Consider the following 144,179-nt stretch of genomic DNA (forward strand, 5'->3'; position numbering starts at 1 on the left):
TTAATTCTGATAATTGAATTCTTTGTAATAGAATAAGCAATAGAAAAAGTATTCTGAACTGTACAAACTGGAAATGTAATTAGCAATATAAGGAAATCTGCAGGAATACATATATTTTGGAAGTGAAATTGTCAGACATCAATCAATGTCTATAGATGAAAAATAAACTTTGCTACAGTTTATCCCTACAAAGGACAACTAACACCCGTCTAAAAGATCTATGGCTCAAAATGTAGGAAATAGCTCTAAATAGTAGACACTTCCGGCTATCAATAAATGGCACTGTCCACCTACTATGAGGTTTTATTTATAGAAAAATTTAGTACACAATTGCAATTTACTAACAATACTCTTGACAGGCTGCAAATCACATCGGAACACATAGATTTGGAAACACATAGACATACACTCATTGAATAGAGAATGAACCATACTAGAAATCTCAGTATGCAGATATTTCTTGGGCAGATGGTTACATATGTGGTCTGATTAGACAATGAGTCTTGCCACTAGAGGGCACAAAAGTGTTTTCCCCAAAAGGCTACAGAGGCTACTTTGGGTAGTGTACCTCTTGGTGAGAAATTAGTCATCTTTGGGGTTATGGATTGTCATAGGGCATAAATTATTGAATACATGTGTTTGATGTCATATTTTTTATTTGTTCAATATACAGTTTTAGCTTGACTGACTGTCAGACTGAAAAATGGAGTTGGGACATCTGGATACAAGACACATGCACTGACTTCCTAATAAGTGTCTGTCTGCACTGAATTCACATCCTGCTTTATTGATCACCTATATCCTATGGAAGGGACTTGTAACTACTATTAGATTAAACAGGCCATGGTCAATTCAGCCAAACTAACTAAGCAAAATCCTACTAACATACGAAAAATGCATAACTAGACCGATTAACTTATAAGCCATCACAGCTTTTTTCAGCATGATAATACACACAGCACAGATATCCCAGAAGTATCTGTGAGATTGCAGGATTTCCTTGGCCTGACTGGCCAAGGCTCATCCCATAAATAAAGGATTTAACGGATGAGCGAGTGTCATGACCTTATTTGTATTTTGGTGTGTGTTTCTGTTGGGGATTTGATCCGGGCTCCTGTGTTCTGCTGGGGGTTTTTTTTGCCACTGGACCATCAGTTTTGGTATTTGGTGTCAGTCCTCTGAGCATACTTGAGGTTCCAGGAATCGAACCTCAGGTGTTAATTATTTGCCATCAACCTATGGGAGGATTCTGGGGCCTTTATAAGGATGAGGGCAGCTCCACTAGTTGCTGTTTTTTGTGGTCCCAACCTAAAATTCGTGGCCCTGGGAGGAGGAGTGGTTTGCTTGTGCTGCAACTGTCTAGGAAGGAGTTTGAGTGTTTTTTGTGTGTGAGTTTGGTTTGTCCCTCCACACTTCTACTCTGCCCTGTCCTTCACTCCTGTTTGCTTGGCACTATCTGGTTGTTTGAGGTGGGTTCCAGTTATTTTGCCCCAGTCCTGTGTTTACCCTTTCCTCACCTCTCCACTGTCCCTCTCCTCATCTCTCTTGTTTTGTATTGTGTTGTGCTGCGTGTCCGTTGTCCAGCACATCCCGTCCTGTTTGTTTGTCTGCAGCTGCACCTTGATTTCTGTAGGGGTCACCACCTTAGAAACCCCAGTCCCTAGCTCTCCTATAGCTCTTGCCCTATCTGTCGGCTAGGTCTTCGTGCTAGAGAGCCAGGAGTTGTCGGGGCCAAGACTAGCTTGGGGGCAGCTGACCACCACCCATAGGCAGGGCCTAGCTAGCCACCGTAGTGCCAGGGATAGTCTCCTTCCCCTGTTTCCTTAGCGGTGCAATCTGCAGTCCGGAATCTGGGTCTGGACTCAGACACGAACATGACAGCGAGGACACCAGCTTCAGTAACCTACGAGACCACAAGATCTATAGGCCTTGCTGCTACATCTGTGGCCATATGTGGCAAAGGATATCATACGTATCTTTATGCTTCTGTACCTAACCATATCTCATCTAGTATCTGGACTAGAGATGGCCTATCTGAGTACTAGAGCCTTGATTCAAATTAGTTCATCTTTACATTCACACATAGAAAGTTTTGTTCAATTCCAACAATTCCTTCTTGGTGTTTTTTTTTTTTTTGTCAATGACAGACATGACAGTTTCATGTTTTTTTTGCAAAACTGGCCAAGAAGCCAAGAAAAAACTTAAGGGACACACTTGGGAACTAGCATTGTGTGTGCCAACATATGATGCCTCTATGCTGCATATAATATGGAAATATTCTCCCATAGCACCTGTAACGTCCTCACCCATCCAGGCTTTGGGGCCATCCTCCGGCCGCATGCTGTGGTGCAGAAGGCGTGTCTGGATGTGATTCCTTCCTTTGGGTTTTTTTTGTATTGTCTGAACACTGTCCTATTCCCTCACCTTGGTAATTGATTTACCACCACACCAATCTCCTTCTCCTCGGTTTCCCTCTCCCCTCTAATAGTTAATATTAGCCTTGCCTATGTGATTGACAGCCTATCCTCCTATCAATTCTGGGGCAGGTTCTCACTTCCGATTTAATGTTTGCTCACATTCACATTGGTGCTTGCTATTGCCTTGAGTTTGCCGTTTCTTACCGGTAGTCATATTCTTGACCCCTGGCTTTATCTTTATTCTCTTGGATTTTGGTTCTGTAATGCATTGCTCGACTGTTACCAACCGCATGGCTAACCTTCCTTTTGTTGTTGTTTGTCTTGTCTGTGTTCTGTGTCATCACCTATGTCTAGGAAGGGTTGTTGTCTGTCACCTAAGACAATTCAGGCAAGTAGGCAGGGAGGGGGGGGGGGGGTTGGGGTTTGCTTAGGGACCACTGTCTTGTTGTGCCCCTCCCCTAGGATTCACCAGCAGTTACTGGGGAATTGCTCCTCTAGCATTTCCCTTACAGCAGCATTGCTTCCAGGAATGAACAACTTCCTAGTACAGTGTACCATGCATTTTTTTTTCTTATGGTCCCCAGATAAATGCAAGTAGAGAAACCTCTGTATGTAAAATGAGACACACAGTGGTAAATTATGGATCTAACCTTTTATAAACTCATAACTTTTGAGTTTGACCTGATTTAAGTTTGGCACTCACTTTTTGTGCTAAACAGAAAAGTGCAGACAACTTTTTGTGGTAATATATTTCTGTGCTTATGAGGTTGTACTGTACCTGTTTTCTTACTGATAGATTATGAGGGGTTTTCAATACCTGTAGCATTTTGTATGTATTTTGGCAAGCTGTGAAGTATAGCGGTCTAGATAGAGAGGCATTATGTGTGCTGTCGTGACAAACCCTAATGCCCTATCTACACCTACCTGGCTGAAATTCATCCATGTAGAGCGCAGCATGTAGGAGGAACCTGTTGTTTTTCACAAACTCATTCAACTCAATGGTTGAAAACTCTTATTTTTTACAGATCACAGATATCACATGGCTGATATACAGTTGCTACCGACAATGAAATATACATTTTTCTCTTACATAGTAAAAAACATTAATTGCTAAAAATATGCTTCTGCCTAAACATATTTGTTGTGCCTGTTAATGTTCTTTTGGTTCTCTCTAGGAACATCCACCAAATATCTTGAGTACTGTGAGGAAGAAGTTGCCTCTTCTGCATCTTATTGGCTGGTCTGCACAACCACTGGAATTACTTTACTTCCCATGTACAGGAGGATCTGGGCGGTGACTGGAATACTAGGTATATTCAAACAAACCTATTTTGCCCAATAGCATGTATGTAACACCAATATCTAGACACGGGGCATTTTCTTGTTAATGATTTAATACATATGTCCTGCCTGATATAGAAGAATAAAGTGAAAATTAAGAACAGAAAAAAATGCTTTAATATTTTTTATAGCGTTTGCCATATCAGAAATAATTTTTTCTGCATGAAAATTGTGAACAAAAGAATTACAACTTGTAACTTCTAACATGGTAATTCCTGCCATTATTATACAGCTATAAGCTGACAATGGTAAGGACAATTTTAATTTATCAAGCACTGAAAATAATCTCAGAGACAGAGCTTTTTTTCCGAATCACCGTAGGAAACGCGTTGAGTGACAAAATTAGAGTTCTTGTTTTAACGTAGACAATACTAAAAGCAACAAATATTATTTTCTCATGATAGGGCAGGATTGAAAGCCCAATTTCACAGCTGTCCTGGCTGCCTCAAAACTACTGTCAATCAATCATCAGTAGAAAACAAGTACAGGGTGTTCATTTAGTTAGTCACCGTGCTCATGTTCCATTGGATTTCCTGTCTTTAATCACGAAGTCCGTATCAACACAACAAGTTTATCTGGATTTTTTTTTCTCTTTTTTTGTATTTGAACAGATCGTGTCTTATTTTTAAAGGATAGATTATTAAAATTAAAGCAGATGCCACATAACCTTTACCCCTATGAAAATAATTAAGTTGAGTATAAGGTGCTTTAGACAATTCTAGGAGCTTTTTCTTCATTTTATAAGACTCTATATAAATGAAGATAAAGGACATATGTGTCTACCTTTCCCCTGCTTCAATTTCATATATTTTTGGAATTCACAAACTCTCGGTATCTACATATACAGATACATAAAGAATAAACATCTCCTGACAGAATATCACAAAATAATTTTTCAAAGCTGGTCATCTTGTACCACTCATATTGGAATATGTTGAGCCAAGAGGAATAGAGATGAGCGAACAGTAAAATGTTCGAGGTTCGATATTCGTTTCAGGTAGCCCCTCAATATTCGACTACTCGAATCGAATATCGAACCCTATTATAGTCTATGGGGGGAAAATGCTCGTTTCAGGGGTAGGCAACATTAGATCAAATTATACTTACCAAGTCCGCAAGTGAGGGTCGGGCTGGATCCTCCGAGAAGTCTTCTCCGTGCAGCGTCCCCGCGGCATCTTCCGGCTCTGAATTCACTCTGCCGGGCATCAGGCCTGGGCAGAGCTGACTGCGCATGCCCGCACTACAAGTGGACATGCGCAGTTGGCTCTGCCCAGGCCCAATGCATGGCAGAGTGAATTCAGAGCTGGAAGATGCCACAGGGAAGCTGCACGGAGAAGACTTCTAAAGGTAGGAGAAGAACCAGTGTTGATTGGCCGAGTGTATAGCATTCGGCCAATCAATGCTGGTTCTGCATTGGACTTTTCCATTCGAATAGCGAGTGGTACTTGATCGAGTACAAGTATTTCGAATACCGTAGTATTCGATCGAATACTTACTCAATCGACTACTACTCGCTCATCTCTAAAGAGGAAATATAACACAGCAAATCTGTAAATTTCTTGCACTGCTTGTTGTACCTTGCTTCATTTGTATGAATATTTTTGCATCCCATCTAAGGCAGAATTCACATGGGTTTTTTGCAACGGATTTTGACGCGGGAACCCGCCTCAGAATCCGGACCAAAAAACGCCTCCTGTGGATAGCCTTGACTGTCGTGGCATTCCGACAGTCGTGGCATTCCGCTCCAAATTAGGCCCAAATGAATGGGCCTAAAAAAAGAAGTGAACAGCTCCTATTGAAATCTATGGGAGGCGTTTTTTTAGCTGGATTCTGAGGCGGATTCCGTGTCAAAATCCGGTCCAAAAAACCTGTGTGAATTCAGCCTTAGGTATATGTATAAAAGGAAATGTTGTTCTTGTTTTATTCTTGGTATTTATACTTATACTTGTATATGATGACATGAATAAGTTCTACTAAGTTTTACTCCTAAACTATGGGTCCTTGGATTTTCTAGAGAATGTGACATTGCAGATTAGATTCATAGACTACAGTAAAGTTACAGTGCTTAACTTGGTTGCTCCATTTTAGAGCAATTCATTATATTTATTGCCCTTGCACTTGTTTGTCCTCCATTTTAAATATTCTTAGTTATTTCTTATTTTCAGCTTCTTATACCTTTTGGGGGGTATATTAAAAATGAAAATCCTATAAAACAGATTTACTTTAGATAAATGTCAGTCATTTAATTTATTGGCCATTTTTGTTTGCTCTATTATTTTATATATCTATAGTTAACCTCTTGTCTTCAAAAAATGATGAAAAAACTCAACCCAAAATGCCATTGTAATCCCTGTGTAAATACTATATATTTTTGTGCCTAGCTGTATTATGTCTAGTCTGTACATATGGTCAAAATTACTTGGTAAGAAATAGTGTATTTCAATACTGTATACATGAGGTTTTATTCTTCATTTGCCATTCTTCCCATCTGTGTTCATGACTCTCTAAGTGCTGAAGATGAGGAAAGGATTTCTCTTTCTGTGTAACGTGATATTTTGACAGTATTATTATATTTCTGGAGAAGTAAATAATTGCAGGTCTCTGCAGAACATATTAATGATGGCAGAAATAAAACTAACAAAAATATCAATGTATTACAATACATACTTACTATGCTTCTTTGAGATGATTTTGAAATTTTTTCAAGTTTATTTGGAATCCCAATTATTTTCATAATCAGAAAAATAATGGGATTCATAGGCTAGCTATGCATTCATTTCACTGGGATTAAGGTAACTACCAGCATGTAACCAGCAGTGGTCCTTGAGACATTTGGTCCCATAAGAAACATGGTTGAGGTGTCCAAAGAAACATAATCTCTCTAAACAGAGATAAGAAAGCACCCCATGATCTTCCACCTCTCCTCTGTTGATGCTGCTTGATCCTTTGCTCGGCTCTACTTTTTGCTGCAGTGGCGATGTGTTGACATTGGGCCATATCACCACTAGACCCAGTCACTGGATGTAGCAGGCCATCAATGATGCTAATAGTTGGCTGCTGTAGTCACATGTCCATATAGATAACCCCTTTAAAATGTATGTATCACCATGTATTTAACTCATTTATTAAAACAAGATAGTGAAGTATATCAGCTCACTGTCAGCTTTCCCACACTGGCCAGTGCACTGTCGGCTTTCCTGTTATGTGCCCTGGGGCAAGAGATATTAGTGCCCTTACTGATATCTCTTAACCGTCAGAAGGGCATTCATGACAGTCTAGCTGGGCTGTGAGGAACGCCTCTTCTGACAACACTGTCCATAGACCTGTTCTTAACTACCCAGCCATGATGTTGAGCGGTGAGGAATGCCCCCTCTTACAGTACAGAGCTATGGATGAGTACTATTAGGAGAGGCTTTCCTCACAGCCCGACTAAACTGTCAGGAATGCCCTTCTGATGGTGAAGAGATATCGGTAAGGGTATCAATAGCTCTGGCCCCGGAGCATATAATGGGAAAGCCGAATTCGGCTTTCTAGTGCTATATAAAACTGCAGGTGCCTGAGGACATGAAAGGTCCTCTTTAAGTTTTGGATCTGTAATATTTCATTGTAACACTCATAGAGTTGTTATCTTCTATGGTAATGCTATTTGTCTTTTCTGCAATGTAAATTAAGTGACTGCTGAAAAGAAAACCCTACCAAATTACAAGTGTGAATCTATTATTAGGCTTATTGGCCACAGTGAAAATTGTAGGATATAGTAATTGTTTAAGTACATATAGTGACATGGAAAATTTAAGAAATGTCACAAATTATTTACAAATGTGTTTAACGTATAAACTTTTAAGAAAAAAAAACAAAACATTCCCTTCAAAGAGGACCTTTCATCAGATTAGGCACAGTTAGTTCCATATACTGCTGGAAAGCTGATCTGTGCCCCGGGTAAAGCGCTATCGGTCCCAGTACCATAGCGCTTTACAGTTAGAAGGGAGTTTCTGACAGTCAGTCAGGTACGTCCTTCTCCACAGCAGCGCCTATAGCGCTGTACTGTGAGAATGGGGAGGAACGCCCCTCTCCCCTCCTGACAGTGCTCCTCCATTGACAAGTATTGGGGGAGCGTTCCTCCCCGATCTCACAGTACAACGCTATAGGCGCTGCTGTGAAGTAGATCGTTCTTGACTGACCGTGAACTTACCCACTGAGCCACCATTGGAAGTGTGAACAAAGACTTGCAGAATAGCAAATGTTTGCTGTCTACACACGGCTAAGTATAGAATAAATGAAATTGCTTTTCAACCAATAAAGACCTGTAGAATTACTAGGTATAACCCTGACTAACTTTTTATCTACAATAAGATGAAACATGAGCATTTTCTTTACTGTGTTCTTCCACAGAACTTCATATTCCTGTAAAGTTTTCCAGAAAAAAAATAAAATGCATTTCCTAAGTTCAATGTGACTAGTTTAGCCATTTTCATATTGTTTAGTTCCACATGACACAGGTTTGGCTTCACTTAAAAAAATGATAATAGCAAAACATAATGGGAAAAGAAAATGTGACAGTGAAATAACTGCCGAGTGTCATTACTGAAATTGAAAATATACTCATTTCTCAGAAATGGACTCAATGTGGGGCCTATAAAGCAATTGAGCTATAAAGCTGACACATATCATTACTCATAACAACAACTACAAACATTCTGAAATATCAGAGATGACTTACACATAAGCTATTAAAAAGATACTTTGCTCAGCCAGGCTCGTAACAATAGAACTGCGGGACACAATATTGGAGGAGCTTGGCTCTTGATAATAGTCATTTGCTACTTATCATTTTTAATTTACTAAAAATAAAGTTCAAGCTAAGAAACTTTTGCATGTAAACCCAAGGGCTGATGACTTGTTTTCGGTAGAGATCTAACTTTAAAAACATTGTTTCAATAAAGCTTCTTTAAGGCCCCACCCCATGTAGTGGGCCACGGCTAAAAAGTGCAACGGGAAAAAACCACAATGCAGTGCTTTTCTGCTTCCATTATACCTATAGGGAAACCGTCAGCATTTCTGTAGGTATAATTGACATGCTGCGATTTCCAAAATCATAGAAGTTTTGGAAATCGTAGCGTCTCCGCTGCACCTATATTTTTTTGCAATGTGTGAATAGTATTTGTTTATGCCACGCAGTATTCCAGCCTAAAAATACTTTTTATGGTATAAAAAAATGGTTGCGGTGTCTGAGTACAATATTATTATTACTATATTAAATAAATAAACTTGAAATGAAATTTTACTTTGACATCTCTTTGAAAGTTTATACAATTATAACATTCTGAAAATAGATAGAAATATAGATAAAATACAGATGAAACACAGTTAACTCGGCTTTCTGCAATGCAATAACTTTCTACAGTGTGATATCCCACGGAAGAAAACAAAAGCTAATGGGAAGTCCTAACTCTCTGTGACATAGCATTTGTAATGTTAATTGTAATATTAAAGGGATCTTATCATTCAAACACATTTTTTTCTTACTAATATGTTGGAATAGCTTTAAGAAAGTCTATTCTTCTCCTAACTTTCAATGTCTTCTCCGCGCCGCGGTTTGCTTGAAATCCCGGTTTTTGTCGGTATGCAGTGCTCAAACAGCACTGGGGGCGTCCCCAATGCTGTAAGAGAACTCTCTCCAGCGCCACCTCCATCTTCTTCAGCAACGGCCTCTTCACACATCTTCTTCCAGCATGTGGAGGGGTCAAAATACAACACATGCGCAAGTCGGCTCTGCCAATGGGCCTCGAACAGAGCCAACTTCACATGCAGGTGGCCATTTTTTTGTGGCCACTTATGTGAGCATGCACAGTACACTCCTGTAGTTCTATGGAGTGTACAAAACCATTCAAGTGTAGGGGCCACACGGTGGCTCAGTGGTTAGCACTGCAGCTTTGCAGTGCTGGAGTCTTGGTGTTCAAATCTTGGTGTTTGTATGTTCTCTCCGTGTTTTCATGGATTTCCATCCAATATTCCAAAGACATACTGATAGGGAAAAAATGTACATTGTGAGCTCTATGTGGGGCTCACAATCTACATTAAAAAAAAACAAAAAAAAACAAAAACATTCAAGTGTGAATGGGTTTGAAAACTGACCGCCGGGTTTCTGTCTCCTGTCCAGTTTCTCAAGGCAGATGATGGAAACTGGCTGGATTGGCTAAACCAGAGACCGGGCGCAGATGTGAACCTGTCCTCATTCTGTAGACAGCCTCATATCTCTGTCTTTCTCCTCTCCATAGACCTCATTGTAAACTGACACCGCCTGTGTGTGGAGTTTGGACAAAATCACTCAGATAAGAAGTAAAGATATAGGTAATTTTCTTTAGTAACGTATATTGCAAAGTTTGACTTTACTTACAATACTAATTTATTAAAAATAAATAAATGTGTTCTTATGCTTTAAAATATGTCTGAGGGTGATGTACTGTAGGTAGTCTTATGGAAACCATCACACATTTAATAGGAGGGAATGAATCACGTCTCTACAGAAGCTCTTTGAGCTTGGAGCACATAAAGTATGTTTGCATTGACCCAGTTGTTTCCACTTTACTCCCCACTGGCAATATATCCTCCGTGACATAAAAGCTGTATGAATTTCAGTATTTCCATTCCCTGCTAATTTTACTAATTTTCCATCCAAATGTTCTTGAAATTAATATTTGGGTGGGTGTACTTAGACATCAGGCCACGCCACATTTCACAAGACTTGAGCCATTTAACAAAACATTAACCTCGAGCTAATGGCAATGCATTAATTACAAAAGAAAATAATGTGACACGGAAAAAGACAATGTCAAACTTACGGCAGAACATTAGGAATAATGGACACTACTTAAATGTTAGATACAAATCATATGCAAATGATTCATATACATAAATCTTTCCTAAGGTTAATGTCAAGCAGTCGCTCATTAATCTTCATATTAACACCGCTAAGACTATAAACAGAAGTGCAGCACACAAAGACAGAAAATATCTGATAACATTTCAATACTTGTTTTCATTGAAGAAGGAGATTTTACAATACATTTGTATCATTTTGTAGTAAGAGGTTTGCAATGTTACCATGAGGTCGCCAACGTGTATTTAACTTTCTAATACTGTATTTACAATATCGTGGATTATAAATCTTCGTAATTTTGTAAGCTTGGTCAGTAGTCAATGTGAGAAATCATTAAAGTCCTTAGGTACCTTTATGATAGGGCATTGTTTCTTACCAATAAAGTGTAATTGTTATAGAAATGCAATTGGAATTGTTACTTGAGCAATTCCACAATATTTCACAGGAAACAGATAAGGTCTGTCATTGTCAAGTTAGAAGCTACTATAATCCAATACCATTTTGGTTTGCAGAGTTCAAAGCACCCCCAGCCTGCTACAAGTCAAGATAAACTTTACTGCTTTGAATTGCAAAGTCAAAACCTGATGCTAAAAAATTAGTGTACATGCATAGATAGAGAACCAAACCAGTAACTCTATTGTAGGCCAAATGGTTTATAAACAAGCCAAGGCTAAACCAAAATACCAAAATGTAACCGGGGATTTGTGAGAGTCATAGCTGTCCAGTTAGAATCCGCATGGAGACCCCCAGACGGAATACAATCACAATTGCAAGCGATATGTTGCCCAAACGAATCATTTGTGCAGACAGTGCATGGCATGCACACAGAGCCCATTATAGTCTATGGTGTCCATGTGCTTTGACAGTACATCGCTTGCAATTGTGATTGTATTTCGTCTGTGGGGTCTCCATGCGAACTCTAACCAGACGGAATACATACACTAGTGTGAACCAACCCTTATATACACAAATAGCCTAACAGCAAAATCATTAATTAAGGAATTATTTATATTTAAAAAGCAGCTTAAAGGGGTCTTCTCCACCTTCTAGGAGGATCCCTTGACAACAGACCTGGCAGTAAGTGTTTAGTTTCTTGCAAGGAAACTTAAACATTACTCAGTTTTCCTTCAAGAAACTGCCTTTGCAAGGCCACCTTACCGTGTGTAGAGTTTTACGGACCATATTTGTTCTACTAGAAAATTAATATATGCTTTACTGGTAAATTAATATTCAAGAATTACTCTAGCACCATCTTTGGTAGATACCTCACTATAGATCAATGACTATAGAAAATGAGTGAACATTAGTGACATTTTGGGGGATTAAAGCCAAAACAGAAAATCTTACCTAAAAGAAACAGAGACTCACCCACAGACAGCTGTTTCAAGATTTGAGGGTGACCATCAATGACCATTCACACAGTAATACCAATACCCTGCTGTGCACTGATGAAGGGCAATAACTGCAAAGCAGTTGTCTGTAAATGGGTCTCTCTTCCATTTGAAAGAGATTTTATGGTTTGACTTTAAGCCCAGATAATGTCACTACGTTTCTTAAAAAGCCCAGGCATTGATTTATAGGGTGTTAACTTCCAAAAGGTGACACTAGAGCAAGTTTTCCTTTTTCCATCAAGAAGAATTTATTTGCATATCTATTTTCAAATTGAGTAGTCTACAGAGAGAGAGTGAGTGAGACAGAGATGCTCTTTGTGACCCTTTTCCACCCTGGCAAAGAGATAAGGGTCCTTAACTGAGTATCCCCTTCTATTGTCTTAGAATTCCATAGCAGTATGTATAAAGTCTGCTCCCTGATGGCAGTCCAGATTACAGGTGTACAGTTTGCAAGGTATCACACTGTACATCAATATGGACCTAAGGCCTGTTTCACATCTGCGTTGGGAATTCCGTTTGGGGAGTCCGTCTGGGGTCCCTCCGAACAGAATACTGAATGCATTGACAAGTGGTGAGCAGTGAAAGCACATGGATCCCATAGATTATAATGAGATCCGTGTGTTTTCTGCACGGTGTCCACATGACTCATGCAGAGAGGAAAGTAGTTCATAAACTACTTTTCTCTCCACATGTTCCATTATAGTCTATGTGGACCTTGTGCTTTCACTGCTCCCCACTTGTCAATATGTTCGATATTCCATGGGGGGGGGTGTCCCCAAGTGGACTTCCTGAATAGAATAGCGAACTCAGATGTGAACCAGGCCTCGGAAAGCTGTAAGCAATGTAATGGATACAATTAGTCTGTATCTCCTAGAAACTATTTCAACAAAGTTACTGTAGACCAAAAAAGGTCAATATATGGTGAATAAATTTAAAATAGTCCATCGTGCCAATGACGTATATGTAACAGTATGTTTTTATTTATATGGAAATGCTCTCAAGTCATGTGCAGTTCACATAGTGTGTCATGTGGGAAATATATTTTTGTAAGCCCACAGATTTAATTTTGCAAGTCAGAAAACAAAGTGTCATTTGAAAATGATGACAATTATTTGCACTAAGGACCCTCATGTAATAGCAAATGTACTTGTATGTACTGTCTTACCTTAAAGAGTCTCATGTTTCTCAGCCTTGTCGGCAAGGTAAGATTTCATTTGATTTTGTGTTTCTATAACCTCAGTCCTCGACATATTTATTCTTTCTTTGCCCTTCTTTCATGTGTGTGGCCCATGCATTGACATTTATTTGGTTCTATGTTTTTCTAGCTTTTATGTGCTTTTTATATGTTTAAATAAGTTAAAATAGTTCAAAAGTGTTGTGCTTTATTACTCACCTCATCAGTGAACATCTGGTTACATTCCAGTCTTTGTGTTTGTTGTTTGGTATGGTTTATAAGAGACAGGATATTAATCTTTCCATGATATTGTGGTGCATGTTTCAGATGAGAACAGGCAGAGGAAAAGGTGACATTTTACCTTAAACTTTAGATTATATTTTAGGTACCATTGTCTATTGTCAGAATACATAAATTAACTTCCTTAATTTCCTCAAAAAAAAAAAAAAAAATTATATATTTCTTTGATCCAGCATTTAATTTATTTAGTGTTGGCTTATGAATGGTAGTACAGCTAAGCTTCTTTGTATAAAGGCCCTTTCACATTAGTAAAGGTTCACCCTGATCATTGCCCTATGTATACATATCCACGATTAAGTGACAAATGAACACTGACTTTAAGGACACAAAGTAGTCTGGGACCAGGGGTGTAACTTCAGGGGGTGTAGAAGGTGCAGTCACACCAGGGGCCCAGGAGCCTTAGGAAGCCCATAAGCACTGGCATCAGTATTGAGATTGCAGCTTCCATATGGCCCATAAGCCAAAGAGATCCACAAATTACCCTAACCACACTAAGGATGATTAAACTCCTTAGCACCCATAACCATCACTATCAAGAATTTGCTGTAGGAATGAGGCACAAGGACCCAGACAAAAGACTGCACTATGTTCCACAAGACTTTAGTTACCCCACTGTCTGAGACTTCTTCTCTAATCACGTAAGGCTAGGGCTACATGTCAACTTTAGCAAGAACTCCTGTGACCAATGAGCGCTGTGTAATCCTCCAACATTCTTCACTAATATAAACAAAAAGAGTCACATTGCCACCCTGAGAGTGTTGCGACTGAGACTTCTTGTTGCAAAATAAATTGAGAACTTCTGGGGGGGGTTTAGTGTCTAGAAGTCAGAGTTCCAGAACCCTCGGTGTCACAATACAACTCCCTTTAGTGACATTAGTGAAAGAGTCGGAGGGTTACATGGCCATCTTTGGTCGTGCAACACGATTCTTAGATATAGCCTCACTGTGTAGTCCTAGCATAAATGCCATTGTCAGTATTGATTATGAAATCTAAAGGGTTATTCTACCAAAATCTGAATCATCTCTGCTGCTGGCGGTGAGAGCTTGGTGCTGGCTGTGTAATACAGTCACAATGATTGTTTCATGTAAATCCACAAGATGACCGACTTGCTAATATTATCATTTGCTGGATATGGGCAGAAAACAATTGAATAAACCATGACAGGTGATTGAGAGAGTCTGTTTCTCCAGAGACTACAATATTCATTACATTCATAATCATCATTGCAGATTGTTTTATTACCAAATTAACGATACTGTCCAAGACTTACAACTGTGGTTGAACACGTGAATGTGCCATTTTTGTATCAGATTGTACCGAATATGACTTGTCTGGTAACACAACATGTTCCCCTTTGTGACCATTTACTACTGTGTACATATGAATAGATTCCTTTAAGGGGTAATCCAGATGATAAAACAAATTGATATTTCCTCTGCGAACTTTATGCCTCAATTACACCTATAGGGAAACCTTTGGTGTTTCCGATGGTAAAATTGACATGCTGCGATTTCCAAAATCACAACGATATAGGAAATCCCAGCGTGTCCACTATGCATATTTTCCTGCAATGTGTGGATGCGATTTGCCACTTGGGGCCCTCTCCTTAAAAGAATTGTCTGCTTCTGCAGGATATATTTGTTATTTATTTACTGTATAACTTGCAGAAATTGTGTATATTTAAATGCACAGTACACACAGTGCTATATGGATTTCCTTAAATAATCCTCTTTTGAAACCTGTTTATTACTTTTTTTTATGTTCCTACAAAATTCCTGTGATCTCCTATACTATGGAACATACAACAAATGCATATATAGCCCTCCCAACTAGATCTGTAAATAAATACACACAAATATACTATTGTCATCATGTTTATTGGTAACAGGTTACAATAGTCGAGAACACATGAATAAAAACATCTGAAAAAATACACAAAAAGGGGAAAGTTGCTCATGGCTGACATACCCAAAAGACTAAGAAAATTGGTACAATAAACCCATTCCTACAATGTATTGCTAGAATATAGAAATTGAAAGCACAGTGGCTATAATTCATCATTATACACATCAATTTATTAATACAATAGTAATTATATTAAGATACTATTATAGCAAACAATGATAAATATCAAATAAGATCACTGTTGATAGTAGTTTAGTCATTGGAAAAACCTACCAATATGTGATCTACAACACAGGCTAGCAACCATGATCTCCAGCCCAATGCATGTTTCACCCACGCAGCTTCTTCTGGGAGCCAAGGGGTGTAGGTGGCATGCTGCTTCTTCTATGAGCTAAGGGGTGTAGGTGGCATGCTGCTCTAAAAAGATACCAGCTCAGCTGTAATGAGTTCAACCTTATTGACTAATGCTGCGCATGGAAGAAGAAACAGTCGCAACGTCAGCATATATAATACTTCCTGGCACATGTAGCAGGATTTGTGCATGTCCCAATGGCTCTAAGTATTAAGGGCATGATGCCCACAATTAAACAATGGAATGAGAAGGAAGTTTGGAAAAGACAAAACAACAAGACATAAAACAATAAGTGAAAAAGGTGAAACATTTTGCAAAATAAAGTCAGTGGTGAAGACGTGGTTAAAACAGAGTGACAGTGACCAAAAAGAAATGGAATAGTGCACAAAAAGTGATGCATACCATTGTGAACAAACACTAGTGATACCTGACATAAAAGATAAGAACACGAGATGACAAAATACACAATACGATAAAGAAAATATATTTCCAAAAATGTGTGGTAAGAAAAATATGTGTACATATGAAAACATAAGAGAAATAAAGATGAGCGAACAGTAAAATGTTCGAGGTTCAATATTCGTTTCGAGTAGCCCCTCAATATTCGACTACTCGAATCGAATATCGAACCCTATTATACTCTATGGGGGAAAATGCTCGTTTCAGGGGTAGGAAACATTCGATCAAATTTTACTTACCAAGTCCACGAGTGAGGGTCGGGCTGGATCCTCCGAGAAGTCTTCTCCGTGCAGCGTCCCCGCGGCGTCTTCCGGCTCTGAATTCACTCTGCCAGGCATCGGGCCTGGGCAGAGCCGACTGCGCATGCCTGCACTACAAGCGGGCATGCGCAGTCGACTCTGCCCAAGCCCGATGCCTGGCAGAGTGAATTCAGAGCCGGAAGACGCCGCGGGGAAGCTGCGCGGAGAAGACTTCTAAAGGTAGGAGAAGAACCAGCGTTGATTGGCTGACTGTATAGCATTCGGCCAATCAATGCTGGTTCTGCATTGAACTTTTCCATTCGAATAGCGAGTGGTACTCGATCGAGTACGAGTGTTTCGAATACCGTAGTATTCGATCGAATACCTACTCGATCGAGGAGTACTCGCTCATCTCTAAAGAGAAATAAAAAATAAAATGAATAAAAGATGTTATTTATGTACTGTACATCTTACAGAAAGTGCATATATATACATATACAGTTCACACTTTGCTATATGAATTTAATTATAGAATGCTCTATTGAAACCTGTTTATCATATTTTTATTTAGCCATTTCAATAAGTTCTGCATCTCAGAATTAATCTATTTATTTGTGTTGCTTATCCAGTTCTCCAGTTTAAGGAATAAGCGTCTTGAATTTCCCAGATTTCTGGCAGAGAACTCCTTGGTAACATCATTCATATTTATTCTGACTGAAGTACAGTCTATTTTCCCAGCAGACTTCTATCTTAATGACCCTCATTTGGCTCTCTACATCTTCTTATAATTTTAAGTATGTGGTTTGTGTGGGTGACAATTTGTACTGGGTACTGGAGTATGTTATTTACTTTCAAATCTATGACTTCCTATTATATAAAATGGGGCCTAGGAGACAAAATATGTATCATGACTCGGGTTTACAATCCCGTACCTTTATTATGTGTAATTTTAGTGAAATAATTTGGAATGAGTACATGGTGCCAGCTCTGATTTACTTATCCTCCATAAGGCGGGGGCCACACAGGCTGGAAAATCAGCGATTTGTCCACAACGGAAACTCTACAGGAAAAATTGCGGTGTTGTACAGTACTTGCAAAGTGGATGGGATTCATGCGGAGAAAAATCACAGTGCGGACACGCTGCGATTTCCAAAACCGTTGTGGTTTTGAAAATCTCAGTATGTCAATTATATCTACGGAAACGCCGTGGGTTTCCCATAGATTAAATTGTAACAGAAAGTCCTCGGAGGAAAACCTTGTGAACTTTCTGTTCAAAGTGCTGCAGGAAGAACTGCAATGCGTTCACGCCGCAGTTGTTCCTGCAGCGCTTTAGCGTGGCGGTTCCGGCCCATGGGGCCTTAGCCTATGGCTAAAGCTCCATGTAGTGTGCAGCAGTGAAAAAGCGCTGAAGGAAAAACCGCAGCAGAAACGCGTCCCAATTTTTTGCCACAGCGCTTTTCACAGAAAGGATCAGTGCACACAAAGTTTTATGGCATTGACGCTGAATCTGCCTCAAAATCAGCCTCCAAAAAATGCCTCTCAAAACAGCACCAGAAAACTCCGTGTGCACTTCCCCAAAGCTTTCCTCTGAGGACTTTCTACTTCAATTATATCGATAGGGAAAACATTGTCATTCCTGTAGGTATAAATAACATCCTGTGATTTCCAAAACCGCAACGGCTTTGAAAATCGCAGCATTTCTGCTGCGCACATTTTTCTGCAATATGTGGACTGGATCCACTTTGCAGAGATTGTAAAATGCTGCAGTTTTTGCCGTGGTGTTTACACCACTTGAGGCCCCGACCTAAAGTGGTTTCCCATGAACATAACCGTATTTAAATTTGTAGACAACTTAAAGTTAAACATTTTAGAAAATATAAGTAATTAAAAATTTTGCAGAGTTTTCAAGATTTTTCCTAACCATCTTGGGGGTGATAGTCTTTTGTCTTTATCCGTTGTCAATGAATACAACCAGGGCCGCCATCAGGAATTTTGGGGCCCCATACAGCCTAAGTGTCTGCCCCCCCCCCCCCCCCCGCCATTTTATAACTACCTTATTTTGCGACATACCAATTCTGTATTACATTTCCCTTTATTTAGCAGCATTACAAGGCTTAATCAGATTCTATTTGCAGGTAAAATCTGCTCCGTGTGACCGCGCCTATAGAGAGCCAACACCATCTATAAGAGCCCTCTTAATAAATCCTCAGGGCTTTTTCACATTGCGTTTTTGGCCTCCCTTGCCGGGATACATTGGTAACCAGTCAGAATCAGCTGTCAACTTATCCCTGCACGAAGAACTGGCCATTAAAAACAAGGGGGGCCTGCAGTTCTCCATGCAGGGATAAGTGGGTAACTGATTGTGACTGGTTACCAATGTATCCCAGCAAGGGTGGCCAAAAACACAATGTGAACACTCCTTTAAAGTGAAAGTCCCACCCCCAAACAGGCTGCTATGCTAGTAGCATTGCAGCCTACATCATTATTAATACAAAGCACACATACCTTTGGAGGTATTGTGTGCTTTGTAGTTCTCCAGCTAAAAACTTATATATTATATATTATTGTCCCAGTTTTCTCTCCGCAGTGCCGCACACCCGATGCCCCAACAATCCCCCCCCCCCCCCGTCCACCTTCTAACATCTTTCCATTGCCCCCTGTACCCATACCTCCCAACTTTTGAAGAACCAAAAGAGGGACAAAATGTGTGGCGCCGCGGCAAATTTAGCCCCACCCACTGTTATGTTGACTCCGCCCCTTCTCATTAATTTTTCATGTGTCCGCACACAGTATAATCCTCCTACAGTCACCCGTACATTATATGTCCCCCCCTCTAGCTCTCCCCCAGCTTCATATACACCCTTCATCTGCCCCCAGTTTCATGTATCCTCCTCCATCTCTGCCCCCAGATTCATGTCCGCCCATCCATTTCTGCCCCGTTTCATGTCCCCCCTCCATCTCTGCCCCCATATTCATGTCCCCTCCATCTCTGCCCCCAGTTTCATGTCCCCTCCATCTCTGCCCCCATATTCATGTCCCCCATCTCTACCCCCAGATTCATGCCCCCCATCTCTGCCCCCATATTCATGTCCCCTCCATCTCTGCCCCCAGATTCATGTCCCCTCCATCTCTGCCCCCAGATTCATGTCCCCTCCATCTCTGCCCCCAGATTCATGTCCACTCCATCTCTGCCCCCATATTCATGTCCCCTCCATCTCTGCCCCCATATTCATGTCCCCTCCATCTCTGCCCCCATATTCATGTCCCCTCCATCTCTGCCCCCATATTCATGTCCCCTCCATCTCTGCCCCCATATTCATGTCCCCTCCATCTCTGCCCCCATATTCATGTCCCCTCCATCTCTGCCCCCATATTGGCCCCTTCTCATTAATTTTTCATGTGCCCGCACACAGTATAATCCTCCTACAGTCACCTGTACATTATATGTCCCCCCTCTATCTCTCCCCCAGCTTCATATACACCCTTCATCTGCCCCCAGTTTCATGTCTCCCCCTCCATCTCTGCCCCCAGATTCATGTCCGCCCATCCATTTCTGCCCCCAGTTTCATGTCCCCCCTCCATCTCTGCCCCCAGTATGACGCCAGTAGCAGTAGTACTGGCCTATCGCTGGCCCTGAATACAACCATGATTGCATGAACCAAGTATTTCTATGGTCTGGAATTTGTCAGAAACCCAGCCATAATTTCCTTATTGTAGTCAGGTTATCTTCTCATTAGGGTTGAGTGATCAGGATGGGAAAAGAACAGATCTCGATCGGTGATCGAGTAAATTTCACGATCCCACCTAAAAAAGATCGGGAACGGAGTTCCGATCCTGATTGCTCAACATTTACCTGCAACACAACTGTAACTTACCTGCACAGAATCGCTGCCGCTCCCCGGCATGTCCATGTCCTCGTGTGTCACATTCAGACACCGGCAGAGTGCCCTGCACGCCCCCGCCTCCCTAGGCTAGTGTTACTGATGCTGGGAGTAGGCGGGGCTTTTTGTGGCTTAGGAGAGTATGGGCGGGTACAGGGCGGGGAGACATGTGTGATTCACTAGGGAGGTGGGGGCGCGTACGGCACTCTGCTGGTGTCTGAATGAGACAGGAGAGAAACAGATAGAGAACAACAGGCCGGAGCTCCGGGGAGCAGCTTACACACCGGGAGGGGAGGCGGCAGCAGTTTTGTTCAGGTAAGTGAACAGCAGGGGGGAACTAAGTAGCTGGTGGATTTTTTAATCACTACACAGTGTGGAGTCCAAAAATTTAAGCCTTCAATTTTTGGACTCCATGCTGCATAGTGAATAGGATCGTTTTTAAAATCCGATTTTTGATCAGTAAAAAATCCCATTGACTTGCATTAGGATTGGCATTGGGATCGGGATCGGGTTTGGACGGAAAATGACTAGAAATCGGATTTTAAAAACGATCCTGAAATCTCAAGATTGGCTCAACCCTACTTCTCATGCATGTATTGTTCCTGCCTAATAACCTATCCACTGTCCGGAAATCAAGGCAGGGTTTCTGACAAATTCCAGACAATAGAAAATTCTTGTATTCAAGGTCATATGACGACTTTAAGACTGTGTGACATTTTCTTAATTTCATGATGACTGCATTACAGAGGTTAACATCATTATATGCTGGTTCCAGATACAGTGACTTCATATCATTGGCGTTCTGCTGTTCTATAAACATTTAGAATCTGATGTGTTTTTTGGATATGCTTGAATAATTCTAGAATCAGGCATTTTCAATTCACCTGTCTCCTTATGGCATGTATCATGCAGAAATAAGTTTACACATTTAAATGGCCTCATTTCACGGTAATCTATTGCAAAATAAATATCAGGTGTTGTAAGAGACCAATTACTTATTTCCCGTTATTAGAGACACTTTTCGGATTGGCAGCAGCACACAATAACTAGATGTGTTAGAAAAGCAATTCACTTAAGTTCTGGGTACATTCCAAATTTTTCAAGCAATAAAGATGCTTTAAACAGCAATTGAAAACAGCAGTAGAAATACTTAAAATATTACTTTAAAAATACAAAGGGAACAGAATTGTTTTATCCACTTTCTGCCACTGCATGGTGTTTTCCTATTACAGATATTTACTCTCAATTCACATCTCTTGACCCAAATATACAACTTTTCCAATTAACAGCTATGATAGTAAGCAGCTCTTCTGCTGTATAACCTACCGTACCTGCACAGCCCCCTCTGCATTCATATGGGTCAGAGGTCGGGAGACCCTCATCTTTGGTTGGTATGTACCCACCCAGGGAACCCTGCTGTTGTACTCCTTGTTTTTACTTTAAGAGACTGCTTTTTAGAATTCTTGTATTTGGCTTCTGACACTTACTAATTGATGACCTCTTTTTAGGATAGGTCATCAATTAAAGACATGCAGGGGACCAACACCCAGGTCCCTTACTGATCAGCTGCATAAAGAGGCTGCAGAATTTGGGAGAGTGCAGCGGCCTCTTCAGTACAGTGCCATACAGTTGTGCAGTGGCTGTGCTTGATATCACAGCTCATATCATTCATTTGAATGGGACTGAGCTGTGATCAGGCCATGTGACCAGTGAACGTGGTATCACATGACCTGTGAAGTAGAAGTAGCAATTAGGTGGTGCTACTCCTCACAGATCTTTAAAAAGTCTTGGAAAACCCCTTTAAGAATTTGCAAAAACTAATCTCTTGCAATAAGGTGGAGTAAACGTAAATTTGATAGCCTAAGGCCAGGGGCCCCACACTGCGGTTTGCTTGCAGTGGAAATGTGGCGGAAAACAAATGTGGTATTTGCATGTGGATGGGATTCTAGCAACTCCCATCCACACACAGCGGAAAAATACGTAAAGTGGACACACTGCTATTTCCAAATTCGTTGCAGTTTTGGAAATTGCAGCATGTTAATTATACCTATGGAAATACGGAAATGCTGGCAGTTTCCCTATAGGAATAATGGAAGCAGAAAGTCCACAGAGGTTTCTTCTTTCTGTGAATAGTGCTATGGTAAAAACTTGATAAGTTGCCTCTGCAGTCTTTCCCGCGGCCCGTTATGTGGGACCTCAGCCTAAAAAATGCCACCAATTTATTAGTCGCTGTGATAAATCTGGCCTAACTTATCTCTGTCTGGCACAGTCTAACTATTTGACAGCATTAGTTGATTCAGTACTGATCTCTTTGAGGATATTTTTGTGATCTGGCCTTTGAGAAGTCAAGATTGGTTAAAAATACTTTAAAATAAAGCAAGGAAATATTTATGTTATCTTATCTTGATATCCTGATCCTGTTTTAGTAAATATAAAGTCCTTATCCATAAAAACAGAGAAACAAAAATACAACCCAATTAGCTATTGAAATTGGCTCATTTTATTGCATTGGAAAAGCAATAGTGAACTGATGAAAGTAATGCTTGTAGTTAACCTAAACAACCAGGCGTAATTACAACCTCATTCATCTTCTTTAGGAGTCGGAGATTTGGAATAAACAGGCAATTGACTTTTTAAGTTGAAAATTAGGTCAATCAGTAATAGTGAAAAATAGAGATGAGCGAACACTAAAATGTTCGAGGTTCGAAATTCGATTCGAACAGCCGCTCAATGTTCGTGTGTTCGAACGGGTTTCGAACCCCATTGTAGTCTATGGGGAACAGATACTCGTTAAGGGGGAAACCCAAATCCGTGTCTGGAGGGTCACCAAGTCCACTATGACACCCCAGGAAATGATGCCAACACCTCTGGAATGACACTGGGACAGCAGGGGAAGCATGTCTGGGGGCATCTAACACACCAAAGACCCTCTATTACCCCAACATCACAGCCTAACAACTACACACTTTACACACTCAATACCACCTCTCTGACAGTAGGAAAACACCTTGAAACATGTGTATTTGGCACTTGCAGTGAGGAGAGCTTGTCACCAGCAGTGAATTTGGCCCTTGTAGTAAGTTGAGGTTGGCACCAACATTTGTTTTGAAAATCAGGGTGGATTGAGCCTCTAACCAGCAGAGTTTGGGCAAATTCATGGTGGAGGGAGCCTCTAAAAACCCCAGTTTGGACCAATTCATGGTGGAGGGAGACTCTAAAAACCCCAGTTTGGACCAATTCATGGTGGAGGGAGACTCTAAAAACCCCAGTTTGGACCAATTCATGGTGGAGGGAGCCTCTAAAAACCCCAGTTTGGACCAATTCATGGTGGAGGGAGCCTCTAACCAGCCCAGTTTGGACCAATTAATGGTGGAGGGAGCCTCTAAACAGCCAAGTTTTGGGAAATTCATGGTGGAGGGAGCCTCTAACCAGCCCAGTTTGGACCAATTCATGGTGGAGGGAGCCTCTAAACAGCCCAGTTTGGGCAAATTCATGGTGGAGGGAGCCTCTAACCAGCCCAGTTTGGACCAATTAATGGTGGAGGGAGCCTCTAACCAGCCCAGTTTGGACCAATTAATGGTGGAGGGAGCCTCTAACCAGCCCAGTTTGGACCAATTAATGGTGGAGGGAGCCTCTAACCAGCCCAGTTTGGACCAATTAATGGTGGAGGGAGCCTCTAACCAGCCCAGTTTGGACCAATTAATGGTGGAGGGAGCCTCTAAACAGCCAAGTTTTGGGAAATTCATGGTGGAGGGAGCCTCTAACCAGCCCAGTTTGGACCAATTCATGGTGGAGGGAGCCTCTAAACAGCCCAGTTTGGGCAAATTCATGGTGGAGGGAGCCTCTAAAAAACCCAGTTTGGACCAATTCATGGTGGAGGGAGCCTCTAATTAGCCCAGTTTGGACCAATTAATTGTGGAGGGAGCCTCTAACCAGCCCAGTTTGGACCAATTAATGGTGGAGGGAGCCTCTAACCACCCCAGTTTGGACCAATTCATGGTGGAGGGAGCCTCTAACCAGCCCAGTTTGGACCAATTCATGGTGGAGGGAGCCTCTAAACAGCCAAGTTTTGGGAAATTCATGGTGGAGGGAGCCTCTAACCAGCCCAGTTTGGACCAATTCATGGTGGAGGGAGCCTCTAAACAGCCCAGTTTGGGCAAATTCATGGTGGAGGGAGCCTCTAACCAGCCCAGTTTGGACCAATTAATGGTGGAGGGAGCCTCTAAACAGCCAAGTTTTGGGAAATTCATGGTGGAGGGAGCCTCTAACCAGCCCAGTTTGGACCAATTAATGGTGGAGGGAGCCTCTAAACAGCCAAGTTTTGGGAAATTCATGGTGGAGGGAGCCTCTAACCAGCCCAGTTTGGACCAATTAATGGTGGAGGGAGCCTCTAACCACCCCAGTTTGGGCAAATTCATGGTGGAGGGAGCCTCTAACCAGCCCAGTTTGGACCAATTAATGGTGGAGGGAGCCTCTAAACAGCCCAGTTTGGGCAAATTCATGGTGGAGGGAGCCTCTAACCAGCCCAGTTTGGACCAATTAATGGTGGAGGGAGCCTCTAAACAGCCAAGTTTTGGGAAATTCATGGTGGAGGGAGCCTCTAACCAGCCCAGTTTGGACCAATTAATGGTGGAGGGAGCCTCTAACCACCCCAGTTTGGGCAAATTCATGGTGGAGGGAGCCTCTAACCAGCCCAGTTTGGACCAATTAATGGTGGAGGGAGCCTCTAAACAGCCCAGTTTGGGCAAATTCATGGTGGAGGGAGCCTCTAAACAGCCAAGTTTTGGGAAATTCATGGTGGAGGGAGCCTCTAACCAGCCCAGTTTGGACCAATTCATGGTGGAGGGAGCCTCTAAACAGCCCAGTTTGGGCAAATTCATGGTGGAGGGAGCCTCTAAAAAACCCAGTTTGGACCAATTCATGGTGGAGGGAGCCTCTAATTAGCCCAGTTTGGACCAATTAATTGTGGAGGGAGCCTCTAACCAGCCCAGTTTGGACCAATTAATGGTGGAGGGAGCCTCTAACCACCCCAGTTTGGGCAAATTCATGGTGGAGGGAGCCTCTAACCAGCCCAGTTTGGACCAATTAATGGTGGAGGGAGCCTCTAACCAGCCCAGTTTGGACCAATTAATGGTGGAGGGAGCCTCTAACCACCCCAGTTTGGACCAATTCATGGTGGAGGGAGCCTCTAACCAGCCCAGTTTGGACCAATTCATGGTGGAGGGAGCCTCTAAACAGCCAAGTTTTGGGAAATTCATGGTGGAGGGAGCCTCTAACCAGCCCAGTTTGGACCAATTCATGGTGGAGGGAGCCTCTAAACAGCCCAGTTTGGGCAAATTCATGGTGGAGGGAGCCTCTAACCAGCCCAGTTTGGACCAATTAATGGTGGAGGGAGCCTCTAACCACCCCAGTTTGGGCAAATTCATGGTGGAGGGAGCCTCTAACCAGCCCAGTTTGGACCAATTAATGGTGGAGGGAGCCTCTAAACAGCCCAGTTTGGGCAAATTCATGGTGGAGGGAGCCTCTAAACAGCCAAGTTTTGGGAAATTCATGGTGGAGGGAGCCTCTAACCAGCCCAGTTTGGACCAATTCATGGTGGAGGGAGCCTCTAAACAGCCCAGTTTGGGCAAATTCATGGTGGAGGGAGCCTCTAAAAAACCCAGTTTGGACCAATTCATGGTGGAGGGAGCCTCTAATTAGCCCAGTTTGGACCAATTAATTGTGGAGGGAGCCTCTAACCAGCCCAGTTTGGACCAATTAATGGTGGAGGGAGCCTCTAACCACCCCAGTTTGGGCAAATTCATGGTGGAGGGAGCCTCTAACCAGCCCAGTTTGGACCAATTAATGGTGGAGGGAGCCTCTAACCAGCCCAGTTTGGACCAATTAATGGTGGAGGGAGCCTCTAACCACCCCAGTTTGGACCAATTCATGGTGGAGGGAGCCTCTAACCAGCCCAGTTTGGACCAATTAATGGTGGAGGGAGCCTCTAACCACCCCAGTTTGGGCAAATTCATGGTGGAGGGAGCCTCTAACCAGCCCAGTTTGGGCAAATTCATGGTGGAGGGAGCCTCTAAACAGCCAAGTTTTGGGAAATTCATGGTGGAGGGAGCCTCTAACCACCCCAGTTTGGACCAATTCATGGTGGAGGGAGCCTCTAAACAGCCCAGTTTGGGCAAATTCATGGTGGAGGGAGCCTCTAAAAAACCCAGTTTGGACCAATTCATGGTGGAGGGAGCCTCTAACCACCCCAGTTTGGACCAATTCATGGTGGAGGGAGCCTCTAACCAGCCCAGTTTGGACCAATTAATGGTGGAGGGAGCCTCTAACCACCCCAGTTTGGGCAAATTCATGGTGGAGGGAGCCTCTAACCAGCCCAGTTTGGACCAATTAATGGTGGAGGGAGCCTCTAAACAGCCCAGTTTGGGCAAATTCATGGTGGAGGGAGCCTCTAAACAGCCAAGTTTTGGGAAATTCATGGTGGAGGGAGCCTCTAACCACCCCAGTTTGGACCAATTCATGGTGGAGGGAGCCTCTAAACAGCCCAGTTTGGGCAAATTCATGGTGGAGGGAGCCTCTAAAAAACCCAGTTTGGACCAATTCATGGTGGAGGGAGCCTCTAAACAGCCCAGTTTGGGCAAATTCATGGTGGAGGGAGCCTCTAACCAGCAGAGTTGGGGGAAATCAGGGTGGAGGGAGCCTAGTATTAGCAGAATTGTGCAACGCTTATGGTGGATGAGTATGAGGATGCGGAGGAATTGGAGAGGTTGAGTACAGACATGGAGTTTCATGTTGGGGTGCTTTACACAGGTGGGCACAAAAATGACGGCTCTACCCAGTGGTGGTTCATTTTTATCAAAGTGAGCCGGTCGGCACTCTCAGCTGACAGACGGGTGCGCTTGTCAGTGATGATGCCACCGGCTGCACTGAACACCCTCTCAGATAGGACGCTGGCGGCAGGACAGGACAGCACCTCCAAGGCATATAGGGCAAGTTCAAGCCACAGGTCCAACTTCGACACCCAATACGTGTAGGGCGCAGAGGGGTCGGAGAGGACAGGGCTGTGGTCGGAAAGGTATTCCCGCAACATGCGCCTATACTTCTCACGCCTGGTGACACTAGGACCCTCCGTGGCGGCACTTTGGCGAGGGGGTGCCATCAAGGTGTCCCAGACCTTAGACAGTGTGCCCCTCGTTTGTGTGGACCGGTGAGAACTTGGTTGCCTACTGGAGGAACTGCCCTCCCTGCCGCCAACGTCACATGCTGGAAACATCTCCATCATATTCTGCACCAATTGCCTGTGGCAAGCATTGATGCGATTGGCCCTCCCCTCTACCGGAATAAAAGACGAGATGTTGTTTTTATACCGGGGGTCAAGGATAGCAAAGATCCAGTACTGGTTGTCCTCCATGATTTTGACAATACGCTTGTCGGTTGTAAAGCACCCCAACATGAACTCAGCCATGTCTGCCACAGTGTTAGTTGGCATGACTCCTCTGGCCCCACCGGAAAGTTCAATCTCCATTTCCTCCTCATCCTCCATGTCTACCCATCCGCGCTGCAACAATGGGACGATTCGAAGTTGCCCGGAAGCCTCCTGTATCACCATCACATCATCGGACAACTCTTCTTCCTCCTCCTCCTCCTCCTCCTCCTCCATTAAACGCAGTGAAGCGGACAGATGTGTGGACCTACTCTCCAGCTGTGACGGATCGGATGCTATCCCTAACTCCTCTGTGTGATCTGAGTTATCCCTGATGTCAATCAGGGATTCTCTCAGAACACACAAGAGCGGGATTGTAAGGCTCACCATCGCATCCTCAGAGCTCACCCTCCTTGTGGACTCCTCAAAGACCCGTAGGATGTCACAAAGGTCTCTCATCCATGGCCACTCATGGATGTGAAACTGAGGCAGCTGACTTTGTGGCACCCTAGGGTTTTGTAGCTGGTATTCCATCAAAGGTCTCTGCTGCTCAACCACTCTATTCAACATCTGAAACGTTGAGTTCCAGCGTGTGGGGACGTCGCACAAAAGCCGGTGTTGTGGCACATGCAGGCGTTGCTGGAGAGATTTTAAGCTAGCAGCGGCTACTGTCGACTTGCGAAAGTGGGCGCACATGCGCCGCACTTTCACCAGTAGCTCTGGAACATTGGGGTAGCTCTTTAGGAAACGTTGCACCACTAGGTTGAAGACGTGGGCCAGGCATGGAACATGTTGGAGTCCGGCAAGCTCCAGAGCTGCTACCAGGTTCCGGCCGTTATCACAAACGACCATGCCTGGGCCCAGGTGCAGCGGCTCAAACCATATTGCCGTCTCATCGAGGAGGGCATCCCTCACCTCGGAGGCAGTGTGCTGTCTGTCCCCCAAGCTGATCAGCTTCAGCACAGCCTGCTGACGTCTACCAACGCCAGTGCTGCAACGTTTCCAACTCGTAGCTGGGGTCAATCTAACAGCGGAGGAGGAGGCGGTGGCGGAGGAGGAGGCGGTGGCGGAGGAGGAGGCGGTAGAGGAGGAGGAGGAGGAGGGGGGTGTTCTTCTCGTGTCCCTGCCAGGAATGTTAGGCGGGGAGACGAGGTACACTGGGCCAGTTTGGGAAGCAGTCCCAGCCTCAACTACATTCACCCAGTGTGCCGTCAGTGAAATGTAGCGTCCCTGTCCGCATGCACTTGTCCACGCGTCGGTGGTCAAGTGGACCTTTGTGCAAAGCGCGGAACTAAGGGCCCGCCTGATGTTGAGTGACACGTGCTGGTGCAAGGCGGGGACGGCACACCGGGAGAAGTAGTGACGGCTAGGGACGGCATAGCGAGGTGCCGCAGTTGCCATCAGGTCCAGGAAGGCGGGAGTTTCAACAAGCCGGAACGCCAACATCTCCTGGGCCAGCAGTTTAGCGATGTTGGCGTTCAAGGCTTGCGCGTGTGGGTGGTTAGCAGTGTATTTCTGCCGCCGCTCCAATGTCTGAGAGATGGTGGGTTGTTGTAAAGAAACGCCTGATGGTGCCTTTGATGGTGCAGGAGAAGGAGATAAGACAGGACCAGGGGAGGATGAGGTAGAAGTCAACAAAGTGGCGGAGGCAGATGAAGTGGTGTCCTGGCTCGTCCTCTGGAGTGCATCGCCAGCACAGTCAGCAGTGGCAGTGGCAGAGGCAGAGGCAGAGGCAGTGGCAGTGGCGTGAACGGCAGTCGGCCTTTGTCCTGCCGTTGCTGCCTGCCACTGATTCCAGTGCTTGGATTCCAAATGACGGCGCATTGAAGTGGTGGACAGGTTGCTCTTCTCAGAGCCCCTAATCAATTTCGAGAGGCAAATTGTGCAGACAACACTATATCTGTCCTCGGCGCATTCCTTGAAAAAACTCCACACCTTCGAGAAACGTGCCCTCGAGGTGGGAGTTTTTCGGGGCTGGGTACGAACTGGAACATCTTGGGAGATTCCGGGTGTGGCCTGGCTTCGCCTAAGCTGCTGACCTCTGCCTCTGCCTCTAGCTACCCTTTTTGGTGCTGCACCTGCCTCAACATCCACACTACTTTCCCCGCTTGACATCCCCCCTGTCCAGGTCGGGTCAGTGTCCTCATCATCCACCACTTCCTCTTCCAACTCCTGTCTCATCTCCTCCTCCCGCACAATGCGCCGGTCAACTGGATGCCCTGACGGCAACTGCGTCACATCATCGTCGATGAGGGTGGGTTGCTGGTCATCCACCACCAAATCGAACGGAGATGGAGGAGACTCTAGTGTTTGAGCATCTGGATACAGATGCTCCTCTGTTAGGTTCGTGGAATCGTGACGTGGAGAGGCAGGTTGAGGGACAATGAAAGGAGCGGAGAACAGCTCTGGGGAGCAGGGACAGTTTGGGTTATTGTTCTGTAAAGCTTCGGAATTTTGGGAGGAAGGAAGACAAGACTGTTGGGTAATAGGAGGAGAGGAGGCAGAGTCTGACTGGCTGCTGGACAATGTGCTGTAAGCGTTCTCTGACAGCCATTGCAAGACCTGTTCCTGGTTCTCGGGCCTACTAAGGTTTGTACCCTGCAGTTTAGTTAATGTGGCAAGCAACCCTGGCACTGTGGAGTGGCGCAATGCTTGCTGCCCCACAGGAGTAGGCACGGGACGCCCTGTGGCTTCACTGCTACCTTGCTCCCCAGAACCATTCCCCCGACCTCGCCCACGGCCTCGTCCACGTCCCTTTCCGGGAGCCTTGCGCATTTTGAATTCCTAGTTAGAAATTGGCACTGTATACCAGTAGTAAAAATTGTGGGTGCACGTAACCCCAATATATTCTTTGAATTCCCAGTCAGACACTGGCACTATATGGCAGTAGCAAGAAATGAGGGTATTTGTATTCCCAATATACTCTTTGAATTCCCAGTCAGACAATGGCACTGTATACCAGTAGTAAAAATTGTGGGTGCACGTAACCCCAATATATTCTTTGAATTACCAGTCAGAAACTGGCACTATATGGCAGTAGCAAGAAATGAGGGTATTTGTATTCCCAATATACTCTTTGAATTCCCAGTCAGACAATGGCACTGTATACCAGTAGTAAAAATTGTGGGTGCACGTAACCCCAATATATTCTTTGAATTACCAGTCAGAAACTGGCACTATATGGCAGTAGCAAGAAATGAGGGTATTTATAACCCCAATATATTCTTTGAATTCCCAGTCAGACAATGGCACTGTATACCAGTAGTAAAAATTGTGGGTGCACGTAACCCCAATATATTCTTTGAATTACCAGTCAGAAACTGGCACTATATGGCAGTAGCAAGAAATGAGGGTATTTATAACCCCAATATATTCTTTGAATTCCCAGTCAGACAATGGCACTGTATACCAGTAGTAAAAATTGTGGGTGCACGTAACCCCAATATATTCTTTGAATTCCCAGTCAGAAACTGGCACTATATGGCAGTAGCAAGAAATGAGGGTATTTGTATTCCCAATATACTCTTTGAATTCCCAGTCAGACAATGGCACTGTATACCAGTAGTAAAAATTGTGGGTGCACGTAACCCCAATATATTCTTTGAATTCCCAGTCAGAAACTGGCACTATATGGCAGTAGCAAGAAATGAGGGTATTTATAACCCCAATATATTCTTTGAATTCCCAGTCAGACAATGGCACTGTATACCAGTAGTAAAAATTGTGGGTGCACGTAACCCCAATATATTCTTTGAATTCCCAGTCAGAAACTGGCACTATATGGCAGTAGCAAGAAATGAGGGTATTTGTATTCCCAATATACTCTTTGAATTCCCAGTCAGACAATGGCACTGTATACCAGTAGTAAAAATTGTGGGTGCACGTAACCCCAATATATTCTTTGAATTCCCAGTCAGAAACTGGCACTATATGGCAGTAGCAAGAAATGAGGGTATTTGTATTCCCAATATACTCTTTGAATTCCCAGTCAGACAATGGCACTGTATACCAGTAGTAAAAATTGTGGGTGCACGTAACCCCAATATATTCTTTGAATTCCCAGTCAGAAACTGGCACTATATGGCAGTAGCAAGAAATGAGGGTATTTGTATTCCCAATATACTCTTTGAATTCCCAGTCAGACAATGGCACTGTATACCAGTAGTAAAAATTGTGGGTGCACGTAACCCCAATATATTCTTTGAATTCCCAGTCAGAAACTGGCACTATATGGCAGTAGCAAGAAATGAGGGTATTTGTATTCCCAATATACTCTTTGAATTCCCAGTCAGACAATGGCACTGTATACCAGTAGTAAAAATTGTGGGTGCACGTAACCCCAATATATTCTTTGAATTCCCAGTCAGACACTGGCACTATATGGCAGTAGCAAGAAATGAGGGTATTTGTATTCCCAATATACTCTTTGAATTCCCAGTCAGACAATGGCACTGTATACCAGTAGTAAAAATTGTGGGTGCACGTAACCCCAATATATTCTTTGAATTCCCAGTCAGAAACTGGCACTATATGGCAGTAGCAAGAAATGAGGGTATTTATAACCCCAATATATTCTTTGAATTCCCAGTCAGACAATGGCACTGTATACCAGTAGTAAAAATTGTGGGTGCACGTAACCCCAATATATTCTTTGAATTCCCAGTCAGAAACTGGCACTATATGGCAGTAGCAAGAAATGAGGGTATTTGTATTCCCAATATACTCTTTGAATTCCCAGTCAGACAATGGCACTGTATACCAGTAGTAAAAATTGTGGGTGCACGTAACCCCAATATATTCTTTGAATTCCCAGTCAGAAACTGGCACTATATGGCAGTAGCAAGAAATGAGGGTATTTATAACCCCAATATATTCTTTGAATTCCCAGTCAGACAATGGCACTGTATACCAGTAGTAAAAATTGTGGGTGCACGTAACCCCAATATATTCTTTGAATTCCCAGTCAGAAACTGGCACTATATGGCAGTAGCAAGAAATGAGGGTATTTGTATTCCCAATATACTCTTTGAATTCCCAGTCAGACAATGGCACTGTATACCAGTAGTAAAAATTGTGGGTGCACGTAACCCCAATATATTCTTTGAATTCCCAGTCAGAAACTGGCACTATATGGCAGTAGCAAGAAATGAGGGTATTTGTATTCCCAATATACTCTTTGAATTCCCAGTCAGACAATGGCACTGTATACCAGTAGTAAAAATTGTGGGTGCACGTAACCCCAATATATTCTTTGAATTCCCAGTCAGAAACTGGCACTATATGGCAGTAGCAAGAAATGAGGGTATTTGTATTCCCAATATACTCTTTGAATTCCCAGTCAGACAATGGCACTGTATACCAGTAGTAAAAATTGTGGGTGCACGTAACCCCAATATATTCTTTGAATTCCCAGTCAGAAACTGGCACTATATGGCAGTAGCAAGAAATGAGGGTATTTGTATTCCCAATATACTCTTTGAATTCCCAGTCAGACAATGGCACTGTATACCAGTAGTAAAAATTGTGGGTGCACGTAACCCCAATATATTCTTTGAATTCCCAGTCAGACACTGGCACTATATGGCAGTAGCAAGAAATGAGGGTATTTGTATTCCCAATATACTCTTTGAATTCCCAGTCAGACAATGGCACTGTATACCAGTAGTAAAAATTGTGGGTGCACGTAACCCCAATATATTCTTTGAATTACCAGTCAGAAACTGGCACTATATGGCAGTAGCAAGAAATGAGGGTATTTATAACCCCAATATATTCTTTGAATTCCCAGTCAGACAATGGCACTGTATACCAGTAGTAAAAATTGTGGGTGCACGTAACCCCAATATATTCTTTGAATTCCCAGTCAGAAACTGGCACTATATGGCAGTAGCAAGAAATGAGGGTATTTGTATTCCCAATATACTCTTTGAATTCCCAGTCAGACAATGGCACTGTATACCAGTAGTAAAAATTGTGGGTGCACGTAACCCCAATATATTCTTTGAATTCCCAGTCAGACACTGGCACTATATGGCAGTAGCAAGAAATGAGGGTATTTGTATTCCCAATATATTCTTTGAATTCCCAGTCAGACAATGGCACTGTATACCAGTAGTAAAAATTGTGGGTGCACGTAACCCCAATATATTCTTTGAATTACCAGTCAGAAACTGGCACTATATGGCAGTAGCAAGAAATGAGGGTATTTGTATTCCCAATATATTCTTTGAATTCCCAGTCAGACAATGGCACTGTATACCAGTAGTAAAAATTGTGGGTGTATATAGCCCCAATTCTATTGCTAGGGGACTTGCAGGGTATTTCTGGGGTGAAGGTGGGGGGGCACACCGTTGGAACGGGTATCGGGGTATATATCAGGTATACGGGAATACACTGACAGTGTATTCCATTCAGGATCCTGGGAAAGCTGGGTTGCGGCGATTGAGCCCGTCAGTGCCACGTTACACTGACAAGCTTCTCCCTGGAATTTAGCTCTTACAAGAGCTGTTGGTTGTCTTCTCCTTCCTATCCTAGCCTGTCCCTGCCTACCCAGAATCTAAGCCCTAGCTAGCTGGACGGAAACCTCCGTCCTCGGTGAATTGCAAGCTCAGAATGACGCGAAGCTGGGCGTCGCTGTTCTTTTAAATTAGAGGTCACATGTTTTCGGCAGCCAATGGGTTTTGCCTACTTTTTTCAACGTCACCGGTGTCGTAGTTCCTGTCCCACCTACCCAGCGCTGTTATTGGAGCAAAAAAGGCGCCAGGGAAGGTGGGAGGGGAATCGAGTAATGGCGCACTTTACCACGCGGTGTTCGATTCGATTCGAACATGCCGAACAGCCTAATATCCGATCGAACATGAGTTCGATAGAACACTGTTCGCTCATCTCTAGTGAAAAATTTATAACATTTATATACATTTGGTTACATATAAAACACTTTGCACTGTGATACTATATATGACTTGCAATGGAAAAGTGAAACAGTTGCTCGAAAAAAAAAAAAAAAGAAGATCCAAGCTATATCTTTTCAGAAAGCTTTTGATGCACTGCAAAGGATATCACAGTATTATGGTAGCCAGGATAATGCCATGTGATGTTACCTACTTTTATGTCAAGAAAGATGAAAGCGTTCTAGGAGTGATACTGTACCTTTATTGGATCACCAGAAAAATTGTATCTGGATTCTGAGTACATGGGATCAGGCAAACAGGATACTCATCATATCACCTAATTAGAGATGAGCGAACAGTAAAATGTTCGAGGTTCGATATTTGTTTCGAGTAGCCCCTCAATATTCGACTACTCGAATCGAATATCGAACCCTATTATATAGTCTATGGGGGGAAAATGCTCGTTTCAGGGGTAGGCAATGTTCGATCAAATTATACTTACCAAGTCCACGAGTGAGGGTCGGGCTGGATCCTCCGAGAAGTCTTCTCCTTGCATCGTCCCCGTGGCATCTTCCGGCTCTGAATTCACTCTGCCAGGCATCAGAGCCGACTGCACTACAAGCGGACATGCGCAGTCGGCTCTGCCCAGGCCCGATGCCTGACAGAGTGAATTCAGAGCCGGAAGACGCCGCGAGGAAACTGCACAGAGAAGACTTCTAAAGGTAGGAGAAGAACCAGCGTTGATTGGCCGGTTGTATACCATTCGGCCAATCAATGCTGGTTCTGCATCAAACTTTTATATTCGAACAGCGAGTGGTACTCGATCGAGTACGAGTATTTTGAATACCGTAGTATTCGATTGAATACCTACTCGATCGAGTACTACTCGCTCATCTCTACACCTAATATCTAAACATGTCCAAGAGTAAGTAAGTAATGTCCCATTGCGACTGACAGGTCGCAGCTTTAGATGTTACTGGCACTGGATAATATATCGATGAAATACTTCCTTTCCGTTTTATATATTTTACATTAGTTATCATTTTATTGCTTTGACTTTAACTGCAAAATGCTATTGTCAAGACTCATAAAGAGAAATTGGACCTCTTGAAATGTACTGCAGTTTGCATATTCAGGGTTTACAAATGTATTATGGAAATTCTTACATTGTGCCCAAAGTAGATTGAGTAGGCCCGCATTCACATTAAAATTCAATTTGTAGCTCATGAATAAATTGTACACAATTAATGATTTCAGAACTATTGTTAAAATCAGTATGCATTGGTGAAAGAAAGGTTAATGTACTAGCCATTTTCAATATATTTCAGAAAAAAAAACACTTTACCCTTTGTTTGGAAGGATTTAATGATTTAACCTTGTCAATAAGCATGCCGTGTTTATCCCAAAACTGTGACCTTCTGTTATAACCTTTGTTCAGCTGTCAGACTAATTGTATACAAGTCTGCCAAAGTGTGGGCAATAGAACTGGAAACAGAACAAACGCTGGGTAGATGCTGTCTCATTTACGTAATAACCAAGTGAGGTGGCATTATATGGTAGGAGATGCAGACTAGCATGCAGCAATGGACTGCTACACACCCGAAAGACTACATACACCATAGCATGCTGCTCCAAATAAAATCAACGTGGGGAAGTTAGCTCGGTAGAAGCAGTGGTACGGACCCAAACAGTCAAGACAGGGACACAAAACGTGCAGCAAACTGCAAATAAATAAACTTTGACTTCAGGAACAAATGAGTAAAACAAAATGCAACCTTAACTTCAGGTAAAAACAAAATAAAAACCTGCTCGTCTGAGCAACTAACTAAACAGAACTGATAGCCTAACTATAAATGTGGCTTATTTCCAGCCGCATGAACAAACAGGAGCAATATTGTCTCACCAGACTCAGGGTTACAGAACAGAACCATACACCTCCTTTCACCTCATGGAACTGCACTGCAATGCCGGAGCTGCAGCCTTTTCTAGCCCAGTAATGAGCCAAGTACCTACACCTGGGCTGAGGCCTACTCCAGATCTGCCCTGGACCACACATATGTCAGAAAGATGGAGCTGATATACTGTATCTAGAGTCCAGCACTTTGCCTGTCATCTCACATCTAATAACATAATATTCTCTCATACAGTGGAATCCAAACACAGTCACTTAAGGATGTTATATTGGAAGCTGCCATTGTGATTTTACATGGTTGTTTATGGCATCTTTACATCTAAATACCACAAAGCATTTGTTAAATTTGTCATATTTTACACCTAGGTTATTACTTTGTTTATTGATTTCCCAGGGCCTCACTTACATATAGGCATGCAAAATCTGTCTCTGATAAAAATTTGAAAAAAGTGATCAAAGCAATAGCCAGTCCCCAAAATTGTATAATTAAAAAGTAAACCTGAGCCCCCCCCAAAAGTTATATGTAGCAGGCTACACCAAAAAGTTAATGCAGAAAGACTGGGGTGGAATTGCATTGTAGTTTTTTCCAAGGAATTTTCAACAGAAAGTCTGCATAGTTTTCCTCTGTTGATTTTCTGCTTGCATTACATCTATATGGAAACCCCCACATAATCCCTGTACCATACCTCCCAACCGTCATGATTTCCGCGGGACATTCACAATTTCAGTGACGTGTCCCATGGTCCTGGTTGGAGGGAGGTATGTCCCGATTTCAACTCAGATCTGCGTACATAAGCAACTAAAGGAAGGAGCTGTCACAGTTCAGCTCCTTGCTTTGCCGCTACACTACATCTAGTGGCTGTGTAGGCGCGATGTGATGGCGTCACATCGCACCTACAACTGTGTTAGCAAGACTGCGGAAAGAACAGCGGGGGAGCGAGGAAAAGGTGAGTGTAAGTGGTTTTTGTGTGTAGACATTGAGGTGGAACATGAAACTGGGGGCAGATGAAGGAGAGGATGGCATGACACGGGGGCAGAGATTGGGGGGACATGATTCTGGGGGCAGAGATATAGGGGGGACATGAATCTGGGGGCAGAGATGTGGGGACATGAATCTGGGGGCAGAGATGGGGGACATGAAACTGGGGGCAGAGATGGAGGGGGGACATGAATCTGGGGGCAGAGATGGGGGGACATGAATCTGGCGGCAGAGATGGGGGGACATGAATCTGGGGGCAGAGATGGGGGGACATGAATCTGGGGCAGAAATGGGGAAAATTAATCTGGGGGAAGAGATGGGGGACATGAATCTGGGGCAGAGATGGGGGGACATGAATCTGGGGGCAGAGATGGGGGGCATTAATCTGGGGGCAGAAATGGGGGGGACATGAATCTGGGGGCAGAGATGGAGGGGACATGAATCTGGGGGCAGAGACGGGGGACATGAATCTGGGGGTAGAGATGGGGGACATAAAACTGTGGGCAGAGATGTGGGAACATGAATCTGGGACAGAGATGGAGGGGACATGAAACTAGGGGCAAAGATGGAGGGACATGAATCTGGGGGCAGAGATGGAGGGGGGACAAGAAACTGGGGGCAGATGAAGCGTGTATATTAAACTGGGGGAGAGATAGAGGGGGGGCATATAATTTATGGGTGACTGTAGGAGTATTATACTGTGTGGGGGCACATGGAAAATGAATGAGAATGGGCGGAGTCAACATAAAAGTGGGTGGAGCTAAATTTCAGTTCTTCAAAAGTTGGGAGGTATGCTTTACTGTGATGTCACTGTGTACATTATCCCTGTACTCTGATTTCACTGTGTATATTATCCCTGTACTGTGATGTCACTGTGTATATTATCCCTGAGATGTGATGTCACTGTGTACATAATCCCTGTACTGTGATGTCACTGTGTACATTATTCCTGTACTATGATTTCACGGTGTATATTATCCCTGTATTGTGATGTCACTGTGTATATTCTTGTACTGTGATGTCACTGTGTATATTATCCCTGTACTGTGATGTAATTGTGTATATCCCTGTACTGTGATGTCACCGTGTACATTATCCTTGTAATGTAAAATCACTATGTGCCTTATTCCTGTGTGTGACAGTGACCAACATAATTGAATACTGTTTAAGTTGTGAACTTGCTGCTTATGGTGGTTATGGCAGAGTGGGGCCCAAGTACAAGCTTATCTGTGGGTCTTCATGGTAACATGTAACGCTCTTGGTTGGACCCCACCTCTTTCCGGAGGATAGGTGAAAATATATATTACTCTATAATACTGTACAGGGGATGTCCTGAATTAGAAAAAAAAAAAAAAAAAAAAAAAAAAAAAAGTTGCTTTCCACCCAACCAAGAGGACATCTGTCAATGTGTTGTATTTGATATTAAAATTTGGGCTCACTAATTTCCACAGGGCCTAGTAGTAATACCAGATACAGGCCACAACCAGGAGAGATACTACTTTGGAAGAAAGCATCCATGTTTTTCTAAGCTTTTACAAGCCCTTTAAATACATAAATATTTTTTTAGAAACAAGAACAAGTATCTGTAAGATACACAATAATTATCACAAAAGCACATTTACTATCATTGTTGATTCTGATTGTTAAATGTATGTTATACATGAATTATGCATTTCCATTTGGTCTTGCTTTCAATAAAAGCTGAAGTTAAACATCTTTTGTAAATCCAATGAAGTAATAAATGAAAGAAATATTTTGGAACAACATTTTTTTCTAAGCATTGCATACGAACCTCCATCCTGTTTCTGTTTATTTTAGATTTGACTTTTTGCTCTTTTCCTCTGTTTTAAGTGATTTATTGCTTTTTGACAGTTTTATATCATCCCTTAAGGAACACCACAAGGTGATTAACTGTTACGATCTTCTCAACACAGTTCTTTTTGTATACTTTTTGGAAATGTAAAATTATTTGATGAATGAGCCGTAGCACATATGTGACCCATTTCTCAACAAGTGTTCTAACACATCATTTTCAATATTACACACAGATTTTCATTTTATTTGATGCTTGCTTCGGATTCAATTTCTGCTCATTAGTATGTTGGGTCTCCATTGTTGTTGCTTTTCCTTTATGTCTTGTATGTCATATTTGTCATTTAAAAAAATCTTTTGTTATTGTAAAAGTAATGACTCTCATTTATTATTCAGTTTATAGCAGATTATTGCATACATTTATGATTTTTTAGGCTCATTGTACATAGGAAATTTTTGTGACATTTCTCTACTCACACTTAAGACTAAGGCCCCACATAGCAGGATGTAGCAAAAAAGCGCTCTTCCTAGAAAGTACATAGAGTTTTCTCTGTGGACTTTCTGTTTCAGTTATACCTATAGGGCATTTCCATAGGTATAATTGACATGCAGCAATTATCAGGACTAGAGATGAGTGAGTAGTACTCGATCGAGTAGGTATTCGATCGAATACTACGGTATTCGAAATACTCGTACTCAATCGAGTACCACTGGCTGTTCGAATGTAAAAGTTCGATGCAGAACCAGCATTGATTGGCTGAATGCTATACAGTCGGCCAATCAACACTGGTTCTTCTCCTACCTTTAGAAGTCTCCTCCGTGCAGCTTCCCCGCGACGTCTTCCGGCTCTGAATTAACTGTGCCAGGCATTGGGCCTGGGCAGAGCCGACTGCACATGTCCGCTTGTAGTGTGGGCAGGCGCAGTTGGCTCTGCCCAGGCCCGATGCCTGGCAAAGTGAATTCAGAGCTGGAAGATGCCGCGGGGACGCTGCACAGAGAAGACTTCTCAGAGGATCCAGCCCGACCCTCACTCGTGGACTTGGTAAGTATAATTTGATCGAACGTTGCCTACTCCTGAAACGAGCATTTTCCCCCCCCATAGACTGTAATAGGGTTCAATATTCGATTCAAGTAGTCGAATATTGAGGGGCTACTCAAAACGAATATTGAACCTTGAACATTTTACTGTTTGCTCATCTCTAATCAGGACCTCAACAGTTTTGGGAATCGCAACTTGTTTGCTATGCGTATTTTTGCACAATGTTTGGATGGGATTCGCTAGTGGCGTTTCTGCCACGTGGGGCCCCCACCCTAACGGGTTATTCCAAATGTAAGGCTATATCTTGCACTGCACATTCAGCCTGACTGCTGCCAAGCTGAATATGGGCTTAACTGGTAGTGGATAGCCCTTCCATTGACTTCAATCGAAGCATTGTAGATAGCAAAGTGCTTTATTTTGCTGTCTCTGGCACTCCTATTGAAGTGAAAGGGAGTGCCAGAAATACACAAGTGCTTTACTTCAGCTGTTTCCGGTGCTTCATTGAAGTGAATGGGAGCGCTGTCCACCACCAAGCATGTGATTCTTCTTGATGTGTTGTTGCAAATGAGGTGACTGCTGCAATGACAATCACTAGAGCATTGGCAGGTGTTAGTCTATTATTAGAATGATGCCATAGAGATTCCTCATTGCTTGCTGCTTGGTTTCTCTTTTTGGCTGTGACTATAGATTAGACTGAAATCCACTTACTATCCCGTCATTTCATTTGGTGCCTCGATGCTCTCCACACTGAAAATCAGCCTATACAGAAAGGCTGCTGTGTACAAACAGAAGCCCTTCTGGAGGCCATTAATGGAGACATGTAATCTTCTATACCATGAGCAAAATGATTATAAAGTAAGGAATAATAAACCACCGGTGAGTAGAAAATGAATATCAGGCAAGTACCACACATAATCTGAAGCAAATAAGCAATTTTACAGTGAGTTGCTGAAACCAATTTGTAATGAAGGCTACATGCATCCAACCATGTTAGGGTCCATGAAAGATGGAACAAATGAAACTCATATGGCATACATGCTGGGGTGAACCTAGCCTCTCTGCTGCCTGAGGCTGCCTATAGAAAGGTCCCCCTTTCTAAATAAAAAGAAAAGAAAATTGCTGACCCAGCGATCTTTAGTTCTGTGATGATGCCCTCTAATTATAATTATAGGTCGTGCATCCATTTGCAGATAAAAAAAAATCCAAAACCCCTTTTTGGCTTGTACACATAGTAACAACCTTTTTACTGGTCCCCACAGTATATTTTTTCCTTTACTGGTCCCATAGCATATACCCCATTAATGGCCTCCACACAATATAACACTCCATTTACTGACCCTTACACAGTATATTGCCTCCTTTATTGTTCCCCTCACCGTAGATCGCCCCCTTACTAACCCCACACAGTTCACTGTCCCCTTTACTGGTCCCCACACAATATATTGTCCCCTTTACTGGTACCCACACAGTGTATAGTCCCATTTACTGATTCCCACATGGTGTATTGGCCCCTACACAGTATATTGTTCTCTTTTTTTTGGCCCCACACAATATACTGACCATTTTTTGGCCCATGCACAGTGATATATCAGTCTTAGATTTGATCTGAATTTTTAAAAGTTTCAGGTTCAGCCCAAACCTGAAACTTTGGGGTTTGTCACCAATAAAGCACTATTATACTTGGGGGTCTCCTCAGACCTTAAAGTGTGATAAGGGGAGGCCCTGGGGCGTGAGGAAAAATAGCAAACACTTATACTCACCTTGCTTGGGCATCTTTTCGGTATCCCATGGCATCCAACGTCCTCCTCAGACCACTGTCTGACAACACACACCTTGGTGGTCACCGGTGAGGCCCACTCATATTGGGCACCCTGGGGCACATGATGGGAGTGTGCTAAAGTCTGCAGGTAAAATCTGTAATAATTTATCCTACGTAAACTTCCAAAAAATTATAATGAGGAACATTTTTTTTTTTTACTACAATTTCCTTTTAACAACAATATACAGTCCTATGAAAAAGTTTGGGCACCCCTATTAATCTTAATCATTTTTAGTTCTAAATATTTTGGTGTTTGCAACAGCCATTTCAGTTTGATATATCTAATAACTGATGGACACAGTAATATTTCAGGATTGAAATGAGGTTTATTGTACTAACAGAAAATGCGCAATATGCATTAAACCAAAATTTGACCGGTGCAAAAATATGGGCACCTCAACAGAAAAGTGACATTAATATTTAGTACATCCTCCTTTTGCAAAGATAACAGCCTCTAGTCGCTTCCTGTAGCTTTTAATCAGTTCCTGGATCCCGGATGAAGGTATTTTGGACCATTTCTTTCTATAAAACAATTCAAGTTCAGTTAAGTTTGATGGTCGCCGAACATGGACAGCCCGCTCTCAAATGATCTGAAAACAAAGATTGTTCAACATAGTTGTTCAGGGGAAGGATACAAAACGTTGTCTCAGAGATTTAACCTGTCAGTTTCCACTGTGAGGAACATAGTAAGGAAATGGAAGACCACAGGGACAGTTCTTGTTAAGCCCAGAAGTGGCAGGCCAAGAAAAATATCAGAAAGGCAGAGAAGAAGAATGGTGAGAACAGTCAAGGACAATCCACAGACCACCTCCAAAGAGCTGCAGCATCATCTTGCTGCAGATGGTGTCACTGTGCATCGGTCAACTATACAGCGCACTTTGCACAAATAGAAGCTGTATGGGAGAGTGATGAGAAAGAAGCCGTTTCTGCACGTACGCCACAAATAGAGTTGCCTGAGGTATGAAAAAGCACATTTGGACAAGGCAGCTTCATTTTGGAAACAAAAATTGAGTTGTTTGGTTATAAAAAAAAGGCGTTATGCATGGCGTCCAAAAAGAAACAGCATTCCAAGAAAAACACATGCTACCCACTGTAAAATTTGGTGGAGGTTCCATCATGCTTTGGGGCTGTGTGGCCAATGCCGGCATCGGGAATCTTGTTAAAGTTGAGAGTCGCATGGATTCCACTCAGTATCAGCAGATTCTTGAGAATAATGTTCAAGAATCAGTGACGAAGTTGAAGTTACGCCGGGGATGGATATTTCAGCAAGACAATGATCCAAAACACCGCTCCAAATCCTCAGGCATTCATGCAGAGGAACAATTACAATGTTCTGGAATGGCCATCCCAGTCCCCAGACCTGAATATCATTGAACATCTGTGGGATGATTTGAAGCGGGCTGTCCATGCTCGGCGACCATCACACTGAACTGAACTTGAATTGTTTGTCCAAAATACCTTCATCCAGGATCCAGGAACTGATTAAATGCTACAGGAAGCGACTAGAGGCTGTTATCTTTGCAAAAGGAGGATCTACTAAATATTAATGTCACTTTTCTGTTGAGGTGCCCATACTTTTGCACTGGTCAAATTTTGGTTTAATGCATATTGCACATTTTCTGTTAGTACAATAAACCTCATTTCAATCCTGAAATATTACTGTGTCCATCAGTCATTAGATATATCAAACTGAAATGGCTGTTGCAAATACCAAAATATTTAGAACTAAAAATGATTAAGATTAATAGGGGTGCCCAAACTTTTTCATAGGACTGTATGTCCTATTTTAGATATTTTAGATAACGCATTTCATCACAATGGAATTGTTCTATATAACCAGGTTATAGGACACTGAAAACACATCTCATCCAGACAACTACTAGATTCTGTTTCTGTATGAGAGGCCCTGGAAGCTATCTATCCTGTGACTAGATCTTACAGTGAAATTAAATTCCTGATCAGGAGTACATGTGAGATATAACTAGTGAAATGTAGGATTCTGTAATATACAACAGCCCCAGGAGCTCCAGTGTTCAAACATGAGGTCAAACAACTTGCATTTTAAAGCTATTTCTCATTTCTATTTTAAATTTTAATATGACGCTGCAGAAAAACTTTCACAGGATATCTAAAATGAAATGTTCTGAGCACTGACCTCCCACATTGTAACATGGATCTGTCACTCTGCAGTGAAATCTTACTTTCTAATTGAAATCCCAATATTTCGCCTCACATTTCCTAGATTTATTTGTGCTTATACAAAACTAAACATTATAATTATGATGATAACCATTGACAGAAAGGCGCTCAGCCATTACTAATGATATGGTTTTAAATGACTCTACATCACTTTGGCAGTTTGGAGGTTTTTTTTTTTAACAGCCTTTCAAATAGAACTTGAGAAAATGATTACTCGATTTTCTTAAAGGCAAAAATGGAAATTTTCACCAATTCCATGTTTTTGTATCGTTCACTACATGCTGCTCTACTGATTCCAGCTCAGTTGGAATTTTTTCTCTAGTCTGCACTGTTCCTGAGTAGAGATGAGCAAACAGTAAAATTTTCGATATTCGTTTCGAATAGCACCTCAATATTCGACTATTCGAATTAATATCGAAACCCATTATAGTCTAGGGGGAAAAAATGCTCATTTCAGGGGATCCCACTCTTCTACTCAGTCACCAAGTCCACTATGACACCCCAGGAAATGATGTCAACACCCTGGAATGCAACTGGGACTGCAGGGGAAGCATGCCTGGGGGCATCTAACATGCCCAAGTCACTGTATTATGTCGAGATCCCTGTCAGCTTGCGATATGCGGGAACTGATTTTTGCCATAGGAATGCATTGACCAGTGTTGATTGGCTGAATGCCATACATCTAGCTTGGCTGCATCTCCGGTGTAGTTGAGCTGAGCGCACGGCCAGCTCTGCTACATCTCGACATAGGAATGCATTGACCAGCGTTGATTGGCTGAATGCCATACAGAGTACAGCATTCGGCCAATCAACGCTGGTTCTGCCGGAGGAGGCGGAGTCTAAGATCGGTCAACAGCAGTCTCTATTCTGGTTCGATCTTAGACTCCGCCTCCTCACAGACAAGCCGACAGAACCAGCGTTGATTGGCCGAATGCTGTACTCTGTATGGTGGGAGGGGATACGAATTTTTAGTGCGTTTGCCTCGTGGTATTCGATTGGAATCGAATACCTCGAAAGGCCTGATATTTGATCGAATATCTATTTGATCGAACAGTGTTCGCTAATCTCTATTCCTGAGCAATCAGTGCTGTTAGTTTCAGCACCAGATATGCTGGTTAGACTCTTTACTGTCAGGTGGGCGGGCCTGTGACATCTTACAGTACAGAGCCTAATCAGCATATTTAGTTCTGAAAATAATGGGATTGCTTAGGAACAGTGTGGGCTAGAGAAAAAAACTGTGCTGGAATTTGCGGAGCAGCAGCTAGTACATGATGTAAAGAACTTGATATAGGGAGGTGGTAAAAGGTCCTCTTTAAAGGAATTGTCCAGTTTCAGAAAGTTAATGTTATTGAATACTGAAAAGTTACACAATCTTTCAACATATTTTCTATATCAATTCCTCATAGTTTTTCTTGATGTCATTCATGGTTCACTTCCAGAGTATAACAATCGGCCCATGATATGATGGACACACAGGTGAATAGATCTTCACAGGCGCAGCACTCATAATGTACATCTACCTGTGTGTCCATCGACTGTTTTCTATCCAATGAGAGTAAACAATGGATGACAGCAATAAGATAAGAAATTGATTGAGAAAGTACATTTGAAAATTATATAGTTTTTCAGTACACAGTTACATTTATTTTCTGATCTGGACAACCCCTTGTAGTCAGGTAAGTTGCAAGGTGAGACCCTCATCGAATGGCTTGGTTTTTCATGCCCATTATGAAGATTAAATTGTCATGTTGCTCACATCCATTCTGTAAAAATTTTTGCAATATGGTAATATCCAGTATCCTACTGAGGCTTCTGCCATTAGACAATACCGGTAGAACTGAACAAGTGTTCTGGATTTTCAGCAATGTTATGGTTGGTTGTACTTATTATAGATGTACATGAATGTTAGGACCCATTTTTTCCCAGGAGTACATTACCTAGAAGCTTTCATGTGTTTCTATAGGCTTGTCTTTTTCCCATAGTGAATCCTGGTCTCATGCTCACTTCCTCATTGTAAGTGTCTTTTTGGTGGTGGACAGGGTTCAGCAGGAGCGCTAAGCAGCAACATATTAAGCAAATCATCAATGAGCTTTTGGACACCTACAACTCTATCACCAGGTCACTGACTATCCCTCCTTGGACCACTTTCGGATAGCCAATAAACACTTAATATTAGTGACAGTTTAGAAGACCGTCTATTTTGGAAATACTCCGACTATGTCATGTGTCCATCACCAGGGGCGGATCCAGGGCCGGGCGAGCCCCTGGTGATGAGCCGATGAGCTGAATACATAGGCGTTTAAAGCAGGAGCTGTCACAGCTCAGCTCCTGCTTTAACGCTGAGCTCCGGCATTTGTAGCCACGATGTGATGATGTCACATCGCGCCTACAACTATGTGTATGAGGGAGAGAGCTGCGTGGGAACAAGGGAAGGTGAGTGTGTGTGTGAGAACAGTATGACGCTGGGGCAGATGAACGGAGGGAGAACGGCATGACACTGGGGCAGATAGAGGGGAGGAGAACAGCATGACACTGGGGCAGATGAAGGGGGAAGAACGGCATGACACTGGGGCAGATGAAGGGGGAGAACAGCATGACACTGGGGCAGATGAAGGGGGGAGAACGGCATGACACTGGGGCAGATGAAGGGGGAGAGAACAGCATGACACTGGGGCAAATAAAGGGGGGGGAACGGCATGACACTGAGGCAGATGAAGGGGGGAGAATGGCATGACGCTGGGGCAGATGGAGGGGGGAGAACAGCATGACACTGGGGCAGATGAAGGGCGGGAGAACGGCATGACACTGGGGCAAATGAAGGGGGAGAGAATGGCATGACGTTGGGGCAGATGGAGGGGGGAGAACAGCATGACACTGAGGCAGATGAAGGGGGAGAATGGCATGATACTGGGGCAGATGAAGGGGGGATGGCATGACACTGGGGCAGATGAAGGGGGGGAGAATGGCATGACATTGGGGCAGATGAAGGGGGGGAGAATGGCATGACACTGGGGCAGAGACGGGGGGGACATGAAACTGTGGACAGATAAAGTGGGAGAATGGCATGAAACTGGGGACAGAGATAGAGGGGGGGACATGAAACTAGGGGTAGATGAAGGGTGTATATGAAAATGGGGGAGAGATGGAGGGGGGACATATAATTTACGGGTGACTGTAGGAGGATTATACTGTGTGAAATCACATGAAAAATGAATGAGAATGGACGGAGTCAACATAAAAGTGGGCGTGGACTAATTTGCCGCGGCGCGCGCAGCGCGCCGCACATTTTGTTCCCTCTTTCTAGTCTTCAACAGTTGGGAAGAAAAAAGTTAGAAGTGCAACACCCCCCAGTAAGTAGGGCCCCACCAAAATCAATTGCCCAGGGCCCTGCAAACCCTGGATCCGCCACTGTCCATCACAATTCGACCTTCATATCCTTACTCTTGAATATATTTTCGGCAACATCAAGAACTGGCTATTCACTTGTTAATTTATATATCCCATCTCTTGACAGGTGTTAATGTCAGAAGATGATCAACTTATTTTATTCGCCTTTCAGTGGTTTTAATATTACGGCTGACCTGTGTATGTGTAAACTTTTATCTATTATCTGGATATATTGCAGCTGACATGTCCAACGTACTGTGTTTACAGCAGACAGATAAATGTGCCATGGACTTTTATATACAAAGCACTAGAGATAAAAGTCCAATATGTTTAGTAATACCGCGGTATATGATGCATGTTGTGAATCTGGTTAGTGTTATCAAGTGATGTGGGTGTATCAAGCACATAACTAATATTTCACAGGTTCATTCAAGATGAATAATCTCTTAAAAAATATTGCTTCATAAAGAATATCCAAATTAACCAAGGTTGAAAGGCAGTTCATGTATCTCAAAATCTTTTCTATGCTTTTTGACTATATATAGATCAATATGTTTTATTTACGTCTCACACTTGCAATATCTATAATATGCTCCTCAGTAGAGATTACTATCTCGGTGATTCCCGTGTTCTGGAATTTCTCTGTTCTGTTTCACACCAATTACATACATTGTCAGTTATTGCTGCTTGGCTTTGTTTACAGGCTCTCTGGAGACATTTTGAGCTTTAATGTGAACTCAGTAAAGTACATCATCTGTCCTTCTATTTCTTGTCCTACGCAACAAGGAATGATTAATTATAAGAAATTGCAAAGCAAATTCTGGACCAAGCAACAATGACAATTCCTATATAACATAACAATCAAACAGCATTTCACTCAGCCTATACTAATTCTGCTTTCATGTGACCGCAATGTGGGCACATTTTAGTTTGTGGCCACATCCAAATCCCCCAGACCACTACTGTATCTCTCAAGCTTCAACTGTACAAAAGCTAGGCTACCATAGAGTTTAGTAGCAAAGACCAGGTCCAGCAATCAAGGAGGAATACAATAAAAATTAAAAATGCATTTTTATTGTTGATGCATGAAAAAATAAGATTATGTGCAAACAACCATGATCAAAAAACAGTCCATGAGTCAGACTGACACGTTTCAGAACCTTTCCGTTCCTTAATCATAGTCTATGATTATTCATCCTTGATTGTTGGACCCCGTCCTGACTTCTTTTCTCCTTACAACGTTGCCCCAAGCCGAAGGGGTCAGGATCCGTGCACGGGATTGTTTCCAGGAATAACTGGAGATCGTTGTCTATATATGTGAGTTGGGCTGTGTTCACATTTGGCTTATTTTCACCATAGAGTTTATGTGGACTAAATTCAGGTCAGTTACACCACTGGAGGATAACACTCTACTGTATTAGATCTGCCATTTAACATGGTAGAGCGCAGCATATGACAATGCAGTGTTCTATTGCTATCATCTTGAATTTACTGGATTTGGTACATGCAAATGGAATTCGATATGGTGCTCCAGCTCCAGCTCCCTCTAATACATATTGGTACAATAGTTACACACAAGGTAGGGTAAGGAGCAGAGAGTATCATAAACCCCCTACCCAAATTTGCTTCTGAGGATAAAAACTAGACAATCCTACTTGCTACTCTCAGTTGGCCTGTTATAAGAAACAAGACACATATAGGAGACCCCTGTAGTCACTTGTAGTCACAGCTCTGCCTTATTTAAGATGAACTTTGCGTAGCCAAGCAGCTAGATCTGTGGACATGAAATACATACTAAGAAGTCCTTACAAATATTGACTTTAGTTAGAGATGAGCGAACAGTGTTCTATCGAACACATGTTCGATCGGATATCAGGGTGTTCGCCATGTTCGAATCGAATCGAACACCACGTGGTAAAGTGCGCCAAAATTCGATTCCCCTCCCACCTTCCCTGGCGCCTTTTTTGCACCAATAACAGCGCAGGGGAGGTGGGACAGGAACTACGACACTGGGGGCATTGAAAAAAATTGGAAAAAGTCATTGGCTGCCGAAATCAGGTGACCTCCATTTTAGACGAATAGTGGATTTCAAATCCGGGTCATATGAGAATGTGAACTTTGTGACTATGAGACAGGGATAGCTGTACAGGCAGGGATAGCTAGGGATAACCTTTATTTAGGGGGGAATGTTATTAAAAATAACTTTTTGGGGCTCTATCGGGTGTGTAATTGTGATTTTTGTGAGATAAACTTTTTCCCATAGGGATGCATTGGCCAGCGCTGATTGGCCGAATTCCGTACTCTGGCCAATCAGTGCTGGCCAATGCATTCTATTAGCTTGATGAAGCAGAGTGTGCACAAGGGTTCAAGCGCACCCTCGGCTCTGATGTAGCAGAGCCGAGGCTGCACAAGGGTTCAAGCGCACCCTCGGCTCTGATGTAGGAGAGCCGAGGGTGCACTTGAACCCTTGTGCACCCTCAGCTCTGCTACATCAGAGCCGAGGGTGCGCTTGAACCCTTGTGCACACTCTGCTTCATCAAGCTAATAGAATGCATTGGCCAGCGCTGATTGGCCAATGTATTCTATTAGCCTGATGAAGTAGAGCTGAATGTGTGTGCTAAGCACACACATTCAGCTCTACTTCATCGGGCTAATAGAATGCATTGGCCAGCGCTGATTGGCCAGAGTACGGAACTCGACCAATCAGCGCTGGCTCTGCTGGAGGAGGCGGAGTCTAAGATCGCTCCACACCAGTCTCCATTCAGGTCCGACCTTAGACTCCGCCTCCTCCGGCAGAGCCAGCGCTGATTGGCCGAAGGCTGGCCAATGCATTCCTATGCGAATGCAGAGACTTAGCAGTGCTGAGTCAGTTTTGCTCAACTACACATCTGATGCACACTCGGCACTGCTACATCAGATGTAGCAATCTGATGTAGCAGAGCCGAGGGTGCACTAGAACCCCTGTGCAAACTCAGTTCACGCTAATAGAATGCATTGGCCAGCGCTGATTGGCCAATGCATTCTATTAGCCCGATGAAGTAGAGCTGAATGTGTGTGCTAAGCACACACATTCAGCACTGCTTCATCACGCCAATACAATGCATTAGCCAGTGCTGATTGGCCAGAGTACGGAATTCGGCCAATCAGCGCTGGCTCTGCTGGAGGAGGCGGAGTCTAAGGTCGGACCTGAATGGAGACTGGTGTGGAGCGATCTTAGACTCCGCCTCCTCCAGCAGAGCCAGCGCTGATTGGTCGAGTTCCGTACTCTGGCCAATCAGCGCTGGCCAATGCATTCTATTAGCCCGATGAAGTAGAGCTGAATGTGTGTGCTTAGCACACACATTCAGCTCTACTTCATCAGGCTAATAGAATACATTGGCCAATCAGCGCTGGCCAATGCATTCTATTAGCTTGATGAAGCAGAGTGTGCACAAGGGTTCAAGCGCACCCTCGGCTCTGATGTAGCAGAGCCGAGGCTGCACAAGGGTTCAAGTGCACCCTCGGCTCTCCTACATCAGAGCCGAGGGTGCGCTTGAACCCTTGTGCAGCCTCGGCTCTGCTACATCAGAGCCGAGGGTGCGCTTGAACCCTTGTGCACACTCTGCTTCATCAAGCTAATAGAATGCATTGGCCAGCACTGATTGGCCAGAGTACGGAATTCGGCCAATCAGCGCTGGCCAATGCATTCTATTAGCCCGATGAAGTAGAGCTGAATGTGTGTGCTAAGCACACACATTCAGCACTGCTTCATCACGCCAATACAATGCATTAGCCAGTGCTGATTGGCCAGAGTACGGAATTCGGCCAATCAGCGCTGGCTCTGCTGGAGGAGGCGGAGTCTAAGATCGCTCCACACCAGTCTCCATTCAGGTCCGACCTTAGACTCCGCCTCCTCTAGCAGAGCCAGCGCTGATTGGCCGAATTCCGTACTCTGGCCAATCAGCACTGGCTAATGCATTGTATTGGCTTGATGAAGCAGTGCTGAATGTGTGTGCTTAGCACACACATTCAGCTCTACTTCATCGGGCTAATAGAATGCATTGGCCAGCGCTGATTGGCCGAATTCCGTACTCTGGCCAATCAGCACTGGCTAATGCATTGTATTGGCTTGATGAAGCAGTGCTGAATGTGTGTGCTTAGCACACACATTCAGCTCTACTTCATCGGGCTAATAGAATGCATTGGCCAATCAGCGCTGGCCAATGCATTCTATTAGCGTGAACTGAGTTTGCACAGGGGTTCTAGTGCACCCTCGGCTCTGCTACATCAGATTGCTACATCTGATGTAGCAGTGCCGAGTGTGCATCAGATGTGTAGTTGAGCAAAACTGACTCAGCACTGCTAAGTCTGCATTCGCATAGGAATGCATTGGCCAGCCTTCGGCCAATCAGCGCTGGCTCTGCCGGAGGAGGCGGAGTCTAAGGTCGGACCTGAATGGAGACTGGTGTGGAGCGATCTTAGACTCCGCCTCCTCCAGCAGAGCCAGCGCTGATTGGCCGAATTCCGTACTCTGGCCAATCAGCACTGGCTAATGCATTGTATTGGCTTGATGAAGCAGTGCTGAATGTGTGTGCTTAGCACACACATTCAGCTCTACTTCATCGGGCTAATAGAATGCATTGGCCAGCGCTGATTGGCCGAATTCCGTACTCTGGCCAATCAGCACTGGCTAATGCATTGTATTGGCTTGATGAAGCAGTGCTGAATGTGTGTGCTTAGCACACACATTCAGCTCTACTTCATCGGGCTAATAGAATGCATTGGCCAATCAGCGCTGGCCAATGCATTCTATTAGCGTGAACTGAGTTTGCACAGGGGTTCTAGTGCACCCTCGGCTCTGCTACATCAGATTGCTACATCTGATGTAGCAGTGCCGAGTGTGCATCAGATGTGTAGTTGAGCAAAACTGACTCAGCACTGCTAAGTCTGCATTCGCATAGGAATGCATTGGCCAGCCTTCGGCCAATCAGCGCTGGCTCTGCCGGAGGAGGCGGAGTCTAAGGTCGGACCTGAATGGAGACTGGTGTGGAGCTATCTTAGACTCCGCCTCCTCCAGCAGAGCCAGCGCTGATTGGTCGAGTTCCGTACTCTGGCCAATCAGCACTGGCCAATGCATTTCTATGGGGAAAAGTTAGCTTGCGAAAATCGCAAACTGACAGGGATTTCCATGAAATAAAGTGACTTTTATGCCCCCAGACATGCTTCCCCTGCTGTCCCAGTGTCATTCCAGGGTGTTGGTATCATTTCCTGGGGTGTCATAGTGGACTTGGTGACCCTCCAGACACGAATTTGGGTTTCCCCCTTAACGAGTTTATGTTCCCCATAGACTATAATGGGGTTCGAAACCCATTCGAACACTCGAACAGTGAGCGGCTGTTCGAATCGAATTTCGAACCTCGAACATTTTAGTGTTCGCTCATCTCTACTTTAGTATAATTTTAAAGGGGCTCTATCAGCAAAATCATGCTGATAGAGCCCCACATAAGGCTATTCAGGCACCGGTAAAGTTATATTAAACTACCCCCCCCCCCCCCCCCGTTTTAAAATAATAACCTAAAAAAGAATGTGCTCTACTTACGGATCGTGCACGCTGGGCGGGCATTCAGGGTGTGTCTTCATCTTCTTCCCTGCCTCTTCTTCCTCCGATGTCCTCCGGTCCCGTCCTCCTCCGGCGCTTGCTCGCGGACACTGAAAAAAAAAAAATAGCCTGGGCGCATGCGCAGTAGCCGTAGTAGAAGCCGCGAGCAAGCGCCGGAGGAAGACGGGACCGGATGACATCGGAAGAAGAAGAGGCGGGGAAGAAGATGAAGACACACCCTGAATGCCCGCCCAGCGTGCACGATCCGTAAGTAGAGCACATTCTTTTTTAGGTTATTATTTTAAAACGGGGGGGTAGTTTAATATAACTTTACCGGTGCCTGAATAGCCTTTTTAAAGGCTATGCATGCATATGTGGGGCTCTATCAGCATGATTTTGCTGATAGAGCCCCTTTAAGCTGATAAGTGTGCAGTCACTTTAGATAATAATCTACAATCCTTCTCTATTACTTCCTTGCCAAATCTGGCATACCAACATTTTAGTTATTTAAGGATGTGGAGATCTCCTTAATTCTAGCAGCTTTCATCCTCCCAACCCGTATACATTTGGTCAACTATCATTGTAATGGATTGTTCTTACAGATGCCTACATTTACTATATTATATGTAATATACATATATTTCCGTCTGTATTACACAAATGTAGGCATATACTTACAGAAACTAGTCTAATGTGATTAAAGAGATATGCTTGTAAGGAGCTAAACAAAAACCTTTCTAAAAACTTATCACCTGGCATTTCATACTATAATCTGAATGTTGATCATAAAGTTTTATTATGTATCCTAAATTGTTCCTATTATTCCTGTTTGTAATATGAGACAATGTTGTCTAGGCATGCAATCTGTTGAAATAAAGACATTGTATAACAGAGGTAATTTGACAAACCGCAAGGAATTATTCAAAATTAATTCAAGGTACAAAAAAAAGTACTTCAATGTCCTGAGAATTGTTCCTTTTATGTAATGTTCTGGGAGCTCTGGTTTAGCTCATCTAAGTCAAATATATATATTACTGATTTTAAAGTATGTAATTTATGTTACATCAAAAGATCTCTTCCTCTGAAAATTCATTTCCCCGTTGTAAGAGTGGAGGGGAGAACTTTTTATGAAATTAATCAGTCTAAATCCAGTCTAAAGTCTTGAAAGGAAATGCCTGAACTCATTTTTACAGACATTGCTATATAATTAGAGAACCAAATAATATAGATTTTTATTTCTCATAAGTATTACATTATCACTGAAATTAACTAAAAACATAAGGGGTATTTTTATAAGTAGCTTGCAGAATTACATAAAAACTCACAGGATAACTGTTAAGGAATTGCTAGGACAGCAATTCCCCAGTAGCTGTTGAAAACCCTGGGGCGGGACACAAGAGACGGTGAGCCCTAAGCTGAAGCCCCCAACTGTCCCTTCCTATTGCCAGGCCCTATCCTACGTAACAGGCGGCAACCATGAAGACAGTCCCTTCCTGTAAATTAAGTGATACACAAAACGCAGACAAGACGGACAACAACAAAGGGAGGTCAGCTAGCCAAGGGTCAGTAAACAATCGAGCGATGCAGTGCCAAATCGGAGTCCAAAGAGTAGTCAGTAGGGAAAGCCAGAGGTCAAGGATTAGAATGCAAGCAAGAATAGTGACAGCAAAAAGCAAGTATGTACACACAATAGCAAGCAACAACGTGAATGCAAACCAAGAATAAATAGGGAGGAAGAACCCGCCCTGAGCCTGATAGGAAGGCAGGCTGTCAATCACAGGGCAAAAGAAAACTTAACTCTTAGAGGAGCAGAAGGGAAATGAAGGTAAAGGAGATGGCTGTGGTGGAAAATCAGTTAACAAGGTGAAGGAATAGGACAGTGTTCAGACAATGCAACCAAAAACTCTAAGCAAGTTATAGAAACTATGCACACCTCCTGCATGCGAGCAGAAGGCGGCGCAGAGACCAGAAAAGGAAGAGATATTACAATAATAGATAAATGTCTGATTGCTGGGGACCACACCTCTGGGACACCCACTGATCAATAGAGCAGAGATCCTAAACATACCTATCTGTTCCTCTTCGCTGCATGACTGCAGTGAGGATGTTATGGAATTGCTACTGTAGCAATTCACAAATAAAATTGCAGGAAATGTAATATACCAGAGAGCAATAGAGCAAGCAACCTAAATCTCACATTATGCTGGGAGATAGATCTAAGGGACCTGAAACGTTCTTCACCAGAGCCCACCACCAAGCCGGTTGGACTTGTTCTGAATTTAAGCTCATGTTATTGTCTTAGTACCTAAGTGCAAGAAATATATATTTGCAATCTTAATAAAAACCAAGACCCAAAGTCAACAACAAAATCCAAAGAGAAATGAATAGCTGGTAAACAAGCCAAGGTCAGTATAACAGAAACAAACAGATATGATCAGAGTTCTGGAGCCAAATTTTATTAATAATTGACTAATAGCAGGCACATGAGACACTAAGAAAAGGTCTTAAATCCCCCTCCTCAGCTGCTGATAGGTTCACCATAGCTTAGCTCTGATAGATACAGAAAGCTTCATGTGTTGGCATGACAACCTTAAAGCAACAGCAGTATTCGGAACCACACAGTAAGATTTCTATCAGAGGAAGTGGTTAATTGGAATAGCAGTGAGAAATGTGAGCTGCCTCTCCAGTTAAAGTCCAAGGGACTGATAGAGAAAGCTAGAACTTATTTAACGCGGTTGCAGCCTCCCCTCCAATAAAACTCATTCTTACTGTGGTCTTTCAGTGAAAAGGAATGGGAAGCTTGACACCCCCATTTTATTGGAATTATGGATAAGTATTGAATATCAATTGTGGGAAATCCCCTTTAAGGATGAAGACAATTTTGGTCTTGAAAATACAAAGATTTGTTTTGCAAAATTCATAAATGCATATTATCTAACATAATTGTATTGACTTTTCTACATCAACATGTACCAACCAAATAGACTGAATGCCAAAATTGGCATGCATTTGGCTAATGATAGAGTATAGAAATGTTAGATGTATACATTGGGAGAACTTTCAGGAGTGTGTACTGACATCAGTGCAAAAAGATTTAGCTGTAAAGGGTCCTGATATATTGCTATATTTTTGAATGCTTCAGTGTTAATATGTTTTAACAAGGTTCATGAAGTTTTTATAATTTTCTTCACAACTGGAATTGGATTATGAATTCAAGGCAAAAAAAAAATAAAGTTAGTAGAAAGGGTGATAAGGACATGTGGCAAAATAATAAGAAGGAATACTCATCTGGTAATTCCCTCTCTATGCAAATGTGAAGCTCTGGTGGCTCAAACTGGTTACAGTGTCCTTGTCCTGCAGTGATAACATGTCATGCATGCTCACGTGACCACCACAGTCATTCACTGGGCTCAGTGGACTTCTGCCACAAATGGAGGTAACAGTCCGAGGCCAGGGAATGGATGCAGCTGTCACATGTTTGTACGGCAAGTCATTACTGTAGGATAAATAAGCAAAGACAGAAAGGAACCAGCGACGTGGCGGTGCAAGATAGGCAGAGAATTGAACTGGTGAGTCTTAGTTATTTATTTCATTGTATCACATTCCTTACTTTTACAATTTTTTTGATTGTTAAAACCGAGGAAATCCCATGAACAAGATATTACATACATATTTGATTATCTCACTATGGAAATCAGGTGAAAATGGGGTCTGTTTGCAATTATTGTTGAAAAATTAGATGGAACGGGTTGTTATACATCCAGTTACTTTTACAAGGATGATATCGATGTTCAGTATGAGATCTTGTGTAACGTGGAGAAACCAAATACATAAATAATAATATTAAAAGACATCTGGAAGTGCTTAAATATTTTCTTTCTCAGTTTTGTAATTTATCTGTGCTGTTTATCTGACATAAAAATTATTAGATTTTATCTACCACATGAAACAAACATACTTAAACTAAAAACTAGAAAGATTGATTCTCAAAACAATGTATGAGTATTATTTCACGAAATATATATATATATATATATATATATATATATATATATATATATATATATATATGTATATTGTTGGCCAAAAGTATTGGCACCCCTGCAATTCTGTCAGATAATACTCAGTTTCTTCCAGAAAGATTGCAAGCACAAACTCTTTGGTATTAATATCTTCATTTATTTTGCTTGCAATGAAAAAACACAAAAGAGAATGAAAGAAAAGTCAAATCATTGATCATTTTACACAAAACTCCAAAAATGGGCTGGACATAAGTATTGGCACCCTCAGCCTAATTATTGGTAGTACAACCTTTAGACAAAATAACTGCGAACAACCGCTTCCGGTAACCATCAATGAGTTTCTTACAATACTCTGCTGGAATTTTAGACCATTCTTCTTTGGCAAACTGCTCCAGGTCCCTGAGATGTGAAGGGGGCCTTCTCCAAACTGCCATTTTGAGATCTCTCCACAGGTGTTCTATGGGATTCAAGTCTAAACCATTACTGACCCACTGCCAAATCGGTCATGCTGAAGGATGTTGCAGGCAGAAGATCACTCTCTACAGCATCTCCAGACTCTTTCATGTCTGTCACATGTGCTCAGTGTGAACCTGCTTTCATATGTGAAGAGCACAGGGCGCCAGTGGTGAAGTTGCCAATTCTGGTGGTCTGTGGCAAACGCTAAGCATCCTGCACGGTTTTGGGCTATGAGCACAACCCCCATCTGCGGACGTCATTTAGATCTAGGATGTGTTATTTGAGTGCTCCCTTTATTTTTTGAGTAATATATATATATATATATATATATATATATATATATATATGTTCATTGTTGTTCATGTGTGTGAAATCAGACGGTGCTGTTGTACCTTGACTCAGGACTATTATAAATTCTATATTACAGTTGGGGCCTGGTACAGATATTGCCTTGTGGCCCAGGAGCTTCATGTTATGCCACTGCTTGGAATGGTCGGCCATACATACAATCAGCCAAAGTTTTTTTCACACAATAGATAGAACTCTAAAATCGAATGTGTATGGTCAGCTTTATGCTTGTATAGGCTATAAATCAATTCTTAATAAAGGTGCAATCCCTGGGATCTTTACTGGTCCGCAGAAGAAAGGCTTAGTGATGTAATGTATAGTGGCTGTCTACAAGGATTGAAATTGTTAACTATCATCCCAGAGCAAATAGTTTGGGGGAACAGTGATAGCATGCTATTCTTTGTTCATTCAGTTCTTTTATAGAACCAACATATTTTTCAGCACTTTATAGATATTGTCACTGTCCCATAGGGCTCACAGTCTAAATTGTGAGGAAACCCATAGAAAACATAAAGGTATAGATTCAAACCTAAGACACTAGTGCTATAAGGTAATAGTGTTAACCACTCAGCCACCCAAGAAAGGATAATGGGGCACTAGAGGTTCTTGTCTCATGTTGTTAGTGCTAAATACTTGCACACCTTGACATTGAAGCTTATACATTATACTGTATATTTTCTTTGCACTTTGTATTAACTATTCCAATGTTACAAATCAATAATAGAAGATAAAAGCAGAAAAGATGTTCCGTCTTTGGGCTATTAAGTTATTTTCTGTGAGCGTTTTAATCTAGATCTCTGATAAATTGCTTAATGTTTCCCCTTTTACAAGATTGTTAATCAGGCTGATAACCCTTCCCTTGTTGTAATACTATAGGACGGCCTTGTGTCTCATCAGTATGTTGCAGTATACTTGTAATCATTGATTTATGTGATAGAAACCAGCGTTTGTTCTCAGTATGCAGTAATATATACGTTCTTTCAGGTAGTGCTGTTTTGTGTTACAATTAATGTCGGGACAGATCTGAAATAAAGTCTCTTCTCTCTTGAATAGCTTCAAAGACAATGCGACTACAAAAATCAAATGGAATGAGTACACAGGGTGTTTACATGAAAAGATAGTCTAGAACTTTGGAGCCGAAGCCTGGAAAAGTGATACATCTCTGTGTGCCTGCAGATATTTTCCCATAGGGTTGATTGGAAAAAATATAATTATTTTTATGATAACTTTCATTTTTAGATCAAATATGGGGAACACTATAGGAATCACAGCAGGGAAACCAACAGAAACAGAGGCAATGAGGAAATGATAACGAATTAAAGAAAAATGATAAAAGTAATTCACTTATTTATCAGTATGATCAGTGTTAATAATAGTTCTCACTTCCAGCTGCATTATTTTGATAACCATTCATGAAAACTTTTAGGTATTTCAAGCCAAATTCAGTATACTGCAATGAATGGTAATAAATACAGGATGAAGTGCACATATTGATTTATGACACAAGGGCAACTTTTTTAATAAATGAAGTGCACTTATTGATAGGATGAAATAAGGTGCAAGTGAAAAAAAGACAACATAAACTACACCATTTATAAATAACCCCCAGTAACTTGAGTCTATATGTTAAGGAATTTCCTGTTGAGCAATTCCCCAATGGCTGCTGCTGAAACCAGGAAGGAAGGAATGACAGAGACAGTGTGTCCTAAACTTGACCTAGCCCCAGTCCCTACCTACTTGCCTCAACTACCCTAGGCAGTAGAGGACAACTGGGTGACAGTCCCTTCTCTGGATAAGATTCTACACAGAACAGGACAAGACAAAACAACACAGAAGCAGAGTCAGCAAGCCAAGGTCAAACAAGAGAGACAAACAGTACCAAATCAAAACTGCTTAGCTGATGATCTGTTTATAGGAAGTCCAGAACCCGCCCCAGGCTTGATTAGTAGATAGGCTGTCAATCACAAAGCACACAAAAGGTAACCCTAACAATGCCAACACAAAATGACCAGAGTCCAGTAGCAGGCAGTCATGAGCAGACACACCTCCTGTGCCATACAATGAGGCCAGAGGATGACGCAAATCTTCGCACAGGTGCAACATAACACTATATATATTATGTATCAAGAAACAATACATAATTGAATCTCTAAGGGAGTCTGTCATGAGGAAACTCAATATCAAACCAGTGATATTGCACAATGCACCATCATACCTTTGACTAGTCCAATAAATGCTCTATTTCCTGAAAAAAAAAACAATATGTAAATAAGGATCAAGTGCAATAAGAGTATGTTAGATTTTCCAAGGACTCTGTATTCATAGTAATCAATTTTTCAAGTAGTCCATTTATTGTCATTTATTGGACTATCGTAAGGTATGATGGTTGTCAGAGTAATGTCCCCTTTAATGCATTGGGGCTGGTTTGATATTGATTTTCCTGGTGACAGATTCCTTCAGAGATCCTATTCATATCGTGTACTTCCTTGGCTGTGTGGTGTGCTTGGTCATGTGAATAGAGATTAAGAAGGAGAGGGTGTTGTGCAAATTAAAGTGATGCTGTGTAGTTCTTAGTTTTTTATTCCTATAATAATCTATGTCTATAATAAACATTACTTAACATTACTTAAGGGATTTGTCTCATGAAGGCAGCTTATGTCCATCAGGTAGTATACAATTTTCATAATATATTAGTAGGTATGCAAAATTGATGTTCAGTCCTGAGTCCTGAGCAGTTACTTGACCTATTAAAACTACAGTATTTTAGTATTTTCTCTTCACAATGAATGAACACAAAGTCTCTGGAAATTATATTATGGGAAAAAAAAGTTTAAAAAGGTAAGTAAAAGTAAAAAGAAGTCCAAGGTTAATGAATACGCTATGGACCATTACACCAAAGGTACTACCATTAAGAGTAGCAAGGACACTACTTAACAGGTAGAGAGAAGGGTCATGGTTGAGTAGATGTACTGCTCACTTAGGCACAGTTATTAAAATGTTAGATAGACATATTGGCCTTGTCTAAAATAAAAGGTGGAAAAAAGATAATGTAGCTGTACACATTTCTTTAACTCTGAAAGTTCAGCGTCAAATGTATTTTTTACACAATGCAAAGAAATAGCAATTGGCAAAAAGCACCATCTTGCCACTCTAGTATTGGGCTTTTCGGGGGGTTATCTGGGGAATAAAAAAGTTCTTGCAGTGTATTTACTGCAATAGATGGTCCCACTTACTAGTATACTTGCTGTCCTGCCATTGGCCTGATTTTTAGGATTTTTTTAGCACCGACTGAGGGCGGTTTTTGAGTTTGGCTTCTTCTATTGATGCACCAGCTCATGTGACCGACTCTGCGGACAAGCAGGAGAAGTAAACTGAGATCTAACACATGATCCAATGGTGACTTCTCTCTTCTTATTCTTCTGGACCTCTCTGCAGCTTTTGATACTGTTGACCATCATCTCCTCCTCACTATGCTCTGCTCAGTCGGCCTCAATGACACTGCGCTCTCCTGGTTCTCCTCTTATCTCTCAGACCGCACTTTCAGTGTATCATTTGCGGGCTCTATTTCTTCCCTTCTTTCCCTTGCTGTTGGGGTTCCTCAGGGCTCGGTCCTAGGCTCCCTGCTCGTTTCTCTCTACACAGCCCCCATTTGACAAACCATAGCCAGATTTGGCTTCAGGTACCATCTTTAAGCTGATGACACCCAATTATACACATCTTCCCGTGACATCACCCCTGCACTCATACAGAACACCAGTGGCTGTCTTTCTGCTGTCTCTAATATGTCCTCGCTCTATTTGAAACTAAATCTCTCCAAGACTGAACTACTACTGTTTCCACCATCTAATAGATCTGTCCCTGATATATCCATTGCAGTCTCAGGCCTTACTATAACTCCTAGGCAGCATGCCCGCTGCCTTGGGGTCATGTTTGATGCAGACCTTTCCTTCACCCCTCATATTGAATCACTCGCACGTTCATGTCACCTCCACCTCAAAAACATCTCCAGACTACGCCCTTTCCTTACCAGAGATACACTGAAGACACTTATTGTCTCTCTGATTCATTCTCGCCTTGACTACTGTAACTCCTTACTAAATGGTATTTCCCTTACTAAACTCTCCCCTCTACAATCTATTCTGGACGCAGCGGCCAGGCTCATCTATCAGGCTAGACGGTACAGCGATGCCTCTGGTCTGTGCCAGTCGCTACATTGGCTGCCTATTCATTATAGAATAAAATATAAAGTTGTCACCCTCATCCACAAGGCTCTCCATAATGCTGCACCTCCCTACATTTCCTCCCTCATCTTTATCTACCGCCCAACCCATGCTCTCTGCTCATTCAATGACCTAACACTTACATCCTCTATTATCAGAACCTCCCTTGCTCGTATACAAGACTTCTCCTGAGTTGCACGACTTCTGTGGAATACTCTATCCCGGACAATCAGATTAACTCCCAATTTCTACAGCTGGAAGAGCCATGAAGAGGATGCTGAGGACTATTGGTTGCCCAGGAGAGGTGTGTACAAATATTTGTTGCTTTTACTCTCCTCAGGTCATGGCCAATGTTTTACTCACCAGTCCCAATCTTGTCAAGCCTGGAAAGAATGGACAGGAGCGGGGATTGGTGAGATAAATATTAACCAGAATAATCTAATAAGTAGCGTTTTATACCAGGAAGTGCAGTCTGAGGTTGTTGCCTCCGGTTGCTTCATGGTAAGTGTACCCCTGATTGATCATCTTAATACGTGTTCTTCTGTAACCTCAAATAACAGTAATAATTGTACTGATGTCTCCTAAAAAGCACGTATAACAGGATTATATCAAGTCAGGTTTTTTTATACAATGTTGTACAATTACGGTATTTGATTTTTGTGTAACATGGTGTTGATATTATTATACTTTTTACCTCTTGCTAGCATCTGACTACAATTGAGTCCACGCTACATTGCTTTTCTGTTTAATGTGTTGACTTGATTTGAGTGTAATAGTCATAATTGTTACAACGTTCCATATGCTGTAATGTTTTCCACCTCACATTTGCACATTTTATTCCACTTTTCCATTTCTCCTTCAAACAAAACTGGGATATTTTTATCCAGCTATATTTAGGGACTATAATTGTTTGCAATTTATTTGTTAAGGGTCTGTTTGTTATTGGAAATGTGCTATTATATAATGTCCATTGTATATGTTTATATTGTGCATGTGCAATGTTGTGACAGAATAACAAACTCAAGATAAGAGCTTCTGATTTCTTGTCCTCGTTGAGAATGTCATTATTGTTCTATTATTTTGTCCTTTTTTTGTGCATGACATTTCAAGTCCATTTTATTTATATCACAATATCACAGTTCTAAGGCTTCGTGTAAAAGAAACTGGGTTTGCAGAGATCACTATGAAAAGAAAATCTCAAGACCACTATTCACAGTAAGAACAGCGAGGCTCTGGAACTCTCTGCCCCAGGAAGTGGTGATGGTGGATTCATTGAACAAGTTCAAAGAGGGACTTGAAATTATAAGGACACATTGATCCAGGGTTTTTATACTGACTACCAGATTGGAGCTGGCAAGGATTTTTTTCCCCTGAATTGGGCAATTGGCATAAGCCACATGTTTTTTGTTTTTTTTTGCTTTTCTCTAAATCAACACTGTAGGGGACTGTAGGGTTATAGGTTGGACTTGATGGACTGATATCGTCATCCAACCTCATCTACTACATAACTATGTAGCTGTTTTTCAAACCTGTCCTCAAGCAAACCCAACAGTCATGAAGACTCACTTAATGTTAAACACTATTTAATTCTGCAGGGACATTAATATTGGGGGTTCAGAGACTGCAGTTACATCTTTTTTCTAGAGCCTGAAGAGGACCCAGAAGACTCCTCTATCACCCACCGTATGAGAAGAATAGTAATGTAAATCTACAATAAAAGATGTATAGATAGTCACTATTCTCTATTATGGTCAGACCACTTATTTGGCACTCTAAATCAGTGGTTCCCAAACTTTCTGAAAGTGGAACCTCCTTTTGGGCAAGACTTTTGTTTGGAACCCACCACTACAGTACTTAGTCTCAAAAGTCATATATATATATATATATATATATATATATATATACGGCCTATAATATGGCTGTATATTGCTTCAGTACTGCTCATTATTCCTGCACATGTCTGTTAAAAACAACAAACACAACTCTCCCCTACACAGTTCTGATACCTCCTCATTCCCTATATACAGAGCTCTGCATGTGCTCCACACACAGCTGTGCAGTCCCCATGTTTTCTCCCTCCACATATATACACACACACTTCTTCACCTGTTTTCCTTCTTGCTTCCCCTCTTCGCCAACAACTCCGCCACCTTCACGTTTCTTTCCTGCTTACAGCCTGCTGCCTCCATACACTCAACTCTGCTGCCTTCATGTCCAGTAACACACAGCTCTGCTACCTACACTCCCACCTCAACTTTGCTAAGTTGAGGGTGCCAGTAATTTTGTCTGACCTATTTTTAAAGCTTTAAGTAAAGTTATATAATTTTTGGCTTTTTTTTCCTTTGTATTTTTGTGTTGTTCCACACAAAAGAAATAAACATGTGTAAAACAAAACTTGTGTAATTACAATAATTTTCTGGGTGAAATACTTCATTTTCTGGAAAAAATTTCAGGGGTGCCTACACTTAAGTCCATGACTGTACACAAGTACAGTACTGTACTACTTCTCTTCTGAGGTATATGCCACTATACAATACCACTTCTCTTGTGTGTTATATAAGACTACTGCTCAGTACCAGTTCTTTTGCTTTTTATATAGTGACAATACACAGTATCACTTCTTTTATCTCTCTATCTTATAAAAATGAATTTCTGTCTGTTTGTTCTTTATGCGCGACCAATCAACTGGACCAATCTTCACCAAATTTGGCACACAGATACTTCAGGTGTCCGGGAAGGTTTAAGATGAGAACCCAACTCACTCGGACGTACCATTCTGGAGATACAGCGTTCCCAAAACCCTGACCCCCGTTTAGCCAAAACAAACCTGCAAGTCTTTCACTCATATTCCAACTGCCAAACACATGGTCACTCCACATGTACAATCCAACACTGATATCCAAGCTTAGATACACGCATCAGAGGATTAGATGCACAGGTCAGCACACAGTGTTACATGTCAGAGGATTAGATATGCGTGTCTGCACACAGTTCCACAAGCCGAAAGATTACATATGCGTGCCTTCACACATTTCCACAAGGCGAAGGATTACATACGCGCGTCTGCACACAGTTCCACATGCCAGAGGATTAGATACATGCATCTGCAGCACACGCTGGAGGATTATATACACAGTTCAGCACACAGTATCACACAGCAGAGGATTACATATACGCGTCTGCACACAGTTTTGCACACCAGAGGATTAGATACATGCATCTGCACACAGTTCCACATGCCAGAGGATTAGATACGCGCATCTGCACACAGTTCCACATGCCAGAGGATTAGATACACACATCTGCAAAAAGAACCACACGCCAGAGGATTAGATACACAAGTCAGCACATAGTATCACACACCAGAGGATTAGATACGCGCATCTTCACACAGTACCACACGCCGGCTAGGGGATTAGATACGCGCATCTGCACACAGTACCACAAGCCAGAGGATTAGATATGCACATCTTCACACAATACCATATGCCAGAGGGTTAGATACGCATCACTGAACACAATACCACACGCTGGAGGATTGGATACACATCACTGCACACAATATCACATGCCGGAGGATTAGATACACACCAATGCACACAATACCACATGCTAAAGGATTAGATACGCGCATCTGCACACAATACTCCACAATGGAGGATTAGATACACATGTCTGCACACATAACCACACGGGGAGGGTTACATACACGCATCTGCAAACAGTACCACATCCCAGAGGATTAGATACGCATGTTAGCACACTGTACCACACGTGGGAGGATTAGATACACGCGTCTTTACACAGTACTAGAGATGAGCGAACAGTAAAATGTTCGATATTCAATATTCGTTTTGCATAGCTGCTCAATATTCGACTATTCAAATGAATATCAAACCCCATTATAGTCTATGGGAGAAAATGCTTTGCTACAGGGGATCCCACCATTCAACTCAGGAGAGTCACCAAGTCCACTATCACACCCCAGGAAATGATGCCAACACCCTGGAAAGCAACTGGGAAAGCAGGGGAAGCATGTCTGGGGGTATCAAGTACCTTTATTATGTTGGGATCCCTGTCAGCTTGCGATATGCAGGAGCTGACTTTTTCCCATAGGAATGCATTGACCAGTGTTGATTGGCCAGTGTACAGCATTCGGCCAATCAACGTTGGTTCTGCCTGAGGAGGCTGAGTCTAAAATCGGTCCACAGCAGTTTCCATTCTGGTCCGATTTTAGACCTCGTCTCCTCCAGCAGAACCAGCGTTGATTGGCCGAATGCTATACACTGGCCAATCAACGCTGGTCAATGCATTTCTATGGTGAGATGTGTATGACAGGAGGAATAGATGGAGGGATGGTTGGGAGTAGTGCAGAGCTGCTACACCAGAGATGTAGCAGAGCTGGCCGATGTTAGCAGTCCGATGCAGCAGATCTGAGTGTGTTAGTCTGCTGCATCGGACTGCTACATCTGCCAGCTCTCCTACATCGGTCCGTGCACTCAGCTCAACTACTCCGGAAAAATACCCACTAGCCGGGTCCTCCTGTCCTCCTTCTTGTACTCTTGAAGTCTGCAGCAGGATGATCTGTATGGGTTGTAGTGAAAACTCTGACACAGCTCCTGAGGGACTGGTGGCTTCTGTACTAATCTCTCCTGATACTGTCAGGAGAAGTGTAGCTGAAAACAAAAAGTTCCAGGTGACATTTTTCTATAAAGATGCAATTGCTGTTGCTGAGGCATCGATGAGAGACATTTGTAGTGCTGCTGCACAGAGATTGTTTACACTGCATTATAGGATGTACTTGAAAGCTTCAGTAAGTTATATTTCCAAAAAGTTCTAGTCTCCGCCACCATATCTCCCTGCCACTCCACTTACTACACATCACAGCTTGAAGTTTGTTGCAGAATTGCCAGAAGCAATAAGGGAAAAGATGATCTGCATTGAATGGAGAGTGTCAAAGGGTACAAATCAGACTAGACTGACATGGCAGCCCTGGCTATAGGTTTGGAAAGTCTGAGGGATATGACAGAAGTGTAAGTGGCACCAAGAATTTGGTGGTAGACGACTATAACAAAGAGCTCACTGGGTGAGTTATTTAACAGCTGATAATGAAAGTAATATTCCACCAGATGACGTAGGAAATGCTGTTGAAGATGAGTAAGTATCACAGATACTGTGGCACAGTTGTGTGGCTCAAGAAACAGCAGGGATATGGCTTCCTACAGGAAGGTCAGAATGGAATCCATCTGTTTGTCATACAGGGACCACAAATTGAAAGAAGTTGCCAGAGCAAATGCATAACCTTGTGTTTTTTTGAGACAATCAAGTACAACAGAGTCTGAGAGCTCAAAGAATGGTGGGCAGCTGCAGTGTTGAGGATGTGCATGGTAACACAATGGTGGTCAGAATATGATAAGAAAACCAAGAGTCTAAGCCCATGGAACAGGTGACTGTTGTGGTTCTAATGGAATCATCCAAGAAGAAGGAAATGGAGAGGCAAGTTGTGGCGTCTTTCCACATTGCTGCCTCAATATTACAGGTTATGGATTCTACATTTTAAGGACACGTTGATCCAGGGTTTTATGCTGACTGACAGATTGGAGTCAGGGAGGAATTTTTTTCCCCTGAAATGGGGCAATTGGCATAAGCCTCATGTTTTGTTTTTTTTTTTGCCTTCCCCTGGATCAACACTGTAGGGGACTGTAGGGTTATAGATTGGACTTGATGGACTGATGTCTTCATCCAACCTCATCTACTACGTAACATCATTGTTTACAAGTTGCTCATAGTAACTCTATAACTATTGCAGCTGAGTGGCCGCTCCATTCACTATACTATGGGATCACCATTAGAGATGAGCGAACAGTGAAATATTTGATATTGATTTCGAGTAGAGCCTCAATATTCGACTACTTGATTGAATATCGAATCCCATTATAGTCTATGTGAAAAAATGCTTGTTACAGGGGAAATCACTATTCGACTAAAAGGAGAGTCACCAAGTCCACGAATAGCAGGAGGAGAGTGTTTAGGAGGAGCGCTGTGCAGTTAAAGCGCACGAGTCCCATTATAGTCTGTGGGGACCGTGTGCTTTAACTGCACAGCGCTTGCAATTGCGCTGATAAAAAGTCAGCTCCCTCGTTACAGCAAGCTGCCAGCTCTCCTGACTAGCAAGGACGAGACTGCTGCAGAACCAATGTTGATTTGCTGCAGACTCATCCTTGCTAGTCAGAAGAGATGGCAGCTTGCTGTTAGGAGCAAGCTTACTTTTTCTCATAGGAATGAATAGACCAGCGTTGATTGGCCAGTGTACAGCCAATTAACGTTGGTTCTGCTGGAGGCTCATCTGTGAGGAGGCGGAGTCTAAGATCAGACCACAACACTCTCCATTGTACAGCATTCAGCTAATCAATGCTGGTTCTGCCGGAGGCTCGTTTCTATTCATTCCTATGACAAAAAGTAAGCTTGCTCGTAACAGCAAACTGCCAGCTCTCCTGACTAGCAAGGACAAGCCTGCGGCAGAACCAGCGTTGATTAGCTGAATGCTGTACACTGGCCAATCAACGCTGGTCACTTCATTCCTATGAGAAAGAGAGTCAGCTCCCTCATAACAGCAAGCTGCTATCTCTTCTGACTTGCAAGGACAAGCCTGCTGCAGAACCAGCGTTGATTACACTGTATAGCATTCGGCCAATCAACGCTGGCTCTGAATTGAATATTTACTGCGAATATCTAGTAGTATTCGATCGAGTACGAATATTTTGAATACCGTAGTATTCGATCGAATACCTACTCAATCGAATACTACTCGCTCATCTCTAATCACCATCATTATCAAATATATGATTATTACTTGAATACTGATTTAAAAATACACAACTCCATAAATTATAATTTTACACATTATATGACTTTACTTCCCCACAGCTAAAAATAATTTTGACTCCCTAGTAGGGAAACTGTGCTGTGAAATGTTATTTTATGCAATGTTTCATAAGACAAGTACAGACATCTGGAGTGCTTTTATCTGCTCAAAGGAATTTTATTTGTGAACAAGGACAAGGTAGAGACATAATTTACCATAGATAGATATGTTAACCCTTCCTATACCACCACTCATTTAGAGATGTAAAGTGCTTTTCTACTCGGTACTTTCTGATGTTTTCTATTTTCGTAGTCGTCTTTCATCTGCCATCTGTAAAACTCATGCTTTCTTGATTGCATTTCTTGTAATTGGCTTCTGATCACACTTGCATCATCCCTAGGGGGGTTTATGCAACATTTATTTATTTTTTTCTTGTTTTGTCAATGGCCTTTACCAGTAAGTGTTTCTGGATTCAGTTTTACTATGGCAAAACTGAGCCTGTTTACCTGGGGGCATGTTGAGATCAGTTGATTGCAAATCATTTGCCTTTCATCAGCAAACAGGCAGACTTCATGGATTTTATTGAAAAGTAGCTTCTGTTTTTCTTTTGATGAATTTTAACAATATTCAGTGACTATGACTGATGGTGATAAGAGATCAAGAGGAGACTTTTAGCCCACTAAGACAATATACCATGTAAAGTCAATTATGCTTATTTAACACACCATTGCCCTTGGTTATGTACTCTACCGTGACTTCAATCTTTGCACTCATACCTTTGCTATTGCAGCTGTAGATTTTGTATTTTCTGGAAGGTTTTCAAAGAAAGTCAAAGAGCAAATGTAAAAATACTTATCGGAATTTCACCTGAAGTAATATAAGAGGTTGTATTATAGTATTTTAATGGAGCATTAGTGGCTATTGTCATACAGGAGTCATCCTAAGCACTAAATTATTTTAGACATACAGGTTTAATAAGAGATAGACCATTTCCACTTTTATCTGCTTTTCTCAGAATTTTGTATACTTTGCCATCATGCTATACAATATAGAGCAGAGAATGCAAAGAATAATAATAATAATAATAATAATAATAATAATAATAATAGTAGTAGTAGTAGTAATAATAATAATAATAATAATAATAATAATAATAATAATAATAATAATAATAATAGTAATAATAATAATAATAATAATACATTTTATTTATCTAGCACCAACATATTCCGCCCCACTTTTCAAATTGCAGGGTTCAAATATGGACAAAAAAGATACATGACAAAGAAATATAAATTCACACAATGGGACTGAGGGCCCTGCTCATAAGAGCTTACAATCTATGAAGTAGAGGGGTTGACACAAGAGGTAGCAGGGGCAGCATCAGAGCTAGCTTTTCTTATACAATGGTCCAGACATTTTTGTGATAGAAGTTGCTTTCATTAAACATATATAAAGCTGTGTGAGCTGTCACCAGTTGTGTTCTTTAACATGCAGATGGTACCTGGACATATAGTGTTAGTATGAAACAGCATAATATCGTGTGGGGTAATGTGGGAGCTGGAACAGAGGAGGGTTTGTTTTAGAGACTCTAACTATGGAAGGGTTTACATTAGGAATTGTGATAGGCCTGCCTGAAGAGATGTGTCTTAGTTTGCACTTCAAGCTATAGAAATTGAGCCTTAATCTGATTGTCCAGGATAGAGAATTCCAGAGAAGTGGTTCAACTTGGGAGAGGTCTTGGATATGGGAGTGAGAGGTTCTGATAATAGAGGATGTTATTCTTAGTGATTGGAGAGCATGGGTTGGGCAATAGAAAGAGAAAACGGAGGAAATGTAGGGAGGTGCAGAATTATGGAGAGCCTCGTGGATGAGGGTGATAAGTTTATATTGTATTCTGTAGTGAATAGGAAGTCAATGTAGTGACTGACACAGTCCGGAGGCATCGCTGTAGCGTCTATCCTGATAGATGAGCCTGGCCGCTGCATTCAGAATAGATTGTAGAGGAGAGAGTTTAGTAAGTGGAAGACCGATTAGTAAGGAGTTACCGTAGTAAAGGCGAGAATGAATCAGAGCAACAATAAATGTCTTTAATGTATCTCTGGTAAGGAAATGGATTCTGTAAATGTTTTTGAGGTGGAGATGACACACGTGCGAGTGATTGGATATGGGGGGGCGAAGGAAAGGTTTGAGTCAAACATAACCTTGAGAAAATGGGCCTGTTGCCTATGAGTTATAGTAAGGCCTGAGACTGCAATGGATGTATCAGGGACAGATCTATTAGATGGTGCAAACAGTAGTAGTTCAGTCTTAGAGAGATTTAGTTTCAGATAGAGTAATGATATTTGAGACAGCAGAGAGACAGTCACTGGTGCTCTGTATTAGTGCAGGGGTGATGTCACAGGATGATGTATATAATTGTGTGTCATCAGCATAAAGATGGTACCGGAAGCCAAATCTGGTGATGGTTTGTCCAATGGGGGCTGTGTAGAGAGAGAAGAGCAGGGCCCTAGAACCGAGCCCTGAGGAACCCCAACAGCAAGGGAAAGAGGGGAAGAAACAGAGTCTGCAAATGATACACTGAAAGTGCAGTCTGAGAGATAAGAGGAGAAAAAGGAGAGCGCAGTGTCATTGATGCCGACTGAGCGGAGCATAGTGAGGAGGAATTGACGGTCAAATGCTTCTGAGAGATCCAGAAGAATAAAAAGAGAATAGTCACCATTGTAGTACAGGGGGCAAGCTTACTAAACATGACATTAGACTTCAGGCCTGACAAACTCCAAGCTGCCTGAATTTTCTTGTTTTGTGCTGTTTTCCAGAATATAGATTGCCTGCTTTCCTGCTACCACTGCAGGCAAGAACCCAAGGCTTGGTTAGTTTCTTAAGCAATTCAGCAGGTTTTCATCATATCAACCTGAAGAATAAGTAACATGTTAACTTTATTCTGAGGATCATTACAATTATTTCAATAACATTTTTATATATTTTTGTATTCTGAGACCCAAAACTATTTTATTTTCCATCATCAGAATTAGTTGGCTTGGATGAGCTGATGTTTCTGTTTGTGAGCAATGGTGTTAAAAAGCAGCAGGTCTGATTGTGATGAATTTTTGTGTTTCTTGTTTTCTGTCTAATAGGTTGACCGTAGATGGGAACTTGGGACCTTTACTTGGCCCCTCCTCACTGTAATAATACTTCTGCAAGCCATAATTGTGGAGGTGCTGATAGGCGGTAGGCACAAGTGTAAACCAATTAGATGTCATCTTCAGTAGTGACTGCAACATCTAAGGGTTCAAATGGGTGTGATAAGTGTTTTCACTATTCATGGACATTGCATCAGGGTGACAGCCTTATGGTAGAGCCTACTTATACTGCTGATGGAACTAGGGTCAGTTCCCGAGGCAGCACCATACTCATGTTGTAATAGTACAACATTTCACATTAACTACTTTCAGTCCCTATCACTTCCAGCTCCTGTACATCATGAAGCTAGAAGTGGCAAATTTTGCTATATCTTTATTTCCCAATTTTAGTGATGAGAATAGTATCTAAAACAGCATATCAGTATCAGATAAAAGTTAGATAATAAGTATCAGAGAAAAGTGATGTTACTGTATATCATTTTATGTGATTTAGGAAGGCAATGATTGCTGCATGGAGGTTGATAGCGTGAACAAAACATCACCACGGCAGATGTTGACTGACCATGGCTGTCATGGTCCACTCATCACATACACTAGAATCATCAAAGTAACTTTACCACAATTACATTTTTTATGCATTAAAAATGTAATCCAAGAAAATCCTGCTAAAAAGGCATAACTCAAATCATCTGGTTTAATAAGATATATAATCTGAAGCTAGCATAAAATAAAATATTACTATCCTCATTATTAAAATGGTATTTTTAGAATTTTATTTCTTTTATTTGCCACATTCCACATGGAGACTATGATACTCTTTGTACTTCATAAAATAGCAAACTTAAAGTATCCTCTACTATACATTTGTTTCCCACAGCCTATTATATTAAAATAATATATTCATCTGCTATACACAGCCAAATATTTCAACGCCATTGGTCACTCATCATTAAATCTCTGAGCAGTGTAAAACCAAGTGGTGGTGTTCATCAGTTACTTTGTTTTTGTTCTTCTAATGGAACTCTTGTTCCCATTCTCTATAGATAGGCTTAGTCTTGCTAAGTGGTCATGTTGGGCAACTTGGTCTTTGTACACATATGGCCTTAGCTATGTAGTAGCATCACACCCACAGTAATAAAATTGTCCCATTATTAACAGTTACGGTAAGTCACCCTGACCTCTACTTCACCAACAACTGGACCCAAATGAAATCTTTTTCTAATGTCTAATGAAAAGTCTTTCTAATGTCTTAGTTCTATTAGGTCTATGTATTGTGGGAAGATAAGCTCAATGGTAGCAATAGCGGACCCAGATAATCAGAGACAGAAGCAAAAATTCAGGTGCAAACAGGTTTCACCCTGTACATTTATTTAAATAAGAAAAAGAAACAACGGCAAAACGAAATAAGCCTTAACTTTAGGCAAAACAATAACAGAAAACCCGCTCGTCTGAGCTACTAACTATACAGCAAAAATCCTAACTCTATATGTGGATTGCTTCTGCCACATGGTCAACATATCAACACAGAGGGGCCACACGGTGGCTCAGTGGTTAGCACTGCAGCCTTGCAGCTCTGGAGTCCTGGTGTTCAAATCCCGCCAAGGGCAAAAAACCATCTGCAAGAGTTTGTATGTTCTCCCCGTGTTTGCATGGATTTCCATCCCATATTTCAAAAAAGACATACTGATAGGGAAAAAATGTACATTGTGAGCCCTATGTGGGGCTCACAATCTACATTTAAAAAACAAAACAAAACATATCAACACAGTAACGGTAAGGCCAGGTTCACACAATGTATTTTGGCACGTAATGTGGCATGTAGATGCCGCGGGAGCTTTTGCGGGCCATATACGCTCCCATTGATTTCAATTTTGCAGCCGTGGTTTTGCGGCGCCCGCAAAATAGCGCCGCATATACGGTCCCGGCTCCCATTGAAATCAATGGGAGCGTATACAGCCCGCAAAAGCTCCCGCAGCATCTACGTGCCACATTACGTGCCAAAATACATCGCATGAACCTGGTCTAATAGTTCAGACTGGTCTCTCACCAGTTGTCAGGGTGTTAGAACAGAACCCGGCTCCTCCTCTCTCCCCCAGGAACTGCCCAGGACTGAAGTCTTGTCAACTTTTTATAGGCCTTTAATGAGGCCAAGCTCCCACTTGTGTTTGAAGGCTCCTCCCCAGTAGGACAAGAAGTGGTGAATAGAAAGACTTTCTCTCAGCTGAGGTTTTTTTTTTTGTTTTTTTTTACAGATATCTCTGTTGTAACCTCATCCACCACACATAAGTGAGGAATCTGGGTGACATATAGCGACTTTCCAGAATCTCACTTGTCACCTTCTCAGTTTTGAGAAATATCTTACCCCTTGGAATGTTAAGTAGTGTTAAAAGATAAAGACTTGTGTATCTTTTGTACAGCTACTATAACTATAATAAGCTTTATATTGAAATAATAGGTTGGAAAATTTTGCAGGCTCTTCATTTGAAATCTAATAGGTTGAAGTCTTGTCATATCGCAAAAGCAATGGTTGATTTGAATGATAGAAAGATGACAATGCAGAAATGTTTCACTTTTAATAAAAAATATGTGTTATTGGAATGTTACTGTTCATATAATACACAATGACGGGAAATGCTGCTTACAAGACAGAAGGGTGTTTTATGATTTTCATTTTTCAAGCACATGGGGATTAAAGTTTCATGCATAAAAGCCTACTGAGTTTTATTACAGTCATACCATAAGGTGTTACAAGTATCTAACACATCAAAATTCTTGAAATAGAAGTTAAAGATTCAATCAGCACCTTAGATGAAAGAGATCAAAACTTCCGTCCTTTCCAAGGCATAAAGCAAAAAATGACAGCTGTGAAAAGCATCAACAAGATAAAAATTGGGAACCTCAGATTGTGACACGCAGTGATTTTGTTCAATAAATCTAGATGAAGGGGCCTACCCTTTTATGCTTCTCTGTCAGATGTAAAATAGTGCAAGTAAACTCAGCTCAACATTTTGCCTCAGTTTATGTGTTTGTTTCGCAGGTTCTGCTCTTTATCAGATTTATACATATGGATTCCGGAGCATCTTCAAAGCCTGGTGCATCTATAAAGCAAAAGTTGTGGAACATCTATCATGATGTCTTCTTTACACGTAGTTTAGAGAAAGCTAAGAACTCGAGTGGTGCTAAAGACAATAATGTTATCCCTCTCCCATTTGTTTCTCCATGTCTGTAAGTAGAAAGGATTTCTCATGAAACACATATATGTGTGATGTCTGATAGATGCGGGTCCCACCTCTGGGACCTGCGTGTATCTCTAAAATTAACCCTCCCAGGTTCCATCCCGGCCTCTTACCAGACCATGATCTCACTGACAATGAAGTCTTTAATAGTCGAGCTTAACATAAGCTCTGAGCGACATTATTTTCGTAACTCCCAAAGAAGTGAATGGAAGTAATGGGAACATAGAACCGTGAGCTGCACAGAGCTCCAACCACCTACTTAATTTGTCTCTCATCTCCATGGGCCATCAAAGAGAAACTTTGTCCTTCCTTATTTCTCATACAAAACCCCAATCTTATATTTCCCCTGCCACTTACCGCCACTTTCCTGTCACTTTGTGACCTTATGTCCACTGTTGCCCACAGAGTTGTTGTCATCATTCATCTCCCTCACAAATTCCTTGCCATTTTATGCTGCACCTGCCTGCCCTCTGCTCTCTGCACAGTGCCCCTGACACCTTACGTCCTATATAGAGCTCATGGTGACTTGAATTTTCTCCCCCCTGACATCCTCTCCTCCTAATAACCAGCTGTATAGGGTACAAAAATCCCTGATACTGGCTCTGAGCTGAGGTCATTTCATAAATCAGCCATAATCTATTACATTTATCCAATAGGTTTTCAGCCAATAATCTTTAGCCAGTTACCTGCCTGCCTCCAAATCCAAGCAGCAGACCTATAGAGTCTAATATGAAATAACTATTTATTTTGCCTCCATTCGGACAGCTATTTATCAATGGCAAGTGATTTTAGACAGATCCATTTTTATAAACACTATAACAAAAGAATAATGGCTATAAATGTGTTATGCATATTTTTTGTTTTTTTAATTAAAATAAAAAAAAAGGAAATATGCTTAGCGGACTTCAAAAACATGATCCAAATGGGCGCTTAGTCAAGTCTGGAGTTAACAATAGGGCTGAGCGAACTGATGCAAATAAAACAGGATTTGACTTGAATTTTTCAAAAGTTTCAGGTTTAACCCAACCAAAACTTTTGGAGTTCACTATTCACAAAACACTATTATACTCTGGTGTCCTCAGACCCAGAGTATAATAAGTGAAGGGCCAGGGGAGGTGAGTAAAAACAACAAACTGTAACTTGACTTCACTCTATTGGCATTCCCCCAACATCCTTTTGCGGCCTCTGGCTGATGTCATGTGCCTTAGGGTTACCAACTTCCCAACATAGTAGATATCTGACTGGAGAATGCTCAAAGGGACTGACTATAGGGTCAGCTAGCCAACTTGAATTTTTAAGTTCTGAAATTAGAGAGAAAAAGGATAAGGTGATTAGACTGTGACAACAATGGAGCAAACACAGTAGTTCTCCTATTAAGCTATAGGTATCCCTAGAGGGGCTCCCAATCAACATCCGTTGTTTTCATGTACCTTAATGTCATTGCTATAGTGAGTAGACCACCACGAACCTTATAGATCATGTGGTATATGTCTGCCACTGAGTTTCACATTGATTTTCCCAGTCTGTACATCCTAATCTGCTGGTCTGCCTATATAGAAAAACTCTCGGCCATACCTGAACTTCTACTTCAAATAATTGTGGTTGTTTTTTCATGGTTGTATATTTGGGAAAAGATGCCAAATGTCAATACAGGATTTCAGTGTGAGGTGCAAATTTGGAGTCTAGAGTCCCATAGTCTAGAACTTATGGTCTATTTAATCCTTTATTGACTGTGTATGTTTATACTTAAGTCATGTTTCATGGACAATAATATGTAATGAATTAGCTATAAATGTCAATGTCATAAAAAGTATAGTAAATATTTGCAGGGTTTTCTATACTTTCATAATAAGACTTTGGACACAAGTCGAATTTCAGAGCAGATAAGTGTCCATATAAACAAGACATACATCACCCATCTGTTAAATTAATGTTTGAAAGCGTTATCTAATTTTATGGCCGGGTTTTCAAGCTGGCATTTATGAAAGAGGCAGTGTTGCTAGTAGATCAATCTTTACTAGGTCTGTCTAATGTCTTCCACAGTTGTACACTATAGCCTTTGTAGTAAGTAGAAGAAAGAAATTCAAAGCTAGCTGTCCAATTTTACAGACATCACTGACACCATCAATTTCAGTGAGCAAATGATCTCAATAATACATGAAGACATAAACATAAAAAAGAATGGAAGCTTCAAACGCGCAAGGTCAGCGGAGTAGAGCTTTTCGTTTGTGGGCGTACAGTGGCTAAGCTGAGCAGAGCAAGGAGCCTGCCATAACTTTGATCATATTTTGTTACTACCACGTTGTGTACAGTTGATTTATATTCTATAAAAGATTCATGGAAAATATTAAAACAGTAATTATTCGAGGAGAGAAAGACAAAATGATAATGTGCTTGCGAAATTATACAATAATGCCAATTCCCCTTGATGTAACAATTCCATAGAAGAGTGGAATCAATGCTTAAAATAAAAAATAAAAGCAAGGGCAAAGAAAATTAATTCCCTAGAAAATCTTCAACTACAGTAATGTATCAAACAAGTTTAAACTAAACAAGTAAATCATCTCAAAAACTGTCAAAAACTTAATCAAATGGACTTTAAGGGAAAGACACAAAAAAACAAAACATAGAACATTTTATTTTCACCTCTTTTGACTCCTTGACATATAAGCCCATCATGTACATTAATTATTTGGTATTTCATGATAGATTTATGTTACATGGTCCTACAATATTGCAGGAGATCAGCTATGAGATTTACATTCCCATAGTAAAGGGGGAGATTAGAAAAAACTCAGATTTTTTACTGTAGTTTTTAGATACCACAATTAACAAGGACCTTTCATCACTTGGGGCACATGCGTTTTTTTATACCGCTAGAAAGCCGACAGTGCTGAATTCAGCGCACTGTCGGCTTTCACGATCTGTGCAACCGGTGAACAGCTATCAGTGCCGGTACTGTAGCTCTTCACCGTCAGAAGGGTTACAGTACTGCCCTTCCTCACTGCTCTCACAGTACAGCGCTATAGGCACTGCTGGGAGGAAGAGCGTTCCTGACTGACTGTACAGTACCGGCATCGATAGCTCTTCACCCGGGGCACAGATCGCGAAAGCCAACAGAGTGCTGAATTCAGCGCACTGTCGGCTTTCTTGCCCCAAGTGATGAAAGGTCCTCTTTAATACTGATACAACATCTATTATATGGAGTGGGGAATCTCTGTTAGTCCTTTACAATTTCAGAACTGCTGTACCCACATGACTCAATAACTGTAAGGTGGCTGTGATTGATGGACACAATCCTGCACAAATGACTTGGATTATAGAAATTGCATGTAAATACCAGAATCACTACTGATCATGGTTCTAATTAGAAACAGGCAAATCTCACAAGATTAAAATTCACGAGTTTCAGATTTCTGGTTCCTTTTGTATGTAATTTTGTATGTGAAGTGTTACTATGGTCATCAGATGCCTATTGTACAATACGTGGAAGCTCATGGGAGGTGAAGAAAAATTAAAACAAAAAAAACATTTATACTTATCTCTCCTGGGCATCTTTGCGGCATTCAGCAGTCCCCAGCATCTTCTTCAGCCCTCTATCAGATATCACAAACTCTAGGGTCAGAGCTCAGATTTGTGATTGGGCCTTAGTGGTGATAAGGAGCAAGCCAATGTCATTACGCCCAGGAGAGGTGAGGTAAGGTGAGTATAACTGGTATTTTCCATCGCTTTCCCTGGGCATCCACTTATTATACAGTGGGGCAAAAAAGTATTTAGTCAGTCACCAATAGTGCAAGTTCCACCACTTAAAAAGATGAGAGGTGTCTGTAATTTACATCATAGGTAGACTTCAACTATGAGAGACAAAATGAGAAAACAAATCCAGAAAATCACATTGTCTGATTTTGTAAGAATTTATTTGCAAATTATGGTGGAAAATAAGTATTTGGTCACCTACAAACAATCAAGATTTCTGGCTCTCACAGACCTGTAACTTCTTCTTTAAGAGTCTCCTCTTTCCTCCACTCAGTACCTGTAGTAATGGCACCTGTTTAAACTTGTTATCAGTATAAAAAGACACCTGTGCACACCCTCAAACAGTCAGACTCCAAACTCCACTATGGTGAAGACCAAAGAGCTGTCAAAGGACACCAGAAACAAAATTGTAGCCCTGCACCAGACTGGGAAGACTGAATCTGCAATAGGCAACCAGCTTGGATTGAAGAAATCAACTGTGGGAGCAATAATTAGAAAATGGAAGACATGCAAGACCACTGATAATCTCCCTCGATCTGGGGCTCCACGCAAAATCTCACCCCGTGGGGTCAAAATTATCACAAGAACGGAAAACATGCTCCAGGGCTGACGTCATGTTGCCATGACAGCCGGGAGCCTGTACAAGCTTTGTCTGCTTGTCTGCCTTTGACCGCAGCGCCGGAGGGGTTAATGCCTCCGATCGGTCTGGAGACCGATCGGAGGCATTAGAGCCGGTTGTCTACTGCTTAAAGCTCCCGGGCGGTCGCCATAGTTACAGACCCGACATGCGCCGTACTATTACGGCGCATGTCGGGAAGGGGTTAAAGTAGATGTATATCCTTAAATACCATTTTGTTTTTCTTAATTTGCTAAGATACAGGATTCTGTTCTAATTAATTCCTTTCCATATCTTTACAGCAGCTATTTTTTTTAATACAGAGCTTGCATAGAGATACACGTAAAACATACCATGCTGGCTACCTGCAGGAGTTCAGTATCAGAAATGTCTAAGTGCTATAAAGATATATTAATAATGTGATCAGCACAGAATGTGACATAATAATAAAATGTACAGATTCACAAGCACAGATATTATGGAGTTCAGATGTGAAGGTTCTGAATGTTTATAGTGTAAAGACATTAATAGCACTCATAAATGATCCCTTAGTTTAGCGCTATTTATTACAATTCTAGAACATTGATGATCTACAAGTTCAATCACTAACTATTAGTTGAATTCTTTTGTATTCTATAAAATCTGAGCTGGTATTATCTGTTTTATAGACCTAATGAAGACAGAAAGAGATACGGAGATATAGTAGACATTGATATGATGGATGTCTGACAGTTACGACAGCACCAATCAATCTGTGCACATAGTGGTAAATGAACACTGTCATGGTACCCAACTTCAAACACTTATTCATACTGGATGACAAGTGTGGATCCTGTTTCGTCATATTCTTTTCTAAATTACTTATTATGATACTTTTCAGTTTTCTTGTATGTAGATGTACTTTATGTACTACATAATAGCAATAATTGGGTGATTTGTATGCCTTCAATTGGAACAATACAATATTTTTGTTTTGTTACCATTTTCTACATTTAAAAAATAAATAAAAAAGATCCACGCTTACCAGTTTTGTTTTAGATATTATTATTATTATTATTATTATTATTATTATTATTTTATTTATATTTTTTTTATCATTGTTTTGCTAGTAAAACACTTAACACTTAAATGCTTTTAAGTATTGTACCATGAACTAACTATCCCATACAAGGATGTCTCTACTTTTACAAAGATTTTTTTTTTTTTGTTTCAGTTTTTTTTATCTTTTTATTGTGGAATATTTCTTTATATTGCAGATATTTTGAAGTAAATTATATATGAGAAGCAACATGAATCACTTGCAGCCAAATATGTTAGAATCATTAAAATATGATTCTTTCTTTGGTTTCATCATATTGGTCAATATATCTGTGGCTATCTGAGGTTATTTCTTTGGCCTAAAGGCTTTTTAACAATACGGAATCTTGAGCAAAAAAAGTTGGCTTTGAGATATAAATATGGTTCTAAACTTTAAAGACATCCAGTATATCTTTAGTTATTCATCATTATTACAGTATATGTTGACTTTATATATAATTTACAGCTCATTTTTTTCTTACATACACTTGTTTTTGCAGTAGATAGGTAGATGGATGGAAGGATGGATGGATGGATGGATAGACAGACAGACAGACAGATAGATAGATAGATAGATAGATAGATAGATAGATAGGTATATAGATAGATATATCAACCTAGAGCAGTATACGGGGTCATTGAAATACGGAAAAATACTTTCACCTTTAATTAATCCAGTGCAGCAGTTGCTCCAGTTTTCCCCTACTCTTTCTTTACAAGACAGTGGAAAGATCATGACTAGAGATGAGCGAGTAGTATTCGATCGAGTAGGTATTCGATCGAATACTACGGTATTCGAAATACTCGTCCTCGAATGAATACTACTAGCTGTTCGAAGTTAAGATTCGATGCAGAACCAGCGTTGATTGGCAGAATGCTATACATTGCCAATCAACGCTGGTTCTTCTCTTACCTTTAGAAGTCTTCTCCCTGCGCAGCGTTCCCGCGTCCTCTTCCGGCTCTGAATTCACTCTGCTTAGGCATCGGGCCTAGGCAGAGCCGACTGCGCATGCCCACGCTACAAGAAAATGGCCGCTTACACTGTAAGCGGCCATTTTCTTGTAGCGCGGGCATGCGCAGTCGGCTCTGCCTAGGCCCGATGCCTAGCAGAGTGAATTCAGAGCTGGAAGAGGACGCGGGAACGCTGCGCAGGGAGAAGAATCCAGCCCGACCCTCACTCATGGACTTGGTAAGTAGAATTTGATCGAATGTTGCGTACCCCTGAAACGAGCATTTTCCCCCATAGACTATAATGGGGTTCGAAACCCTATCGAAACAGTCGAAACAGTGTGCGGCTGTTCGAATCAGATTTCGAACCTCGAACATTTTAGTGTTCACTCATCTCTAATCATGACCACTATATCAATCAGTATCACATGTCATTATACTGGTAACATGTCTTAGTATTGAGCAGTAATTCCAATCGTAAAGCCACATAAGGCCACTGATGTAGCAGCTATGGGCTGGAGAAAGACAGGAGGGAGTATCTGAGCTGGAATGATGGATGATTTTTTTTATTTTAGAATAATTGTTGCTGTTATGGCTACTTTTAGTGCAAGTTATTCATTATCATCATTAGTAAAATAAATAAAAAATATGTAACTAAAGGGGTGGTCTGAGTGTTCAAAACACAAAATGGCAGCAAATATACTAAAGTGACATACCAAAAATAAGTATCTTCAATCCCTTTATATAGTGCAGGTGCTCTGGGGTCCCCCCACCAAATCTTATTTACAAGTTGCCAACTATGACCTTCAGTAACAGCATATCAGGAGGAAGAAAAGAAACTGTAAATTTGGTTTGCTTCATGTAAATTGCATTGCTGCATCAAAAATTCAGTTTTTTATAGGGTGCTGTTCTATCTTCAAAGATAGATAGATAGATAGATAGATAGATAGATAGATAGATAGATAGATAGATAGATACAGAGACCTTCTTGTGGTTGGTCCCTACAGAATTTGCACCCCCCCCAAAAAAAAACAAAAAAAAACAAAACAAAACAAAAAAAACAGAGAGTGCTTCCTGGTACATGCTGGGCATATGACATACCGGTATATAACTGCACAGACAAATATAGTCCTCATGCTACTCTTACTGGCATCACTGCCCTCCTTTTACTTTACTCTATTTTACTTGTGCTTCAGAAATCCATACAATGTTATCTAAACCCCCATTTTGTACTTATTGTAACTTTGTCCCTCTTTGGATTATCCGCTCACTTTCAATTCTCCGCTAGTAAACAGCTAAAGTGGGAATACATTTAATTAACGTAAAAGTTTTATTGCAAAAGCAGCTTTCACGTGAGATGCACCAAATGAAAAAGCTACCATCCTAAAAAGCAGCAGGGATATAGATGAATAATAAAAAAGAGATTATATTTTGGCCAAGTGGTTTTATTCTATTTTCTCTCTGATGGAAATATAATGTTTTCATTAGTTAGTTTTAGCAAGCCGCATGTTTCACTGTACTTATATTAAGCTCTCAATATCTTTCTCTTTTTATAGGCTGTTTTAGTGGTCTCTAAAGGCAAAAGCAGGTGAAGACAAAGATAAATATTGTAGAGAGAAAAAGGACGTTCCCTGGAAAAGTAACTAATGGGAGGAAATTCTGTTTACCAAGCAACACTAAAGAAAGTTAAAGATCATCTTCAGTGTGTATTGATCATTCTGGCATTATATTAAAGAATTCTTCACTTTTCTATAAGTTGTAGCAATGCATTAGACCTACTTGTTGCCAACTTTATCTATGGACAATACAGGATATAAGAACTTTATATATTTAGAATTTGTAGCTTGTTAAGGTTCATCTTGGATTTTGTAACTGGCAGGTTGTTGTATTGCAGAAAGAAATCGAGTAACACTTCAGCACTTCGATGTGTTTAACCCCTTGGTGTTCGGCCGATTACACGCATTCCTATGCCGGCGAGGTATTTGATCACTCAACACTAGAGCTTCCTGTCATGATCCTTGCCATGTCCAATACATGTATATGTATGGGCAGGCAACAAACACTACCCTATACAATGACATGTAAAATTACTGCTTATTTTGCAATCATTGTAAGATTTCCAAAAATGCAGTAGAAATATGCCTGCATTATAAAAATATGTAACTAGAGATGAGCGAGTAGTTAAATACTTGATATTCGATATTCGTTTCCAGTAGCCCCTCAATATTCGACTACTCGCTCATCTCTATATGTAACATTTTCTTTTTTTGTATGCTATGCTGTTTATTAAACTATTATGTTATATTCTATTTATTGTTGATTAAGTTTGCTCATAGGTTTTCCTTAGACTAATGTTTAGAATGCGTGTGGCAAATCCTACAATTTTGTTAACTCTACGCATTACCTTACTAGTCCAGGTTTAGAGAGTGCTCATTTTCTAGAATTTTTTGTCCATTAACGAAGAGTATTTCTAGAAGCAGTTACGGCTACTAAAGTCACAAAATTGGAGAACCATTTTAAAGGGTCTCTAGTGGTATTACATTGTGCTAAAAATGACATTAATTCTGCAATTATTTTTCAAAACGTAAGGCCATAGTTCAAATGATAGCACTGGGAGTCAATCTGATCATTTTATGACAGAAGAAAAAGCAAAGACATGCTGTTAAAGGAGGTTACATCTTGTACTGTTATGCTTTATTAAGATGTTACCTATCTTTAGGTCCAATACAGGTAGTCAGAGAGAGAGAGAGAGAGAGAGAGAGAGAGAAGCAGGAACGAGCAAACTAGAAGCCTATATTGCTTAGGCACCTTTCTCTGGTGCTTTTTATCACCAGGAGACACCAATACTATTGGCCACAACTCGCCTTTTAGAACAGAGCAAGGGCACACTTGTACTTCAGGGGCACAGAGAGCAGGGATGGAAGAGGGTATTTGCGACAGTGGGGAGAAGGAGATTGAGGATATCAGAGCTTGTAAGTAAATTGGCAGCTGTGACCATCAGGAGAAGCTGGGTACTGGTGGCCATGATCTCCTATGGTATTGATGTGATTCATAGAACTGAAGGAGTCATGTATAACATATAATAGTTAATTCAGGTAAAATTCCTATCAAGTATAATCAGATAATGATGATTTAATATGGTCGCAGGGCTTGGGTGACATAACCTGAAAGTGAGTCGCTTCACTGTTGTATAGAAAATCCCTTAAAATATTTTTTACCACTTTCAACATTTAGAGCATAATTAACCACAGACATAATGTAAATATCTGGGAGGGTTGAGGTGCCACTTCTGATACCCCCCCCCCCTACTGTTTGACGTCCATGAGAGTTACAGAAACAGTAAAACTCTATGTAAACATAGGCCTTTCCATCAAGTTCCAAAAAGTACAATGATAGATAACTAAAAAATATAATGTGCAAACAAAATGTTAGCATAGTCCTAGACTACCCAAATACTTACAATAGAATAAATGACTAGTAATAGACATAAAACCATACGCACTTTCTCATTAAAGTAATGTTTCTCCCAAACTCTTAAAGCTTGAAAAGGTGCAACCAATTTCTTTTGTCTTTTCCTTATATAGTATATAATAAATACAATTGGACCTTGTCACTTGCCAATAAAAGAGATGTAATTCTGTCCTTGGAGATAATTTTGCAATTTTACTGTAGTAATAACTCTCTTGACGCTGTTACAGAACATGAAACATCTGTTTTCTATTCTAAATCTGTTATGTCAAGACTTCATCTCAACATGGGGATACTAGTACTGTAATTTGTTTAAGGGTCAAATAATAAGTTCAAAACACAATCCGAAAAATGTCACCACCAGTATGAAGTTTGACTTTGGAATGACCTTTCATGAGAAATAGTCCCCAAACTAGCGTAGTGTTTATATTATTCTTCCATTTCTGAAATACTTTGGAAAATTAGTTCATTGTAATTTGATTTTATTTAATCACCACTTTGTTAAACTTTTATAGTAATACAGCTAGTAGAATTTGACAAAAATTACAAAAATCTTTGCATAGTAAATGTACTCTAGTAATTCAATACTCTTATTCAATTAGGTCTAGATCAAAAAAGTATGTTTAACTTTTGGACCGTAAAGTGTGTCTTTCCCACCAATTATACCCAAGAAGCCAATTAGTTTGATTTCCCACCAGTCAACACCAAAGGGAAGCCATTGTCGAGGGCCAGAACACATGCCTGGCTTGTGAAGAAGCTGGCGAGAACTTGCAAAGACTGTGAAGGCCAATGAGTTCACAGAAGAGCTCCAGATACTGTGAGGAAGCCAAAAAGAGGTAATGAAATGTGAGTATGTGTGTTTTTGCCATCTCTCCTGGGAGGTATTAATGCGACAGACATTTTAGTTCAACCGAGAAAAATCTCCAGTTGTTCGGTTTCATAAAAAAATAACAATTTGAAATATTCAGGAAGAATCCATCTTATTACGAGACGATTAACTATAAGTCAATTTTTCATGTGTGCTCGATAATAAGGACATGAATAGGGGTGTGCCAGATACTCTTTTGGAGTAATGAAAGCCTTGAACCAGTCCTGCATATCAGAGCAACAGCACATCATTTATCTGGAGGACAGGTGGACTTATGTGTTTCTATAGTGTGACCAAGTCAGGTGGTGGTGAGATTAGAAATTCAATTAACTTTTAGAATTTCTCTCAGGAGCTTACTCTAGTTTAAAAAACACAGACATCATTCAAGACATGCTGCATCCACTCTTACTTTCCCAGTTTATTTACAGCTCCACTCTTCAAAAACCATGAAAAAGTAGGTACCGATTATTACCGGTCATTGTGGGAATTCTGATATCCAGTCGCGCACTTTGTTCCAGATTAGGCCCAAATGAATGGGCCTAGTCAGAAGAGAATGTCTTCGGCGGGTGTCGGGAAGCGAATCCGCCTGAAAGAATGAGCATGTCGCTTCTTTTTTCCGGGAGCCAGAACAAACGGCTCCTGGAAAAAAAAACTGATCGTCTCCCATTAATTTCAACGGGAACTGTCTTTTTGATCAGGATTTTGAGGCAGATACAGCCTCAAAATCCTTACCATAAAACCCAGTGTGAACTTAACCTTAGGGTCAGTTCACACAGATTTTTTTTTTTGCAAGGATTTTGAGGCGGAATCCCTGAATCCGCCTCAAAATCCTCGCCAAAAAATAATTCTATTGGGAGGTTTAATTTTTGGAGGCTGATTTTGAGGAAGATTCAGTGTCAAAATCCTTGCCAAAAAACTCCACGTGAACTGACCCTTAGAGTTTTCACTAGAGTGTATTTTTGGCTACTATTCACCAAGGTACTGATGGTTTCTATGGGGTGAACATACAGAGGAAAAACATCCATGCTATGCTCAAACTAAGCAGCACGGGGTTATTATTGTTTTAGAAGAAAACAGTGGCATAACTAGGAATGACGGGGCCCCGTGGCGAACTTTTGACATGCCCCCCCGAACCTACTACGCCGAAGACCTCGACAGACCCCTCCTACGCATTCCTGCGCGTACTGCGCGTTCTATTATGCCCCATAGTGTCCCCTTCACACAGTATTATCCCCCATAGTGGCCCCTGCACACAGTATTATCCCCCATAGTGGCCCCTGCACACAGTATTATGTCCCACTGTGGACACCCATAAACAATTATTATACTTTGGGGCCTTTTCAGACCCCAGAGTATAATAATTGGAGACCCAGTAAAAAAAACTACTGTGTCTTACCTCTCCCCGGCTCCTACGCTGTCTTCTCCTCATCAATGACGTCAGACGTTACATGACCCGGGATGCAGTCAGAGACGTCAGTCAACTAGGAAGGAGGCCTGGCCAGGAGAGGTAAGTAACAGTGTTTTTTATGTTTCTTACCGCTCCCAGTCCACCAATCATTATACTCTGGGGTCCGAAAAGACCCCCGAGTATAATGATAGCAATGGTAGCAGCTGTCACCAGGCCCCTAATGTCCCGGGCCCTGTGGCAGCTGCCTCTGCTGCTATGGCGGTAGTTACGCCACTGGAAGAAAGGTTTAAGTGTTTTTGAAAATTAATAGCAAGGAAATGAGCAACAACTGCTCCTAGTTCCTGGATGCAGGATAAGACTTCTTTCCACTAATTTATTTTATAAAAATTTGGAGAATTCAACAATATTATAGATGCAATAATATTATATGGCTGAAAGAGAATTTAAGGCTACATGAAATGTAACCTTAAGAATTAACAGATTAATGAAAGCTATCTGAAATTTAGGTGTAAATCCAAGACTATCATACTAAAAAGAGACAAAAAGAATTTAAAACTAAAATAAATATGTGATTATAGCAATAAAAGACTGGAGAAAGTTACCAGTAGCCAGGGTTGTAACTTAAAGGTCACGGTTCCTGGAGCAAAAGTTCAACATGGGCTCTTGTCCCTTTCACAACTTTTTTCATGGCAGCTGCACCTGCTTGTAACTTTCAGCTCTCTCAATTACCCTTTAAAGCTACCCACAGAGTAATATTTCCTCAATATCCCCAAGAAGGTAGTAGTGACTCCCCCTTTGTCCCAATAAGGTAATAGTGCTCTTATTGTGACCCCCCCAAGGATATTGTACTGCCACATAAGCAATAGTTCCCCCTTGTGTGCCTCATATAGACAGTGGTTCTCCCATGTGGGTTATAGTGCCACCTTTGACCATAATTTAGGTATTTGTGCCCCAACCATGTAGGTAATAGTACCTCTCCACATAGCTAATAGTGCCCCCTCCCCATATAGGTAATAGTGTCATATTACCCCACTAAGGGAATATTTTCCTCCATATAGGTAAAAGCCAAAAGACACCAAAAAGTAAGAGTAAGGTAAGAGTAAGAATAGAGGAATGTAGTTGCTGTTTTTCTCTCAGGGCTCGTTCACATCTGCGCCCGGTCTCCGTTCATACAGGTTTCCGTTCCTGCACAAAACTGAGCAGGAGACGGAAACCTGCAGGACTCTTTCATGCCCATTCATTTGAATGGGTTTGAAAGATGTCCGGCCATGAGCGCCAGTGAGCGTTTTATGCTCTCCACCGCAAAACCGTTTTTTTTAAATCGGACACAGAGTCGGACATGCAGTACTCTGTGTCCGATTTTAAAAAAACAGTTTAGTGGCGGAGAGCATAAAACGCTCATCAGCGCACATGTCTGGACCCGGTCTGACAGCTCTCCGTCTTCTGCATGCAGAAGACGGAAAGCTCAGAACGGATTCCGGGCGCTAGTGTGAACCTAGCGTCAATGTGTGTTTGAGTGTATTTTGTGGGAAGGAAGAGGGGCAGCAAGGGGAGACATCTAACTGGTTGAGAGCACACATCACAGCTTTCACATAACACCAGGAAGAACCTGTCCACTCTCCAAGCACAGACAGGAAACATAAGTGGTTATCCAAAATCAAAAATAATTGATCCATTCTGCTTTGAGATTGGTAAAGGTCAGACAACCGATCCACAAACGTATCAACTGTTTGCCACACAGTATACAGCACCAACAGCAGACTGCTCAGTACAGTGACGCTATTACACCTCAGCTCTCATTCACATACAGTTAGGGCCAGAAATATTTGGACAGTGACACAATTTTCGCGAGTTGGGCTCTGCATGCCACCACATTGGTTTTGAAATGAAACCTCTACAACAGAATTCAAGTGCAGATTGTAACGTTTAATTTGAAGGGTTGAACAAAAATATCTGATAGAAAATGTAGGAATTGTACACATTTCTTTACAAACACTCCACATTTTAGGAGCTCAAAAGTAATTGGACAAATAAACATAACCCAAACAAAATATTTTTTTTTTCAATATTTTGTTGCGAATCCTTTGGAGGCAATCACTGCCTTAAGTCTAGAACCCATGGACATCACCAAACGCTGGTTTCCTCCTTCTTAATGCTTTGCCAGGCCTTTACAGCCGCAGCCTTCAGGTCTTGCTTGTTTGTGGGTCTTTCCGCCTTAAGTCTGGATTTGAGCAAGTGAAATGCATGCTCAATTGGGTTAAGATCTGGTGATTGACTTGGCCATTGCAGAATGTTCCACTTTTTTGCACTCATGAACTCCTGGGTAGCTTTGGCTGTATGCTTGGGGTCATTGTCCATCTGTACTATGAAGCGCCGTCCGATCAACTTGGCAGCATTTGGCTGAATCTGGGCTGAAAGTATATCCCGGTACACTTCAGAATTCATCCGGCTACTCTTGTCTGCTGTTATGTCATCAATAAACACAAGTGACCCAGTGCCATTGAAAGCCATGCATGCCCATGCCATCACGTTGCCTCCACCATGTTTTACAGAGGATGTGGTGTGCCTTGGATCATGTGCCGTTCCCTTTCTTCTCCAAACTTTTTTCTTCCCATCATTCTGGTACAGGTTGATCTTTGTCTCATCTGTCCATAGAATACTTTTCCAGAACTGAGCTGGCTTCTTGAGGTGTTTTTCAGCAAATTTAACTCTGGCCTGTCTATTTTTGGAATTGATGAATGGTTTGCATCTAGATGTGAACCCTTTGTATTTACTTTCATGGAGTGTTCTCTTTACTGTTGACTTAGAGACAGATACACCTACTTCACTGAGAGTGTTCTGGACTTCAGTTGATGTTGTGAACGGGTTCTTCTTGACCAAAGAAAGTATGCGGCGATCATCCACCACTGTTGTCATCCGTGGACGCCCAGGACTTTTTGAGTTCCCAAGCTCACCAGTCAATTCCTTTTTTCTTAGAATGTACCCAACTGTTGATTTTGCTACTCCAAGCATGTCTGCTATCTCTCTGATGGATTTTTTCTTTTTTTTCAGCCTCAGGATGTTCTGCTTCACCTCAATTGAGAGTTCATTTGACCGCATGTTGTCTGCTCACAGCACCAGCTTCCAAATGCAAAACCACACACCTCTAATCAACCCCAGACCTTTTAACTACTTCATTGATTACAGGTTTACGAGGGAGACGCCTTCAGAGTTAATTGCAGCCCTTAGAGTCCATTGTCCAATTACTTTTGGTCCCTTGAAAAAGAGGAGGCTATGCATTACAGAGCTATGATTCCTAAACCCTTTCTCCGATTTGGATGTGGAAACTCTCATATTGCAGCTGGGAGTGTGCACTTTCAGCCCATATTATATATATAATTGTATTTCTGAACATGTTTTAGTAAACAGCTAAAATAACAAAACTTGTGTCACTGTCCAAATATTTCTGGCCCTAACTGTACATGGATCTCCTATCCTAAAAGGTATAATAGTCTTGGATATCCCATAATAAGGAAAGAAAATAAAATATTTCTTGCATCTCTACATCTATAGTTGTGATTTTGTGATTGTGATTTTTTTTGTAACAATAGGTATACTTTAAAGTATTGCATACTTCTAAAAATTTACTTTTTCGCTCAGAAATGCCATTGTATAGTATTACAGCAGATTCATTGCTATCTAGATTGTGCAGAGCAATATAATATCATCGCATTTGATGGGAAAAAATTGAACTGTTTAGGGGCAGAATAAAAAATACCGACAAGTTTGTCTATTTTATTGCTCTTATTATACATTCTTAGCATTTTTTATCCTTCCCTGAATAGCAGATGTTTGTCTCCAATTATGTAAGTACATATATTTTAATATTTATAGGAAAGTTCATAGCAAAGGACGGCTGTGTAGGTGGCGGATTGACACATTTGTTGTTTATACCACTGATACAAGTGAAAATATCTATTGAGTAATGGAGCATGAAAAGACAGTAAAATTGTGGCTGATTAAATTACATAGTACAGTACGGTATTTATCTTCAGAATTGCTGATTGCATCTACATATCTTAAAGCTGTCGAAATTGTGTAGAGAGAACTGGGGGATAGATGGCTTTGTCGTCATGTTTTATTTTCAAACCATTTTATTGTCACAATTTTTAAGTAATAAGCATATTTCATGAAGCAAGAAAACGGAAACTAGGAAAAGAACAAATACTTTTAGAAAACTGAAATCTTTTTATTCTTTATCTATTATGCCTAGTAAAAAATAAAAAGGTTTCTCATTCCTTGAAGCCCAAGTGAAAAGATCCCTTTAGCACAGTGTATCCCAGTTTAGACATCAAGGAACCCTTATAAATCATGCATTGAGAATTTCCTTAAAGTTTTAAAGTTATCGCCTATGCACAGGATATGTGATAAGGGTCTAACCATTGGGATCTTCACAAATCACAAGAACAAGGGACCTTGGTCCCCTGTACAAATTCAAGTATATATATATATATATATATATATATATATATATATATATATATGGCTGAGCTCTACACTTTAGTAGGATGGCAAATGATGAGTAGAAAACTTGGTCCAATTTATTTGAAAGAATTGTATCACCAGGACATCTCTTTTCCATATGCCATGTTGCACTATGGATGTCATAAAGGAGTCTCCCTCTTAGACGGTTGCACACATTTCTACCCCTCTTTTACCCTTCTCTCTCCTTCACACTATAGCTGCCTCTGCTCTTAGGTGCCTGATGAATAGGGAGTCTTTCTTCTCCTCCTCACATAGTATCACAGGGAGCCCTAAGCACTATTCAGCTGAAGGCCAGAAAGTAAGTATCATAGATAAAGATATTAAAGAGGACCTTTCATGAGTTGGGGCACATGTAGTTTTATATACCGCTGGAAAGTCGACATTGTGCTGAATTCAGCGCACTGTCGGCTTTCACAGTCTGTATCCCAGTTGAAGAGCTATCGGTGCTGGTACCGTAGCTCTTCACAGTCTGTCAGGAACGTTCTTCTTCACTGCAGAGCCTATAGTGCTGTACTGTGTGAGTGGGGAGGAACACCACCCCCAGTACTTGTCCATAGGCGAGCACTATCAGGAGGGAGACGTTACTCACCGCTCTCATAATACAGCGCTATAGGTGCTCCTGTGAAGGACTTTTCTGACAGACTTCACCTGGGGCACAGATTGTGAAAGCCGACAGTGAACTGAATTCAGCACACTGTCAGCTTTCTAGTGGTATGTAAAACCGCATGCGCCCCAACTCATGAAAGGTCTTCTTTAAGTATCATATGTAAGTATCATAGATAAAGATATTAGTCATTTTGTGTTCTATTACCTGTATATGTTACCTCTAAAGCCACCGAATGATGAAATGGGGCCATACTACGATGAAGTGACACTCAGTCAGTAGGCATGTGTAGCAGAGTTACTTAAATGAATTGTCCTCAGAACAGGTATTAGAGATGAGCGAACAGTAAAATGTTCGATATTCGTTTCGAATAGCCGCTCAATATTCGACTATTCGAATGAATATCGAACCCCATTATAGTCTATGGGAGAAAATTCTTCGCTACAAGGGATCCCACCATTCGACTCAGTATAGTCACCAAGTCCACTATCACACCCCAGGAAATGATGCCAACACCCTGGAATGCAACTGGGACAGCAGGGGAAGCATGTCTGGGGGTATCAAGTACCTTTATTATGTCGGGATCCCTGTCAGCTTGCGATATGCCAGAGCTGACTTTTTCCCATAGGAATGCATTGACCAGCGTTGATTGGCCAGTGTACAGCATTCGGCCAATCAATGCTGGTTCTGCCTGAAGAAGCGGAGTCTAAAATCGGTCCACAGCAGTTTCTATTCTGGTCCGATTTTAAACTCTGCCTCCTCCGGCAGAACCAGCGTTGATTGGCCGAATGCTGTACACTGGCCAATCAACGCTGGTCAATGCATTCCTATGGCGAGATGAAGCAGAGCTAGCCGTGCAGTTAGCTTGGCTACTCCGGACACCAGAGTAGCCGTGCAGTTAGCTCGGCTACTCCGGACACCAAAGATGAAGCAGAGCTCAGCTCTGCTACACCCAACAATCCCTCCAAATACTCTTCCTGTCACACACACAGCTTTGCACTACTGCCAACCATCCCTCCAGCTTCTCCTCCTGTCACACACTCAGCTCTGATACATCTCTACACTCTGTTGTAGAGATGTAGTAGAGCTGAGTGTGCACTGAGCTCTGCTACACACGAGATGTGTGTGACAGGAGGAGTAGATGGAGGGGTGGTTGGGAGTAGTGCAGAGCTGCTACACCAGAGATGTAGCAGAGCTGGCCGATGTTAGCAGAGCTGAGTGTGTTAGTCTGCTGCATCGGACTGCTACATATCTGCCAGCTCTCCTACATCTACAACTCCTACACACTCAGTTCAACTACATTGGGCCGTGCGCTCAGCTTAACTACTCCGGAATAGTTGAGCTGAGTGTGTAGTATCGGACACTACTGTGGGAGATTAAGCAGAGCTGGGATTTTAACAATGATCCTACTCACTACACAGCATGTACCCCACGCTGTGTAGTGATTAACCCCCTCCCCCACACCGGTGTCCGCTTTTCCCCCACATTGGTGCAAAAAAAAGTGCCAGGGAAGGTGGGAGGGTATACGAAATTTTACTGCGTTTGCCTCGTGGTGTTTGATTGGAATCGAACACCTCGAACGGCCTGATATTCGATCGAATATGTATTCGATCGAACAGCATTCGCTCATCTCTAATAGGTAATCAATAAGTGATTCACGGGGGTCTGATGCCTGGGATCCCCACAAAGGAGCTGTCATGACCTCATTTACTTCTATGGGACAAGGTCTTAATTACTTTGCACTGCTGCTATGAATCAGGCAGTGTGCGGTATAAACAGTGAAGGGGTAACAAAACTTGCACAAGCGGCGCAGCTCCTTTAAACAGCTGATCAACAGCAGTTTCAGGTATCATGAGCCCAACAACCTCTTATTGATGACTTATCCTTAGGACTAGAGATGAGCGAACAGTGTTCTATCGAACACATGTTCGATCGGATATCAGGGTGTTCGCCATGTTCGAATCGAATCGAACACCGCGTGGTAAAGTGCGCCAAAATTCGATTCCCCTCCCACCTTCCCTGGCGCCTTTTTTGCACCAATAACAGCGCAGGGGAGGTGGGACAGGAACTACGACACTGGGGGCATTGAAAAAAATTGGAAAAAGTCATTGGCTGCCGAAATCAGGTGACCTCCATTTTAGACGAATAGTGGATTTCAAATCCGGGTCATATGAGAATGTGAACTTTGTGACTATGAGACAGGGATAGCTGTACAGGCAGGGATAGCTAGGGATAACCTTTATGTAAGGATCCAGTTCTGTTTTTACGTTTCACCTGTCTGTGGGCAAGTCTGCCTCGTTGTAAGATGGCCGCTATAGCTTCGGTGGCCATCTTGCCTGCTCTTGAGGCTATATTAATGAATGCACCTGTGTTCCTCCCTGCTTGAGTATCAGTCAGATCTTTGTCTCGGCTGCCTCTAGCTCTCCGCCTCTATTGTGAAGAGTCCTGTGGTTCTCTTGTTCCAGAGTTCTGCCATTTCCTACCATACCTGCATCTAGATACCTGTCTTCCTCCCGGCTGTTGCCCTTCAGCTTATCCCCTCAGCTGCACATGAGCTCCCCCTGATTGATTCAGTCTCTCATCAGGAAAACCTCTAGTGCTACACAACCTGCCTTTTACTACCGGCCGAACGCTACCCAGCTGTGCTGCAACTGACTGTAAGTTTGTCTCTTCTTTGCTGTAACTATTGTCTGCTGTGCATTTCCCCTATCAGCCATAGGTGTCCACAGAGCATCCACACATAGTGTAACAGGATACTCAAGCCCACAAGATGGAGGCCGCTGAGTCTGGGGACTTGGAGACCCGTGTTAAGAGAATACAGCAATACACAATTTCTTTGTATACAGAGTTGCAGTCGCTAAAGTCCAAGATAAATTCTCTAGAGATACAAGCTAACAAAAATGTGCAGGATCTTGGCAAAGCGATGCAGGACTTGCATACACGGACAACCGCGGTTGAGGCTTTGAAGTCAGCTCCCCCCGTAGTACTGAGCCCCCCAAAATTGCCACCATTTAGGTTTGGTGGAGACCGCGACAAGTACCGTGGCTTTGTAAACCAGTGTAAACTCTATTTTGATGCACATATCGGTCAATTTCCAAATGATCGCGCCAAGGTACTCTGCATCATCATGCTTCTGACACACAAGGCTCTAGCATGGGCAAACCCGCTAATTGAGACCGCTGATCCTTGTCTAGATAGTCTGACTCAGTTCCTTGATGGCATGGCCCTGATGTTTGATGATCCTAATCGTCGCGCCACTGCAGAGACCAACTTACTGGCGCTTCGACAGGGCCGACGTACGGTCACAGAGTATGCCATGGAATTTAAGAGATGGGCAGTGGACACGACTTGGAAATCGGAGGCGCAACTACCGTTGTTCAGGAGAGGATTATCCAGCGCCATTAAGGACGAACTGGCCCGTTCTGAGGCTCCCTCCAAGTTTGAAGAGTATGTACACCATTGCATACGGATTGATATCCGCTTATCCGAACGAAGACAAGAGAGATGGGCAGCAATGAATCGCAGGGACAGCCCACCAGCATTTTCTCCTGCATTTCCCAAGGAACCTTCTAATAGGCCCCCACAGGAGACTGAGCCAATGCAACTAGATGTTGTACAGAGGTCTGAGAGTAATGCTCGTAGGGAACGCCGGCTGCGTGACGGTCTATGTCTCTATTGTGGGGAGTCCGGTCATTTTCTCATAAATTGCCCGAATCGACCTCGCAGGACTGTCGCAGCCGTGGCCGAAGGAGATTTGTCTGACTGTGAATCAGAAGCCTCAGAAGCGTCACAGCCTTTGAATGCAGTTATTCAGACCCTGTCGTCGGTGGCTTCACACCTGGAGAAGAGGAAGAAGGAGACCCATTGCCTCCTGCCAATTCAGATTTGGACCAACACTCGTTGGATTTCCACCTCAGCAATGGTGGATTCCGGAGCTAGTGGCAACTTCATGGATCTGGCCTTTGCTAAAGAACATGGTATCGCAACCCAACATAGGGCCTCACCCGTGCTTATGGAGACTGTGGATGGTTCCCCCCTGGTATCGGGGCCAATAGATCAGGAAACAAGACCCCTAAGGGTATCCATGCCGCCTGATCATCAGGAAGAACTATCCTTCATGCTTATCTCCTCTCCTCATTTTCCAGTAATCCTAGGCCTCCCATGGTTGAAAAAGCAGAACCCAGCTATCAACTGGGAAACTAGAGAGTTACGCTTCCCTGCAAAGAAGAAGTCAGCCATTTGCCCGGTCACATCTGTTCCTGACAATCCTTCTAACCTTTTTTCATCAGTCTATTCTGACTTCTTGGGCGTGAGTGACAAGAAGAATGCAGATAAACTTCCACCACACCGGCCATATGACTGTCCAATTGAGCTTTTGCCCGGTGCAGCAATTCCGTTTGGCCACATCTATCCTCTAGCCGGGCCGGAGTTAAAGGCCCTCAAGGACTACGTTGATGAAAACCTGGCAAAGGGGTTTATTCGTCCTTCCTCATCTCCAGCAGGTGCTCCAATCTTTTTTGTGAAAAAGAAGGACGGGTCCCTCAGACCCTGCATAGATTATCGGGAACTCAACAAAATCACTGTTAAAAACCGTTATCCACTTCCTCTAATCCCCGAACTTCTGGAACGAGTTCGCCATGCCAAGATTTTTTCCAAATTAGATCTTCGAGGAGCATACAACTTACTGCGGATTAGAAAAGGAGACGAGTGGAAAACTGCCTTTCGGTGTCGGTACGGACACTTTGAATATCTGGTCATGCCGTTTGGTCTATGCAATGCCCCAGCTGCTTTCCAACATTTGGTTAATGACATCTTCCGGGATCTCTTGGATCAGTTCATGGTGGTGTATTTGGACGATATCCTTATTTTTTCCAGCTCTCTACAAGAACATGAGGAACATGTGAAGATTGTTCTGGACCGCCTACGAGTAAACCAACTTTACATTAAACTCGAAAAATGTGAGTTCCACAAGACTGAGATCCAGTTTTTGGGCTATGTAATCTCACAACAAGGATTGTATATGGATATCAGTAAGATCCAAGCAATCATGGATTGGCCGGTCCCGAAGAATACCCGAGAGGTACAACGTTTCATAGGCTTTGCCAACTTTTACCGGCGCTTTATTAAGCACTTCTCAGAGATTGTCAGTCCCATTACCCAACTTACCAAGAAGGGGACAGTGTTCCGTTGGACACCCCAAGCCCAGGAGGCATTTACTCGCCTTAAGTCAAGGTTCACATCCGCCCCAGTATTAATACATCCTGATCCGGAGTTGGCATTTATAATAGAGGTGGACGCTTCAGACAGTGCCGTGGGAGCTGTCTTATCTCAGAGAACAGGAGAGAAGGGTCTCTTGCACCCTTGTGCATACTTCTCCCGAAAGTTATCTTCTGCTGAGAGGAATTACGATGTCGGAAACAAGGAACTGTTGGCGATCATCTCCGCGTTCAAAGAATGGAGGCATCATTTGCAGGGGGCTTCTCAGCAGATTGTCGTACTCACCGATCACCGTAATTTGGAGTTTGTCCGATCCGCAAGATGTCTTTCTCCCCGACAGGTTCGCTGGAGCCTATTTCTAAACCAATTTAATTTTATCATCTCCTATCGACCGGGCTCCCGTAATGGCAAGGCTGACGCCCTTTCCCGGATGTTCTCTACCGAATCGGATTCGGCTCCCTCATTTGAGACTATAGTACCCGACGCCAATGTGGTGGGAGTAATACAGAATGAAGACTTAATTAACGCCTTTAAGGAAGCCTATGTCACTGATCCTCTCTTGTCCCAGCCGGCTAATGACGTTCATCTGACCTTTAAAAATTGAGTATGGTTCCAAGGCCAATGCCTCTACGTGCCTAAGTCTGCCAAACTAAGAGTACTAAGACTGATGCATGACTCCAAGGTGGCGGGTCATAAAGGGGTGCAGAAGACTCAAGAGTTCCTCTCACGATTCTTCTGGTGGCCGGGGTATCAGAGGGATGTTAAAGACTATGTCCGTTCTTGTGTCATCTGTGCCAGATGTAAGACACCTCGGTCTGCTCCGACTGGATTGCTACAACCTCTGCCAGTGCCTTCTCGTCCATGGGGATCCATATCTATGGACTTTATTGTCGAATTACCTATCTCTAAGGGTATGAATACCATTCTAGTTGTGGTTGATCGATTAACGAAGGCTGCCCACTTTATACCTTACCCCAGACTACCAACTGCTAAAGACACTGTGGAATTAATTATTCAAAATGTCTTTCGGCTGCACGGGGTCCCCGACGAAGTCATTTCAGATCGAGGAGCGCAATTCATGGCGAGATTCTGGCAAGGATTTTGTTCAGCATTAGACATTAAAGTCCGCTTGTCCTCTGCCTACCATCTGCAGTCAAACGGCCAGACCGAGAGGACCAATCAGACTTTGGAACAGTACCTGCGTTGTTTCATCAGTCATTTGCAGGATGATTGGCTGGATCTCCTTCCTCTGGCAGAATTCTCCTATAACAATTCCCAGAGTGCTTCTACAAAGGTGTCACCCTTCTATGCCAATCTGGGGTTCCACCCCAAAGTTTTTCCCAGGCTGCCAAGTGATGTCACCATACCGGCAGTTACGGAACGTGTGGCAATCATTCAGCAAAACTTGGAAGTGTTGAAGGAAACCTTGACTGCAGCTCAGGAGAGATATAAGAGATCAGCGGATCAGTCCCGCAGACCAGAACCCATATTCAAAGTTGGAGACTTAGTCTGGCTTTCTACAAAAAATTTAAAACTGAGAGTACCCTCCCCGAAGCTGGGGCAAAGATTTGTAGGACCATTTAAGATAAGTGCCATCATCAGTGCAGTGGCCGTTAGATTAAAGCTCCCCAACACCATGAAAATCCATCCAGTATTCCATGTTTCCCTATTGAAGGCTGCTATCCCTAATCCGTTCCCGGGACGCGCTGCCCAACCACCCGATTCAGTATTGATTGATGGTGAGGAACAATTTTTGGTGGAAGAGATTCTGGATTCTAGAATCCATAGGAACCAATTACAGTATCTGGTCAAGTGGGAAGGGTACCCGCCTGAAGAAAATTCTTGGGAACCTGTTGATAATATAAATGCTCCCCGTCTGGTGTCCAGGTTCCACCGAAGACATCCCGGTAAGCCTGCCCATAGGGTGTCCGGAGGCCACTCCTAAGGTGGGGGTAGTGTAAGGATCCAGTTCTGTTTTTACGTTTCACCTGTCTGTGGGCAAGTCTGCCTCGTTGTAAGATGGCCGCTATAGCTTCGGTGGCCATCTTGCCTGCTCTTGAGGCTATATTAATGAATGCACCTGTGTTCCTCCCTGCTTGAGTATCAGTCAGATCTTTGTCTCGGCTGCCTCTAGCTCTCCGCCTCTATTGTGAAGAGTCCTGTGGTTCTCTTGTTCCAGAGTTCTGCCATTTCCTACCATACCTGCATCTAGATACCTGTCTTCCTCCCGGCTGTTGCCCTTCAGCTTATCCCCTCAGCTGCACATGAGCTCCCCCTGATTGATTCAGTCTCTCATCAGGAAAACCTCTAGTGCTACACAACCTGCCTTTTACTACCGGCCGAACGCTACCCAGCTGTGCTGCAACTGACTGTAAGTTCGTCTCTTCTTTGCTGTAACTATTGTCTGCTGTGCATTTCCCCTATCAGCCATAGGTGTCCACAGAGCATCCACACATAGTGTAACACTTTATTTAGGGGGGAATGTTATTAAAAATAACTTTTTGGGGCTCTATCGGGTGTGTAATTGTGATTTTTGTGAGATAAACTTTTTCCCATAGGGATGCATTGGCCAGCGCTGATTGGCCGAATTCCGTACTCTGGCCAATCAGTGCTGGCCAATGCATTCTATTAGCTTGATGAAGCAGAGTGTGCACAAGGGTTCAAGCGCACCCTCGGCTCTGATGTAGCAGAGCTGAGGCTGCACAAGGGTTCAAGCGCACCCTCGGCTCTGATGTAGGAGAGCCGAGGGTGCACTTGAACCCTTGTGCACCCTCGGCTCTGCTACATCAGAGCTGAGGGTGCGCTTGAACCCTTGTGCACACTCTGCTTCATCAAGCTAATAGAATGCATTGGCCAGCGCTGATTGGCCAATGCATTCTATTAGCCCGATGAAGTAGAGCTGAATGTGTGTGCTAAGCACACACATTCAGCTCTACTTCATCGGGCTAATAGAATGCATTGGCCAGCGCTGATTGGCCAGAGTACGGAATTCGGCCAATCAGCGCTGGCTCTGCTGGAGGAGGCGGAGTCTAAGATCGCTCCACACCAGTCTCCATTCAGGTCCGACCTTAGACTCTGCCTCCTCCAGCAGAGCCAGCGCTGATTGGCCGAATTCCGTACTCTGGCCAATCAGCACTGGCTAATGCATTGTATTGGCGTGATGAAGCAGTGCTGAATGTGTGTGCTTAGCACACACATTCAGCTCTACTTCATCGGGCTAATAGAATGCATTGGCCAGTGCTGATTGGCCAGAGTACGGAATTCGGCCAATCAGCGCTGGCTCTGCTGGAGGAGGCGGAGTCTAAGATCGCTCCACACCAGTCTCCATTCAGGTCCAACCTTAGACTCCGCCTCCTCCAGCAGAGCCAGCGCTGATTGGCCGAATTCCGTACTCTGGCCAATCAGCACTGGCTAATGCATTGTATTGGCGTGATGAAGCAGTGCTGAATGTGTGTGCTTAGCACACACATTCAGCTCTACTTCATCGGGCTAATAGAATGCATTGGCCAGCGCTGATTGGCCAGAGTACGGAATTCGGCCAATCAGCGCTGGCTCTGCTGGAGGAGGCGGAGTCTAAGATCGCTCCACACCAGTCTCCATTTAGGTCCGACCTTAGACTCCGCCTCCTCCAGCAGAGCCAGCGCTGATTGGCCGAATTCCGTACTCTGGCCAATCAGCGCTGGCTAATGCATTGTATTGGCGTGATGAAGCAGTGCTGAATGTGTGTGCTTAACACACACATTCAGCTCTACTTCATCGGGCTAATAGAATGCATTGGCCAATCAGCGCTGGCCAATGCATTCTATTAGCGTGAACTGAGTTTGCACAGGGGTTCTAGTGCACCCTCGGCTCTGCTACATCAGATTGCTACATCTGATGTAGCAGTGCCGAGTGTGCATCAGATGTGTAGTTGAGCAAAACTGACTCAGCACTGCTAAGTCTCTGCATTCGCATAGGAATGCATTGGCCAGCCTTCGGCCAATCAGCGCTGGCTCTGCCGGAGGAGGCGGAGTCTAAGGTCGGACCTGAATGGAGACTGGTGTGGAGCGATCTTAGACTCCGCCTCCTCCAGCAGAGCCAGCGCTGATTGGTCGAGTTCCGTACTCTGGCCAATCAGCACTGGCCAATGCATTTCTATGGGGAAAAGTTAGCTTGCGAAAATCGCAAACTGACAGGGATTTCCATGAAATAAAGTGACTTTTATGCCCCCAGACATGCTTCCCCTGCTGTCCCAGTGTCATTCCAGGGTGTTGGTATCATTTCCTGGGGTGTCATAGTGGACTTGGTGACCCTCCAGACACGAATTTGGGTTTCCCCCTTAACGAGTTTATGTTCCCCATAGACTATAATGGGGTTCGAAACCCATTCGAACACTCGAACAGTGAGCGGCTGTTCGAATCGAATTTCGAACCTCGAACATTTTAGTGTTCGCTCATCTCTACTTAGGACAGGTCATCAGTAAAAATGAACTAGACAACCCCTTTAAAGGGATTCTACCATTAAAACCTCTTTTTTTGTGGATAAGACATCGGAATAGCCTTTTGAAAGGCTATTCGTCTCTTACCTTTAGATGTGATTTCCGCCGCGCCGTTCCTTAGAAATATCATTTTTTACCGGTATGTAAATTATTTCTCTGGCAGCAATGGGGGCGGGCCCCAGTGCTGAAAATGCAATGGGGGCATCCCCACTGCTGCTCGAGAACACGATCCTGTGATGCCTCTATCTTCAGCTGGATCCTCCCCTTCTCTGCCGTCTTCCTCCGACGCCTGCGCAGTTGGCTCTGCCAGTGAGACACTAGTAGAGCCGACTGCGCATGCCGGCTGGTGGCCATTTTTGGGAGGCCGCTCTTGCTCTTGTAGTTCAATGCAGGAGCGGCCTCCCAAAAATGGCCGCCGGCCAGCATTCGCACTCGGCTCTGCTGGTGTCTCACTGGCAGAGCCAACTGCGCAGGCTTCGGAGGTGATGCAGGAGGAAGACGACAGACCATTTTAATTTTTGAAATTTTCCAGTAGCTGCTGCATTTCCCCCTCTCAGCTTATACTTGAGTCAATAAGTTTTTTCAGTTTTTTTGTGGTAAAATTATGGGCCTCAGCTTATATTCGAGTCGGCTTACACTGGAGTATACACGGTAGTTTTTGTTTTTTTTTCTGATTTAGGGAAGGCAGTCAGATTTATGAAGCAGCCTATTCATAAAGTTCTCAGTCCCTACACCAGTCTGGCTGTTTATTAGGACTGGCGTATATTGCACCAGTCTTAATAAATTTGCCCCAATGTTTTATTTTTGAGTATTTTGTACTATTTTGGGGTTTTTCTTTTTCAAATGCAGCATATACTAAGTATGACATTTTTCTCAGACACTTTATTTTACGACTTGAAAAGCTAGGGGAAAAAAAGCATATTTAAAATGTTATAAAATTTTAAAAATCTAAAAAAAAATGTGCTGCAAATTACAAGTATTTAAAATACTGAATTATTGAAAAAAAAATTATGCATGAAAGTGTCTTTAAATTCATGTCTGTGCCCTAAAAATGTAAGATCATGGTATGTTTTATTAACTAGACTTCAAAATTTAGGGTGCTAAATTGGATTTTACTGTATTTCGTGCCATGTATAACATAATTACCAAGTCAAGAGCTATTCACTTAGTACAGAATGTATTTGTATTGTCTGGCTGTGTCTATTGATGCTGAACATTTTCAATAGGTGCTCAACCACAAGTATTAATTAAAGTTAATGATTAAATAAAATGTTACACTTAAAAATGTTTGCATGAATGTTCCTCTTTTATACTAATTAATCTCATCGTGAACAAATCTAAGCAAAGGGCAAAGCAATTATTACTTAAGTAATAACTTTAAATTCTTTCTATAATTCTAGGTCACAGCCTGGAATACAGCAGTAAGATATTATCGGAGACCTACTAATGTAACCCCCCCCCCCCGAATGCAAAGCATAACATTATAAAAATAAGTAAACTGAAATTTCTGTAATGAACATTTTACTATGATTTTGCATACTTTTCACAGTATTCTTAAATGTTATACATTTTACTTCTTTTATACACTTTATTTCACAAGATTACATGATCTCCATGGGTCTAGGCACTCAATTCCTCCCAATCAAACACTTATATCCTTTTCTATGAATGGGATATCAATTTTAACCCCTTTACGACCCAGCCATTTTTCGTTTTCACATTTTTGTTTTTCCCTCCTCACATTTCAAGAGCCATAACTTTTTCATTTTTCAGTTCACAGAGTCACATGATAACTTATTGTTTACAGGACAAATTGTACTTTGTAATGGCACCATTCAATATGCTGTGTAATGTGCTAGGAAGCTGGAAAAAAAATTCAGAATGAGGTGCAATTGGAGAAAAAAATGCTATGTTACCTGTGTTCTACGTGTCAGTACGAAGACTGCAATACCAAATTTATATAGTATATGTAATATTCTGATATCTTTTACAAAATGAAAACTTTGCAAAATAGAAAAAAAAAATTGTGTCGTCATGTTCTGACACCTGTAACTTTTTTTCATATTTTTCATATTTAGATGTATGGAGTTGGGTGTGGCGTCTCTATGCAGGACAAGATGATGTTTTTATTGATACCATTTGGGGAAAGATCTGATGGTTTGATCACTCTTTATTCATTTTTTTTTCATAGTAAGCAGAGTGTTGAAAAAAACCACTATTTGGCTATTCAGATTTTTTTTGCCACTAAGTCGTTATGGGATAAATATTTTAATACTTTAATAGTTCAGGCATTTTGGAGCGCAGGGATACCTAATGTGTTTTTTTTTTTACTTTTCTTTATTCACTTTTATATCTGATCTAGGGAAAGGGGGGTGATTTGAACTTTTGTATTTTTTTTTATACTTTTAAAAACTTTTTTTCTTCTTCTTTTACACTTATGCTCAGACCCCCTAGGGATCTTGAAACCTAGTGGGTCTGATCGCTGCAAAACTACAGTAAACCCATGCTAGAATACCGTCTCAAACAGAGAGACCCATTCACAGACACCTCCTTCAGGATCAATACCGCTCATCAGTACAAAGCAGGGTACAGGCAGGCTAAGTGAGCTAAAGGTCAGAATGCATATTATGTCTCCATAAGGAGGATGACTTTGCAGGTCATTTTCAGCGTACAGAAACTTACAGACACAGACCATACATACCCTGCTAATGATTCCAGAAAAAAATAAAATAAGTTCTTCTTGGTAGAAAAAGGAAAACTCTCTCTATCCTCGGTAATGTCAGTGGCCATAGAAAGACCACTGAGATCTGTGATTGGGCCTCAGCAGTCACATTGGGTCTGTTAATATCATCATTCTTAGATGAAAGCATCATCACATCAAATTGCCCCATGTGGCCCATGTGGAGGCCGAATCACGGGTCTCAGCAGTTGCCCTAGAGCTGCTGATGTTCCCCAGGAAGATGAAAGAGGCCAGTCCAAAACTAAACTAGCAAGTGAACCTCAAGAATATTTGTGAAGAAAATCTTGTAAGGAGTCTAGTGTTAGCAATAGGCAACTAAAACGATGGTCAAACGTGAAGTAGGTAAAGTAGGTTACTGCCTAAGGCACCATTGGGGAAAGTTATCTAAAATATTTTTATTTTAGGGAATGGGCGGAATAACTCTATTTTATTGAAATTTAACAAAAAAAAAATCTATTTATTTTTTTAAATTTGTTTGTAGCAACAGGAAGGCTTTATAAAGGTATTCTAGACTAATTAATTTTGTAAGAAAGCAATTTAGTTTTTGGAACAAACTATAGTATAGAACCAAAAGAAATCTTGATAAACTTAATTAACTGAAACAACCTTTAAACTTTAAATAATTTTGAGTCTCAGTTGAATTTACTCCGCACTTTCAACACTTTAATGCAATCATACTAAAGAGTTTGTTACGTTATCCATTAAACTTACTAGCATGGCTGAGACAAATTGATTCCTCTTGAGAATTGCTGCTTGCTAAGAATAAACATTTTCAGCTTTCGTTCAGCCTAGAGGACATCACAAAGAAGCATGTCAATGAGATTTTCATAATCTCTTCCGCCATCTCTTTGTGGATGTAACTTTGTTCAATGTACCAAAGCTCAGACAGAGTTATTTGTTTTCCTACTTGAAAAGACATTTTGCTTTTTTAACACCTTAATGGACGACTGGTTTTGGGCATTAATGACCAAGGCAGTTTTCGCACTTTTCTGTTATCGGATACCAGAAACCCCAAGGTTTCAGTCAAGGTAATCCTATAAGGACTTATTTTCTGTGGGACAAGTTGTAGTGGTTGATGGCCCCACATTGATGTACATATATTTAACTGATTAACTTTTATTAACTCTTTCAGGGAGGGCGTAAAAAACAAAGCAATTCTGCTTTGCCTCTTTATATAATACATTGTGCTCACTTACATTCACTATGCAGTTCAAAGAGGATCTTTCATGTCCTCGGGCACATGCGTTTTATATACCGCTAGACAGCTGACAGTGTGCTGAATTCAGTCTAGCTGGGAACACCCCTCATGACAGTACTGCTCCTCACAGCTCAGTGTCATAGCTGGGTGGTAAGGAACACCCCCTCTGACAGTACAGAGCTATGGACAGTACTGTCAGGAGGGGCGTTCCTCCCAGACCAGCGTATACACTGCAGGGGTTGCAACTCCCTGTGTCTATCATAGCATAGATCTACTGTGCTCATGGACATCTATGTTATGATAGTCACAGGGAGCTGCAGCCCCTGCAGTGTATAGATCACTATTTAGACGATGAAGGCCCCAGTAGTGACATCATCACAGGTCCTTTTGCAGAAGCAGGGAAGAGACAGTTGGAGGCAGTGAATAGAAAGCAGGAGGAGGGATTTACATAGAAGAACCACAGAGGTGGACATGAACAGAGGGGTGCATGGGAACGCCCATGGTGCACGGAAGGGCTCATTTACATATGCGTTTAAAAGGTAATTCATTAAAATGGTGGGGGGGGGCTTTTAACAAACGATTAGTAGGACTTGAATACCCCTTTTAAAGGCTTTTCAGGCATATGTTTATCTAAAATAGCGAAAATCCAGTGATAGAGCCCCTTTAATAGGACAAGCCTTTCTGCTGGAGGTTAAAATACATGTTATCCTATATATTACTTTATATACCCATGTATTTGTAATGCGTCATATAACACATTTGATTTAATTGAAGTAATTAAATCAAAACTTACAACTAATTAATACTGAATCTGTAGTTTGAAACAAAGCGTATAATTAAATATACATAGAATATAATAGTAAGAGTTATTAAGTGTCTATGTTAGTTAAATATAAATAATACAAAAAACAATATTGTAAACGAGAGAATACAGCAATGAGGCTACTAAAAAATAATCTTTTTAATAAACTTTTCATGCCATTATTTCCCATTTTCTACTTTTGAAGGATTGTAGTCTACTTACACTTGAATGGGAATAATTACTAAATATTGTATATGTAAATTTTCAGGCATTATATACAATCATACTTGACCTATCATTATGAGGTCAGACATAACTTGTGGAGCACGGAGACCTCAGCATGTCTAAAAGCATGTACTTGGCAAGAACAAGCCTTTTTTTTTTTTTTTTCAAGAGTGCTTTTATATTAAACATCTACTTATGATAAAAAAAAGAATTATACTTATCAGCCTTAAGGGCAATAAAACAATTCTTGCTGAAAAGAGTAATTTGGCAAAATATAATTCAGAAAGTATGAAACACTCGAACCTAGGAATCCTAAAAGAAAATGTACTTAACAGAGTTGAAAAATTTCGGTTATTATTAGAGATGAGCGAGTAGTATTCGATCGAGTAGGTATTCGATCGAATACTACGGTATTCAAAATATTCGTACTCGATCGAATACTGCTAGCTATTCGCAGTAAATATTCGATTCAGAACCAGCGTTGATTTGCCGAATGCTATAGCATACGGCAAATCAATGCTGGTTCTGCAGCAGGCTCGTCCTTGCTAGTCAGGAGAGCTGGCAGCTTGCTGTTACGAGGGAGCTTACTTTTTCTCATAGGAATGAATAGACCAGTGTTGATTGGCCAGTGTACAGCATTCGGCCAATCAACACTGGTTCTGCTGGAGGCTCATCTGTGAGGAGGCGTAGTCTAAGATCGGACCACAGCAGTCTCCATTGCGGTCCAATTTTAGACTCTGCCTCCTCACAGACGAGCCTCCAGCAGCACCAGCGTTGATTGGCTGAATTCTGTACACTGGCCAACAAATGCTGGTCACTTCATTCCTATGAGAAAGAGAGTCAGCTCCCTCGTAACAGCAAGCTGCCAGCTCTCCTGACTAGCAAGGATGAGCCTGCTGCAGAACCAGCGTTGATTTGCTGCAGACTCATCTTTGCTAGTCGGGAGAGCTGGCAGCTTGCTGTTATGATGGAGCTGACTCTTTCTCATAGGAATGAATTGACCAGCGTTGATTGGCCAGTGTACAGCATTCGGTCAATCAATGCTGGTTCTGCTGGAGGCTCGTCTGTGAGGAGTCTAAAATCGGACCACAATGGAGACTGTTGTGGTCCGATCTTAGACTCCGCCTCCTCACAGACGAACCTCCGGCAGAACCAGCATTGATTGGCCGAATGCTGTACACTGGCCAATCTATGCTGGTATATTCATTCCTATGAGAAAAAGTAAGCTCGCTAGTAACAGCAAGCTGCCAGCTCTCTTGACTAGCAAGGACGAGCCTGCGGCAAAACAACGCTGGTTCTGCAGCAGGCTCGTCCTTGCTAGTTGGGAGAGCTGGCAGCTTGCTGTTACGAGGGAGCTGATTTTTTATCAGCGCAACTGCAAGCTCTGTGCAGTTAAAGCGCACAGTCCCCATAGACTATAATGGGGTCCGTGCGCTTTAACTGCACAGCTCTCCTCCTAAACACTCTCCTCCTGCCATTCGTGGACTTGGTGACTCTCTTTAGTCGAATAGTGGTTTCCCCTGAAACAAGCATTTTTTCCCATAGACTATAATGGGATTCGATATTCGATCAAGTAGTCGAATATTGAGGCTCTCCTCGAAACGAATCTCGAATATTTCACTGTTCGCTCATCTCTAGGTATTATAACTAGAGATGAGCGAACAGTAAAATGTTCGAGGTTCAATATTCGTTTCGAGTAGCCCCTCAATATTCGACTACTCGAATCGAATATCGAACCCTATTATAGTCTATGGGGGGAAAATGCTCGTTTCAGGGGTAGGCAACGTTCGATCAAATTATACTTACCAAGTCCACGAGTGAGGGTTGGGCTGGATCCTCCGAGAAGTCTTCTCCGCGCTGCGTCCCCACGGCATCTTCCGGCTCTTCATTCACTCTGCCAGGCATCGGGCACTACAAGCGGACATGCGCAGTCGGCTCCGCCCAGGCCCGATGCCTGGCAGAGTGAATGAAGAGCCGGAAGACGCCATGGGGAAGCTGCACGAAAAAGACTTCTAAAGGTAGGAGAAGAACCAGCGTTGATTGGCCGACTGTATAGCATTCGGCCAATCAATGCTGGTTCTGCATCGAACTTTTACATTCGAACAGCGAGTGATACTCGATCAAGTACGAGTATTTCAAATACCGTAGTATTCGATCGAATACCTACTCGATCGAGTACTACTCGCTCATCTCTAATTATAACATTAAAAGTTCCATTGTAGGTTTCTAAGAATCTGTTGATGAAACTTAAAATATTATACAATAAAATAAATTGATTCGATTTTGATTGTGTTTAAGTGCTATGATTGACAAATATCCCAAGTCTTGAACTTCACATTTACAGAATCTTATTATTTAGCCAAAGAGCTATACAAAGAAATGTGCACAGATTCCTTTACTTTGACTTTGGTTTTGAGTCGTAATCATATTTCATTTTCGGCTCAGATTTTTGGCCTGAGGTTCAGAGTTGGTTTTGAACTCTGATTTCACACAGACATGTCTAAAGGAACAATGTTTGTGGTGTCAGTTTGTAGATTTATGACATTACTTGTAGTACAGATCATACTAGTGCATGTTGTCTGTGATATTCTAGTGCTGTTTGAAGCTTTCCATCAATTTAAGTGAATTTCAGAGCAGAGATTTCTGTGAATGCAGGGTCCGCATGTCTATATGAACAGCAGGTGCTCTTTAACCTTCCAACTTTCACTCCCTACTGATACATTGGCTGTATTTATTTGGGGTTACTAGCAGCCATTAAAAGTTGATCTACTTCCAATGACATCTAGTAACCCTAATCATATATTTAGTGCACAGACTCCCTTGTAGCTTTAGGAGTCCTAACTTTTTTTTTTTACCGGGCAAATTGTAGTTTTTATTGATACTGTTTTGATAATTCTTTATTCATATTTTTGTGGGAGGTAAAGCATTTTGGTCATACATTTACTGTATGGGTTATATATTTTAATGATACATGTAGTTTTGGATATAGGAATATCTAGAGAGTTTATTTTCATTTATTTTAATATGTGATCTAGGAAAACGGGGTGATTTTAATTTTTAAGATGAGAGTTTGGGCCTTTGCAAATAACCAAGTCTTGTCCATGACATATGGTCTGTGTGTGGTCCCTGGTACCTGGACTGAACTTGGCCATGTGCATAGGAGTCACTGCATCATAGTTATAATTCTGATACAGTTAGCTCCCGAACAACCCAATCGGGTCATTCCATATCAAGTGATCCAAATATGAATTTTTTTTTTTACCTGACGTCTTTAGATTTTTTTTATTTTTTATTTTTATGAAGTACAACCTTTTTTATAGACTTTTAAAGTTTTGAAAAAGCGCAAATTTTGGCCTGGTATGGCTTTACATTTTTAATCATATCTTGGGCTAGAATTAAGATAAAGATATGGGAGAGGCATCATTTTTCTCAGAACGGTACCGGCTTTCATTTCATATGTCACAAGACGATGTTTCTTTATATTTTGTTTTGGAAAAATTTAATTCAAAATTTCAATGCGCAATTGTGAAAAAAACGCATGTTTTAAAATTGTGAAAAAGTGCATGTGTGTTACTTGTGTTCTTGGTTATACTTGTACAGGGTTTCAACTTGGGACCAACCAAATTGGGATCAATTTTAAAAAAAAAAAAATGTAATCCTTGAATCATCTGATTTTATGTTTGTGTGGCTTCTTCCTTTTATCTTTGCAAATTACAACTAGCTGAACATTCAACATGTATATGCAACAATAAAGAAACATAAAAAACAAATACCGTAAGTGCCAGAATAAATACATCTTATCATCAGAACACAACTTGTTCAGCATTTTCAACCTGAATGCATTGAACAAACCAAAAGAAGAAAGCTTCTCATATCCAAGTGGGATTTTCTAAATACAGATTTATCCTAATTATATGTTAACAAGATTAAAAGAACCAATATTTTTAACACCTATTTCAACATGTAACAATTGTTTTTTTTTTTTATCACTAAACATGTAATTTATTTAGAAGAATAGTACAGTAGTTAAATCCTCATTCTATAAAATATGAACTACTGGCCTTTTATCATTAATTGGTCCCTTCTAGTGAGTGAAATGTAATCTTGTCCACAAGCGCTTACTAGCAACGTGTCACAGAGTATACAAAAGCATAGAGAGATGTCCACAGCTCTTAGATTTATCGATATAATGGAGTCAGTTTAACCCTTAAGTGCCTGAAAAGACGCCCTTCGGTTAGGGCAAAAAATAGTCCAATAACATAGCAAGCAAAGTCTTCAGCACAGAGGGTATATTTGATAAAAAAATAACTTTTATTCACAAAAACATAAAATGACAGACAATAGCATATAGCCATTATGGCACAAACTGCAAACCCTCACTAGATAGATAGATAGATAGATAGATAGATAGATAGATAGATAGATAGATAGATAGATAGATAGATAGATAGATAGATAGATAGAAGTATAAATGTTATGGGTCTTTGAATGAAGTGACACAAAAACAATTTAAAATAAAGTGCTTTTAATATGTAAAATAAAATAAATTAAAAATAATATAAATATTCTAAATATATTATAATGAATTAAGATGTATGTTCATAATCTATTTTACAATACAGTAGCTAATAATTTAGATTCAATAATAACAACAATAATAATAATAATAATAATAATAATAATAATAATAATCCATGTACAGAACATGTGCCATTTCTGCTGTTTAGAAAACTAGGTGACAGACATGTATAACCATTCAGGTTATTACTATTATTGACAGCTATGCAATTTCAAGGGGAAATATTTAATGAATATTGAATTTACACTGCTAAAGTATTAGATTTGCTAAGTTTTCTTTACCCAAAGTTCAGTCTCTTGATGTTCTAGTTATGCCAAACAAGTAGAATGTTGAACAGTATATCATTTATAGTTTGACCAAAACCCTACAGTCTTACTTTAAAGTCATTTTATTCCACAATCCCTACTTAGTATAAAAGCCAATACATTTTTGCTTTCAAACTAAACATTAATACATCTGATTTTTTCATCTTGTTAACCACAGACACTATAACAAGAAATATTTCCCCATATGATAGAATACACAGTAGGGGTTGTGGATAATCTGGCCAATTATTTTTAAAAATTGCATTATATTAAATCCACAAGGAATTTTCTCTGCATTTAATCAATGTATTTCTCCATGGAAACATATTTCTAGTATACCAGTTTCATTTAAATCAAATTATTTTAATGTGTTTGTTTGTAATGGGAATAATAAAGCTTGTATTGGTCTGTTGGCCATTTCCTGGCTAACTAATAGTTCTCTAAATTAAAACAAGATTTCTAGAAGCAAAGCCCAACTTTACTGTTTGTGGTTATATCTGTAGCACACACATATAACTTATATTTTAGTCATACTTGCAATTGAGATAATACCACATAAAGACTGAACCTTTGAAGGTCCCACCTGCTAGACTATAGTACATGTACAGGTCAAGTCAAGTTTATTGTCAGCTTTATGAAAGTGGAGCAAAATTTAACTTGATATTTAACCAGTGAAAGTTCTCTGCAGCTGTTTATTTAACTTGACAGTTTAAGTAGCTTGAGTAAAGTTATGACGCTCCAACAAGTTATCAGATTCATATTAAACTTCTCTAGATTTGTACATTAGTACATTGCAAGTATGAGTGCCACTGTGAGGGTGGGAGGGGCTAGGCTTAGTGTGATGGAGAGTTTTGTAACGGAGTGAGAGAAGAGGAGGGGGAGCTGAGCGAGAGGGAGGCTAATAATGGGTGGGATCAATAGACTTAGTGAGTCATGTAGGTTGGGAGGGGCTAGGCTTAGTGAAATGGAGGGTTTTGTAATGGAGTGAGAGAAGGGGGGGCGCTGAGTGTGAGGGAGGCTAATAATTGGTGGGATCAATAGACTTAGTGAGTCAGGGAGGTTGGGAGGTGCTAGTAATGGGCAGGATTGCTAGTCAGTGAGAGTGGGAGGGGCTATGTTTAATGAGACAATCAGTGTGGAAGGGGCTAGGATTAGTGAGATGGAGTGTTTTGTAACTGAGCGAGAGAGGAGGAGGGGAGCTGAGTGAGAGGGCGTTAATGTAGAAGTAATCAGTTTGTATTGAAATGTTATAACAGAAAGGGTGATACGAAACAATTGCATGAAAGTCATAAGCTATAAAATGTGCAAAATGAAGGCCTAGGCCCAATAGAGTTCAAATCAATAGCTCATACAGAAACTATCTGATACAGAAAATGAAGAAACCAAAGCAAAAAAACAGAGAAGGGGAAAATGAGAATGAGGAGACAAAGAGAAAAACAAAAGGGGGTCCAGAGGTCATATTGACCTAGGGGGATGTCTGAGGACAAAAAAAAACAACATAAAGAGGCTACAAGAGAGGGTGTTAATGTAGAAGCTACACCTTGTAAACAAAGGGAAAGAATGCAGTAACAACCAGAGACACCCAGAAATCACTTCAAACACTGCTAAAGGTATATAAAAGTAATAAGTATGTAAAGGTGTACTTATTAGCCCATCACTAGAACTAACACACCTTTATAAAAAAAAAAATTCTGCCTGGAAACCCCCTTTAAGGCCCATAGGCTTACCTAAAATATATGCTATTCTTAATTTTCAGCCTTTTCACACTTGCACAATGTTTGCACAATACTGTACATGCACCAAATATGACACCACATCTAAACACAGTTATTCTTCATGGATTTAACTTTTCTCTAAGAAGAATAAAATATAGTGCTATTCGACATGCCATCCCTTTGCAAGTCTTCTATTTATTTTCTAAAACATTTTCTTTCTGTATGAAAACCAGGAAAGTCTAATTATCAGGGAACACAAGGTGAAACTTGGCTCCCATATAAATGCTGAGCTGGTTCTGTATGTCACACTACTCAACAGCGAGGCATTTCTTTGTTTATATAAAGCAGAGGGAATTCTTTCTGCAATACAGTTCACTGAATAAGCTACGGAAACGAAACTGTCCATCATCCGAGCACAGAATAAAATCTAGCAATTTCCACTAGTTGTAATTTACAGTACTTCAGCACATCTTTAATTTATTGACGCCCTTAGTATAAAAGCTTTCAGAGCAACTCGCTTTTTGCAGTCATTGCCTTTTTATGAGATGAAAGAAACTTTGCTTATTATGTTCTAGGTGTGCTGATTGTAACACAGTGACCTTGGCGCTCGACGCCCGCATAGCCAAGCACTTCAGTGCAACCTGATGGAATACCGGATAATCAGTCTTCTTTATATTATCATTGTTTTCCTAGGGACCATTTGTTCTGCTACTTTCTATCAGTCCAAATAGAAATAATGCAAACTGGAATGGCTTCATTTACAATGCATACATTCAAATCTACCTAAATCCTTGAATTCCATTCATTTCTTTATTGCTTTTACTTTTATAACCAAAAAATAGCATTTATCTTAATCAAGAGATGGCAGATAAATGAGCTATTAAATTATTGCTTTCTGCGCTTCCAAGGCATTGTATTTTTCTCTTGTCTACAGTACTGATTAAGGTAATGCCTGGAGAATAGACATCCTTGTAAAACACTGAATTATTGGTCAGACTTTCATTTGCATAATGTTCTATGTTTATTAAGCAAGGACTATACTAGGCAGCTAAAAGGTTCTCATTTGTAAATCTACTTAGCTAAAAAGATGAAAAAGTTAAGCCGTCTAAAGAACTCCAAACATTTGTTTGAATCAGCCTCAGTCACAAATAATTCATCCTGACAAGTAACCGTAATAGGTGACAAGGCCGCTTTATTAGAATGTCTGCAGGTTTCCAAATTGGTGTTATTTGTTAAAGTACATAAAATGTTGGGCCTTTTTAATATACATGTGGTCGTAATGTGATCCTAGGCAAATGCTAAGTACGACTCAATATAGAAAACTTTGTGTTTTAAGTTTTGTTGTCCATGTAGTCACCTGCACATCCATAATCAGGGCCAATGTTTGTACCTGGCAAATCCAAGCAAACACTTATGTCTCAGCAAGTAAAATACCATTTTGCCGACATAGGGGAAGATACTTTTCATCTGTTCGCAAAAGTTATTTGTGTTTCAAAATTTTCCAGTCTCCAATCTCTAGTCTCCAGTCATAGCAACCTCCTTTGTGGCTTTCCAGCCAAGCTCTGCCATAGACTGCTCTCCTAGTAGACTTCTTATTCTCCGCTAACAAAGACAACCTCAGACAGCTGGGTTTCTCCAGGAGTGTCCTCAAGGAGTGGACTGGAGGGGATGGAAATGACAAGTCCCACTGCCAGCCTACCTGCCATTCCCTAAAAATGCAGCCCAGTGCACTTAAATAATGCTCAGCAAACTTAGTTGTCTGCTGAGAAACAAACTCTCTGGATTTCCATCATCTCACCTATCTGAGTAGTCTGGATGAGATGTTAACAGACATCAGCTTACAACAGTTATTGTCAACACTATCTGAGATAGGGCTCACAATCTGACAGGACATCTGCCTCCCAGTGCATTGGGCTCATTACTGTAATGTCATTGCGCCTGTTTGCACTGGAATGTAGACATCTTGCATGTGTCCTTGTGGGTAAAAATGCAGAATAGCAGTATGTCAAAAGTATCACTGTCCAGCAGAAGCAAGGTACTGCTAGTGTTTGCAGTTGGCCTTCATCTACCCCCTTCCTGCCCACCTGCTAGCTACACCACTGTACCTCCCCCATATGTATACATAGTTTTAATGCTACTAGTGTGCTTCATATGTATATGGTATAGTATGCTTGGATTTGCCTTAAAAGTGCAATTGGACTTGCTGCAATTTATGTGTATATTAGAAAGTTTTAGTTTCTTACAGTGGTGGTTTCTCTAAAAAATATGCCATGTTTGCCCATTGGATTTGACTGGAATCACATCCTAGCATCGCTCTTAAATTCACTGCCAAATCGCTATTTTACTAGTTTCTGAGAAATGATATCTGGAGACTGATTGGTTAATATTGACCCTCCTCCACCATAAACATGCATGTGCATGAACAGAGCATAAACCATTGCCAGACATTACAAGAATAAAGGATAAGTTACATTCAAATCCAACTTGCCCGACTCCTCTTTCAGGTTTGGATAACTTTTATCTGATGTGTATGGACAGGTTAAATCTTGGGCCCAGCATTGACCTGTAAAGTAAATGTGAGTGCTATACACACATACACTAATACAATCTGCTAGTTTTTTTCCTAATCAGATAGTGGTGAATATGACATATGCAAACATAGATAACAAAAACTGATATGTCCATTCATACCTTAGGTCAAATTTGGTTATGGACTCCAATTTCTCATGAAACCAATTCATTACAATATGCTATCTCAAGCCTTAATATATTGCAAATCACAATACAACCAGTGGATGGCAAAGACACCTATAGATCCTATCACAGTGAAGACATATCCCCTTGTCATACTATATCATGAAAAGCCTCTCATTTTCTGACACATTTCTTAATATGGCCATTGAAGAGGAAACAGTAAGAAAGGTCACATCTGTAGCTTATGAACACCGCACATATTCCTAAGTATACTATACATTTATATAAGTATTTGCTGTTCATGTGTAGTCTTTGTATGGAGTTTATATGAAATGAAGTTTTTTGTAAGGTCAGATGAACCTGGAACAGAATAAATAAAACTGTCCACACAATTCTAAGATATATGTAGTGACTTCCACATCCAGGAGCATTCAGAAAAGCAACTCTTGCAGAATAAGGTAGTTCTTATATTATTCTTGACCTGAATGTAGCTCTGGTGTTGTTGAACACATAATAAAAGGAAAAAATATAGCTAGACAAAGTTTTATTATTTATTTTCCTCTAGTCAAGTTCAACATACATACACTTTGGGTCAGCATGGCAAAACCAACCTGTACATGTTTTCTGTTAAAAAAAAAAAACAAACAAACAAATATTTCAAGTTTCAAGTCTTACATTAAATGTATTTGGTCTTAGCGGTAATATAGGTGAGCTGCTCAGATGTAGCAGGGTTGAATATATATATATATATATATATATATATATATATATATATATATATTGTGTTGATTTAGTACAGAATGATATATATATATATATATATATATATATATATATATATATATATATACTGTGTTGATTTAGTACAAAATGATATGAACTGTAGATACCTAAAAAAGGTTATCAATAGTTTTAAGCACAACAAAAAAACAACAATCCATAGTAATGTATGTTAAACATTTTTACTTAATAGACTCATAAATAGATTAAAGGGGTTGTCCCATCTCATGGATCATATCTATTCTGGTAGTTTATGTAAATTGAAGACTTTTCCTAAATATGTTGCTTTAGAAATGCTGCTTTGTTTGGCTGTTATGTGAAATTATTCCTCTTATTGTTTACACTGCGTTGCTATAACCACAGACCTGTGTAATTGGACAAGTGACATCACTTACTCAGTGCCAGCAGGACAATCCATTCAGCTAATTGCAGTTTGCTGAAAAAGATGAGTCTGTTATCTCTATGTAAATACACAGATAACATTGAGCCCTTCTCTACAAGCATCTGCATATTATCTGATCTGAATAAATATTCAGGGGTTGTCTGGAGGGAGGATTTTTTAACCACTTCCACACTGGACAATTTTTCCAGGTATAGGGCACATTTTTATTTTTTATTTTTCCTGTGAGTCAAAAAAGGACCAAGAAGGAACCCAGTTCGCTTTGGAATATGAAAAGTTAGAGATTGGTAATTCGAGATTTGTTTTAAATCCATTTTAAGCATATTCTTTAAACACATCCTTGGTTGGAAACCTCTTTAAGCTCTTTAAGATATCATTAAGCAGAGTTAGAACACATTATATACATATCAAGCGCAGATATTTTAACAGTTGCCAGAATTTCTGTTAATTCTTGAGAAAGTATTTTGCCCTTCGGGTCTAACTGATTAATTCTAGAGCAGCGTGCCTGGCTTTCTAAATTACATACAGTAGTATTTTATTGTAACCCATGGAATACACAATGTTAGGGCCACGTGATTTATGATACCTGCAGTAAATTAATGAATCACGCTGTCAGTCATGAAAGATCTTAGGAATATTAAATAGTGCTATAATGACAAATAATAAGAACATTTTTCTGAATGTTTTTATTTCTTTTGTAAGGGCTTTTCAATTTTTACATTTATTGAGAATTTTTACTTTAAAGTATAAAGTAACTCTATTACATTTAAACAGCTGTAACATAGTATAGTATAGTAAAGGAAAAAATGTCAGAAATAAAGCAGAATATCAGCAGTTCTACTGGTTCTTCTCTTTGTATTTGAGGTTATAATATTTTGTCATATCTGTTGTGCTTGGATTTTGGCTATTATTATTGACCTTACCGATTTTGCTGGTAGTACTAGGCATGCGGTGATAGTTGTGCGATTTACATGGAATTGTGAATAGTTTTGTTGTTAATTATGGAGATAAAGTCCTATTTTGACTTAATGGCCTATTCTTAGACTAGGGTGTAAAATACCAGATTAGTAGGGGTCCAACACTTGACACCTTAACTGCCTGAAGCACAGTGTGGGGAGATGGAAGCAAATAGCTCTGTATACTGTGTAGTGGCTGTGCCATATGATTACAACTCATCTATTCCCTTGACAATCCCTTTAAAGGGATCCTATCATTAAAATATTTTTTTTTTCTCGATCACATGTAGGAATAGCCTTCTCCGTGCCGCCAATTGGTAGAAATCCCAGTTTTCATCTGTATGCAAATGAGTTCTCTCACAGCACTGAGGGTGGTCTCCAGTGCTCAAACAGCACTGGGGGTGCCGCTAATGCTGCGAGAGAACTCTCCAGTGCCACCTCCATCTTCTTCAGGAACAGCCTCTCTGCGACTCTTCTTCCGGAGCTGGGTTCAAACATCTACACATGCGCAGTTGGCTCTGCCATCGGGCCTCGGGCAGAGCCAACTGCATGTGCCCAAAGGCCACAAGAAAATGGCTGCTTACACAGCTTATTGTGTAAGCGGCCATTTTTCTTGTGGCTGCGGGCATATGCAGTCTGCTCTACCCGAGGCTTGAGGCCTAATAGTTTGAAATCCAACTCCAGAAGAAGACACACAGAGAGGCTGAAAAAGATGAAGGGGTCGCTGGAGATTTCTCTTACAGCATCGGAGACCGCCCCCCAGTGCTGTGCTGCAAGAGAACTCATTTGCAAATAGATGAAAACTGGGATTTCTACTGAACGGCTGCATGGAGAAGACATCTAAAGGTAGGAGAAGAATAGCCTTTCTTAAAGCTATTCCTGCTTGTGATTGAGAAAAAATTTGATTTTAATGATAAGATTAGAGATGAGCGAGTAGTATTTGATCGAGTAGGTATTCAATCAAATACTACGGTATTCGAAATATTCGTACTCGATCAAATACTACTAGCTATTCGCAGTAAATATTCGATTCAGAACCAGCGTTCATTGCAGGGTCGGACTGGGGTGCCTAGGGCCCACCAGTGGGATTATTTCCAGGGGCCCACCCTACTGCCATATGTAATATCGCCCGTCCAGTTTTTGCCATTATACACGTTTAAAGTGCATTTTCACGCACAATACAGTGTGCAAAACAGCTATGGCTACACTACTACTTCCTTCATGCAACCAAAGATCGTAGTATCCCTTTGGGGCTCTTTCACATTAGTGAATGGAGTCGCATTGGGTCCCTCAGGTTGCAATGTGACTCCATTCACTAACATGAGTGAAAGAATCACAGGGCGACATCTTTGGTTGTATGACAAAAGTTATAGTGTAGCAACAGCGGCAAGCTCTCCGTCATACAGGTCCACAATGGGACCAGAATGACGGAGAGGTGGACTATTAAAATGGCGGTTACACACAGACAGTGGCAGACCTCATTAACATAATGAGGTCCGCCAGGTGTCAGCCATTTTCAGGCAGATAAGGGTATGTTCACACATCAGTATGCCATCCGTCCGTTTGAATTCAGTTTGACACTTCAAAACGGACTGAGGCACATACTGGTTGTATACTGACACCTTTTTATGCTGATAGCAAACGCTCTCCGTCCCCTAGAGGACAGATAAGGGGATTAAAAGTAGCAATTGTAACCAGAGTAGAGATCAGTATGTGTATCAGTCCATTTTGAAGTGTCAAACTGAATTCAAACGGACGGATGGCATACTGATGTGTGAACATACCCTAAGTCCTCAGCGTTTCTGAAACTTGGATATTGTTATGCTGGAGCTCTAGAAAAGGGCACCAGCATAACAATAGTGTGGGACATTATCTATGGGGTGGGTGGACTACAACTCTCAACAGTTCCAGGGCATCTGGAGCTGCTGGGAGTTGTAGTAATTGAAAGATTTGGGGGCATCTTTCGATTGTCCACCTCAGACAGCGGGGGGATTGGGGGTGCTAGCAGTACCATTACAATAAATTACAACATTACAATAAATACAATGCAGTAATATTTTGTGCAGTAATACTCACAGGAGACGTCTTCCCACATTTCCCGTCTCTTCCCTTTGGACCGCCATGACCACTTCTTCCAGCTGTGACTTGACTCTGTAAAGTTTGAAACACAGACATCTTTGACTCCTCACTTCTCCACACATCCACACCATATATATATATATATATATATATATATATATATATATATATATACACACACACACAGAGGTTGCAGGGGGGCCACTGTAGGGCATAATAGAGGTTACAGGGGCCACAGTGGACCTTTCAAGCTCTATTATGCCCCACAGTTGCACACCCATGAACTATTATTATACTCGGGGGTCTTTTCAGACCCTGAGTATAATAATCGGAGCCCCAGGAGAGGTGAGAGAACATAATAAACACTGTTACTCACCTCTCCGGGATCTGATGTTACTCCTAGCAGGCTTCGGGCCTATATGGTAATGTGTCAGACGTCACGTGGTCTGGGATATTACCATATAGGCCCAAAGCCTGAGCTAGCAGTAACATATAGGCCCAAAGCCTGTGGTAGCAGTAACAGCCTGTTACCATACAGGCCCAAAGCCTGTGCTCGCAGTAACAGGTTATTACTACTACCACAGGCTTCGGGCCTATATGTTACTGCTAGAACAGGCTTCGGGCCTATATGTTACTGCTAGAACAGACTTCGGGCCTATATGGTAATATTCCAGACCACGTGACGTCTGGGCATTAACATATAGCCCCGAAGCCAGCTAGGAGTAACACCGGATCCCAGAGAGGTGAGTAACACTGTTTATTATGTTCCCTCACCTCCCCTGGGGCCCCGATTATTATACTCGGGGGTCTGAAAAGACCCCTGAGTATAATATTAGCGGCATTGGGATCGCGGGCTGGCCCGGGCCTATTCACTACCGCCCGCCGCGGCCTAAAGTACAAGGGGAAGCGGGGGCGGCAGTGAGCAGGTCCGGGTTGGTAAATAGGCCGCTGCCTGCTGGTAGATACTCCAGCAGGCAGCGGCCTATTATAAGACAAAAAAAAAAGTTATTATACTTACCGTCCGACCGCGCGCTGCTGCTCCCGCTGCTGCCGCATCCTCTTCTGTCAGACGTCTGTGTATCAGCGTAGGCGGCGTGATGACGCTGCCTACGCTGATACGTAGATGGCTGAACAAGCGCAAGGAGATCAGTAGCTCTCCTTGCGCTGGTTCTTAGGATTAGGGGAGGCGCCCTAAGCGCCTCCCCTAATCCTCCTCTGACATGGGCAGGGGCCCGATTGAAATCATTTTAGCATAGGCAGGGGCCCGATCGGGCCCCTGCCTATGCTAAAATGATTAGTAGTATAGTCCGGGCCCGGGGGCCCACCGGGGGATTCCCCGGTGCTCCGGCGGGCCAGTCCGACCCTGGTTCATTGGCAGTGTACAGTGTATAGCATTTGGCCAATCAACGCTGGTTCTGCAGCAGGCTTGTCTTTGCTAGTCGGGAGAGCTGGCAGCTTGCTGTTATGAGAGAGCTGACTTTTTGTCATAGGAGTGAATTGACCAGCGTTGATTGGCCAGTGTACAGCATTCAGCCAATCAACGCTGGTTCTGCCGGAGACTTGTCTGTGAGGAGGCAGAGTCTAAGTTTGGACCACAGCAGTCTCCATTGTGGTCTGATTTTAGACTCCGCCTCCTCACAGACTAACCTCCGTCAGAACCAGCGTTGATTGGCCGAATGCTGTACACTGGCCAATCAACGCTGGTCAATGAATTCCTATGACAAAAAAGTCAGCTCTCTCGACTAGCAAGGACGAGCCTACTGCAGAACCAGCGTTGATTTGCCGCAGGCTCGTCTTGGAGAGCTGGTAGTTTGTGGTTATGAGGGAGCTTACTTTTTCTCAGCGCAACGGCAAGCGCTGTACAGTTAAAGTGCACGGACCTCATAGACTATAATGGGGTCCGTGCGATTTAACTGCACAGCGCTCCTCCTAAACACTCTCCTCCTGCTACTTGTGGACTTGGTTACTCTCCTTTAGTCGAATAGTGGTTTCCCCTGAAATGAGCATTTTTTCCCATAGACTGTAATGGGACTCGAAACGAATATCGAATTTCAAATATTTCACTGTTCTCTCATCTCTAGATAAGATCTCTTTAAGCTCTCATGAACGTTACCTATTAACATTTCTGAGAACCTTTGAGCTAAACAAGTTTGTGGATATGTCATAAAGGTTTAAATTTGACAAACCTCTTTAGGTCGAGGTCTCACGTCGTGGAAACACTGCTTTTTTTGTTGCAAATTTTGCACGATTTTTTGAGCCAAAGACAGGAGTGGATTGAGGAGAAGGTAGAAATATAATAGCTTCTTATATATTTCCCATTACTTTTGTAGCCATTCTTGGCTTTCTTCCAAATGGTGGAAAAACATCTAGAAAATGCTTCATGCTTTTCCTGCAGTGTATTTTGTTGATTTTTTTGTTTTTTTTCTGCATTTTCCTGTTGTGTTACTGCAGCTAAAATGAACATATGATTTTGAAAACACAGCTTTTCTGCAATGTGTGGATAAGATTAATTAAATCTTATTTATTTTGCTGGTACTTTAACACGCAATCTTTTTTTCTGCTGCATTTCCGATGCAGCCAAAAACACTGTTTTTCTACAATGTGGGCTTTAGCCTTAAGTAACTTACTTGTTGATCTGAGCTAACACATATACTCAAATTTTGCTACTTCACTGATCCTATTCCATTGCTTTCTAGTACACTTGCTATCTATACATCCTGGCCCCAGCAATAATGTCCATACATGGACATGTGCCTGCTACAGCCATTCGCTAGCTATTTCAGTGACATATCACCACCAGTAAGATTACGTCTGTGGCTGGCGATTGTCCGCAGAGGTCACTTGGGCAGGATTAATATAAGTAGTACTTCTTTTTAATATCTTTTACAACAACAAAATAGTTTATTTTAATTTACAGGACGGGAACAGCTTTACATGTGTATAAATACAGTATCAATAAGCTATGGTAATTCCTGAAATAATAATGGTTTAATGTGTAGTGGAAAAAGTAACTAGCAAGCAATTAGTAAATAAAATCTGGTATGACGGAAAGAAATGTTTTCCCAATAAAGAATCAATGGGCCGTGAGCTGTAGTTAAGAAACCTGGTGATCTATTACACAAATTTACTCATGTATGAGAATGTTAGAAGGAAAATAAAGAAATTGGATCACTTAACATCTGTTACCAGTGTATCTTTGCTGCTATAATATGATTTTCAATAAGGCACATTAAGTAAATTTAGACAGCAATCCTATATGTTAGTAAAATGTAGCAGAGCATTCAACATTACATATTGTCAGGGTCTGGGGTTTCTAGGTGGGGTGGCATAGACACACAAGTCCAGTTTCTTTAGTCCAAAACAAAGGTAGAGTTTATTTTCACTCAAAAAGACAGAACAGCAACAAAAAGAAAGAATACAATAATAAATACCTGCCTGGCTAGGCTCTAACTAAACATAGAATAGGTTACCTCACCTAGAATAACAGACATCCAAAAGCCAGTAGAATCATTGAGGACTCAGCTCCAAAAATATGACCTCTCTGTTGGCTCTCCAGCCAAGCTCTGTCCCAAAGTGTTGCTGCTGGAGCTGGCTTCTTAAGCCTCCTTGATGAGCAGACTCTCTGCAGATGAGTCGCTGTCGAAACATCCCCGAAGTGTGTACTGGACGGGGGTGGAATGACAGGTCCCACTACCAACCTACCTGCCATTCCTAAAAATCCAGCCCAATACTGAGTATTTACCAAAATGCTCAGCAAACGAAAGTTGTCTGCTGAGAACAAACATTCCTTCTGGAGTTTGGAGTTTTCTCATCTCACCCAGTAGTCTGGGTGAGATGTACACCCCCTTCATTATCTGACCAGCCTTCGGCTTACAATATCTATGCATTGTTTAATTTTATAAATAGAAGTAAAGCTTTTAATTTGGCATTAAATTCTTATCAGTATTAAATTAAGTGGGATATAGATAAATTGTCAGCCTATATACCCTATATACGCTTAATCCAGGATTCAACAGTGTGTAACCCGCCAAAAGTAAGTGGGATACACTTAAATTGTCAGTCTATATACCCTATATACGCTTAATCCAGGTTGTAACGGTGTGTACACCACCAAAACTAAGTGGGATACAGTGAAATTGTCAGCCTATATACCCTATATACGCTTAATCCAGGTTTAAGCCGTGTGTACCCCACCAAAATTAAATGGGATACAGTTAAATTGTCAGCCTATATACCCTATATACGCTTAATCCAGGATTCAACAGTGTGTACCCCACCAAAAGTAAGTGGGATACACTTAAATTGTCAGCCTATATACCCTATATATGCTTAATCCAGGTTTCAACAGTGTGTACCCCACCAAAACTAAGTGGGATACACTTACATTGTCAGCCTATATACCCTATATACGCTTAATCCAGGTTTCAACAGTGTGTACCCTCCCAAAACTAAGTGGGATATACATTCTAATTTGCAGGCTATATAAGCTTTATCCAAGTTGTAATGGTGTGTACCCACCAAACCATCAAAACCATCTAAAAATGCTCAAGGCTACTGGTAAGGGACGTGGACGAGGCCGGGGGCATGGGAATGCAGCTGGGGAGAAAGGTCACAGGGAAGCCACAGTGCATCCCGTGCCTACTCCTCAGGGGCAGCAAGCATTGAGCTTCTCCACAGTCCCCGGCTTGATGGCCACATTAAGTAGGGTGCAGGGCACAAACCTAACTATGTTCGAAGTTTGATATTTGATTCGAGTAGCCCCTCAAAACTCGACTGTTCGAACGAATATCGAACCCCATTATAGTCTATGGGGAAAAACTGTGTTTCCTTAATATGGACCCTCTACCTAAAAGGATTTTTATCGTAGTCCACCAAGGATGTTGGCATCAGTTGAGAAAAAATTATTGTAATTAAAAAATAAATAAATAACTGTGAAAAATATTTGACAATCTTTGTTTCTTTTACTTTTGGAAAGATCCAAGTTGCAAGGATTCTGGCGGAAAGGGACATATTATTTTTGTACAGATGCCTTTAGTTTTGGGGTCTGCTCCATGATGCATTAAAGTTATCACAAGTATATAATTTATTAGTTAATCATTTATAAGCATCAGTTGCGGATATTTTAATACAGTCTAAATTTAGTTGCATTCTTTTATTGAGTTGTTTTCTTGCAGACCCCTCTACCTGTAGGTACCGTTAATGAATTGTTTTTCACAAAATATCATCTGAGACAGATATATTTCTGTCTTGCCGTGTACATATACAAGATTTGGCTGAAACAATAAGTACTCTGTCATAGGGCTTAACAGAAATAGTACTGGCTGTTCTACACATAAGTCAGAAGTTCAAGCAGTCAATATATTTAACAATCCCAGTAAACGATGACATTGTGCATGTCAATTTCTGAATTAATTTAGTGTGTTGTCATTCTTGTAACCATAGAAAGGCAACTTTGGAAAAATAAAAATACAATGATAAAGACATAGTAGTGACAGATACTGACCCTGCTATGTTTTTTATACTTATAAACACTAGAGATGAGCGAACAGTAAAATGTTCGAGGTTCGATATTCGTTTCGAGTAGCCCCTTAATATTCGACTACTCGAATCGAATATCAAACCCTATTATAGTCTATAGGGGGAAAATGCTCGTTTCAGGAGTAGGCAATGTTCGATCAAATTATACTTACCAAGTCCACGAGTGAGGGTCGGGCTGGATCCTCCATGCAATCTTCTCCTTGCAGCGTCCCCGCGGCGTCTTCCGGCTCTTCATTCACTCTGCCAGACATCGGGCCTGGGCAGAGCCGACTGCGCATGCCCGCACTACAAGCGGACATGCACAGTCGGCTCTGCCCAGGCCCGATGCCTTGCAGAGTGAATGAAGAGCCGGAAGACGCTAAAGGTAGAAGAAGAACCAGCGTTGATTGGCCGACTGTATAGCATTCGGCCAATCAATGCTGGTTCTGCATCGAACTTTTACATTCGAACAGCGAGTGGTACTCGATCGAGTACGAGTATTTCGAATACCGTAGTATTCGATCGAATACCTACTCGATCGAGTACTACTCGCTCATCTCTAATAAACACTATACAAGTCACAATGATGAGAACAAACTATAGCTTGGATTGAAAATTGTATGTCATCATAAAGCTTTATAGTAACTGTCTACTAGTAACTATTAGGCGAAACTTTTTTAGGAAAATTGCTTGTACAACAAATTAGGTTTCCATAGAAATAAATGTAGGACGGGAACTTCCCCCATGGATTTTGTAGGAATGGTCTTCCAATTTCAAGATTTAATTTGCCCTCTTGTCTCTTCTCCCTTCCTCTTTCTGGTTTTTAGCGCAAGACAGCAGTATACTTGTTGCTTCTTCTAAATTAGTCAGTTATCACTTGATTTTACATACAGAGATAAGAGAGGCCGATCCAGTCCTTATAAGGGCTCAGCAACTGAGCGCAGTTTGCAGAGAAAGAGAAGATAATATAGGTGACCAAAAACAGGAACTGAGTTATCAGCCCAACCACTAAAGATAGGTAAGAGAGGTGGCCTGAAACCTAGACAATGAGGTATAAACACTGAGCAGGCATAACACTTCAGTTAGCTTAAGCTACAAGTTTGAATATGATCCTGGAGATATGGGAATACCTCAGTATTTGACAAAAAGTAACAAAATCACATCAATACATGTATGTGTAAATTTGAGCTAAAGGCTTTGGTATATTCAATTATCTTTTAAAAGGTCACTAACTTTTCAACAAACTTTGCACGAATCAATTTTGCAAGTGAATATAAGAGCATTTATAATATATATATTGCCAGAGAAAAATACAAAACTTGCTCTTTTTATGCTCCCCCCTCCCCTTAGAGATTCACTTTGAAATCTGCGCTAAATCTTTTTTATGAGAACAAAGTGCCAGATTAGTTCAGCACTTGTATGTGAAGGGGTTACTTGGTCTATAATGCTTTGCACTGTATGATCACTCTAACCAGTCAGTGGCTACAATAATACAGTGTACAGCACACTGCAATGTCTTGTGTTTCTAATACCTTTCTATCATAGCTAGCATTACCAATTTGTGCTGCAATTTTTCTTCTGTAGGATTGTGGTCCTTGTGCATCATTGAGCCTTGGGCAGCAATGACCATGTTAGGGTAAGTTTACATGGCGAAAACCTTTTCTGCCATGTGACTTTTCCACACGGCTGTGCATCCTGCTTCTATTTAGGCCTGAATGAATGGGCTTAATCAGGAGTGAGTCTTGAGCTGTAGCTGACTCAGGTATGGAATCCATGGCAAGATGGGACATAGCGCATCTTTTTCCCGCTAGCTGAAAAAAAATGCTAAAAGAAGCTAGTGACTCCCATTGAAGTGAATGGGAGACATTTTTGCAGGTGGAATTTGAGGTGGATTCCTACAAAAAAAACTCCGTGTGAACATACCGTTACTAATTCACTCATTGTTATTCACTTGGCCCTTTTCTACTAACTAGTGTATACTGGGAATACTCCATGAGACTTACCATTTTGGAGATACTTTCCCAATTTGGTCTTTGTCAAAGTCACTCAGATCCTTTATGTTTGCTAATTTTTCTTACCATCCACTTTTAAGTACTCACTGGTCCCCTTGCCAAATATCATTGAAGTATACTCGATTCTTTATAACCATTAACTGAAAATGCCAATTTGGAGCACTCCTTTTATTTTACCTTAATATTCAATAGTTCGTAGGCATAACATTTCATCAGTATGTGGAATAAAGGTATATTCAAAGTAGCAAAAAACTGGAATTAATGAAACATTTTGCAAACCCTCTCTACATAATAAAATGAAGACGTTCAGCTTGATAGATAATAGGACAATTAATTCCTAGCACTGCCATTAATGCCTTATTTTTGCACTCTTGTTAAAAACGTGAACAATTCTTTTCAACTACATGATTGACGTCTGTCAAATAAATGAAAGCTATGCAATTCATATAAAATACGCTTTTGATATGCGCTGCTTGTCTTCAGGCAACAGAAAAGATTAAGTCATTATCAGGTTTATTTCAGAATGTGACAACACAGAAATATTGTTTAATCCTTTCGATTATTAGTTAGTTTTATTTGTGCAAACTCTTATGGAAACATCATTGTTCAGACAACTTGAATGATGTTATTTGACAAAGACTTGCTGGAGCCGTAGGATCATATATGATTCTACTGTAAGATATCATGCCTTGAGCCAATCCAAGTAACCTAGCCTAAAGTATTAGGCAAACACGTCAATGGAGTAAAGATTAAATTGTTCTATGGTCAGTTTATGTTTATTTAAGATGTCTACAAATTTAACTGTAATTCCATTTGGTGCCACCAAGACATTTCACAGTCCTTTTCACAGATAACAATCACTCACATCTGTCCCTGTCTCCATTGGGACTCATCTAATTTATTTATAATGTATTCCCTGTGAATACAGTATTGGGTGAGTTGCAAAAAATTATATGGCCAATCATACGATGTTATATCACATGCTACAACATAAGTGTATGAACTATACGTTAACACATTTTAGATACAATTTAGGTACAGTTTGTGTGTATCTGGAATGATGCTACTGTAGGCTACTAGAGATGAGTGAGTAGTACTCGATCGAGTAGGTGTTCGATCGAATACTACGGTATTCGAAATACTCATACTCGATCGAGTACTACTAGCTGTTTGAATGTAAAAGTTCGATGCAGAACCAGCGTTGATTGGTAGAATTCTATACATTGCCAATCAACGCTGGTTCTTCTCCTACCTTTAGAAGTCTTTTCCCTGCGCAACGCTCCCGCGTCCTCTTCCAGCTCTGCATTCACTCTGCCAGGCATCGGGCCTGGGCACAGCCGACTGCGCATGTCCGCTTGTAGTGCAGGCATGCGCAGTCGGCTCTGCCCAGGCCCGATGCCTAGCAGATTGAATTCAAGGCCGGAAGAGGACGCGGGGACGCTGCACAGGGAGAGGAATCCAGCCCGACCCTCACTCATGGACTTGGTAAGTAGAATTTGATCGAATGTTGCCTACCCCTGAAATGAGCATTTCCCCCCATAGACTATAATAGGGTTCGAAACCCGTTCGAACAGTCGAACAGTGAGCGGCTGTTCCAATCAGATTTCGAACCCCGAACATTTTAGTGTTCGCTCATCTCTATAGACTACACTTGTTTCTAGTAAGTTATTCATTTATTTTTTTGCTTACGCTGGGTTCACACTAATGTAAGGTTTCCATTATTTGGGTCTGCTTGGGAATTTGCTTGGGAACCCGAAAATTGGAAACCCTATCAACTTAAAAAGTGGTTATCTGTGGAAACCCGAAGACTAAATAGACTATAATGGGGTCAGGTTTACACCTGGTTTCTGCCTTAAATTGCCGAGAGAAAAGTCCTGCTTAAAAGGTGGGACTTTTCTTGGTATATTTTAAGCATAATGGGGGATGGAGTCATTGAACGATCACACAATGGTAGTGTGGCTGTAGCCTAAGGTTTTCTATATTGCTTGCATAACTCATTTCATCACATAATCAGCAACAGTAGGAGTTGATATCAAATTTATTATTCCCTACTGTACCCAATGGGAAAAATCTGCAACTAATTCTTGATCTTAACACATCAAAAATTGACAACCATGTAAGACTCAGTGAACTTCTGACACCTTTAGCTAGTTTCTAGATTACTTGTGTCATGCTATATTACACTGTTCCCCTTTTTGTTCTCAACAACTACAGTATATAATAGTGATGTGATGCTATGTAACCTATTGCTATTGGTCTTCAGTGTCCTGACCTGTGCAAAGGGAATCTCCCTCTTCCTCAAGCCAAGCTCACTAGAATACTCTTGGTATTGCTGCCTCTTTGAGGGCATTGTACTTAGTACGAAATATCAGGTCCAGGATTCCTCTCTGGATTCCTCTGTACACTAGTGGTCAGACTCCTCTTGTTCTGCTTCCCTGCTCTAAAATGAACTGTGCACCATCGATCAAGAACATGACGAGAAGCCTCTTCTTAACATTCTATGGTTCCATCATTCTCAGACTCCTGTGCTTAGTGCCAGCTATATCAGTAGGACTATCACCCCCTAGTGTACAGGAGGTTTCCCTCTCACAATACAAACCTGTTCTAGTGCCTATTGGCTTAGTTTGAATAGTTTTTAAAGTTATTCTTCACTTTGCAGAGATCACTTCTATATATCAAGCATTTCTTATGTATTATATAGTCTGATATCAGTTATCATCTACTACATCAACTCAATTTCCATTTTTTTTCAGCTATACCTTGAGACTTTATCTTGTTGCCAAATACATCTAGTTGCGATTAAACAAAAATATTTATTTTGGAAGGATTTACCATTCCACTGTAAAAAATTTACTTTTCTATGCGCAGAGCCTCATGTATTTTATATACCAAATTATTTCCTTGTAGATTTAATACATTGGGCTGCACAGAAATATAACCCCATCTGACTAAGCATAGTATTTCATCAAAGATGAAGAATTCTGTGCACCTACAAATTGGGAGGATATACTATAAGTAAGAGTCAGTTTGATTTGCTCTTCATATTTACTTCATTCATCTTTGAGACATCATTACTTTCTATAAATCATCATTGAAGAATACAAGCTGTGCTATAGAGCAGCTCTGAGTTATAGCCTCATTCAATTAAACATTCCGGAGGGCATGATTGCTTTAGCTCTGAAATTGAACAACATCTCAGTAGAAATTAAAAAACATAAAGAAATGAACTTAGGTAATTGCTTATTAAATTTTCAGACCCAAATGACAATAACAAGTTGAAATTGATTGCTCAATATGCAGAGATGAAACAGTGTGCATTGCAGCCATGAAGCTCCGAAGACTATTTCAAATGGATACGCAAAAAATGGCAACCTTCATTCTGTCACAGAAAGGGTTAAAGGCTTTAAAAAAGTAAGACCATTAATTATATTATTCTAATCAACATAGTATGATACATTACAACCCTGACACTAGAAGATGGGGTAAGTAGCCATTTAGTTGATTACAAATGACATACAGTATCTATAGTTCACTTTGAGTTTCTAACTTGTAATGATAGGGTATAAGGGTCCTTTGTACCTTTGTTGGTATTAAGCAATGGTTGATCAGACATTCAACTCTGAGGGGACTTGCACATACAACGGAGTGGTTTATTCAGCGTTCTATAGAGTTGAATGGAGCGGCAGCGTAATGCACAAAGAGGTTCGAAAGATCCTCATTCTTATATTTGGTTTGGTTCAGACACTTTTTACATATCCTGCGGCCTTCTATCATTACACCCCTGGCTACCATGTAAGAGCATGTGCATTAAGTTCAATGGCTCATTGTACAACACTCCTCTGTTTGTACTCAGCCACTTTAGCATCTACCTCGATGATTGAGTCTCCTCCTAGGTATGGATCACCTTTCCAGAAGAGAATACATCCTTCTATTGAAGTACCTCTTAACCTCTTCACAAAACATCTCAGAATCCTGGAGGACCTTCAGGACATAACATGTCCACATAATCTCTTCACATGAAATGTTGTCTATAGGGGCAGAACTTGAGGGGGTGCAGATGGTGCAGTCACACCGGGGCCCAGGATCCTTAGGGGGCCCATAAGCACTGGCATCAGTATTGAGATTTCAGCCTCCATCTGGCCCTTAAGCCAAGGAAACCAACAGATTACCCTAACCACACTAAGGTTGATTATACTCCTTAGCACCCATAACCATCACTATCAAGAATTTGCTGTTGGGAGAGCTAGGGGGCCCCGGACAAAAGATTGTGCCGGGGCCCCCTAGACTTTAGTTACATCACTGGTTGGATACCCCAGTTTCCAGTTAATCTCTCGACCAATTTTCAGGACAACCAATAAATTCCTTGTATGTAGGACAATATGAAAGGTATATTATTTTTCTATAATTATCTCTATAATTTATATAGTGATTTTTCTACACATATGCATGTGATATTTTGAAGTATTTTCTATTGCTCACCCAGGAGGCATTATTCCCATATCATTATAGCTCATAAAGCCTACATGCACTGACCATACTGAAAGCTCTTCGCCAACAGAAATATATATCTATGCCTGTGTATATATATTAGTCTATGCCTATATTATATTCACCCAGTATATCCAGCTTCTATATTATAAATCCCCCTTCTAGCTTAGTCCATGAAAATATCTCAACATGCCTCACCGTGGTTGTTGCTCAAGAACTTGTCATATAAATATAACAAAGATATGAGTGAAATAAACATAAGTTCAGTCAAGAGAAAACCAATCGGCTAGAAGTATGGAACCAACATGTATTCTTTACTTAGTACCGAAATAATAAGCTGCCTGAAACACACCAGTGACTGGATTTTCTTGGCAGACACAGTGAGATATAGGCTCCTGCCAGCTGCTGTATTTTAAACTCTGCTCAAGCAGAATGCAGATGTACGGCATTTAAAATTTTATGGTCTAAACATGCATTCATGGATCACTTTGAAGGTGTTTAAACCTGTAAAGCAAAAATTGAATCTAAGCTAAATAACAGGATTCCTCAAGAGCTTTTGTATGAACCTCGATTGCCTGCACCTGTGGAGAGATTGAAAGAATGAAAAAAGATAGAAATTCTTTCAATATGATTGCGCTTGCTAAACTCTTTGGTTTGCTGCATATCAGACATATGTACGGTTTATTTATAGAAGGAATATGGTCATCGGAATGGATATTTAGGACTGATCCTAAAGAATTCGAAAAACAAAATACATTTTCCTAACGTCTCAAGACAGGTGGATTAAGTTCTCTGCATGTTTCCAGGAGTCAAGAAATTCATCTAATAGTTCTCGTGTCTCCTATAATATACAGACTATGTATAACACTTTAGAGGCGCACATACCAAGCATAGCACTGCAGCTGAGATTGATAATGGGATGAATTTTGGGCATTGAAGAAGCCATACTGAATTGTTTAGAGAAATTCCTAACCCCTCCCCGCATGAATGTATTGGCAACATAACTTGTGCATAAAAGAAAAAATGTTTGAAATTTCTTTTGCATACCGTGTATCATACTGATATAGATACCAGGGCATATATCATTAAGAGAAATCCCTCAATATTAGCGATTAAAGGAAGAGCAAAATGACCCTTGGGACACTTGCTCCGCCTCAAATTTCCCATATTTTTCTCACATGATTATACATGGTGTAAAGGTGACAACAGGAATAACAGAGGTCAGGATTGCTCTTTCCATGATAGGACATGGGCTTTGGTAGAGTGACTGTATGGCACAATAGACTGGTTAAGCTTATTTACAATGTAGGTTAGTTTTATAGTATGTTAAGGATTAGAGATGAGCAAACACTGTTCGATCAAATATAGATTTGATCAAATATCAGGCCATTCGGGATATTGGATTCCAATTGAATACAAGGCCGCAAACGCAGTGAAAATTCGTATCCCCTCCCACCTTTCCTGGTGCGTTTTTTGCACCAATAACGGCCAGGGGAGGTGGGACAGGAACTACAACAACGGAGGCAGTGAAAAAAAAATCGGAAAAAGTAATTGGCTGGATAATTCAGGTGACCTCCAATTTAGACAAATGGTGGATTTAACATTCGACTAATTTGGGACTATGAGACAGGGACAGATCTACAGGCAGGGTTAGCTAGGGATTACCTTTATTTAGGGGGGGGGTGTTACTCACCCAGCTCTTTGGGGCTCCATCTCGTCGGGATCCCTTTCAGTTTGCGATATACGCAAGCTGACTTTTTCCCATAGGAATGCATTGACCAGCGTTGATTGGCCGAATGCCGTACAGAAGTACAGCATTCAGCCAATCAACGCTGGTCAATGCATTCCTATGCCGAGATGAAGCAGAGCTGAACCTGCTATACACTCAGTTCTACCGATGCGACATTGGACACTGCTACATCGGCCAGCACTTAGGGTTGAGCCGATCTTGACATTTCAGGATCGTTTTTAAAATCCAATTTCTGATCATCCGGAGATTGAATTTTAAAAAACGATCCTATTCACTACATAGCATGTAGTCCAAAAATTGTTGGACCCCACGCTGTGTAGTGATTAACCCCCCCACCGTTGTCCACTTACCTACATAGCTGCAGCTCCCATCTCCTCTTCTTGGTCCGCTCCTCTGTCCACATGTCTTCAGAGCGCCCTGCCCCTGCCTCCCGAGACTAGTATCATGGAGAAGGCGGGGCTTAGGAGAGTGTGCCCACACTCTCCAGCTGCACTATGCCCCGCCTACTCCCTGCATCTCTACAATACTAGTCTAGGGAGGCGGGGTCCTCTGTCCTCTTCAGCTGGAGAGTGTGGGCGGGGAGACGTGAGTGCATCACTCACGTCTCCCCTCTCAGTACCCGTCCACACTCTCCTAAGCCCCACCTTCTCTATAATACTAGTCGGGGGAGAGGGGGGCAGGGCGCTCTGAAGACCGGACAGAGGACCGGACCGGACCAAGAAGAGGAGCTGGGAGCTGCAAGTAAGTGGACAACAGTGGGGGGGAGGGGTTAATCCGATACTGCACACTCAGCTCAACTACTCTGGAGTTGAGCTGAGCGCACGGCCCGATGTAGGAGAGCTGGCATCTGTCAGCTCTGCTACATCGGGCCGTGCGCTAAGCTTAACTCCGGAGTAGTTGAGATGAGTGTGCAGTATCGGATACTACTCCTCCTGTCACACACAGCTCGTGTGTAGCAGAGCTCAGCGCACACTCAGCTCTACTACATCTCTACAAAAGACCGATTTTAGACTCTGCCTCTTCAGGCAGAACCAGCGTTGATTGGCCGAATGCTGTACACTGGCCAATCAACGCTGGTCAATGCATTCCTATGGGAAAAAGTCAGCTCCAGCATATCGCAAGCTGACAGGGATCCCGACATAATAAAGGTACTTGATGCCCCCAGGCATGCTTCCCTTGCTGTCCCAGTTGCATTCCAGGGTGTTGGCATCATTTCCTGGTGTGTGATAGTGGATTTGGTGACTCTCCTGAGTCGAATGGTAGGATCCCCTGTAGCAAAGCATTTTCTCCCATAGACTATAATGGGGTTCGATATTCATTCGAATAGTCGAATATTGAGCGGCTATAAGAAACGAATATCGAATATCGAACATTTTAGGCTGTATTCACACTGAGTAATGCTGGCGTTTTTTTGTGCTTATTTTTGCACATAGCGCCGCGTATACGCCGCGTTAACGACGCGTTAACGCCACGCTATTTTGTGGTGGCATAAACGCAGCGTATACGCAGCGTTAACTCGGCGCTATGTGCAAAAATAAGCACAAAAAACGCCAGCGTTACTCAGTGTGAATACAGCCTCAGGGTGCATGCACACTACGTAACGCCGGGCGTGTATGAGAGCCGTACACGCCGGCGTTACAGCAGACTGCCGAACACTTCCCATTCACTTCAATGGGAGCGCTCGTAAACGCCGCTGTTACGAGCGCTCCCATTGAAGTGAATGGGAAGTGTTCGGCAGTCTGCCGTAATGCCGGCGTGTACGGCTCTCATACACGCCCGGCGTTACGTAGTGTGCATGCACCCTTACTGCTCACTCATCTCTATTAAGGATATATTCAAATATTTATTGTGCACATATGCAAGAGGGGTGACAAGGCCCTGTTGAATTTTAGACTAGCACTGCACTAGCACTAGCACTAGCACTAGCACTTAAGAACACTAAACCAAAAATACTTAACCCCAATGTCATTATTAATATCAGATTGGGCACCCCCATTGAACAACCATAGTCAGCAGCTACAGTCCTATGAAAAAGTTTGGGCACCCCTATTAATCTTAATCATTTTTAGTTCTAAATATTTTGGTGTTTGCAACAGCCATTTCAGTTTGATCTACAGTCCTATGAAAAAGTTTGGGCACCCCTATTAATCTTAATCATTTTTAGTTCTAAATATTTTGGTGTTTGCAACAGCCATTTCAGTTTGATATATCTAATAACTGATGGACACAGTAATATTTCAGGATTGAAATGAGGTTTATTGTACTAACAGAAAATGCGCAATATGCATTAAACCAAAATTTGACCGGTGCAAAAGTATGGGCACCCTTATCATTTTATTGATTTGAATTCCCCTAACTACTTTTTACTGACTTACTGAAGCACAAAATTGGTTTTGTAACCTCAGTGAGCTTTGAACTTCATAGCCAGATGTATCCAATCATAAGAAAAGGTATTTAAGGTGGCCAATTGCAAGTTGATCTCCTATTTGAATCTCCTCTGAAGAGTGGCATCATGGGCTACTCAAAACAACTCTCAAATGATCTGAAAACAAAGATTGTTCAATATAGTTGTTCAGGGGAAGGATACAAAAAGTTGTCTCAGAGATTTAACCTGTCAGTTTCCACTGTGAGGAACATAGTAAGGAAATGGAAGACCACAGGGACAGTTCTTGTTAAGCCCAGAAGTGGCAGGCCAAGAAAAATATCAGAAAGGCAGAGAAGAAGAATGGTGAGAACAGTCAAGGACAATCCACAGACCACCTCCAAAGAGCTGCAGCATCATCTTGCTGCAGATGGTGTCACTGTGCATCGGTCAACTATACAGCGCACTTTGCACAAATAGAAGCTGTATGGGAGAGTGATGAGAAAGAAGCCGTTTCTGCACGTACGCCACAAATAGAGTTGCCTGAGGTATGAAAAAGCACATTTGGACAAGGCAGCTTCATTTTGGAAACAAAAATTGAGTTGTTTGGTTATAAAAAAAAAGGCGTTATGCATGGCGTCCAAAAAGAAACAGCATTCCAAGAAAAACACATGCTACCCACTGTAAAATTTGGCGGAGGTTCCATCATGCTTTGGGGCTGTGTGGCCAATGCCGGCATCGGGAATCTTGTTAAAGTTGAGGGTCGCATGGATTCCACTCAGTATCAGCAGATTCTTGAGAATAATGTTCAAGAATAGAGATGAGCGAACAGTGTTCTATCGAACACATGTTCGATCGGATATCAGGGTGTTCGCCATGTTCGAATCGAATCGAACACCACGTGGTAAAGTGCGCCAAAATTCGATTCCCCTCCCACCTTCCCTGGCGCCTTTTTTGCACCAATAACAGCGCAGGGGAGGTGGGACAGGAACTACGACACCGGGGGCATTGAAAAAAATTGGAAAAAGTTATTGGCTGCCGAAATCAGGTGACCTCCATTTTAGACGAATAGTGGATTTCAAATCCGGGTCATATGAGAATGTGAACTTTGTGACTATGAGACAGGGATAGCTGTACAGGCAGGGATAGCTAGGGATAACCTTTATTTAGGGGGGAATGTTATTAAAAATAACTTTTTGGGACTCTATCGGGTGTGTAATTGTGATTTTTGTGAGATAAACTTTTTCCCATAGGGATGCATTGGCCAGCGCTGATTGGCCGAATTCTGTACTCTGGCCAATCAGTGCTGGCCAATGCATTCTATTAGCTTGATGAAGCAGAGTGTGCACAAGGGTTCAAGCGCACCCTCGGCTCTGATGTAGGAGAGCCGAGGGTGCACTTGAACCCTTGTGCACCCTCAGCTCTGCTACATCAGAGCCGAGGGTGCGCTTGAACCCTTGTGCACACTCTGCTTCATCAAGCTAATAGAATGCATTGGCCAGCGCTGATTGGCCAATGTATTCTATTAGCCTGATGAAGTAGAGCTGAATGTGTGTGCTAAGCACACACATTCAGCTCTACTTCATCGGGCTAATAGAATGCATTGGCCAGCGCTGATTGGCCAGAGTACGGAACTCGACCAATCAGCGCTGGCTCTGCTGGAGGAGGCGGAGTCTAAGATCGCTCCACACCAGTCTCCATTCAGGTCCGACCTTAGACTCCGCCTCCTCCGGCAGAGCCAGCGCTGATTGGCCGAAGGCTGGCCAATGCATTCCGATAGCAGTGCTGAGTCAGTTTTGCTCAACTACACATCTGATGCACACTCGGCACTGCTACATCAGATGTAGCAATCTGATGTAGCAGAGCCGAGGGTGCACTAGAACCCCTGTGCAAACTCAGTTCACGCTAATAGAATGCATTGGCCAGCGCTGATTGGCCAATGCATTCTATTAGCCCGATGAAGTAGAGCTGAATGTGTGTGCTAAGCACACTCATTCAGCACTGCTTCATCACGCCAATACAATGCATTAGCCAGTGCTGATTGGCCAGAGTACGGAATTCGGCCAATCAGCGCTGGCTCTGCTGGAGGAGGCGGAGTCTAAGGTCGGACCTGAATGGAGACTGGTGTGGAGCGATCTTAGACTCCGCCTCCTCCAGCAGAGCCAGCGCTGATTGGTCGAGTTCCGTACTCTGGCCAATCAGCGCTGGCCAATGCATTCTATTAGCCCGATGAAGTAGAGCTGAATGTGTGTGCTTAGCACACACATTCAGCTCTACTTCATCAGGCTAATAGAATACATTGGCCAATCAGCGCTGGCCAATGCATTCTATTAGCTTGATGAAGCAGAGTGTGCACAAGGGTTCAAGTGCACCCTCGGCTCTGATGTAGCAGAGCTGAGGGTGCACAAGGGTTCAAGCGCACCCTCGGCTCTCCTACATCAGAGCCGAGGGTGCGCTTGAACCCTTGTGCAGCCTCGGCTCTGCTACATCAGAGCCGAGGGTGCGCTTGAACCCTTGTGCACACTCTGCTTCATCAAGCTAATAGAATGCATTGGCCAGCACTGATTGGCCAGAGTACGGAATTCGGCCAATCAGCGCTGGCCAATGCATTCTATTAGCCCGATGAAGTAGAGCTGAATGTGTGTGCTAAGCACACACATTCAGCACTGCTTCATCACGCCAATACAATGCATTAGCCAGTGCTGATTGGCCAGAGTACGGAATTCGGCCAATCAGCGCTGGCTCTGCTGGAGGAGGCGGAGTCTAAGATCGCTCCACACCAGTCTCCATTCAGGTCCGACCTTAGACTCCGCCTCCTCCAGCAGAGCCAGCGCTGATTGGCCGAATTCCGTACTCTGGCCAATCAGCACTGGCTAATGCATTGTATTGGCTTGATGAAGCAGTGCTGAATGTGTGTGCTTAGCACACACATTCAGCTCTACTTCATCGGGCTAATAGAATGCATTGGCCAATCAGCGCTGGCCAATGCATTCTATTAGCGTGAACTGAGTTTGCACAGGGGTTCTAGTGCACCCTCGGCTCTGCTACATCAGATTGCTACATCTGATGTAGCAGTGCCGAGTGTGCATCAGATGTGTAGTTGAGCAAAACTGACTCAGCACTGCTAAGTCTGCATTCGCATAGGAATGCATTGGCCAGCCTTCGGCCAATCAGCGCTGGCTCTGCCGGAGGAGGCGGAGTCTAAGGTCGGACCTGAATGGAGACTGGTGTGGAGCGATCTTAGACTCCGCCTCCTCCAGCAGAGCCAGCGCTGATTGGCCGAATTCCGTACTCTGGCCAATCAGCACTGGCTAATGCATTGTATTGGCGTGATGAAGCAGTGCTGAATGTGTGTGCTTAGCACACACATTCAGCTCTACTTCATCGGGCTAATAGAATGCATTGGCCAGCGCTGATTGGCCAGAGTACGGAATTCGGCCAATCAGCGCTGGCTCTGCTGGAGGAGGCGGAGTCTAAGATCGCTCCACACCAGTCTCCATTCAGGTCCGACCTTAGACTCCGCCTCCTCCAGCAGAGCCAGCGCTGATTGGCCGAATTCCGTACTCTGGCCAATCAGCACTGGCTAATGCATTGTATTGGCTTGATGAAGCAGTGCTGAATGTGTGTGCTTAGCACACACATTCAGTTCTACTTCATCGGGCTAATAGAATGCATTGGCCAATCAGCGCTGGCCAATGCATTCTATTAGCGTGAACTGAGTTTGCACAGGGGTTCTAGTGCACCCTCGGCTCTGCTACATCAGATTGCTACATCTGATGTAGCAGTGCCGAGTGTGCATCAGATGTGTAGTTGAGCAAAACTGACTCAGCACTGCTAAGTCTGCATTCGCATAGGAATGCATTGGCCAGCCTTCGGCCAATCAGCGCTGGCTCTGCCGGAGGAGGCGGAGTCTAAGGTCGGACCTGAATGGAGACTGGTGTGGAGCGATCTTAGACTCCGCCTCCTCCAGCAGAGCCAGCGCTGATTGGTCGAGTTCAGTACTCTGGCCAATCAGCACTGGCCAATGCATTTCTATGGGGAAAAGTTAGCTTGCGAAAATCGCAAACTGACAGGGATTTCCATGAAATAAAGTGACTTTTATGCCCCCAGACATGCTTCCCCTGCTGTCCCAGTGTCATTCCAGGGTGTTGGTATCATTTCCTGGGGTGTCATAGTGGACTTGGTGACCCTCCAGACACGAATTTGGGTTTCCCCCTTAACGAGTTTATGTTCCCCATAGACTATAATGGGGTTCGAAACCCATTCGAACACTCGAACAGTGAGCGGCTGTTCGAATCGAATTTCGAACCTCGAACATTTTAGTGTTCGCTCATCTCTATTCAAGAATCAGTGACGAAGTTGAAGTTACGCCGGGGATGGAGATTTCAGCAAGACAATGATCCAAAACACCGCTCCAAATCCTCAGGCATTCATGCAGAGGAACAATGACAATGTTCTGGAATGGCCATCCCAGTCCCCAGACCTGAATATCATTGAACATCTGTGGGATGATTTGAAGCGGGCTGTCCATGCTCGGCGACCATCTAACTTAACTGAACTTGAATTGTTTGTCCAAAATACCTTTATCCAGGATCCAGGAACTGATTAAAAGCTACAGGAAGCGACTAGAGGCTGTTATCTTTGCAAAAGGAGGATCTACTAAATATTAATGTCACTTTTCTGTTGAGGTGCCCATACTTTTGCACCGGTCAAATTTTGGTTTAATGCATATTGCACAATTTCTGTTACTACAATAAACCTCATTTCAATCCTGAAATATTACTGTGTCCATCAGTTATTAGATAGATCAAACTGAAATGGCTGTTGCAAACACCAAAATATTTAGAACTAAAAATGATTAAGATTAATAGGGGTGCCCAAACTTTTTCATAGGACTGTATCTAATAACTGATGTACACAGTAATATTTCAGGATTGAAATGAGGTTTATTGTACTAACAGAAAATGTGCAATATGCATTAAACCAAAATTTGACCGGTGAAAAAGTATAGGCACCTCAACAGAAAAGTGACATTAATATTTAGTACATCCTCCTTTTGCAAAGATAACAGCCTCTAGTCCCTTCCTGAAGCTTTTAATCAGTTCCTGGATCCTGGATGAAGGTATTTTGGACCATTCCTCTTTACAAAACAATTCAAGTTCAGTTAAGTTTCTTAAGTTTGCTTCTTGCTCCATTCTCTGTGTTTCAGCTGCTGAGTATAACAGGTTCATGGGGGTGTCCAGTGTTAGACCCCACAATGTGATTTTGATGATCTATACTTATATTTACTTTAGCTCTAAAATCCATCTAATACAGCTTGTATGATTATCCACAGATTAGTAATCTTGGGGTCCAATACCCTGAAAGAGTGAGTAAGAGATTTGCATCTAGTTAAACACCACCCTCAAAAAACTCAATAGTCTTGAGTAGTGCTTTAATTTTGTGGTATACAATGTATACTGTTAGGAACGAATCTATGAACCCTATTCTTAGTGACTCTAGATTTACCGAAGCATTGATTTGCACATATGTTCCTTGCAGGCATGGCCTGGTATGATTGATGTAATAATCCACAAAATTGTGTCAAGAGAGCTACAAAAAGCTTCAGGATAAATTGTACTTTTGATCTCATGTTATTTAGCGGTGATATAAATATGTAGGCTAAGCGCTCTTCTTCCACATAAGTAAATCCAAGAATTGCACATGGTACTGGCCTCAGTTTGGTTATGGAATTAAATTTTTCTTTATACAATTTTGATATATGATCATAACTAGTTTTGGAAAACTCTGCCTCAGTGGTCTTGTGGTGTGTTCGATGTCATGATGCATAAAGTCAGGGACAAAGAGGACAGGGATCCCCACCAAAAGCCACTGCAGAGCTCACAAAAGACGAAATGTATACTCACCTCCTCTGGGCCTCCATTTATTATACTTTGGGAAATGAAGAGACCTCAGAGCATCATAGTGATTCATGGACGACAAATCCCAAAAGTTTCTGGAACATTCGTAATTAACTTGGTTTATTGTGAATCGGTTCGCTTATTATTATTATTATTATTATTATTATTATTATTTATTTATTTTATTTTTTTAAGAATTTACAATCCCATGACTGGATTTACATTGAGGTTCTGAAACCATCAACTCAAACCATCAGTGTGAGTAGGTCAGGGCCGCCATCAGGAATTTTAGGGCCCCATTCAGCCTAAGTGTCTGCCCCCCCCCCCCCCCGCCATTTTAAAACGACCTTATTTTGCGTCATACCAATTATGTATTACATTTCCCTTTATTTAGCAGCATTACAAGGCTTAATCAGATTCTATTTGCAGGTAAAATCTGCTATGTGTGACAGCGCCTATAGAGAGCCAACACCATCTATAAGAGCCCTCCTAATAAATCGTCAGGGTTTATTCACATTGCGTTTTTGGCCTCCCTTGCCGGGATACGTTGGTAACCAGTCAAAATCAGCTGTCAACTTATCCCTGCACGAAGAACTGGCCATTAAAAAAAGGGGGGGCCTGCAGTTCTCTGTGCAGGGATAAGTGGGTAGCTGATTGTGACTGGTTACCAACGTATCCCGGCAAGGGAGGCCAAAAACGCAACTTGAATACTCCTTTAAAGTGAAAGTCCCACCCCCAAACGGGCTGCTATGCTAGTAACATAGCAGCCTACATCATTATTATTCTCCAGCTAAAAACTTATATATTATATATTATTGCCCCAGTTCCCTCTCCACAGTGCTGCACACCCGATGTCCCAACAATCCCCCCCGTCCACCCTCTAACATCTTTCCATTGCCCCCTGTACCCATACCTCCCAACTTTTGAAGAACCAAAAGAGGGATAAAAAGCTTTGCGCGCCACAGGAAATTTAGCCCCACCCACTGTTATGTTGACTCCGCACACTCATTAATTTTTCATGTGCCCGCACACTGTATAATCCTCCTACAG

This window comes from Leptodactylus fuscus, chromosome 1 (assembly GCF_031893055.1).
Source record: "Leptodactylus fuscus isolate aLepFus1 chromosome 1, aLepFus1.hap2, whole genome shotgun sequence".
NCBI lineage: Eukaryota > Metazoa > Chordata > Amphibia > Anura > Leptodactylidae > Leptodactylus > Leptodactylus fuscus.